General features: G+C 45.1%; 3 protein-coding genes across 33 annotated transcripts in view; 2 read left to right on the forward strand and 1 right to left on the reverse strand.

Annotated features, from left to right (window-relative positions):
- The first annotated feature begins 3,845 nt into the window (after positions 1–3,845).
- Positions 3,846–33,448, forward strand: AIF1 (allograft inflammatory factor 1). Its single transcript, XM_087883890.1, has 6 exons — positions 3,846–4,227; positions 11,892–11,953; positions 24,639–24,705; positions 26,170–26,211; positions 29,547–29,709; positions 32,779–33,448. Exons 1-6 carry the CDS (start codon positions 4,215–4,217, stop codon positions 32,861–32,863), a joined length of 432 nt encoding a protein of 143 aa, XP_087740016.1. The 5' UTR covers positions 3,846–4,214; the 3' UTR covers positions 32,864–33,448.
- Positions 33,449–40,234: 6,786 nt separating this feature from the next.
- Positions 40,235–93,298, forward strand: PRRC2A (proline rich coiled-coil 2A). 12 transcript variants are annotated; one of them, XM_087883892.1, is made up of 32 exons: positions 40,235–40,588; positions 61,191–61,382; positions 61,639–61,816; positions 61,927–62,026; positions 66,103–66,175; positions 66,289–66,432; positions 66,540–66,676; positions 66,780–66,859; positions 67,658–67,797; positions 68,529–68,619; positions 69,674–69,902; positions 71,053–71,473; positions 73,533–73,759; positions 74,383–74,755; positions 75,128–75,338; positions 76,117–78,222; positions 79,675–79,925; positions 80,902–81,029; positions 81,138–81,267; positions 81,679–81,764; positions 81,918–82,163; positions 84,783–84,971; positions 85,097–85,171; positions 85,406–85,580; positions 85,674–85,726; positions 85,919–86,007; positions 86,152–86,410; positions 89,719–89,823; positions 89,920–90,150; positions 90,240–90,328; positions 92,325–92,418; positions 92,534–93,298. In XM_087883892.1, exons 2-32 carry the CDS (start codon positions 61,271–61,273, stop codon positions 92,669–92,671), a joined length of 6,960 nt encoding a protein of 2,319 aa, XP_087740018.1. In that variant the 5' UTR covers positions 40,235–40,588; positions 61,191–61,270; the 3' UTR covers positions 92,672–93,298. The 12 variants fall into 12 exon arrangements, with proteins under 12 accessions (XP_087740018.1, XP_087740021.1, XP_087740020.1 ...); XM_087883895.1 differs by having other exon boundaries at positions 40,243–40,588; positions 89,719–89,817; XM_087883894.1 differs by having other exon boundaries at positions 40,243–40,588; positions 73,536–73,759.
- Positions 93,299–97,263: 3,965 nt separating this feature from the next.
- Positions 97,264–116,147, reverse strand: part of BAG6 (BAG cochaperone 6) — a 46,662-nt gene continuing 27,778 nt past the window's right edge. For all 20 annotated transcript variants that reach the window (XM_087883920.1, XM_087883909.1, XM_087883914.1 and 17 more), the window contains 11 exons: positions 115,509–115,842; positions 111,198–111,367; positions 110,580–110,633; positions 109,304–109,406; positions 109,079–109,203; positions 106,418–106,564; positions 104,562–104,621; positions 103,095–103,238; positions 99,896–100,003; positions 98,094–98,240; positions 97,264–97,579 (listed from right to left, as the gene is read on the reverse strand). In XM_087883920.1, the coding sequence (XP_087740046.1) occupies positions 97,481–97,579; positions 98,094–98,240; positions 99,896–100,003; positions 103,095–103,238; positions 104,562–104,621; positions 106,418–106,564; positions 109,079–109,203; positions 109,304–109,406; positions 110,580–110,633; positions 111,198–111,367; positions 115,509–115,842 (1,491 nt within the window). In that variant the 3' untranslated portion in view covers positions 97,264–97,480. The remainder of the gene's footprint in view (positions 97,580–98,093; positions 98,241–99,895; positions 100,004–103,094; positions 103,239–104,561; positions 104,622–106,417; positions 106,565–109,078; positions 109,204–109,303; positions 109,407–110,579; positions 110,634–111,197; positions 111,368–115,508; positions 115,843–116,147) is intronic.

Raw genomic sequence — 116,147 nt, forward strand, 5'->3', positions numbered from 1 at the left:
GTATAGGGCAGTGATGGTTAACCTTTTTGCCATCATGTGCCAAAAGTGGGGGGAGCGTGGGGGGGCACGCACACCCATAATTCTATGCCCCCTGCCCCCCGTGCATGCATACATGACACCCCCCCGCGCTCCCCCTGCTTTTGGCACGCGATGGCACAGTGGCCCTGGTAGGCCTGTTTTTTGCCCTCCTCAGGCTCCAGAGTCTTTCTAGGAGCCTGGGGAGGGCACAAACAGCCATCCTCATCCACCCAGAGGCCCTCCAGAGGCCGGAAACCGCCCGTTTGCCAACTTCTGGTGGGACTGGAAGGCCCGAAAATCAGCTAGCGGAGCTGAGCTTGCATGCCTACTGATATGGCTCCGTGTGCCACCTGTGGCACGTGTGCCATAGGTTTGCCATCACAGGTATAGGGTTTCATGCTTGAGCAGGGGTTTGGACTAAAAGACCTCCAAGGTCCCTTCCAACTCTGTTATTCTATATTCTACATGAAAAGTAAAGATTGGCAACAGCAAAGGTGGAGCTTTTATTTTTGCAAACTGGAAATGAAGCAAAAGTACACCCTTCCTAGATGCGTGGCACGCAGTCCACAGGTGGCACGCAGAGCCCTTTCTGCAGGCACGCCAGGCATCGCCCCGGCCCAGCTTTACCACACATGCGTGCATGCCTCCTGCAGGCCAGCTGGTCTTCAGGTCTTTGCCGTGCATGCACGGGGAGCAGGGTGCGTGTGAAGGAGGGGGCACTCGCATTGCATTTGGGGGGGTTCACACGCGCCACCACACACACACACACACCCTATTTTGTGCCTAGAAGGCCTCCTGTAGCAACCTGGGGGCTGGACGCATGCACAGGGTGTGCTTGCATTGCATTTTGGGGGTTTGGGCATGCGCATATGGATTCGTGCACGCACGTGCATGCTTTGGGCACTCAGCACCAAAAAGGTTAACCATCACTGCCCTAGACAGTGGGCAAAAATCCACAGACGCTCCTCAGTCAAAACCTCACTCCCAAGTCTTGAGTTGTGTCAGGATTTATCCAAACACAGCTAATTTTAGGACTATTTAGTAAGCAAACCAGCAATGGACAGTCTAAAGCTGTGATGGCGAACCTGTGGCACATGTGCCACAGGTGGCACGCGGAGCCATATTGGTGGGCACACGAGCTCTGGCGCGCATGCGCGTCCCGGCCAGCTGACTTTCAGATTTTCTGGGCTCACCGGAAGTCAGGAAAAAGTTTCCAGCCTCTGGAGGGCCTCTGGGGGGGGTGAGGAAGGCTCGTTTTTCGCTCTCCCCAGGCTCCAGAGCCTTTCTAGGAGCCTGAGGGCAAAAACGGCGTTCCCCACCCCCCTGGAGGGCCTCTAGAGGCCGGAAACAGCCCGTTTCCCGACTTCAGGTGGGACCGGAAGGCCCGTTTTTCGCTCTCCCCAGGCTCCAGAGCCTTTCTAGGATCCTGGGGAGGGCGAAAATGGCATTCCCCACCCCTCTCGAGGCCCTCCAGAGGCCAGAAATGGCCCGTTTCCCGACTTGCAGTTCCACTGGAAGTCTGGTGGCCCACCATGCCATTGCATTCCAAAAGCGGGGGGAGCGCAGGGGGGGGCACGCATATGCGTGTGGGGTGGGGCACATAGAATTATGGGTCTGGGCACATGCATGCACGACCCCCCCCCCGCAGTCCCCCCACTTTTGGCACTCGATGGCAAAATGGTTAGCCATCCCTGGTCTAAAGCTTCGTGAGTATTTTTGGAATGGCTTTCAAAATGATTTTTTTTTTCTTTATTCAATACTTTTTATTTCTTTTATTGGGTTTCTGAGCGGCTCCAACCGTTGCCCAGTCTGTACATCCCAACGCACCTACAGCGTTGAAATATATTACCTATATTGCAATAAAACTGTAGCAACCGTGGTTCATAAAAATAACATTACGTATAGATACGCTTCTAATACTGGGACTCAAATCCATTCATTGGCTACAAAGCCAAAACGACTTCCATTCGTCAAGGGAACCGGTCACATTCTTCCACGCACAAGGCTTGATGAATTAGCCATATTTTGATGGACTTGTCAAAAACCAGGTTCAGATGCTTGGGTAAACACTTTCTGCATGCATCAGCAGTGTCTGCTGAGATTCAAGTGAGCCCTACCCAGGGGTGAAATCTACTTACCTTCCCAACCACTTCGGAAGTGCACGCACGCATCCCGTTCACTCTTGGACCCTCTACACATGCGCAAACAGGTTACTTCCTGGTTAAAACCAGGAAGTAATGATGACCGGGTGGGTGGGCAGAGCCTCGCGCCGTCATCGCTACAGGTTCTCCGAACTACCGGCTGCCATCGCTACCAGTTCCGCCGAACCAGTCTGAACCGGGAGCATTTCACCCTTGGCCCTATTCCTATATTTATATCGGTATAATCAGTGGTGGTATTCAGACGGTTCTCTCCGACTTGGGAAAACCTGTAGCGGCAGCTGCGGGAGGCTCCGCCCACCCCCCCCTCAGATGTAATCACATCCGTTTTTCATGCTCTGCGCATGCACGGAAGACCCTAAGCATGTGCGGAGGCGGCGCGTACGCTCACATTTGCAAACCAGTAGCGAAGATAAGTGAATACCACCCTGGGTATAATGTTGTGTGCGTGTGTGTGTCTGTGTGTCCCAAAGGGATACACAAGTTGATAATGCAGTGCTGTTTTCCTCATTCCAGCCAAATAAACAGGAGACTGTTCGCCTCCATGGCTGGTCTTGTTACAAAGGGAGGAAATCATGAAATATATGCCTGGATGCTAATAATAATATGGTTGGTTGGTTGGTTGGTTGGTTACGTGCAGTGGTGGGTTGCCCCCGGTTCGGACCGGTTCACAAGAACCAGTAGTAAAACTAGCAGGAGGCTCCTCCCACCACCCCGGATGTCGTCATCGACGATCTGCGAATGCGCAGAAGCAAGGCATGTGTGCTCGCTTTGCTTGCGCACGCAATCTTATTACGAACCAGTAGTAAAGGTAAGTAGAACCCACCCCTGGTTACGTGCCATCAAGTCAGTATCAACTTATAGCTATCCCGTAATACAGGTAATCCTCGACTTACGACCATTCATTTACTGACCGTTTGAAGTTACAACGGAGCTGGAAAAAAGTGACTTATGAACATTTTTCACACTTACGACTATTGTAGCATCTCTCTGGTCACGTGACCAAAATTCAGATGCTTGGCAACGGGTTCGTATTTATGACGGTTGCAGTGTCCCGGGGTCATGTGATCCCCTTTTGTGACCTCCTGACAAGCAAAATTCAATGGGGAAGCCAGATTGACTGAACAACCATGTTACTAATTTAACAGCTGCAATGGTTCACTTAACAACTGTGGCGGGAAAGGTCGTAAAATGGGGCAAAACTCACTTAGCAACTGTCTCATTTAACAGCAGAAATTTGGGGTTCAGTTGTGGTTGTAAACTGAGGACTACCTGTATCTTGCCTCAGTGAGACCTTCGGCTCCCATTCCCGTACTTACCGGTAAAACTATTCCAATCCATTTTAAAATGATGTGAAACATAAAAACAGCTGACAACGCGTCAATTTGTCATCATGTTTCGGCAGAGCTCCATGGGCCATTTGGGCTGTGGGGTGGGGTGGGGTGGGGGGAGCGATGAACTCTGACCTTAAAACATCCAATGCAGTTCTCCTTTCCCCCCTCCCCTCCCGAAGCAGTGGCTAAGAATGAGCCAATGCATATTTACACAGCATAATAACTTGAGATGCTTCAAATCTGAAGAGATCTGTTAAGCTTGGCAGCTGCTGGGAACGTTGCCCCCCCCTTCCCCATCCCTCCCTCAACCCTCCTTCACCCCAGCCTTGCCTCCAGTTTCCACCTGCTCCCTCTGCACAAAGGGTGGGCCTGTCATTTCCAGCCTCCCCCCACCACCTCCCCACAAACTCACACACACAAAACGGTTCTCTGCAGCACAAGGCTTCCCGAAACATTAAGCCTTCTTCTACCCGTGCAACGGGTGCGCGCCAATGAACTGTGGTTTTTCTGAGCATAAAAAAAGGAAGTGGCCACTTCATATATACATGCCTGTGCACAGTGCTGTCTACACAAAAAGGACGCTCGAGTGAGGGGAACGCGGGGAGTGGCGTGGCGTGGCAGCGCTGAGCAGAGCCGTGCGTTTCTGTGTGTCGGAATCCGGAGGAATCCCTTGGGAAGACAAGGCAAAGGCGCGAGCGAGCCGATGAATCCACAAGGTACCAGTTGGTTTGGGGTCGTGTCTTTAGGGAAGCAACTCTTGCAACTCGGAGTTGAGAAAGAGAGTAGCGTTGGGAAATTAGTAACAGCCAGAGAAACAGAGGGACCTAAGGGGAGAGGCAGGGAGTGTTAGGCACCGAAGACAGGGTGAAAAGAGAATTCGGATAGGTTTTCCCAAGTAGGACCACGGGAGGAGACAACTTTGGGTTGTGAAAGGAGGTTAACAGGAGACCCCCAAAGGCTTCTAGGCAGTGGTGGGATTCAAATAATTTAACAACCAGTTCTCTGCCCTAATGATTTCTTCTAACAACCAGTTCACCAAACTGCTCAGAAAGTCAACAATCGGTTCTCCCGAAGTGGTGCGAACTGGCTGAATCCCACCACTGCTTCTAGGTAAGGAAGGTTCCCAGATGGCCTGCAGAGTTTTAGCTGAGCAAGGGCTGGAGGAATTCTTATCAACGCCTTGATCTGATGAACAGATTTTTTTTTTTGCAAGCGTAAGGCTTACAAGCCAAGAGACTAAGACTTATGAAGAACGGTTGCAGGAGTTTTGTAATTAAGGAAGACACGATAGCACTATTCCAGTATTTGAGGGGCTGCCACAAAAGAAGAGGGAGTCAACTTATTTTTCCAAAGCACCTGAAGGCAAGGACAAGAAGCAATGGATGGAAACTAAGCAAGGAGAGAAGCAACCTAGAACTAAGGAGAAACTTCCTAACAGTGAGGACAATCCAATGGTGGGATTCAGCCAGTTTGCACCTATTCGGGAGAACCGGTCGTTAACTTTCTAAGCAGTTCAGAGAACCGGTTGTTGGAAGAAATCTCATTTGGTTTTTTTCTATTTTAGAGGGCTAATCCTGTAAGGAAGGCAGGAAGGAAACATTCTGGTGTTGTTTCTAGCCTAATCTTTATTGCCCTGCTTAAAGAAACTGCCTCTCTGGTTAACCCTTATTACATTGTAACAGCTAAGGCAAAGCGCCCGTTGACATGAGTGACGTTGAGTTGGCCACGCCCACACGGTCACATGACCACTGAGCCACGCCTACCCAGCTGGTCATTAGGGCAGAGAACCGGTTGTTAAATTATTTGAATCCCACCCCTGGGACAATCCACCGGTGGAACAGCTTTCCCTTCACAAGTTGTGGGTACTTCATCACTGGAAGTTTTTTTTGAAGAGATTGGACAGCCATTTGTCTGAAATGGTATGGGATCTCCTGCTTGAGCAGGGGGTTGGGACTACAAGACCTCCCTTTTCCATCTTTATTCTGAATCTTTATAAATCTTTGCTGGGAACTCAGCAAATAAGCCGACAATGACATCCTGTTAGTTAGAACAAGCTACTGGTCAAAAGTCTCCCGACCAAGGCGCGGCGACAGTCCCATCTTGAAAAGCAGGAAACGGGGGGGGGATCTGCAGGATGTGGTCAAAAAAGTCAACATGTCAGACAACAGAGCTTCAACGACACCGTTGCGGTTGTCAATTTGACTTATTTGAATAGTCTTCATTGTACGGATTGTTAAGGAAGCCTTACAATCAGGGGGGGCTGAAGTAATCCAGCACTGCCTGTTGCGTGGCAGGTCAGCAAATACAGTAGTGGCCAAAATTGTGGAAACCTTTTGGGAAAAGTGTATTTTCTAAAACTAGCTAATAACACCACTTTTTTGGGGGGGGGAGTAGTACCCTAAAATTATATATCAATGGAAAGATCATTTAATCAAGAACGTCATGCAATAACTTTTATGAAGGATTTGCTGTTAGAATAGCAGTTACAGTAAAAAGAAGAAAAGTGAAACACAGAAAAAAACAAGATATACAAAAATTATCACCATGTCAGTTAATACTTAGTTGGGTAACCTTTAGCATGAATGACAGCCTTACAACGTCTTCCCATGGAGTGAACCAAGTTTTTTAGTTCTGCAGCTGTTCTAATGTGAAACCAAGATCGAATGATTGCTTCCGTTAACTGGGTTTTATTGCTAGGTCGCTTCTGACTAACAAGTTTCTTTAGTCGGCTCCATAGATTTTCAATTGGGTTAAGTTAAGGTCTGGGCTATTCCCAGGCCATTCCAGCAGTGGAATATGATTATCTTGAAACTCCAAAAAAAAAAAAAAAGTGGTGTTATTAGCCATCAAACCTCAAAAATACACTTTTCCCAAAAAGATTTCCACAATTTTGGCCTCTACTGTACGTTCTACCAAAAGGAGACTGTGTGGTAAAAAACAAGAATGAAACTTAATTTTGCATATATTAACTTATTTTTAGACTTCGTTCTCTCCTTGATAGGGTTGCTCTTTAATTATGTGTCCAGTCATGTCTCGCAGAAAGTACAAAATGATAAGGTCTTTCAGTCTCCAAAGAGAGACACCCCATAACTTTCAGTTAGCTAGCTGCAGGTTGGGGGTTCTGTAATTTCTGTCTCTGCCTTAGCGCAAAACTCTTGTTTCTGACTTTCTAGCTTTTGCCTTCTCTCTTTTATTGTTTGTATGGGGTGGATGGCCAAGAGATCCCCCTAAAGAGGTAATGTTTTCTCCAAGTTTCCTCCTGGAGGCTCAAGGTTTCCTTTGAACATATCACCAACAGTGGTGGGTTTCAAATTTTTTTACTACCGGTTCTGTGGGCGTGGCTTGGTGGGCATGGCATGGCTTGGTGGGCATGGCAGGAGAAGGTTACTGTAAAATCTCCATTTCCACCCTACTCCAGGGGAAGGATACTGCAAAATCCCCATTTCCTCCCAATCAGCTGGGACTTGGGAGGCAGAGAATAGATGGGGGCGGGGCCAGTCAGAATTTTTACTACCGGTTCTCCGAACTACTCAAAATTTCCACTACCGGTTCTCTAAAACTGGTCAGTGTCACTGCGTTTATGTATTTACCAGATGAGCTCATATTTTTGGACTTTAAGACTTTCCGTAGCTTGCCAATTTTGTTATCAGTAAGCTAACTACGCATGTCCGCATTCTTTCTTTCTACTTCACACTCTTTCTTTGTTCTCTTGCCAAAGAAGTCCGGCTGCTGAGAGGTAGCCGGCAGGAACGTTGCCAAAATGTAATTATTTTAGATAGTCAGATGTTTTATTTTCTTTATAACAAATAAATGAGTTTATTCTTAGAAAAAATATCTTCGGGGTTTATTTTCTTACAAAAGTATACACAAGGAAAATGCCACGATCCACGTCTCTAAATCAAGGTGCGATTACCCAAAAGCAGAATGGGATTAATCAGCATCCTGACAGTCAGAACCTGCTGAAACCCACCTCTGATCACCAAGTGTTAGTGGGGTAATTGCTGAAAATGAATATTCTACCCTAAAGCAGGCAATGTTCTGAAATAGGTTTGACACAGTGAAAAGGAAGGAAAAAACATAGCAGTGGCCCTGCTGGTATCACCAGCATCCAGAGCTCAAACTTGAATTTAAATATTTGAAATGTTGAGCTAAACTGAAAATAAAACAAATAATCCAATGGTCAGCATTTATGTTCCCGTTCAAGTTATGAAACATAAAAGTCAGCACTTCCATAATTTTCTCAGAATAGCATGAAGAAGTCTATGCACAAGGCCTCAGAGGAGTGGAGTGGAGTGGAGTGGAGTGGAAGGAAGGAAGGAAGGAAGGAATTTCTTTTATTTTGTTTTCTAGCATGTCAACTCAAAGAAGGAGACTGATAGGTATAGGTTGAACCAGGGGTGAAATGTAAAATTTGTTACTACCGGTTCTGTGGGCGTGGCTTGGGGGGTAATGTGACTGGGCGTGGCCAACTTCTTTTTTTTTTAACTTTTCAAAGCATTTTTTCTAATGCTTTGGAAAGCCTCTGCTGATCAGGCAACTCAGCTGGGGTGTCAAAGAGGCTTTTTAAAAAATGCTTTGAAAAGCCTCTCTGCCGATCAGGCAACTCAACTGGGATCGTCAGAGACTTTTCAAAGCATTTTTTTTACCACCTCTTCAGCCAAGAGGTTGCAGAAAAAAATGCTTTGAAAAGCCTCTGACGATCCCAGCTGAGCTGCACGATCATCAGAGGCTTTTTTTTTTTTACTTTTAAAAGCATTTTTTTGTTGGAAGAGGTTGTAGAAAATGCTTTTAAAAGTAAAAAAAAAAGCTTCTGATGATCGTGCAGCTCAGCTGGGCATGGTGGGGGGGCAGTGATTTTTGCTACCTGTTCTCTGAACCACCTACTGCCATCACTACCGGATCGGGCGATCCGGTCTGAACCAGGAGCATTTCACCCCTGGGTTGAACCCAAATTTCTGTTGCTAAGCAAGATAGGTGTTTAGTGAGCTTTGTACCATTTTACAACCTTTCTTGTCACAGTTGTTAAGTGAATCACTGCAGGTGTTAAGTTAATAACACGGTTGTTACGTGAACCTGGCTCTGCTTGACAGAAGGTCGCAAAAGGGGAACCACACGACACTGCCACCGTCATAACTATGAACCAGCTGCCAAGCATCCCAATTTTGATCACGTGACTATGGGGATGCTGCAAAAAAAGGTCGTGTGAAAAACGGTCAGAAGTCACTTTTTTCAGGGCCTTGCTAAATTTGAATGGTCACTAAACAAATAGTTGTAAGCCAAGGAGTACCTGTACCAGGTTGCTTACCTCTGTCTTTAAGGATCACCAACTGATTTCAAGCTACCTCTAAACGGGTCTTGGACAAATTGTCACAGCCAACTCGCCACAGTAAACTCACCGTGGCCAACTCACCATGACCAATTTGCCAACTTGCCACGGCCAATTTGCTGCGGGACAACTCGCTGCTGGATCAGAGTTACACTAATATCAAAGAAACGATGAAATAGAGTAATTACAGAACAGATGCAAAAAGAGGGACAAAATGAAATGTGAATGACAAAAATTAAAACATTTTTAAGTTTATTTATAAATCATTAAATTGAACTGTTAAATTGTTCTGCGGTGAGTTGTCCCGCAGCCAGTTAGTTGTGGTGAGTTGGCCATGATGAGTTGGCCATGATGAGTTGGCCATGATGAGTTGGCTGCAGCAAGTTGGCCGTGGAGAGGTGGCTGCAAGTTGGCTGGGATGAGTTGTCCCATTCCACCCCTAAGCAGTCTGGAGGCTCTCAAGGGCTCACTGGGCAATCACTCTAATGATCTCTCAGAATATCTGAGAGAGGGAGGAGGAGGAGGAGAAGGAGGAGGAGGAGGAGGAGATTAGGCAACAATCAGATAAGAGGCTGCTGAGCCCAGAGAAGCAACATGGGTGTGGCAAACATTTCAGAAGGGGTCTAGGACAACCCCACCACAGTCAACTCGCCAGGGCCAACTTGCTTCAGCCAACTCGCCGCAGGACAACTCCCCACGGAACAAGAGTTACGTTAATATCGAAGAAATGATGGAATAGAATAATTAAAGAAAGGACGCCGAAGGAGGGACAGAATTAAATGTGAATAACCAAAACTTTAAATAATTCTTACATTATTTTAAATCATGAAATTGAATTGTTGAATTGTTCCCACGGCAAATCGCCCTGTGTCAAGTTGGCCGCTACGGCCAGAGGTAGGTTTCACATATTTTTACCACCAGTTCGCCTCGCACGCACACGCACACGCTCACTTCACGCACGCACGCACCTTCCATGCCTGTGCCTGGTCTTCCATGCATGTGCTTTGCTCGCGCATGCGCCGTCTGTGCATGTGCCCGGCCTCGAAAAAGTTGCTAAATAGGATGGCATAGCGCCGGGGCGGATGGGCAGGCCCACTCGCGATCACCGCAACCGGTTCATCTGAACTGATCCGAACCAGCTGAATACCACCACTGGCTACAGCGAGTTGGCCACAGCAAATTGGCTGAAGCAAGTTGCCCCATTCCGTTTCAGAAGAGACTTTCCTTAGTTTCTTGGATTACAAAGGTAAATGGAGAGAGAGAGATGTGATCTAACCTCACAACCAGTGGTGGGTTTCAAAACTTTTTACTACCAGTTCTGTGGGTGTGGCTTGGTGAGCATAGCATGGCTTGGTGGGTGTAGCTTGGTGGGCGTGGCAGGGGAAGGATACTGTGAAATCTCCATTCCCACCCCACTCCAGGGGAAGGATACTGCAAAATCCCCATTTCCTCCCAATCAGCTGGGACTCGGGAGGCAGAGAATAGATGGGGGCAGGGCCAGTCAAAGATGGTATTTACCAGTTCTCCAAACTACTCAAAATTTCTGCTACCGGTTCTCCAGAACTGGTCAGAACCTGCTGAAACCCGTCTCTGCTCACAACGAAGGCAGCGCAAGTACTCACTTCTTGTTGGTGCTTCCCATCTGCGGGCTACCTTTAAGGACCGACGGCCATGCTGGTCACCAGTACCTTCTTTTCTTGTTTGTGGGCAGATATTTTGAAACAACAAAAATTACTCGTGAATGTGGAAGTTTGCCATTCTTAGTACCAAAAAAAAAAAGAAAAGAAAAAGTCTTTTAAGCGGATGCATTATTTTTTGCAAGACCTGAATTCCTGTTTTTCCTTCCCTGGCCAACGTTGCTATGTCAACTTTTTCTACTGCAGCCATAGCCTCCCTATCCCAATCCAGGTAGTTCTCGGCTTACAACAGTTCATTTAATTTATTTAATAATTTAATTTAATTTAATTTAATTTAATTATTTAATTTATATGCCGCCTCTCTCTGAAGACTCAGGGCGGCTCACAATACATTTTAAAAAATCATTATAAAAAAACATTTAAAAATTAAAAACATTAAAAACATTAAAAACTCATTTACGCCATTCATGGCCGGATCTCGCCAGATCACAAGAGCGAGATCAACGGCCCCAGGCCTGCCGGAAAAGCCAGGTCTTCACCACTTTTCGGAAGGCCAATAGGGTGGGGATGGTCTGGACCTCAGGAGGTAACTGGTTCCAGAGAGCTGGGGCAGCCACAGAGAAGGCCCTCCCCCGCGGGCCCGCCAGCCGGCATTGTTTAGCTGACGGGACCCGGAGGAGACCAACTCTGTGGGATCTTACCGGTCACTGGGAGCTATGCGGCAGAAGGCAGTCTCGAAGATAACCTGGCTCTGAGCCATTTAGTCACTGAATCAAGTGACTTAGGATTTAGTTGTAAGGTTGTTATCTAGTTCTATTTCACAATTACCACCTTTGCGACATCCGCGTAGTCATGTGATCAAAATTCAAGTGCTTGGCAACTGGTTCGTATTTATGACAGTTGCGCTGCCTTGTGATCATGTGACACCCCCCCCCCTTTTGCAATCTTCTGACAAGCAAAGTCAACGGGGAAAGCCAGATTCACTTAACAACCATGTTACTAACTGAGCGAAGAACTGATTCACTTAACAACTGGGGCAAGAAATTTTGTAAAATGTGACAAAACTCATCGAACAAATGACAAAAACTTAATGACAAAAAACACTGGGGGCTCCATTGTGGTCGTAAGTCGAGGACGACCTATGACTCTCTTCTGCTTTCCCTTTTCCTCTTCGCTGTTGAGGGTGAGGATCGACATAAAAAAAAACCACTGAGTCAGAATATTTGGTTTAGTTCCTCTTTGATTGCCCAACATCTACAGTAAACCAAAACCCAAGGAGAGGAACATCTCACCCCGTTTTTCATCAAGAAACTGCCACTAAAAGGGGAACTGTAAATACAGGATAAGACCCAGAGGAACGTGTAGGAAGGAAGGCACAGACATGCAAACAACTGTTAATGTTTTCTCCTTCCCTTAGGAGGAAAGGCCTATGGGGCATTGAAGGTCCAGCAGGAGGAATTGTTAGATTCCCTCAACAAGGTAAGAGTCAAGTTTGTGTTTACACCACACGCTACCCACCAATCATTTTTCAGCAGTGTTTCTCAACCCTGCCCACTTTAAGATGTGTGGACTTCAACTCCCAGTGGCCGGGGAATTCTGGGAGTTGAAGTCCACACATCTTAAAGTGGCCAAGGTTGACCCAAAGGTGTGTTTTCTTTTTCAAGAGGCAACTCGACTTTCTGGTTTTTCTTGGAATATGTTTCACTTCTCATCCAAGAAGCTTCTTCAGCTCTGACTAGATGTTAACAGCTGGTCATTATTGCAAGGAATATAAATCTGCAAGGAGTATAAATCCTTCCATTCCCCACCATCCAGTCAAAGCTGAAGAAGCTTCTTGGATGAGAAGGGAAACATCTTCAAAGAAAAACAAGGCTTGGTGGGCGTGGCAGGAGAAGGATACTGTAAACTCTCCATTCCCAACCCACTCCAGGGGAAGGATACTGCAAAATTCCCATTTCCTCCCGATCAGCTGGGACTCAGGAGGCAGAGAATAGATGGGGGCGGGACCAGTCAGAGGTAGTATTTACCGGTTCTCTGAACTACTTAAAATTTCTGCTACCAGTTCTCCAGAACTGGTCAGAACCTGCTGAAACCCACCTCTGATCCAGTCAGAACTGAAGAATCTTCTTGGTTGAGAAGTGAAACGCCTTCAAAGAAAAACCAGAAAGTCCAGTGGCCTCTTGAAAAAAGCACCTTTGGGACAACCATGACCTGGATGACTGAGAATCTCCATAGAGATTTGCTAAGGTTGAGAAACACTGTTTTTGAACCTCGTGAGAGATGCTCACCTTGCCTGAACAATTCATGTGTGTGAACCCAGGAAACAAAGTTAGTTGAGTAATATCCGTGATTAACTATGGCGAAATAGGCTGCAAACACAGGAATTGTGACTCAGGTCAGGTTCAAGTCTATCTTCAGTCATGAAAGTGATTTTTGGCCTGAGACAGAGGATTGGCCTAAGGTCTAGTGGTGAAGGTGTTGAACTAGGAGTGAGAAGACCTGGGTTCTAATCCCCTCACTCAGCCACTGAAGCTCCCTGCAAGACTTTGACCCAACCCAAATAGATTCTGCTTCCCAAATAAATACATATCAGTCTTGATGCAAAATTCATTTTTATTACATTAGTTCTTCCGCACACATTTAAGATTATATTCACCCATCTTTTAACACTCTGTTTTATCCTGGTGATATGTATTGAACTGTTCTTATCCACTAAACAGGGTCATAATTAAGACATTCCAATCAATGAACAAAAACTAGATTTTTACCTGCCACTATCAAAACCTTTTTGCCAATTGGCACTATATCTGACCTACTCCAATTTATTGTAACTCTGAATAATTACCTTATCACTATATTGCTTCAGCAAACTCAGGAACAGATTCTTATATCAGTTTTATGTTTATTTATTATATACACACAAACACACATAATTCAATCTGGAGATAACCTGTTTTTCTAAATTTCAGCAAACCAGATACTGTGGATTTCATCCAGTTATCTAATGTCCAAAGTTGCAGCATTGGATTAAAACATAGGGGAAACGAAGGTCATCCTTAGGTCCCATATTGCATTTCAATGACTGGTGAAATAATCCCATTAGTAAATACATGAGCAGAGAGATTCAAATAACAGATTGCAAACCAAGAAACGCTGTTGCTTAAAATCTCAACTTCCACAGTCTACAGTGACCAGCATATAAAGATCTTTATCCACCATCATGTCATTACCAGGTTTCATTTTACAGTAAGAATGCTACTGTAATGTTAAGAACATTGTAGGAGAAGAACGGTAGTGAAGTAACCAGGGGTGGGCTGCTGGGGGTTCGCAGGGGTTCGGGAGAACCTCTAGCTAAGATTCTGTGCAGTTCTGTTACAATATTTTGAGGATCAGAATCAATAATAAATTCAGAAGTATTTTTCTTCAGTTAAAGAAGAGTTTATTCATAACAGGCATTCTACTTGTTCTGTCAGATTTTTACAGTGAGAAGCAAGCATGAGGTAAAAGCATTCTCTATTTATATCAAAGGGGAGGAGTCAAGGGTGGGGGTGATTACATATGAATACATTAAAGGAGGAGGAATAAATTAACTCTTAATATCCTGTACATATATACATATCTCTTGTTATAGAATAAGGCATTTACTTATGACAAATCCCCCTCTAAATGCCGATTCGATATATAACAATGATTGCATTCGGATTCAGAGCTATATAGTACTTGTAATTTTGATGTCAAGTATTTGTGTTGTTTAGAAGGTAAAGGTTTAGTTAATATATCAGCTATTTGTTCTGAGGTTTCGCAGTGGATTGCTTTAATGAATCCATCCTGAGATAAATGTCTGACGTGTTTAAATTTGATATCTATATGTCTGGATCTTTGACCAATGGCGTCAGATCTTGATATTTCTATAGCTGCCTTATTATCTTCATGTATGACAAATGGTAGTATTGGATTTTTCCAAATATCAGATAATAAATCATTAAACCATACTAAATTATTTGAGGCTTTAGATAAACAGACGTATTCTGCCTCTGTAGTGGAAGTCGCTACTAAATCTTGTTTCCCAGTGTACCAGAATATTGGGCAACCATTTAAAAATAATACATAACCTGAGGTGCTCTTTCTACATTTGATGTCACCTGCCCAGTCTGCATCAGCGTAACTGGTGATAATAGGTTCTTTAATATTATTGGGTTCTAAGAGTAGGCAGAAATCTATGCTGTGCTTTAGATATCTTAGTATTCGTTTGACTGCTTCCCAATGATACATAAGTGGCTTACTTACATGTCTAGATAATAAATTAAGTGGCAGAGCTATATCAGGCCTGGTCCAATTAGATATATACAAGAGAGAACCAATAATTGATCTATACAATGTATTGTTCTCGAATTCAGGCGAAGATTCATCCATATTCCTTAAAAAATCAGTCTGCATAGGAGTATCGCAAGGTTTGGCATCTCTTAAATTGCATTTTTCCAGAAGTTCTATAATTTTATCTCTCTGAGATAATTTGAATCCCTTTCTTGTCTTATTGATTTGAACTCCAAGGTATTTGTTTACCCTTCCTAGCGACTTTAAAGAGAAATGTTCACTTAGTCTGGATACAAATAAGTCTTTCTTTTCTTTATGTTTGCCTATATACAAAATATCATCCACATAGATTAACACAAATTCTAATGATTCACCTTCCTTTCTAACAAAAAAGCAATTGTCTGCAGTTGTGGCTTTGAAATCCATATTTTTAAGCACGCTGACAAGACATTCATACCAACGCTTGCCGGATTGTTTTAATCCGTACAAGCTTTTGTTAAGTAACCAGATCTCATCTCTGTTTGTACATTGGCTATGAGGTGCCCTTACATATATCTCTTTGTCGAGTTTTGCATGTAAGTATGCAGTCTGCACATCATATTGAAAGACATCAAGATTGAGTATAGCCGCTATGACTAAAGCTGTCTTAACACTTTCAGTTCTTACAGTGGGAGAGTATGTGTCAGTGTAATCCTCAGGATATTTTTGAGCGTAACCTTGTGCGACTAATCTAGCTTTATATAATTTATTACCCTCTTCTAAATCTTTGATTTTGAATATCCATCTGGTGCCTATAATTGTCTTGTTCTTAGGTGCAGGGACTGGTGTAAATACACCTAATTCACGCAAGCTGTTCATTTCTTTTGTTATGGCTAATTCCCATTTTTCTTTTTCTTCCATGGGAAGTTTTAACATTTCCTCATATGTGTTAGGTGTTGGTATCTCGTCATTCACACACATTATATAATCCTTATACTTATTAGGTAATTGTCTTCTGTTACACCTGATTGTTCTTATTGGAGTGCTCTCATTATCGTGTAGATATCTTGCTTCCTTTTTGGTTAATGAATCTGTTTTTATCCTGGTGTGGTTACCTGTCCATGTTTTGTTTTTGTCATCATGTGTGTTATGTTCATGTTTCTCTCTTTCTATTCTGTCTTGTTGTTTAATGTTTGGTTTAGTATTTTGGATTATCTCGTTAAGATGTATCTTAGACCAGTTGGCCTGTTCATGAAACACTGCTGTTCTTGAGACTATGAATTTGTTATTACTGTCAATGAATCTATATCCTTTTGTGCCTGTTTCGTATCCCATGAATCTAAGCCTTCTGGATACGTTATCTCCCTTACGTCTTAATTGTTTTGGTATGTGTACGTCTGCTGTAACCCCAAATATGTGCATGTGTGAAATTTTAGGTTTTCTATTGTACATCACTTCGTATGGTGTTTTATTTAGTATGCTAGACCAGGTCCTATTTTGGGTATAGTTTGAATATAGTAATGCTTCTGACCAGAATTGTTTTCCTAAACCAGCATCTTCTAATGTACATCTAATCATGGTTTGCAGTGTCGAGTTCTTTCGTTCTGCTGTACCATTTTGAAACGCAGAAAATGGGCTAGTCGTGAAGTGTAGCATTCCTTTGTCTTTTATCCATTGTGAGAATTCTTTAGACATGAATTCGGATCCCCTATCTGTCATGATTCGTTTTATTTTGATATTGTGTTGTGTTTCTACACGTTTGTAAAATTCTTTGAATTTTTGGAAAGTTTCATCTTTGTGTTTTAAAGTATAAACAAATCCATAACGGCTATAGTCGTCTACAATAGTTAGGAAATATCTTTTTTTGTATGTGATGGATGGTGTTAATGGACCAACCAGATCCATATGTACCAGATCAAAAATTTGGTTAGAGGTTCTTGTTGCCCTTTTTGGTTTTGGGTTAGTTCTGAGTTTTGATGATTTACATACTGAGCATTCTAAATAGTTTTTACAATCCTTTATTTTAACGCCATCAGCATGTTCAATCATTTTTTGTATTACAGGGAAACTTGCATGTCCCAATTTTCTATGCAACATGTGTGCACATTCATCATGAATTGGTTTGCCTATATTGGGCCTTTTGTTATTGTGTGTATCACTAGTGGGTGTGTCTTTGTGATTATAGTGTGTTTTGGGTTCTTCATTGTCATTGTTGTTACTATGTTCACTGTCTATGTTAATGTCGTCATCAGTGTTTGCATTAATGTTATGCAACCATTTATCTTCTGTTACAAGAAAGGGTAGACCCCCTTCGATAATTACACTATTCAATTTAGTCCCATTCTTTTCTAGTATTGCTTTTCCTCCAGAGAAGATTATATTTATGTTGAAATCTTGGCTTAATTTCACTGCACTAAGTATGTTATGTGATATTTCTGGTATCAACAATACCCCCTCTATTTTACCCAAACCAGGTATATTTACATTTCCTTTCCCTATGACTTGAACATTTTCTTGATTGGCTACTCTTATCATAAATTTATCATTTGTGAATGAAGACAGTATTTTCTTGTTATTTGTTGTATGATTAGTCGCCCCTGAATCTATGAGCCAAGCATTATTTTTTGATTTTTGTGTGATGACATCGTTATGTTTATCTAATCCATTTAATGATCCTGATTTCCTATCCCTTGAATTATCTCTATCCTTTCTGCGTTCTCTGTAGTTTGGGGAGTCCCTATATCTGTATCTATCAATAGATGATTGCCTGTCTTGATATCTACCCCTATAGTCACGGTTTTGTCTTTCCCTATGAAACATGGGGCAATCTCCCTTAGAGTGTTTTCTGGATCCACAATTGTAACATTCAATTGTTTTTTGGTGATTCTCTTGGAAGGCTACTCTTTTTGCCTGTCTGTGTTCTGTGTATGCATTGTATCTACTTTTCCTCAAATTATCTTCAGCTATTAACTTGTTTGACAGACTTTCTATGGATAAGTATCCTAGATTGATTGAGTCTAAGTGTGATATGTAGTTATCCCATGATGAATCTAATGAGTTAAGGATAACGCTTTTCATTGTCTGTTCTGATATTATTTCTCCTCTTAGATGTAATTCTGCTCTGATTTTGTTTAAGGATATTAAATGTTCACTTATGGTGGTTCCAGATCTTAATTTGGCTGAAAAGAAATCTTTAGACATCCTAGTGGTTGTTGCTACACTTTCACTGTGAAACAATTTAAACATGCATTGAATTATTTCTGAAACAGTAAGATTATGCTTAATACTGTAGTACATGGCAGGTGATATGCTAGAAATTATTAAATAGAATGCTCTGTGATGCAGGCAGTCCATTTTTAGAGTCCAAGGTCTTTTGGGAGGATTGGTTATAAAAAATAATAAATTTTCTTTCATAAAGACAACCTGAATTTGTTGACACCATTCCTGTAAGTTGATGCCATCAATTCTAAGTTTTGGGAAATCACTGGGTAGATTCCCAATATTATTATTCCCACTACTTACAACTGTGGGTAGTCCATGGTCCTGTAGATGTTGAAAATTGCAGAATGGTGTGGGTATTCTGCTGATGAGCTTGAGAGGTTCTCCTTCTTCATAAAGTTCATTGTAGTTCTCTGCGTTCATCTGCGCATGCGCGTTGGTCATTTCTCTGCTGAAGCCGCTGGGAGAGGTTCTCTTTGCTGTAGCTCCCTCGTAGTGCTCTCCTTCTGATGATTCGGTCTCCGGCTCGATCTTGGGTGTTCTGCTGGCAGCTGTGGTTCGTCTCTTCTCTTTGGAGCTTTCTTGCTTGGGGTATTTTGTTCTTTGGATCGTTTGCGGTGTGGGGGAAAGTTCGCAGGGCCCTCTGGGTTCAGGCGTCGTCATCATCGTTGTCCGGATCGAGTCGTGCAGGCTTTGAGGTGTCTGTTTATTTCTTCGTCTCTTTTGTATTTTTGCATTATCGGCTTTTATCGATTCTTTTGAAATTGTTAGACTTGTGCCAAATGTTTTAAATAGTTTTCTCATGGGTGTTTCGATTTCTTGTTCGGTGGATGATTCTTCTGTATCTGTTTCTGACTCTTCAGAAGAATAAATATATTTTTTGTTATTTTTTGTGTTTTTTCGCGCCAGAGTTTTTGAATGTTGCATTCTGATTGGTTCAGCCGTGTTCATTTCTGTGGCCGGTTGAAGAAAAGATGGCTGCCTTTCAAAATTTTGAGCGGGACCTCTGGTCTTGCTTCTGGTCATTTTTTCTTTCGTTGTAGGTTCGCTCACCATTTTTGTATTTTCGGGTTTGGCTTTTTCAATGTCTTTTTCTCTCGTTGCTCCGTTTTCTTCCAAGAAGCCTCGGAGTTCCGCGATGAGTTTGTGGTCATCTTTTTGACTTTTTATTAGCCTCAGTATCTCCGATCTGAGGTCTTTGTCTTTTATTTCGTTCTCTTCTTGGTTGTCGGTTTCATCTGCTGTTTCTTCGATGTCTGTGGTGTTATCTTCAGATTCTTTGATTGTTATATTTATTGGTTCGTCGATCATTTCGTGATCTGTTTTTGTTTCTTTATCATTTGCCCTGGTGTTGGGTCTTTCTTTTTTGTTCTTGAGGTTTTCTTTCTTAGGCATGTTGGATTTTATTGAGTCAGTTCAACCATCGACTGCTACCAGTTTGTTACAATATTTTGAGGATCAGACTCAATAATAAATTCAGAAGTATTTTTCTTCAGTTAAAGAAGAGTTTATTCATAACAGGCATTCTACTTGTTCTGTCAGATTTTACAGTGAGAAGCAAGCATGAGGTAAAAGCATTCTCTATTTATATCAAAGGGGAGGAGTCAAGGATGGGGGTGATTACATATGAATACATTAAAGGAGGAGGAATAAATTAACTCTTAATATCCTGTACATATATACATATCTCTTGTTATAGAATAAGGCATTTACTTATGACAAGTTCAGAGAACCCCCAAATCCCACTCCTGGCTGGCCCCGCCCACCCTGCCCTGCCCCTCCTAGGAGTCCCCATGTGGCCCGTTTTGGATGCAGGTAAGTGCGGAGGCTTGGGGAGGGTGAAAAACAGGCCTACCGGAAGTTCAGGTTGGCTGGAAATGGGCCTGTAAGCGCAGGGCCTCTGGAGCCTGGGGAGGCCGTTTTTGCCCTCCAGGAGGCTCGAGGAAAGCCTCCGGAGCCCGGGGAGGGCAAAAACGCCCCCCCTCACCGCCATGGTGCAGGAGGCTGACCAGGCTACGCCCACCATGGCCACGCCCACCCAGCAACCAGGCAGAGAACCCCTTGCTAAAATTTTTGAAGCCCACCCCTGAAAGTCACCCATGGGGGCTGAAAATCAGGAGGAATCTGGCAATAGCTTTTCCAACAAGTCAAAGGAGATATGGACAATTGGAAAGGAGGACTGAGGAGGGAAAGAAGGACACACTGTTTAACTTTTTGGGTGACAAATATCAGAGCAAAAAACTGCCAAAAAAAAAAAGATGTACTCAGGCCTACGTGTCTATGAAATGTCTTTCCTCCAGCATTAGAAAGACTGGCTCTTCAACTGCAACATTTTTCCACAAAATAAATAAGTAACTTTTTATTATCAAAGATGTATGCTAGCAATAAAACCAAGTCTCACCCACCCAACCCTGTTGAAATTCTAGTTTGCCCCGGGCCCAACATGCTCCCTAACCTTATAGTTTATCTGCCCCCTAGTGGCTAAAATAGATTATAACACTAGACAACCTGTGAGCTGTTGGGTCAGTCATCATTTCAGAGAGTTTTCCTTCCCAGATTCCCCATCGCCTTCAGCAATGACAGAACTTTAATGTACGGCCTTCACTGGAAAAGTTGGGATATATTCAGAAATGCATCTGCCTTGAAAATAGCTCATCTATGTTCACCATCACCAAGAACATCAGCAGAAAATAGCAATGATACTTGTTAAAAAGAGTAAAAATAATTTTGTCATGACAGCCCACTTCAATCTGATTTCCTAATAATATTTTGATTGTTTCACTTGCTAAAGTACAAGGAAGATGATCAGATAGATAAATTAGATAGATGGATAGGTAGGTAGGTAGGTAGATAGGTAGGTAGGTGGGTGGGTGCATGGATGGATGCATGGATGGATAGATGAATGAGTGGGTGGGTGGGTGAATGGATGGATGGACGGGTGGATGGATAGATAGACAGATAGGTAGGTGGGTGGATGCATGGATGTATAGATAGATAAATAGGTAGGTGGGTAGGTAGGTGGGTGGGTGAGTAGATGGATGGATGGATGGGTGGATGGGTGGGTGGGTGGGTGGATGGATATATAGATAGACAGGTAGGAGGGTGGGTGGATGGATAGACGAGTGTATGGATGGATGGATGCATGTATAGATATATAGATAGATGGATAAGTAGGTAGGTAGGTAGGTGGGCAGGTGGGTGGGTGTATGGATACATGGATGGATGCATGGATGTATAGATAGATGGATAGGTAGGTGGGTAGGTAGGTGGGTGGGTGGGTGAGTGGATGGATGGATGGATGCATGGATGCATGGATGGATGCATGGATGTATAGATAGATAGATGGATAGGTAGGTAAGTGGATGGGTGGGTGTATGGATGCATGGATGGATGGATTCATGGATGTATAGATAGATGGATAGGTGGGTGGGTGGATGGAGGGAGGGAGGGAGGGAGGGAGGGAGGGAGGGAGGGAGGGATGCATGGATGCATGGATGTATAGATAGATGGATAGATGGGTGGGTGGATGGATGGATGGATGGATGGATGGATGGATGGATGGATGGATGGATGCATGCATGCATGGATGCATGCATGGATGTATAGATAGATAGATGGGTAGGTAGGTAGGTAGGTAGGTAGGTGGATGAGTGGGTGTATGGATGCATGGATGGATGGATGGATGGATGGATGGGTAGGTGGATAGGTGGAGAGAGAGAGAAAGAGAGAGAGAGAGATGGGTGGATAGATAGATAGATAGGTAGGTAGGTAGGCAGGCAGGCAGGCGAGAGATTAACATTAAAATAGAACAAGATACATCTTAATGTATATAATAATGCAATTTTATATTCAAAGAGGTCAAAAATTTAAGATGGCAGCTGTGACCAGGTTATTCAAGCCTCAATACTTTCATTATATGATCACACTCTCCATTTTTACTTGTTCGAACTCCCTGCCCCCGAAATGGGACAACTCACTGCAGCCAATTCACCATGGGACAACATACTGCAAGACAATTCAACAATTCAATTTAATTATTTAAAATAACTAAACAACTTTAATGTTTGCCATTCGCATTTCATTGTATCCTTCCTTTTGCATCCTTTCTTTAGTGATTTTATTCCACCATTTCTTCGATATGGGAGTAACTGTTGTACCTGGGTGAGTTGGCTGTGGCAAATTGGCCATGATGAGTTGTCCTAGACCCCCCACCACCTTCTGCCCCAGATGACCCTCCCTATACATTTAGATACCACCAAGACAGGGGTGAAATCCAAAATTTTTCTCTACCAGTTCTGTGGGCGTGGTTTGGTGGGTGTGGCGTGGCGTGGCGGGCATGGCAGGGGAAGGATACTGCAAAATCCTCATTCCCACCCCACTCCAGGGGAAGGATATTGCAAAATCTCCATGCCCACCCCACTCTGGGACCAGCCAGAGGTGGTATTTGCCGGTTCTCCAAACTGCTCAAATTTTCCGCTACCGGTTCTCCAGAACCTGTCAGATTTCTCCCCTGCACCAAGGATTTCACCCCTGCACCAAGATCTTTTGTAACACAGCCAGTGATTTCAGCAGCTGGCAATGCAGCCGGCTGCATTGGAATATCAACAATGTTTTAATTGGATATATTGTGACTGGCCATTTTTAAATTCTTTCTGAAGCCTCTCAAAACTTTAAAAGAATTTTTAATGACCAGTTGAGTTAAATATTAATATCTTTTTCCTGCCTAGGTTCTCCCCAAAAAGTCTTTTATCTGCCAATCTTAAATTACTGTAATCACAAAGGATCGAGGTCCTTATGGGAATTGGGATCAAATATAAGACTTAACCCCAAAGTCGTTCCAATATATCTTGCTGTAATTAAATCAAGAAAAATAACTGAATGAAATTAGAACCAAGCACTCGCCATATTTTCAAAGGAATCAAATAATAGCTTTCTTAGCTAAACCCAGTGGTGAGATTCAACCGGTTCGGGTGAACCAATTGTTAAATTGCTGGCTGGCCCTGCCCTTTCCTGCCTCACCCCTTCCTGGAGTCCCCACGCACCCTGTTTTGGCTCCCAGGTAAGTGCAGGAAGGCCTACTAGGCTCAAAACAGGGCGCGGGGGGGGGGCACACACACACCCCCTTGGTCCATTTTTGCTCCCAGGAGGCTGCAAGGAGGCCTACTAGGCCCAAAATAGGGCGTGGGGGTGTGTGGTGCCCCACCCATGGCCCGTTTTTGCTCCCAGGAGGCTGCAGGGAGGCTGAGTGCTGCCTGTCACAGCCCCTGGCCACGCCCACCAAGCCAGTCATTAGGGCAGAGAACCGGTTGTTAAATTATTTGAATCCTACCACTGGCTAAACCCAGTGGTGGGATTCAAGTAATTTAACAACCGGTTCTCTGCCCTAATGATTTCTTCCAACAACCAGTTTGCCGAACTGCTCAGAAAGTTAACAACCGGTTCTCCCGAAGTGTTGCGAACTGGCTGAATCCCACTACTGGCTAAACCCCTACAGGTTGGTAGTCAAAATTACTCCTGTTCTGCTTAATAATAAAAGTCAAAATATGTTGTTGGCTTGAGTTCCGAGGTTAGCGATTTGGTTGCAAACGTTTTGTCCCCATTCAAGGAGTCGTCTTCAGTGCGCTTTGCGTTGTTTGCAACCAAATCGCCAAGCTCGGAACTCAAACCAACAATATAACTATCAACCCGAGCTACTAATATCCAAAATATATACACTCGAGATATCTTTGAAAATCTGGAAGCTGATCCCTTCCTCTTCGTATGAAAAGCTAATGGGTCTAATGGAAACTTTGATGGGGAAATCAATAATTCAGCCTTAATCCGAGGTAAGTAAAAGGAATCCATGCCATTTTGGAGCAGAAAAACACATTTAAATCACCATATTACAACTTTTACTCAGTATTTTTTCCACTTCATTCAGAATGCAAAGAGGGTGGTCTTGCCTAAGAAACATACCCAACCCACCATATCTTTTGCATCTACTAAAGCAACATTTCTCAGCCTTGGCAGCTTTAAGCTTTGTGGATATCAATTCCCAGAATTCTGGGAGTCATGCTGGCTGGGGAATTCTGGGAGTTGAAGTCCACACAGCTTAAAGCTGCCAAGGTTGAGAAACACTGTATCAGAGTACTATTAAATCAAAATTACTCCCAATTAAGTATGAATGGAATTGGGTCTTCATGGTCTTAACAGGTTCAATCCATCAGAATAAAGCTGGAAGAGACCTTGGAGGTCTCCTATTCCAACCCTCTGCTCAAGCAGGAGACCAGCCTATACCATTTCAGACAAGTGACTGTCCAGTCTCTTCTTAAAAACCTCCAGTGATGAAATGCCCTCAATTTCTGAAGACAACTTGTTCCAGTAGTTAATTGTCCTCCCTGTTAGGAAGTTTCTCCTTAATTCCAGATTGCTTCCCTCCTTGATTAGTTCCCATCCATTATTTTTTGTCCTGCCCTCTGGTGCTCGGAAAAATGAGTTGACTCCCCCTTCTCTTTGTGGCAGCCGCTCAAATACCGGATGGGTCTTAAGATAGGCCGCCATTTTCCCATTAGGACATTTTGAATGCTATTCTCACCCTCAAACTGCCTCTTTGCTTTCTGTGTGTTGTACCCCACTCTTATAAACTCTTTTTTTTCTCCCCGGTCTTCTACAGGAATTCATGGAGAGCCCCAAATACAGCACAGATGAAGACCTCGCTGAAAAACTAGAACTATTTAAAAGTGAGTGACATTGGTGACGGACCTGAAGTAATGGAAAGGGTGGGATGGGATATTGCAGTTTGGCAGAATAGAACAGATCTACTCCAAATTTCTTCAATGATGAGAAGGTCAGAAAGAGGGGTCCAAGAGGCCATCTATGTTAAAATCGAAAAATCCTCTTTTAACAGAGGGAGGGAGGGGTACGCCACCACCTAACTCCTGTCTACAATGCAGTCCTTTCAGCAGTCCCAAGAAGGCTCCACACCAGGGGTGAAATCCAGCAGGTTCTAACAGGTTCTGGAGAACTGGTAGCAGAAATTTTGAGTAGTTTGGAGAACCGGCAAATACCACCTCTGGCTGGCCCCAGAGTGGGGTGGGAATGGAGATTTTGCAGTATTCTTCCCCCAGGAAGAGAGGGAATGGGGATTTTGCAGTATCCTTCCCCTGGAGTGGGGTGGGAATGGAGATTTCGCAATATCCTTCCCCTGCCACCGCCACCAAGCCACGCCCACAGAACTGGTAGGAAAAAAATTTGGATTTCACCCCTGCTCCACTCACATTCTGACTCAGGGGACCCTGAGGATACAGATAAACCTCCAAATGGCCTCAATGACTCTGAGAGAACTAACAATCAGATGACTGCAAAGAATATAAATCCTTCTGTATAATGAAATCTGGAGTATGGCAACAAATGATAAATTAACAACAGAAATTAAATTTTAAAAATGGGATGATCAAAGCAAACAATTATAATGAATTATGGGGGGATTTTATAAAATCAGTGTTGGTGGGAGGCAAAGAGAATAAATCTACTCAAGAATATATGTTGTTTTGGAAGGGATAAGGGAACAATTGGAATATTTTATATATCTTTTAGTTGTTATAGACGAAGAAATATAAGGGGGGAAATGATCTCCGGGGGGCAGGGGGGCACTGTAATATTTTTTTTCCTTTTTCTTTTTTCTTTCTTTTTTTGTATTTAGATGTATATGTACTAGGTTTGTATTATTTGTATTTTTAAAATTTTTAATTTTTTTTTTAAAAGAATATAAATCTTTCCATTCCCCACCATTCAGTTAGAACTGAAGAAGCTTCCTGGATGAGAAGTGAAACCTTTTCAAAGAAAAAAAACCAAGAAAGTCCAGTTGCCTTTTAGAAAAGCATCTTTGGGGCACTCCCCATGTAGGAGATGAATAGGCTATGCCAGTCTGGATCATCAGTCTGGAATCCTTATGCTCCTGAAAGTGACCTAAATCCACACCCACAGACCCCATGAAGTCAGTTGACTCTTATCTGGTGCTGTTTTGCACTGACCATTAGTAGATCAGATTCTTGTGTATAGGCAACATGGAATAAGCTCACAATGCTTTTGAATTCTATCCTGGCTCCTGGTTTCTTATGCCTGGTATCTCAATTCCTCAAAATTGGAATTTATGATGGATTGGACAGACTTATAATGTGCTGCTGGCCTGCTTTCTTTTGCAGAGAAGTACATGGAATTTGATCTCAATGCACAAGGTGATATAGGTAAGTGTTACCGATAGATAAGATACATACTAATCGATACAGAAATATTATTCTATATGCACCATAATCTTTCTGCTCCGTGAACAATCCAGACCATAAATAGCCACACAGAAATATGCTAAGATTGTTTTCTCTCTTACACTCCCCTACAAATCCTCCAATTCTCAGCCAAGATATTTAAAATTAATCACCAGTTTAAAAATGAAATTTTCACCTCATCCATAAAAATGTAGATTTAGAAAATTAGCATAAAAACGAACTGGTCAATCTTTGCCATTTCCATTTGATATTATTTCTTCATCAATCTGCTGTTTTGTAAAAACAGCCTTTACATCTTCAGTTTTTAAATATTTAAAGTATAGTCAAACATATGTGCTCTTAAACATTTCTAAACTCATTAAAAAATATACGTATGAATAGGCATTTTGGTCTGCTATGTTGCTAAATCTGGAGGTGTAGAATTAGAATGCTGTATTCTAATCCAAACCTTAATTCAGGAAATAGGGGTTGGATCAAATCCATTTCTATCACAATTTTAAAAGAACAGGTTAATTTATATTTATACTTATAACTGCTATTAAAAAACCAGAAGCCGTTTCTTTATAATTCTTTGATTTTTGCATTCTTGTCTTTATTCTTTTTCTTTTTTCCCCTATTTTCATTCTAAGTATTACTTTTTGTTAGTTTTTTATTTTGTTTTCAAAATTCTAATAAAGCTTATTTTAAAAAAATTAAAAGAATGAAGTCCTCAAATATCCTGCTTTATCCATCGTTCTTGTTACTAATAAAATACCATGTTTCCTCCATGTCGAGCTTCATTCCTCATGTCTTCCATGTTTGTATCCATGTCATTTTTTTTTTGGCAACATTATAGAAATTTATTTTGCATTTATATACATGAAGAGACCTGCAAGCATCATGCAGTTAAAGAGAAAAAGCAAAAAAAACAAAAACCCCACCCCAAAACATCTTGCTTTCAAAAGCCAAGTTGCTTAAATTACAAAAGTCAGCAAGAAAACTATTTTGTTACAAAGGTTAACAAAATAAAAACCAAAGAATTAAAATCAGTCAAAAAAACCAAACAAACCAGAAGTTAAGATTAACAAGGCAAAAATTGGATAGGCCTGGGGGAAAAAGGGCCTACAAAAAAAATACCATTTGAGTAGAGTAGAGTAGAGTAGAGTAGAGTAGAGTAGAGTAGAGTAGAGTAGAGTAGAGTAGAGTAGAGTAGAGTAGAATAACAGAGTTGGAAGGGACCTTGGAGGTCTTCTAGTCCAACCCCCAGTTTAGGCAGGAAACCCTACATCACTTCAGACAAATGGTTGTCCAATTTCTTCTTAAAATCTTCCAGTGTTGGAGCATTCGCAACTTCTAGAGGCAAGTTGTTTCACTGATTCATTGTTCTAATTGTCAGGAAATATGTGAAAATATTAAGTGTTCATAAATTTGTAGCACAGAGATTAAAATGCTGGTTTAGGACTGGGGAGACCCAGATTTTAAATCCACTGTCACCCATGGAAATTGGATGGTTTTCGAGCTAATTTCACAGAGTTGAGGGCTAAAATGAAAGGTGTGAGGGGCATTGCTCATGTAGCTGTGTGTGTTTCTTTACTTGTTTGTTTACAAATTTTATTTGCTGCCCATCTCGTATGCAACAACTCTGGAAGGCTGTATACACAAAGGAAAGGGGCAGCCAAAAGCCCACCATACCAACCAATGTTATTATGTCATTTTATTATTATAAAAGTTGATTGTGACCCCAGGACACTACAACCACCATAGGTGCAGGCCAGTTGCCAGGTATCCAAATTTTGATCACATGACCATGGGGAATGCCGCAATGGTCGTAAGTGTGAAAACCAATCATAAGTAATTTTTATGCTCTGATTGGATGGGGGTGTGTTCTGTTTGGGTGGGGGCTTGGTTGTGCTCGGGTTAGTCTGAGTTGCAGGGGGATTTGAGTGGGTGAGCTGTGTTGCTGTTGTTTGGTTTCACGTTCGTGGTCATGCCACATCTTCATGGTGGGTGTCAGTTTGCTTCATGTATGGATTGGAGGGGTTTAAAGTGGCTAATGATGCGACTGTGGTCTGGTTTGTGGTCGTGCCTCATCATCGGTGTGGGTTTGAGTTTGCTTTTTGCATGGATGTGTGGTGGTGACATCCTGTGTGGTTGTCCACCCCCAGCCAATCAGAGCACAGCCAACCCTTCATCCAATCAGAGCACAGCCAAGCCCCCAACCAATCAAAACACACCTCCATCCAATCAGAACACAGCCAAGCTCCCACCCAATCAGTTCACACCCTCACTGGCAGTTAAAAGGAAGAAACAGCTGCGATCACACATTGCTCCTAGAAGCATGAAGCCGAAAACACCAGCCTGAAGATGACGAATGAGACTTCGCAGGCCAGATCTGAGCCTTTAGTTTGACACCCCTGATCTAGGTGGAGCTTGCATATTAGTTCAACCAATTTATAAAATTTATCAATAGCCCTTGGCTTATGATGGTAACTAAGCCCAGAATTACAGTTGTTAAGCCTTGCTGATTGTTAAGTGGATCATCACGTGTCTGACCCAATTTTATGACTTTTTTTGCTATGGTCATTAAGTGACTCACCATAGTCATGGACATAAACCATAGTCCTGGACATAACCTGTTTCAATTCCTCTCCTTGGGATGCTGCTATAGGGTTGTTGTTTTGGGGTTTTTTTTAGTGTATAGCACGTGTTAGCCAGGGATCACCGAGGGGGCTAGCTGCCTCTGTGAAATTAATTTTTTTCGAGCGGTGTTATCTTTTACCCGTGGCACGCCTGAATGCCAGTAAGCAATTGGGGGAGGCTCCTTTCTTGTCCCTACATGCAGGGGTAAAATCCAGCAGATTCCGACAGGTTCTGGAGAACCAGTAGCGGAAATTTTGACTCTGATGAACACCTAATCCCCACAGTACCATCTTATATCTATTTTGTCTGGCTGTAGTATTATTATTCTTTTCATCTTCTCTATCCCTTCATTGGTGTCATTGATTATTATTACCATTGATTATTATCAATAATAATTGTTGATTATTATTACTCTGTTGTTTTGTATGTACACTGAGAGCTTCTGCATCTGAGACAAATTCCTTGTGTGTCTAATCACACTTGGCCAAATAAATTGTATCATATTGTATCGTCTCCTATCTATCCTATCCTATCCTATCCTATCCTATCCTATCCTATCCTATCCTATCCTATCCATCTTATCCTATCCTATATTTTCTTAGAATCTGGTGTGTCTTGTATGCCATTTAATCTTCCTTTTTATTGTGGTTCATTCTTGTTCCTCCTGTTCCTTGAAGATATCATGGCTCTGAAGCGGATGTTGGAAAAGTTGGGTGCAGCCAAGACCCACCTAGAACTGAAAAAAATGATCACTGAAGTCACAGGAGGGATGAGTGAAACCATCAATTACCGTGACTTTGTCGCTATGATGCTGGGAAAGCGATCAGCTATCCTTAAAATGTAAGTATTTATTTATTAAATGTATTAACCTCTCATTTTACCACAAGGTAACTCTGGGTGGTTTACAATATGCAATAAGCTAGCGGACCAGAGAAGTCCTATGAACATTGTATATTTGGATTTCAGTAAGGCATTTGACAAAGTAGACCACAATCTACCGGTGCTTCTTATTAAGTTAGAAAGTGGGATAGGCAGCATAACCACCAGATGGATTTGTAACTGGCTGACAAACCACACTCAATGTGTAGTCCTTAATGAAACCACGTCTACATAGAGGGAAGTAAGCAGTGGGGCACCCCAAGGTTCTGTTGTAGGCCCATTACATAAACTATTTAGATGAGAAACTCATCAAACTTGCAGATGATACCAAGCTGGTAGGAATAGCCAACACCCCAAAAGATAGGTTCATGATCCAGAAGGATCTTGACAGATTTGAATACTGGGCCCTATGTAACAAAATGAAATTCAAAGATGAGAAAAGTAATGTTTCACATTAAGGCAAGAAATACCAAATGTACAGGTATAGAATAAGTAAAACCTGGCTCAATAGCAGTAACTTAAATATGAGCCAGCAGTGTGCTGCACAGGGGTGGGTTCTAAATTTTTTTACTACCGGTTCTGTGGGCGTGGCTTATTTTGTGGGTGTGGCTTGGAGGTCATGTGACTAGGTGGGTATGGCTAGCTGGTCAGAGTCATTTCTGGAAGGTCCTCGCACTTACGACCAGACCTCGCACTTACGACCCGACTCATTTGTTTGCTTTTAACACCGATCAGCTGTAGGACGGCCCTTTGAAGCCCCGTGGCAAGAGTTTAAACAGTTTTTTTCCCTCTAGTCATCAGCTGGGACTCAGGAGGCAGCAATAGATTGGGGGTGGGACCAAATAAAAGATAAGAATAATGTGGGGGGTGGGGGGGTGGGAGGGCAGGGGGGAGAACCGGTTCGGTGACATCATATCGTCACCGCTACTGGCTTGGCTGAACTGGACTGAACCGGGAGGAACCCACCACTGCTTAGAATACTGCATCCAGTTTTGATTGCCACAATATAAAAAAGATATTGGGAACTGGGAAAGAGTGCAGAGAAGAGCAACAAAGATGATTAGGGGGCTGGAGGCTAATATGAAGAATGGTTGCAGGAATCAGGTTTGTCTAATCCAGTGAAAAGAAGGTCTAAGCATGACATGATAGCAGTGTTCTAGTATTTGAGGGGCTACCATAAAGAAGAGGGGGTCAACCTATTTTCCAAAGCACCAGAGGCAGGAGGAGAAGCATTGGATGGAAACCATCAAGGAAAGAAGCAACCTAGAATTTAAGAAATTTCTAGACAATGAGAACAATTAACCAGTGGAATGGCTTTCCTTCAGAAATTGTAGGTGTTTCATCACTGAAGGTTTTTAAGAAGAGATTGGACAGCCATTTGTTTGAAATGGTATAGAGCACTGATGGCTAACATTTTCTGGACCGAGTGCCCAAAGAGCGAAAGCACACACTGTCGAAGCGTAAATCAGCCTCGTTTTCCCCCTGGGGTAATTGCACTTAATTAGAGACGGATGGATCTTGTTTTCCATGCTGTATACTTTAAAGAAAGAAAAACCGAAATATATATATATATTCTAATAAAGATTTTATTATAAAAATAGAAAAAACTAGCTAACTACATCTTTACTGGCAGCTTATCACACAGACGAACAAAGGAAGTAATAAATCAGGAAGTTAGAAAAGAAAGAATGTAGACATGCGCAGTAGCTTAAAGTTTCACAAGACTAGTCTTATCTCTGTTGCTATAGATATATGATAAAGTTCTCTGGCAGGCTACCGTAACGCTCAGAATGGACGCTCGGCTGACAAACACATAACGCAGTGACACACACCCACACTCAAACCCCCAAAATACAATGCGTGTGCGCCCCCTGTATGCGCCCTGTCTCCCCCACATGCACACACACCCCACATGCACCCCCATGCATGCGCCCCCATGCATGAGTATGTGCCCCCCCATGTGCACTCCGCCCCCCGCGCATGCGTGGCAGAGACCCAAAGACCAGCTGGCCAGCGAGAGGCGCACACACATGCGCCGTGGATCTGAGCTGGGCGATGGCTCACATGCCATATGTTCGCCATCACGGGTATAGGGTCTCCTGCTTGAGCAGGGGGTGTCGAGCCCAAAATCCTGCTCGACAATACGTGGCTGGGATGGCGAAGTCGGGAGAAACATATTAGGAAATATAGATACGCACATTAATAGGTGGTGGTGGCACGGTAGGCAGGTGGTCGACCCTGGGGCTGGCGAGCGCTGGGGTTAGGACAGGGACTGAGGTGCTGTGGACAGAAATTGGATGGAATGGGGCGCGCAAACGAAGCCAAGACGCGCTACAGCCGCCGGAGAACACTGCTGGGAAGCTGACAACCCAGAGAGGAGGGGCCAGAATAGAAGCAAGCCAGCTGAGGGCATCTGCCAATTACACTAAACTACGGAAGGGAGGGATAATAAACCTACGGCAGGGGAGAGTTATAAAAGGTGCTACGAGGCGAAGGCTCGTAGCGCCAATTTTGAAACGTTTGAGCTCAGCGTCCTTTTGATGTCACGGTCAGCATTGCCTCTCATCTAAATGCCTGCTGCGTTTTCTTGTTGGGTTCGTTTGACTCGAGAGATAGAGCTGAGAGGGGGTTGGAGTAGAAGATCTCCAATGTCCCAACTCTGCTATTCTGTTATTATCCCTCACCGTGGATCATGATGGCTAGGACTGATGGTCATTGTAGTTCAGCGGCCCAGTCATTTCTCAAGTTGGCATGATTTCTACCAAGCTAGCTTTTGAACTGGCCAAAAGTAGAGCAGGTTTTAAAAAGAGGCCTCTGCAGAAGATAGGAATCTGTGGATAGACCTCTGAGGTAAATAGGTTAGCAACGATTCTCGGATGCTATTTAAACACACACAGTTATTTAAACACACACACACACACACCTATTATTCCTTTTGTAATGAAGTTGTAACAAACATGTTTCGAAGAGGAAGAGACTCGGGGAAAACGAAGGGCACCTTTTGTGAATTCCTATTTTTTTTTCCTGCAGAATTCTGATGTACGAAAAGATGAAAGAGAAGGAAGAGCTTCCAACTGGGCCTGCTCCAAAGAAAACAGTGGCAGATCTTCCTTAACCATCCCCAAGAATAGAAGGAAGAAGAATTATACAGTCTCACTCTCTTTCTCTCCTCTCTCTCTCTCCCTCCCTCCCTCTCCCTCTCTCTCTCTCTTTTTCATGCACACACACATATACACAGAGTATACAGGTAGTCCTTGACTTACAACAGTGACGACCGTTTAGTGACCGTTTGAAGATACAATGGCATTGAAAAAAGTGTCTTTGTGATCGTCTTTCACACTTACGACCGTTGCAGCATCCCCCCCATGGTCCCCCAAAATTCACACTGACTCATAGTTATGACGGTTGCAGTGTCATGCGATCTCCTTTTGCGACCTTCTGACAAGCAAAGTCAAGGGGGAAGGCAGGTTCACTTAACAACCATGTTAACTATCTTAACTGCAGCGATTCGCTTAACAACGGTGGAAAGAAAGGTGGTAAAAACAGGGCAAAATTCACTTCACAAAATGTCTCGCTTAGCCACAGAAATGTTGGGCTCAGTCGTGGTCATTAAGTTAAGGACTACCTGTTCCAGCACAGGGGCTGGAGGAAGGAGGTAAATGCAATAATTGCACATTTTAAAAATAAATAATGTCTCTAACGTTGTCTTTTTTTCTCTCTTCTGCCAAAGCAAAGCTTTGTTCCTTCTCTCTCCTAAGAGCCCAGTGTTTTTTTCTTCTTCTTTTTATTGGACTAAATTCCCCATTCTGATGCCAGGGGAATAAACTTTTACTTACTGGCTAATTCATCAAAGTCTTTCCCAGCCTAGTACCTGTGACATTTATTAGACTTCGGTTCCCGCAGCAAGTTCCGTGTCCAGTTAGTCCTCGACTTACGACCAGTTCAAAGTTGCAATAGATGTCTGTGGAAACATCTGGAGCAAAGAGAGAAGCCACCTAAAACTAAGGAGAAATTTCCTGACAGTTAGAACAATTAATCAGTGGAACAAGTTGCCTCCAGAAGTTGTGAATGCTCCAACACTGGAAGATTTTAAGAAGACATTGGATAACCATTTTTGCAAAATGGTATAGGGTAGGGGTGTAAAACCCGTGGTGTCAAGTAACGTATCGGGACTTTTTTCCCCTTCACTAAACCAGGCGTGGGCGTGGCCAGCACGTGACGCATCCGGCCTGCGGGCCACGAGTTTGACAGCCCTGGTATAGGGTTTCCTGCTTGAGCAGGGGGTTGGATTAGAAGACCTCCAAGGTCCCTTCCAACTCTGTTATTCTGTTAGATTCTCAATCACCTAGGTCATAGTTCTCCCAAAGATGCTTTTTCAAAAGGCAACTGGACTGGGTTTTTTTTTCCTTTAAAAACGTTTTGCTTCTCCTCCAAGAACTGAAGAAGCTTCTTGGATAAGAAGCAAAATGTTTTCAAGGAAAAAAAACCAAGAAAGTCCAATTGCCTTTTGGAAAAGCACCTTTGGGAAAAGTTACACCAAACTTCAAAAGGCTACTTACCACCAGTTATGTCTGTGCTTCCCCCCACATACACACACAATTACAGCATCCCATTTTGTGCACTACACAACTGGTTGGCATTTATGACAGGTTGTGGCATCCCGCAATCACATGATTGCAATTGGCAATAGTTTTTGCCATTTTCCAGCAGAAAAACCAACATTGGATGTGCTGCATTCACTTAATGACCACCTGGTTCGCTTAACACCATGGTGACAGTGGTGGGTTGCCACTGGTTCGGACCGGTTCGCAAGAACCGGTAGTAAAACCGGCAGGAGGCTCCGCCCACTGACCCAGACGTCATCATAGGTGATCTGCGTATGCGCCTAAGAGCGCACGAGAGCGATGCAATCCGGTAGTAAAGGTAAGTAGAACCCACCCCTGCATGGTGACTCAATAAAAATGGTCATAAAATCAAGTCAGGTCACACGGTGACCTACTTAACAATGGCCACAACCTATGGTCAAAATTCCAGGTTCAGTTATGGTTGTAAATCAAGGACCCCTGTTGTCAAGAGCCGGAAAAATCAGGCAATCCAGGCAATTCAAATGCATGTAAAGTTTTTTTTTTTAATAATTTTTTATTGAATTATATTCTAGCACAATACAAATGAAATGAGTTAGACAGTCTTAATTTATATACAAATTGGATACATTCTTTTACTATAGTGTCTCATAATTTACCCATTTATTCTAATATTTACACTATCTCTTATCCCTTCTTTATGCGATTTTCCATCCACCCGTGCCATAGGTTCGCCATCACAGCCCTATACCCATGACAGCGAAAACTTATTTATTTCAACTAGCTGGGCTGGCTTGAGCTAAATTTTAAATTGGTTTTAAATTGGGTTGTTTTAATTTACGGCCAGAATATCTAATTATTTTAATACTGTTTTTTAAATTTTGTATGTTTTGTTTTTACTTAGGCTGTGCACCGCCCTGAGTCCTATTTGGAGAAGGGCGGTATAGAAATTTAAACAAATAAATAAAATAAATAAATAAATAAAACAAATATATCAAAGTCCCCACACTGTACAGTATTCCAAATCCTCTTTCTCATTTATCTCATATGTTAGTTTGCTCATCTCGGCACATTCTAAAATTTTCTGTATTATATGCATGTAAAGTTTTATTGCAAGGATAAGCTCCCTACAAGAATCTGAACTACTAACAGCCAAAGCAAATTAGCGGTAGGTAAAAGTCAGCGGAATTCAAGGAGAGCTGGAAATAGATCCCTTGTGGGCACAAAGAGATTCAAGAGTGATGACGCGTTTGACCGCTCCCTCGGGCTCAGCCTGGTCATCTCCAACATCTGTACTGAAAGCATTGGAGGATGCCAACCTGTGCAATCCTATCTTACATTCACTAATAATGCAAAACATACTATGCACAAGCCCAATTAATCTACTTCTATTAAATGAAGCACTGACCAACCCAATTAACGTTTTGAACTTGCACAACACACCTAGTAACCATGTGGTTGGCTCTCAATCAATCAAAATAGAGCTGGAAGGGACTTTGGAGGTCTTCTAATCCAACCTCCTTGCTCAAGCAGGAGATCCTATACCCGTGATGGCTAACCTTTTTGCCGTCGCGTGCCAAAAGCGGGGAGGGAGCGGGGGGAGAGGGTACGTGTGCCCACATCCATAATTCAATGCGCCCCGCCCTTCCGCGCATGCGCATGTGACCCCCCCACACACTTCCCCCTGCTTTTGGCACGCGATGGCACGATAGGCCCGTTTTCCCCCTCCCCAGGCTCCAGAGCCTTTCTAGGAGCCTGGGGAGGGCAAAAACAGCCTTCCCCAACTCCCCGGAGGCCTTCAGGAAGCCAGAAACAGCTAGTTTCCCAACTTCCGGTGGGACCGGAAGGCCTGGAAATCAGTTGGCCAGTGCGCGCATGCACGCTGGAGCTGAGCTAGGGCAACACTCGCGTACCCACCAATATGGCTCCGCGTGCCACCTGTGGCACCCGTGCCATAGGTTCGCCATCACAGCCCTATACCCATGACAGCGAACCTATGGCACGCGTGCCACAGATGGCACGCAGCAGCCTCTCTGTGGGCACGCAAGCTGTCATCCCAGTTCAGCTCCACCACGCATGCGCGTACATGTCTCTCACCAGCCAGCTGGTTGTAGGTCTCTGCCATGCATGCATAGGGGCAGGGTGTGTGCATGGGACCGTGCGCACATGCACGGGGGGAAAGGATGTATATGGGGGCTATGCACATGCACGGGGGATGGGGCATGTGCAGGGGGCCCGTGCGTGCATGCGTGGGGAGGTGGGACATGTGACGGCAAGGCGCATGCAGCAGGGCTGCATGTGCATGCAGGGGGTGTGCTCACATTGTATTTAGGGCGTTTGGCCATGCAAACACCCAAAATTCAATGTGCATGTGCCCCACCCACCTGCGCATGCATGCATGGCCTCCTGCATGCCGCCGCCCATTCACATGCCCCTCCCTCGCACGTGGGCCCCCGTGGGTAGGGTCGTGTGGGGAGGATATGCATGCATTCGCGGGGGGCATGTGCGGGGGCCACGTACGTATTGCATTATGGGGGTTTGGGCTCGCATGCGTGCATTCACGCACGCATGCACAATTCAGGTACTCAGTCCAGAAAAGGTTAGCCATCACGGCCCTATACCATTTCAGACAAGTCCAGTCTCTTCTTAAAGGCCTCCAGTGAGGAAGCCAACTTCTGCAGGGAAACAGCAAATTGTTCTCACTGTTAGGAAGTTTCTCCTTAATTCCAGGTTGCTTCTCTCCTTGATTAATCTCCATCCATTGTTTCCTGTCCTGCCTTCTGGTGCTTTGGAAACTAAATAACCTCCCTTCCTCTTTGTGGCAGCCCCTCAAATACTGGAATACCACTATCATGTCATCCCAGCCCTTCTTTTCTATAGACTGGCTAGTGTGCACTGTGCATCTTTTCTATAGCCTAGGTCAGTGATGACTAATCTTTTTGCCATCACGTGCCAAAAGCTGGGGGAGCGGGGGGGGTCGCGGGTGCATGTGCCCACATCCATAATTCAATGCGCCCGGCCCTCCCGCGCATGCACACGAGACCCACACACACACACTTTCCCCTGCTTTTGGCACCTGATGGCATGGTGGGCCCGGTAGGCCCATTTTTCCCCCTCCCCAGGCTCCAGAGCCTTTCTAGGAGCCTGGGGGGGGCAAAAACAGCCTTCCCCATCCCCCTGGAGGCCTTCCGGAGGCTGGAAACAGCCAGTTTCCCAACTTCTGGTGGGACCGAAAGGCCTGAAAATCAGTTGGCCAGGGGGCACCTGCGCGCTGGAGCTGAGCTAGGGCAACACTCGCGTACCCACCAATATGGCTCCGCGTGCCACCTGTGGCACCCGTGCCATAGGTTCGCCATCACGGGCCTAGGTCATGTCAAATTGATACCCAGGAGCATTATTCGGGGTTCACAGATAAAGCAAATCAAGGGTTTTAAGCTTGGCTTGCACAGATAACAAATTCACACACCAGTGTTATTTCCAACCATGTTCTCTTCACCAAGACAACACCGTAACATCTTTATTCAGAATCCGGGGCCTTTTTTCTGAAGCCACTCAGGAGCAAAATATCCACTTGAGCCCCTTTCACTAACCATGGCAGGAGCTGGGCCTGAGCAAACAGAGTTATTGTTGACATTGTTGTCAACATTGCCCAGGTGAATAGAAGCATATTAGAAACCAAATTATTGAAATACCACTTCGGGTTGAATATTAACCGTGGAGTCCTTGGTGCTCTCAGAGCTTGCTTGTTTGCTTGCGGAGATGCCGAACTGATTCCTTTCACTGCTTTGGAAGAAACATATGAAGGCTATCTAACCATAGCAAATATCTAACCCTGCCTCGGATGGCCCAAGTCACATGAAAACACCCTCCTCCCTCCTCCTTTTAGCATGCTATTGACTAATAGAAAGAAAGTCTTTTGTGAATAATTTTCCCCCTCAAAGTATATGCCTATTTGCAGTAGATGCTCAGCTCCATATCAGCTGGAATTTAAGCCATCTCCTATTGCAGGGTCTCCAACTCGTGATTCCTGGACCGGCAGTGGGCTGCGTCATGCCAAAACCCGAGCCATGCAAGCAAGCAAAGCCCCATTCATTGGAAGCAGGCAGCATACGAAACCATTCGCCCTCCGGTCCACAGAAAAACCTTTCTCCACAGAACCAGGCCCTGGTGCCCAAAAGGTTGGGGGCCACTATCCTGTTAGGTTAAAAAAAAAAAATCAGGCATCTGGTAGCAACTTTTCCAACCCCTATCAAAAGACAAGCTGTCGAGAGGCGATAAATTTATGCCTTTTAATAAAGTGGTACACTATACAAGTAGGGTATAGTGGAGGGATGTGGAGGGACGCGGTAGCTCAGTGGCTAAGATGCTGAGCTTGTCGATCGAAAGGTCGGCAGTTCAGCGGTTTGAATCCCTAGTGTTGCGTAACGGGGTGAGCTCCTGTTACTTGTCCCAGCTTCTGCCAACCTAGCAATTCGAAAGCAGGTAAAAAATGCAAGTAGAAAAATTGGGACCACTTTTGGTGGGAAGGTAACAGCATTCCGTGTGCTTTTGGCATTTAGTCATGCCGGCCACATGATCACAGAGACGTCTTCGGACAGTGCTGGCTCTTCGGCTTTGAAACGGAGATGAGCACCGCCCCCTAGAGTCGGGAAGGACTAGCACCTATGTGTGAGGGGAACCTTTACCTTACACTATACAGGTAGTCCTCAATTTACAATTCATTTAATGATAATTCAAAATTACAATGGCATTGAAAAAAGTGATTTATGATTGTTTTTCACACTTACGACCATAGCAGCATCCTCAATGGTCTTATGACCAACATTCAGATCAGTGGTGGGTTACCCCCGGTTTGGACCGGTTCGCAAGAACCGGTAGTAAAACCAGTGGGAGGCCCCGCCTACTGCCACGGATGTCATCATCGGCGATCTGCGCATGCACAGAAGCTTTCCCACAATCCCGTTGCAAACCAGTAGTAAAGGTAAGTAGAACCCACTTCTTATTCAGACATTTGGCAACTGGTGGTTGCAGTGTCCAGTGGTCATGCGATCACCTTTTGCAACCATCTGACGAGCAAAATCAATGGGAAAGCCAGATTTATTTATTTATTATTTATGTATTTATTTATTTATTTATTTATTATCAGATTTATATACTGCCCTTCTCCCAAAGGACTCAGGGCGGTGCACAGCTAAAGTAAAAACATAAATACAAACATTAAAATACAGTTAAAAAGATATATATGCGTTTGGCTCCATAGTTAAAAAACAATAACAAACCTATTAAAAATATTTTAAAAAGTGTTTGGTTTTTTTTAATTTGATTTATATGCCGCCCTTCTCTGGAGACTCAGGGCGGCTTACAATGCGCTAAGCAATAGCCTTCATTCTTTTGTATATTTATACAAAGTCAGCTTATTTCCCCCACAAACTGGGTCCTCAATTCACCTACCTTAGAAAGGATGGAAGGCTGAGTCAACCTTGAGCCTTGGCGAGATTCGAACCTGCAGTAATTGCAGGCAGCTGGTCTTAATAACCAGCTTAATAACAGGGTGCCTTAGACCACTGTACTACCAAGGCTCTTCACGTAACAACCACATTACTGAACAACTGCAGTGATTCACTTTACAACAGGTAGCAAAAAAAGCTCATCAAAGGGGGCAACATTCACTGAAGAACTCTCTTGCTTGCAACAGCAATGTTGGGGGAGGGTGCTCAATTGTGGTCGTAATAGCGAGGACTACGTGTAGTCAAAAAAAAAAAGGTGCTTCTAGATTACTCCTGATTTTTTTTTTCTTGCCACCATAGACACTAACACGTCTCTCATAATGTCTGCCGTTAAATTTAGTTTGCAATTTTTTTAATTTTTTTTTTTTTTTTTGCAATCAAGAATGAAAAGTGCGCCGCAGGCTGTTACGTTCTGACACGGATCTTCTTGCCCCGCCATTAACCCACGTCCGCAACTCAAGACAAACTCCACAATCTGCTTCACGATTCCTTTCCTCCGGGTTTTCTCCCCTTTAGCCCCTCCCCTTACAACAGCGTAAGGGGCGTGGCTTCGCGCCGCCGCCGGGGCCTGAGACCCGGATGGCCGTTTAGTCGGTGCTTAGACGCCGAGGCTGCCACATCGGGCCTTGGACAAATTACAAAGCCGGGGGAGGGGGTTAGCGTAATCTGCCTCCATCCTCCGCCTTGGACTCCCTTCCGCCCCCGGGAAGCTCGTATCCGGAAAGAGCGGACCGAGCCCGATCCGACGAGGTGGGTATCGGCCTGGTTCGTTCTCAGCAAGCCTGTTTTTTTCCAGCTCTTAAGAAAGCGGTATTGGTGCGAGATGGGAGAATAGGTCGGGTTGAGCCGGTTAGAATGTTCAGGCCTCCGCCATCTTGTCCCCTGCTTCATCCTTCTCGATAACACGAACCAAACCGAATCCGCAGCCATCCGCCTCTCGGGCCCGGCTCTCCTTTCTCCTGAACCGGCCTTGCCCTTCCCGGAGCGTTGCCCCTTGTTGCTGCTGGTGGGTATTTTGCCCCCCACCCCCACCCCGGTCGAGGGCAGCTGGGCGCGTACTTGCTCTCCCCAACGGAGCAGCCTCCGAAGGGAGAAGAAAGGATGCTTGCAAAAAAAAAAGAAGAGAGAGAGAGTGAGAGAGAAAGGTCTCCCACCAGGCCTTCTCCCAACCCACCCCTGAAGTGGGTTTCTCCCCCCCCACCCCCTCTGTCGAAAATCCGCGGGTGGGCTCGGGGCGTCGTTCAGAAAGGCCGACCTGCAGGCCTTTTTTTTATTATTATTATTAAGAGCTTCAAAATGTTCAGTTACGACCCAGTTTTAAGACAGCCCCCCCCTCCTCACTCCCTGCTCCATTTTACCACACGTCAGGTAATTCTTGGGTGGGGGGGGAGGCTTTGAAGAAGGTGTGACTGGGGGGGGGAGAGAGAGAGGGTGAGGAGCTCCAGGGTCTCCCCAGGACAGCTGTTTGGAGGACACCCCCCCCCAAAAAAAACCACACATACACCCCATAATTGTCCAGTAAGCCATCGTTTGTTGGGGTCCCTGAGGGGCTTTTTACATTGGGGGGGGGCACAACAAGGTCGGGCCTCTGGAATGGAAGGAAACGGACAAACCCAAGGATGTCTTTTTTTAGGATTTTCTCTTCTCTCTCCCCCCCCCCCCACCACCTCCCAAATCCTGGCTGGTTTTAGTATATAATTTGATAAAGGGAGCTGGGTTTGAGGGTTTTTTTTAAAAAAGGGGGAGGGGTGGGTGGGAGAGAGAAAGGTTTTTTTTAAAAAAAAAATTTGCTTTTTTATTTCTCAAGGAAGCTGCCCCTGGAAAAGAGGGGGGGTCTGTCTGTCCGTCCTGCTGGCGTTTGAGGATGTGCTTGGGGGGCTCCCCCTTTGTAACCTCGCCATTATTTCCACACAACCCTTTTTTTTGCAGGAGAAAAGGGGTGGAGAGGATTTTGGATTTTGAAGTCCAAAATGTCCCTTGGGGGGGGATCAAAAGGAGAGAGAGAGAGAGCAATCCCTTTTTCTACACCCCTCCAGCAAAAAAAAAAAAAAAAAAAAAGCATATTTTCAGTGTAGTGGTGACATTCAAGGAGCTGAGAGGCTGCTGTTAACAGGAGAGGGAATCAGCTGGGGCCTTTGCTATTTTCTTACAAGAAGCACAAAAAAAAAAATAGTAATAATCAGAAGCTGCTAGAAAATCCAGATACCTGAATGGGAAGAATAGCTGGATTTTTTTTAAAAAAAAAAACTGCTCCCTGTGTTTAAAAAAAAAAGCTTGATCATTGCAGTTCCCCTGCAGGATGCAGGCTAAATTGTTTATTTCTTTTCAATCTGATATTTCGGTCGTAAGGTTTAAAATATGGAGGAATGGGAAGGGAGGAGGTGTGGCAGGTGTTTTAATAATGATTTAGGCAGGGCTAATATTTGAAGAGATCAACCGTCCAGCTTTTCCACTGCCTGCTTTTAATATTGCTGTAAATAGGGAATAGGGGGGGGGGGAATGGTGCTTTTCAGTTTGTTCAGGGACGGTCCTCTTAATGCAAGGTAGTCTTGAGATAATTGTGAAGTTACAGCCATGTTAATTGTGAGATGGGCTGTTGGGTTTAATAAAAGACTGTTTCATTGCAGTTAAAAATCTGAATCCCATTTTAAAACCAGGTGCTAACAGTTCCTTATGCTGTACTGGGGTGACACTAAACGGCAGCATGTTAGTATTGGAATGCAAGTATATATTTCCTTAAATCTAGTTAATGGAGAATCTGTTTAGAGAGGATAAATATATCACTTTTGGGTGGGGGGAGAACTTAAATGAGGGGTGTGCCTTTGGGGAAAGAGAGTAGCTAGTTAATCTAAGTCTTCCGTTTTTTATTGCATTCTAAACACAAAATCAATTGTTTGAGGGGGAGAATTCCCTTGTCATCTGTGGTTAGTAAATATTAATGGGTCCTTGTGGTATGTGTATTCCATTTGGAGGGCATTTTTTTTTAGTGCCACAGCCAGAATTAATTTAGCTTAAATGCTAAATTTGAATTTCCCATCAGTGTGGCTAGAGGGTGGGTGATGGTAATTCGAGGGTGTATTCTGACACAAAAAGAGCTAATATGGCTTCCTTACATTTTTGAACTGTGATTCTCTGAATGGGGTGTTTTCCAAAATAAAGGGTGCATTTGTGAAACAAGAAGGGTGTCTCCAGAAAAAATTGAACTATGGTTAAGCCTAATGTAGCTTTTTGATTAATGTCTTGAAAATCCTTGTTAGGTTTAGTGTGATCAGAAGATTAAAATACATGATTTCAGTGAAATATTTGAAATCTTGCATTTCAGGGTAACTGGGATTTGATACAATTTGCATATCTCTGAATTTCAAATGCTTTTCATACAAATTTTCACACAGTTTCTGATGCTAGTTGTGAGGAAGAGTAAGATTGTGTTCTGTTTCTCCCTCCCCTTTCCCTGATAGTCTTGAATTTCAGTATTTACACATTATGTTTTGGGATTAAATGCAAAGGAAGGGTTTAAGATGAGGCGGTGGCTATTTGTTTCTCTGTTTGGTTCATAACCAAAATGGTTGTTGCAGAAAGACATTTTTATCCAATGCTTTTCTATTCTAGAAATGGAATTTAGATTATTGCTTTTTTGTTGAAATTGCATCTACTTTCAGATCTGGGATTATTTTTTATTTCTTGTAGAGGGAGGGTGCTAATTAAGTATTAGCAAGGTGCTAGTGAAGGGTTTCTTTAAAACATATTCCACTAATGCAGTTTTGAGATTCTGCAGATAAATTGAATATATTAATAATTAATGATAGCTGATTCGGTATCAGGGTGCCTTTGAAACAATATTTTTTCTCCTTCCAACACAGTTAAAATATAATTTGAGGGTTTTTTTTTATCACTTGAATTATTAAATGTCCAGATTTATTAACTTGCCTAAACATGTCGTTTTCTAATAAATGAATATCCAACTGATTTATGATATATGACTAGCCAAGTATTCTAGGTGCACAAAGTTGAATAGTATGGGAAAATTATATTCCAGAAATGCTGCATGAATAATGGATAAAAAATTACCAGCTGCTACTAGTAGGAGTGCTATTTTTAAATCTCCATTGGGTTGTTTTCACCCAGGTGCCATTATATCTGGTTGTGCAGTGCTGGGGGAATTGAACATCTTAGCTATGCATTATGTAGTGAAAACACAATGAGGGCTGTGGTATTAGATATCCTTTCAGAAGATTAAGCAGCATGACACATTCTTGTTGAAACAAAAATGTAATATTACCTTTAGAATCCTGCTAAAAGAAGAAACAATACTTATTTCATATGGTTGAAATGCAAAATTGTGCTCTTTTGGCATAAAGAAGTAGCTGAAATGATTTCCAGGAGATGCATTTCTTAATACATATATTAGATACTTTGCATAGTGAGTTAATATTAATCTGAACCTTAAATCATTTGCAAACAATTGCCCTGGTAGATTTTGTGAGTATGTCCACAGTCAAATAGCTGCTCTACAGCACTTCAAGGTTTAATCCAACTGTAGATAGATATTAGCAATAATGGTGGTCAACTATATCTCAGAAGGAGGGCTGTCTTTAGATTCCTTGTTTCCCATGAAATCAGTGCTATTGACAATTACTTGAGTGCATAATAAAAACTTTGGGGTAACAGAAAACCTAATCTTACATTTTCTGCAGCATTAAATAAGGTAAATGATATTAAACATTGTATGTGTAGAAAGGAATAAAGCACCCTTTAAAGCATTTCATTCAATATTGGGCCTATTTTTATATTTGACTATCATCTTGTTTAGATCTATTTTTGTTGAAAAGAGGCGTCTCAAAGTATCTTAAAGTCTTAAATAATATTTATTAATTAATGTGAATGCTGGTGACCTAGACTATACCACTGGTAATTAACAGTGCTTAGAACGGTATCTTGATCATATAGTATTCTTTAGCCATCTATCGCTATAGCAACACTTTAGAAGTAGGCTCAAATATATAATTGGGATTTAGATGTTACAGGCCTTGATGTGACATGTGCCTTGATATTGGATTAATCACCATCAAAATCTTCTGCTATATATTAATTAACCTAAAGTGAAAGACTTGGTTCTGTTTCTCTCTTCCATCTCATTTTGCAATAACTTAACTATATTTTCAAGTTTGGCATTTGAAGAGGTGAAAGTTCACTGCCAGATTCCTACCCTGTGGATTTTGATTGAGGAACAAATTTCAGATAGTTTACTGTTGCACAGGAAGATGTGATAGGCAACGGTTTGGATGTTGAAACAATTTGTCAATGGTGCCACCAGCATAGTTCATTTTTGGCAGTAGCTTAGATATGTGATGGCCAGGGAAGCTTTGTGTGTGGTCCCATTTAACTAGCTTTCAGGACCTTGCTGTGTGGGAACTGCTTTAGTTTAGTACTGATAAGGAGTACTGTACATACTTTTATAGTGCTGCCACATGCAAAAGCAATTGTATCTTTTTTTTCTCTCTGAAGTAGTAGTAGTAGTATTTTCTTTGTGCCTGGTTTTGTGTGAAAGACCCGTGCAATTGTGGCGTTTTATTGTACACTGAGTGTTTGTGTACAATGGATACAGTTCTACGCATGCAGAGGTTCTGTCAAAAATCAGATGTTTTATGCCAGCTTCTTAGTCACTCAGTCACCTCAAACCATGAGATGGGGGTGGGGAATAAATTTAGTAGTAATAATAATAAAACTCGTATTTAAAACTCTAACATTTTGCTTAGAATAAATTGATCCGGCAACATAAAAGTTCGGCATTCTTATATTTTGATTCTATGATCCAAACAGAACTTTCGAAATGTGAGATATAAATGTTGAGTGATCTATATTCATTTTACCCCCCCCCCCGCATCATTTTTTTAAAAAAAAATGCAGTATGGCCCACAAACACAAACAAGTTGGTATGAAATACAGCAGCAGAATGATTAGCAATGGATGATAAAATGTTATGCCATTGTTTTATGATCTGCAGTGGCTGAGTTTAATTTAATGGTCTGCACTATGCTGTAATTTAATTTTGCTGTTTTTTTTTAATTGAGAGGAAAAGTAATGCTATTTCTCATTCTGCTAAAAACCAGTATGCAAGCTTTGAGAATTGATGGGACAGCAATACAGGTAGTCCTCATTCAGTGATTGCCTCATTTAACAGCTATTATAGTTATAACAATGGTGAAAAAGCAGTTTAATGACCAATCCTTACATGTAGAGCTTTTGCAGGTCTGTAAAGCAAAGGAAACCTGAAGTAAGACCATGAGCACAGTTGGGTTTCACTTAGTGACTGTTTCACTTAATGGCCAGTCCCAATTGTAGTTCCTAAATGTGGATGAGCTGTATAGCAAAGAGTCCTATTTTTCCTAATATAAAGGAAAATCAGACTAGACATAGATGCTGACTCTGTAAGTAATTCCTCTTGGCTTTTTCTCTTGACTTCCCATTGACTTTACTCATCAGAAGGTTGCAAAAGGTGATCACATGACCCCAGGACACTACAATCGACATAAATATGAACCAGTTGTCAAGCATACAAATTTTAATTGCATGACTAGGGGGATGATAGTTATCCCCATGGTCATATGACAATGGTTGTAAGTGTGAATGATGGTCATAAGTCACTTCAGTGCTGTTGTAACTTTGATCACTCACTAAACGAACTGCTGTAAGTCGAGGACTACCTATATACTCAAAACCATGAGGGTAATTGGTAGATTTGGGACAGATGAAAAGTATTTTTTTTCTGCACGAAGAATGAGGACCAACAACTTAGATAGTTTTAAAAAGGTATCAGGATCCAGAATTGGGCCGCAGATGGTATTTGTGTAGTATCTCCAGTGTAAGAAGTCATAGGACTCCCATTTGAGTTGCTACAGAACATAAATGAATGTTCTTGCACTCCTGTGACTAGAGGGGAATACCAGAACAAGTGCTGGATTAAATAGATCTAGTTTTCAGATTTGTTCTGATCCAACAGGGATATGTTTTCATGCTTGTGATATTCGAATGATAATCAGAAACCCTAGTTTTGAGATGCCTTGTAAGAATATTAAAATTATTTTGGTTCGTCTGTCCACCCACACATATATTTTTCACAGTTGTGCATCTTCAAAAAAGTAATCTCATACCAATCACCTATACTTTATCTTTCTAATTTATTTTTTTTTTGCAGTAATGCTTTGCAATATGCTCTTTTTTTTTTTTACCTAATTCATTTATAACATCACTTTTATTTGCCGGAAGATGAGCTAACCCCATCGCCACCAAATTAGCAGGTGGTGGAAGAATAAAAAGTTAATTTGTGCTATTTACAGGATGCAATAGTGAGAATTAACATTCCCAAGCATATGCAGTTTGCTTAGTGTGTAGAATATTTGAGTTCATTCCTATAACAGCAGCCAAAATAGAGCAAATTAAGGGGAATGTAAAGGATGTTGAAAAAGGAGGAGCTTTGTGAAGCTGAAGTGATTATTTTCAAACTGTCCAATTGCCACGACTACTAATAAGTTACTTATGTAATAAAGGTTGAGCATTTGAAGAAATTCAGCTTTTAATCTTGGAAATCAAGGAGGAAATAAATTCAACTATAGGAAGATCAACAGTTCTTTTTGAGTTTATTTGCAGCCATGGTATATAGCTGCATTCTGTGTGAAATCCTTAGAATCTTCTCAAGACAGAAATTATCTCGTATTCCATAAATGTAGCACTGAAAACCTTGCTACAATAGCTGCCATAATTAACTCATCTTGTGACTGCCAAGTGTAGCTGCTAATGTGAGGATGCTTTCACATCAATTAACAATGTATTTCCTTTAGGGAGTAGTTTCAGTTTATTTTCTTTTTCAGTTGCAAAATTCAGTTGCAATCTATCAGATTACATCCCTCTTAAATTCGGAGGAGGTCTGTAACTCGATATATAGTAGCTGCCCCCAGGCTTCTGTGCTGTGTTCATTGATCAGCTGATTTGGGTACCACCAACTCTCCCCTTGGTGTCTCCTTCCTGGTACGCAGGACTTCTGAAGCAACTCTCCCTACCTTCATCACCCTTGCAGAAATATGATGACAGCTCATTGAGAAAGAACCTGTTTACATACCGATATGATCCCCTTATCTAAGTAGAGATTGTAAGCTGAAATAACCTCTGCCTCTAATCAGCTGCCCTGGACAGTAATCATCCCTGGGCTAGGGAACTGGTTGCGTAGTCCCCCCCACAAAACAACATCCTACATTAGGACCTGAATTCCACCCAATAGCAAGTGGGAAGGGCCACTGTCAGTTGCAATAGTTGAACTTGGTTAGAGTTAAAATAACTTTATTGTCACGTTAATCGGCGTAGATTAAATGAAATTTTGTTGCATACAGCTCTCAAAGAGAGTTAACTGGGTCACTTGACTCTACATAACCCAGTTTAGTACAGGCAGCCCTCAACGTGCGACCACAATTGAGCCCAAAATGTATGTTGCCAAGTGAGAAATTTGTTATGTGAGATTTGGCCCCATTTTACGACTTTTCTTGCCACATTTGTTAAGTGAATCACAGCAGCTGTTAAATTAGTAACCCGGTTGTTAAGTGAATCTGGCTTCCCCATTGACTTTGCTTGTCAGAAGATCACAAAAGGACATGACCCTGGGACATTGTAACCGTCATAAATGTGAGTCAGTTTTGTCAGGCATCCGAATGTAAATCATGTGACCATGGGGATGCTGTAATGGTCATAAGTGTGAAAGATAGCTATAAGTCCCTTTTTTCAATGCTGTTATAACTTTGAACTTGGAACGGTCACTAAGCAAACTTTGTAAGTCAAGGACTACCTATACCTATGCTCAATTTATGATCATTCAAAGTTATGATGGACTGTTAAAAAGCTACTTACAACCAGGGTGGATAAAAATCAATGATTTTTTTAAAAAAATCAAAAAAACCAGATTTTTTTAATTTAAATCGGATTTTTTTTATTTTTATCGAATTTATTTTAATAAAAAACTTTGGGGGTAAAAATCTATCGTAAGATAGTTTTCTATTTAAGATACATAAATAATTTAGTTTAAATCAGCCTGAAATGGAGCTTAGTTATGTAGCACAAGGCTGTATATTCTGCAACACTGGGACTATCGGTGAGTCAACAGCGGGTCAAAGGAGTAGCAGAGATGACAGTTGCTCTTTAAAAATTATGATTTAAACCGAGTTGATTTAAATCAAGCCTTTTTACTAGTAATTTAAATCATGATTTAAATTATGATTCAAATCAACTCGATTTAAATCAAATCCACCCTGCTTACAACCTATCCTTGAAGTTATGACTGCCCCCCCATGGTCATGTGATTGCATTTATGGCAGCCGGCTCACATTTACAACTGGTTGCAATATTCTGCAGTCATGTGACTGCAATTTGTAATGTTTTTGCCTGTTTCCGGTAAAAGAAACACATCCCCATTTGGAAGAATAGATTTATAAAAAATGATTGTAAAATCAAGTCTGGTCATATGGTGCCTCAATTTACAATTGAAATTCCAGACTCCCATTGTGTTCATAAGTCAAGGACTATCTATAAGGCAATTGTCCCTAGCCTGTTTCTTGCACACTGAGATTGTTATTGTCCATGCTGAAATCTTGCTGAGCAATATTGTTGCTGTTGAACTTGTTTTATTGCCAAGTGAAAGTTGAAATGTTTTAGTGTCCGAGACATACTCCTTTGTCCTCCTTTGACCTCAGTCCTGCACCTGTCACTGAGCCCTTGTCCATCAATTCAAGTCAGATCTGCTGATCTTGGCGTCAGAGGGTGTGCCATTAAAGTGTGCCACAAGCAACTTAGAGATACTTCTGCTTTACTACCTCCAATATTGTGGGTTAGGGATAGGATAACTGCAAATCAGTATTGCTTGTATTTTTTTTTCTTAAATTATGTTTACATGTGCTTATATACAGCACCTTTAGTTTCGTTGTTTAAAATGAACATTTGGAATTGATACGGATAAATAAAAATAGTTGTGCCAAATTCTAGGTTGATTTAATTTATGACAATAGAGAAAATCATTGAGGAAATACAGTATAAATGTCATTGATTTTATTAGTTTTTGTCTTTTTAAATTTATGTTGCTGACTAAAAAAAAAGGAACTGAGCAGCATATAAATTGCAGAAAAATAATTAAATGAAGTTTAGAAGAGGACACATATAAATGAAATGCAAACATTCAACAAAGTATGTGATTAATCATATATTTGTAAGGCAAATTACCTTTATTATCATAAGACAAACTATAGACACAGAGATATTTGCTGGGTTTAGGTATTGTGTTGAACCAGTGGCCTGCAACCTTTTGAGCACCAGGGACCAGTTCCGCGGTGAGAGTTTTTCCCATGGACAAGGGGGGGGGGGCATGGTTTTGCGTGCTGCCTGCATCCCGCAGATGGGGCTTTGCTGGTTTGTGCAGACCAGTTTCTGACGACCAGTGCCAGTTCATGGGCCAGGGATTGGGGATCCCTTTGCTAAGCCACTGTGTCATGCAGCATTATAGGCAAGGCAGTGCCTAAGATACTTTCCAATCGAATATGGTACAAAAATTTTACTTGGCTGCATCTCAGTTGCTAGACTCTATGGAATAGATGGGTTGCACGACTGTTTTTCTGATGTAATTTTAGATTTTAAAGGTTTAGTAAATGATAAATCTAAATGCAGATTTAAATATTTAATTTTGGTTTGTTGTAATGTAGAGCTGTTTATAGAAGCCAGGATTCACGTAGTTGATTTAAAACAAAGAATGGGATTGAGAATATTCTGTGTTCAGGTTAAAGATCTTTGTATGTATCAGGAGGTACTATTTAGTTAGGTACTAAATGAAATAATCATTTGTGTCACATCTTTAGTATTTTGAGTTTACGTGAAATTCTGTACATGGAACCTCACTTGAATACTGAATCATTGTCTAGCTGGAGAAATCCTGATAATTACATCTTGAGTAATAATGTACTCTACAATGACAACTCCATATATATATTATCATCTATGATTTTCTATCTCTCTTAGTGAAGAAATTAGATTCTCCAAATATTTTGTGTAAAGGCACCATTGTTAACATGATAGTATTAATAGAGATTACAGAATGAGAATTTATGGATTGCAACCAGGAGAACTGTGGGACAGTTCTGAAATGGCCTTGGGATGCCAGTAAAAGTTTATTTACAAGCACCTAATCATTTTAATTAGTTATTAGCAAATAAGCAATTGACAATTGCACAGCTGTATATTTCATATTCTTAGTATCTTCCACCTCAATGGAAAATATTGTAATAAAGTATCAGAAGGCAAGAATGTTACCAGGTATAATAAATTATCTTATTTATAAATCATTATTGTTCTTATCTGAATAGAGTAGCTACAGTATTCTGGGTAGTAAACCTCTGATAGGATTACTCCAAAGGTTAGGGAGCAGGATTGATAATCATGAATGGATTTTTGTGTATGAATGGTGTGTTATCCATCACACCTAGATGATCAAGGATGGGTTTTTTCCTCTCTTTAAGGTAACGAGTTATACTTCTGGGGAATATTTGGTCCAGTCTGTAGGCTAAACTGGGACAATTGTAGTTTCTAGAAATATAAATTGATTACCAACTCATATTCCACTTCTTCACTTTTTTTAGGGCAATGGCTATATAGATTTCATACATACAAATTTTATTGCCTATAACAGGGGTCCCTGGGCCATGGACCAGCATCGGTCCATGGACCATTAAGAACCGGGCCATGCAAGTGAGTGAAGCTTTGTCTGTTCATGCACGGGATCTAGGTAGTGCATGAAACTAGTCTGTTCTCACACACACAGAGAGACCGGATTGTGGAAAATTTATTTCCCACGGAACCTGTCCCTGGTGCCCAAAAGGTTGGGGACCACTGGCCTATAGCAAAGAGTCCAATGTGGAATGCAAGCTAGGATAATTGGTTAGCTTGCAGATTCTCAAGTAAAATCTGACTTTCCCCACAGAGGTAAATAGAATTTCCCAATCATGCTCATAGAATATCTTCCAGGCCCCTTTGTAGCCTGTACACAGACGAAAAAATGAAGGGTTTGTAGTATTGGCAAGATTGGATTAGATGACTTCCAAAATCAGTTTCAGTTCTGATTCTTCTCAGAGGTTTTATGAACAAGTGTCACAGTGGTGCTGAACCAAAAAGATACGAATCCATTTCCTTTGTTCGATTCATATACTTCAGGAAGAAAAACAGAAAAATAGCTAAATAATTAGATAATTGATGCTTTGGAAAAATTTATTCCATTAATTTCCAAAAAAGGGTTGAGCAATCCATTGGCTGAATGCAGTCATCTAGCATCCCACAATGATACCATTGAAATTTTGTAGTAAAATGATACATTTTTAGACCTGTTTGCTTACTTGTTTGTTCGGCGGAGGTTTAAAAGCCACAATAGAATGGTTTGTCTTTTGGAATAAGCCCACTCTCATTGGTACCCTAATTCTGTCCCCCCAAAATATTGGCTGAAGAAATACATGATGCCCTTCTTAGTGGCATCCTAGCATAACTGGATGGTTGAGTTGCAGTCCCTAGCTCTTATACGCTTGTTCATCTCTGTCCTAAATCCATCCCTGAAAAGTATTTCTAATCCTGCATATATACAAGTTTTGCTGTTCGGCTTATTTTGAAGTTTAAAGCAACAACGTAGTAATCTAAGAGAAAGAGAACTTAATAAATAATGATATAGAAATTAAGCCTTTAACTGCGAAGAGTCCAGTAGTGCTGCATAGTTCACAGTGAAACTCAAATATATGTAAACAATATTACAAAGGTTAAATAGTTTGTGTCTTTTTAACTGGAACCTTAGGGCTACTTTAGTGAGACACAACAATGTTTGCTTTATTCTTTAAGTGAAATTTAAGTGAAAGAGCCTTGATAGTACAGTGGTTTAGTGCACCCTGTTATTAACACAGCTGCCTGCAATTTCTGCTGGTTCGAATCTCTCCAAGGCTCAAGGTTGACTCAGCCTTCCATCCTTTCTAAGGTAGGTGAAATGAGGACCCAGTTTGTGGGGGCAATAAGCTGACTTTGTATAAAATATACAAAAGAATGAAGGCTATTGCTTAACGCATTGTAAGCCGCCCTGAGTCTCCAGAGAAGGGCAGCATATAAATCAAATTTAAAAAAAAAAAAATTCTCTTGATTAGAATTTTCATTGATGAGGCATATATGTGGATCACCCATATTCCTTGTAAGGAATGGGATACCAAAGAAATTACTGGTTGCTGCAGGATCCAGTCTGTGTCGGTCACCAGGACCAGAGGTTTTGTCTTCCGAGCTTTCTGACTCATGCTGGAGCCCATTCTCAGGGAACTTTTCTCTAGCAGAATGTGTGCTGTTCTATATGTGAGATTTATATGGTGCTTATTGAAGTTGTATGTGCTAGAGCCGTGATGGCGAACCTATGGCACGCGTGCCACAGGTGGCACGCGGAGCCATATTAGTGGGCACGCCAGCTCAGCTCTGGGGCGCATGCACGCGCCGGCCAGCTGATTTTCGGGCCTTCTGGGCCCGCCAGAAGTAGGGAAACAGGCTGTTTCTGCCTCTGGAGGGCCGGGGGGGCGGGTTTTTTTTTTTTTTTTTTCTCCTTACCTGGCTCCAGATCCTCTCTGTGTATCTGGGAACGGCGAAAACAGCCTTTCCCACTTCCTTGGAGGCCCTATGGAGGCTCAAAGGGCCCATTTCCCCACTCCCGGTGGGACAGGAAGTGACGTTTTTCCTGTCCCCAGCCTCCAGAGACTCCTAGAGAGGCTCCTAGAGACTCCTAGAGAGGTTCTGGAGGCTGGGGACAGCAAAAAATGTCACTTCCTGTCCCACCCGGAGTTGGGAAATGGGCTTTTTCAGCCTCCGTAGGGCCTCCAAGGGAGTGGGAAAGGCTGTTTTCGCCGTTCCCAGATACACAGAGAGGATCTGGAACCAGGTAAGAAAGAAAAACGGGCCTACCAGACCATCATGTGCCAGGAGCGGAGGGGGAGGGGGTTGCGCACACATGCGTGTGGGCACGTGCGCGCGCGACCCTTCCCCGCCCCCCCCCCTCCTGGCACGCGATGGCAAAAAGGTTAGCCATCACTGTGCTAGAGGATGGGCTCCAGCACGAGTCCAAAAGCTCAGAAAACTAAATCCTGGTGATCGACCCAGATTGGATCCTGCAACATTATCCTGAGACATGTATATTTGCCTTTGTTCATTGGTTGTCATACGGTTAAAATCATTTGTTCATTGACCAGAAAGTGCTGGGGAAGCCAACAGGGAAGATCACTGACCTAAGCCCCTCTGCCCTTGCACTGGCCATTCTCACCCCCTCACCCCACCCCCAAGGCTTCCCCACGTACACCATCCCTGAGACTTGCCATGCACCCTTTTGCACATCCCTTCACACTCTTCCCTACCTGCCAGCAACCGCTTACCTGCTGGGATTGCCCTCACTAAATAATATGGTCTCACTCTATGACTACATTACTTAGTGATGGAAATTCTGGTTCCAATTGACGTAAGTCAAGGATTACATATATCGTTGTTGTTATTTGCTATCAGTTGATGCAATTGAAAATGTAGGGGCCCCTTATTGGATGGCATTCCTCCTCCCTTGAGTGGTTGACCCTGATGGCCAAAATGAGTAAGCAATTAACACACATTTTGTTATTGCTAAATTGTAAAAACAGTGGGTGAAGCTGATAGAAGGCATTTATAACTAGAGCTTTTGGTCAGTTTCTCATGCCTCTTCCTTGCTTGCTTATCTTGCCAACCTGGGTGCCCTTCTCCATGGAGAGAATTGCATTAATATAGGTTGATTACAGGTTGATTGAGAGGCCCTGGTTTTCAGCTGTTGCTTAATGCCAGGTCAACTAGTAATAAAGTCTCCCTCATCTGCCATTTGACCTGATGTGTTACTGGTAGTCCTCGGCTTACAACAGTTCGCTTAGTGACCGTCCAAAGGAACAGCGGCATTGAAAATGTGACTTATGAATGTTTTTCACAGTTATGACCTTTGCAGCATCCCCCATGATCAAAATTCAGATGCTTGGCAACTGGTTTATATTTATGACTATTCTATGTCCAGAGGTCATCATATGATCCCCTTTTGTGACCTTCCGACAAGCAAAGAGCCTTGGTAGTACAGTAGTCTAAAGCACCCTGTTATTAAGACCAGCTGCCTGCAATTACTGCAGGTTCGAATCTTGCCAGGCTCAAGGTTGACTCAGCCTTCCATCCTTTCTAAGGTAGGTAAATTGAGGACCCAGTTGTGGGGGCAATAAGCTGACTTTGTATAAATATACAAAAGAATGAAGGCTATTGCTTAGCTTAGCACATTGTAAGCCGCCCTGAGTCTCCAGAGAAGGGTGGCATATAAATCAAAATTTAAAAAAAAGTCAATGGGGAAGCCAGTTTCACTTAACAATCAGGTTATACTAACTTACCGACTGCAGTGATTCACAAATGTCTCACTTAACAACAGAAATTTTGGGCTCCGTTGTGCTCGTAAGTTGAGAACTACCTGTATTACCACGATCTGGCTGAGTCCCGAGTATAGATATTCATTTCTTGGAAATATGCCCAGTTGGGTTTTTGGTGTGGCATCAGCCAAGATCCAAGGGCAGCAGCCGGGGATTGCCAGTTGCCATCTGAGAATCTCTTATGGCTTTCAGGGGCATTGCTTCGCAAATTGCTGGCTGTCAGATCCTGTTCCTTAAGTTGGGCTCCAGGGATCAGTTGAGACTGTTACTACTGTACCAGACTCCCAGTTGGGTAGCAACTTCCCTGCCTGAGCTGCTTGACTCTGTCTTGAATTTGGCAGTGAAATTTTTCAGGGTTATAGTCCTGTGGGATTTCAATCTGCCTTTTCTGGAAGTGGGGTCTGAAGTGGCTCAGGAGTTCATGGCCGCCATAATAAATAACCAGGGCCCTGTTCCAGGTTATCCAGGGCCTGACGTGGGACTCTGTAACTCCACTGTCATGTCCTGGTTGCCATGAGAACATCTGGTGCTGCCCCCTGCTATGGGGAGATGGGATATATTGGATTTCCACTATCTGTGACTAATAGACTTTAATAGGTTCCAGAGAAAAATGGGGCTTACTCCTGATGGTCTGCTCCATCATCTGATAGAGCCATGGTCATTGCTTGGAATGAGAGCACAGCTGAAGCTTTAGATTGGATCGTGTCCGTGTGACCTCTCGTCCCCTGTGAATCCCGTCACTCTCTGGTTTATGGGAGAAGTGTCATCTCCCTGAAGGCCAAGGGATTAACTCGATTGGACGTGGTTGAGAGCCGCTATTAAGGCCTAACTAGTGGTGATCAGGGTGACAACAGTTTTTTTGTTAATTGAATTTGTATACTGCCCTACTCCCGAAGGACTCAGGGCGGTGAACAGCCATAGAATAAAACATATAAATACAAAATTTAAAATGGAATAAAACAAATTAAATAATTTGGCTGAAAAATTTAAAACCCCAATAATTTAAAACCAAATTTAAAATTTCCATATAAAAAGGGGAAAGTTTTGCCACACTTATCTATGGTTAGCTACCCATTGGCCTTGTTTAGAGTAACTCAGACCCTCCTAGAAAAGGAAAATTCAGAAGTTCACCTCCATGGAAGAATTTGCAGAACACCACTTTGTTGCCATTTAGAATTTGCAGACAAAATCACTTTGTTGCCATTTAGACATCAGCTGTGTTATAAATCCAGCAGAGGTCCTTGAGACACAGTCCTGACCTATTACCTGTGAACAGTTTGAATCTGTTGGACCTGAGGAAGTAGATTTGGTCTTCAGGACTGTGAGCTCAGCCACCTGTTCCTTAGATCCATGCTTAGGGCGGCCTGGGAATGTGGTGTGGTTGGGTTCTAGCAGTAGTTAAATCATCCTTGAGAGAGGGTGTTGCTCCATTGGAGGCTTTGGTCCACTCCAGGGGTGGGTTCTAAAATGTTTTACTACCGGTTCTGTGGGCGTGGCTTATTTTGTGGGCGTGGCTTGGGGTAATGTGACGGTGGGCATGGCCAACTTTTTTTTTTTTTACTTTTAAAAGCATTTTTTCTACAACCTTAAGAGGTTGCAGAAAAAAATGCAAAAAAAATCCATAGATACACTCAGAAGACATTTAATCACCCGCCCTTCTTTCTCCCCACTCTGCGTACCCAGCGCCCTATTACAGCCGCCGCCTCTGGGTCCCGGCCGGGCAGCCAGCAAAGCCTCTCCCGCCACTTCCTGCTCCTGCTGCTGCTGCTGCTGCTCCGACAGGGAAGCCCCGCTGAGGGGAAAGCGAGCTACTCTAGCCTGCCCATCAGTTCCTTCTCCTTCGTCCCCTCTGTTTACCCGGCTCCATCAAAGCAGCACCGGAGTTGCCAGCCCGCCTTTTATCTGGTGCCCCGAGTTTGTGCACTGAAAGGAGGCTCACTCAGCCCCTGGTGAGCATCGAATGGAAACCCCAGCCGCCCTTCCCTCCCAAGCTCCACAGCTGCAAAGACGGAAGTGCTTGTCTGGGGCCGCCAGTGGTGCCCACTGAAGCCGAGGGGTGTCGAGGCGCCGAGGCGAACCCCCACATCCTATGCCCCCCAAGGCGCTCTTTCTGTCAGCCGCCCTTCTCCCCCCCCCCTTAACAACACCTTGAAGAGAAGCTTGGTGCGTCTTCCTCAGTCCCGACGGAGGCAGCAGGATGGGAAGTCCCTGCGCCTTGTGAGAGCAGAGCGGTCCCTGGTTTTAGGAAGAAAAAAGGCGCTAAACAAGGTCGGGGATAGGCGCGTCCTCCACTCCTCCGTGGACACTTTTGTCAGCCAATCAGGCCTCCTTCCTTCCATCCCTCACTCGGGGATCCGCCGGGCCCCGTGCCTCCCACGCCAGCTGAGTGAAGCTAAAGATAGCCCCAGGCCTCTGGAGGGAGGGAGGGAAGTCCTGGCCTGCTGCTCCTGCCACTGCCATCCCCTTGCCCCCAGCAAGAGCGGTTCTCATGCTGCTGCTTCTCCGGCAGCACCAGGAGCAACTGCCGGGTTAGAGAGGGCGGGGCAGGCTGTGGTGGCAGGCCGTTCTTGCCGGGTAACAGACAGGCTGCTCTTGGAGCAGCCAGGAGAAGGAGAAGCTGCCAGCGGAGAGACGAGCTGCCCCAGGAGGACCGGAGGAGAGCGCAGCTTCTCACTCATGGAGATCTACCGGTGGGGAAGTAGGCGCGGTAAGAAATGCGTGAGCCAGGAAGCGGTTATGCTCCCTGGCTGGAGTGAACGTGCAACCCTCTCCGGCCAGGGAGCATAACCGCTTCCTGGCTCACGCATTTCTTACCGCGCCTACTTCCCCACCGGTAGATCTCCATGAGTGAGAAGCTGCGCTCTCCTCCGGTCCTCCTGGGGCAGCTCGTCTCTCCGCTGGCAGCTTCTCCTTCTCCTGGCTGCTCCAGGAGCAGCCTGTCTGTTACCCGGCAAGAACGGCCTGCTACTACAGCCTGCCCCGCCCTCTCTGATCTGGTGCTGCTGGAGAAGCAGCAGCATGAGAACCGCTCTTGCTGGAGGCAAAGGGGTGGCAGTGGCAGGAGCAGCAGGCCAGGGCTTCTCTCCCTCCCTCCAGAGGGCTATGCCAGAAGTCTGCTCAGGCAGGGAGACAAGGAAACCCCGGCGGCCCACCCTTGCCACCACCACCCCCTTGCCCTTGGCGGCAGCGGTTCTCGCCACAGGAGCAGCTGGCAGGGGAGAGGGGATGGCGGCAGGCTTCGGCAGCTGACAGTTTGAGCTGGTTAAGAGGCAACATTCCTCCTCCTGCCAGCCTCAAGCTCAGCTCCGGGCAGCGTCCCCCAGCCATACCTGGCTTCTCCCTGCGGCGTGGATCCCAGGCAGCGCAACTTCAGGGCCTTTCCTTATGGTGGCGGTGATGAGGCAGGCAGGCAGGCAGGCAGCCGGGTGCATGGGAGCGACTGGCGGCAGCGCTCCTGGCTGGCAAAGGGCGGAGTCCCAGGGCTGCATGCGGGCAATGACGGTGGGCGGGGTAAGCGAGCGGCGACTGGGCCGGGAACCGGTTCGGGGGCATGGCCAGCCAATCTTATTACCGGTTCTCTGAACTACTAAAATTTTTTACTACCGGTTCTTGCGAACCGGTGCAAACCAGGGGCAACCCACCTCTGGTCCACTCCCTCCTCAAGAAGCCATCACTGGATCCCTCTGTACTGGATAATTTTTATCAGTGTCTTAAGTTCTCTTCTTTCAGAAAGGTTGTGGAGCCATTTGCTTTACACCAGCTTCAGCAAGCTCTGGGTGAAACGGAACTCCTTTTCAACTCCATTTGAACTCCTTTCAGTCAGGATTCAGGCCTGGGCATGTGACAGAAATGGCATTGTTTACACTTGTGAATGATCTCTGGCAGGAGCAGATCAGCAGTAGTGCCTTTGCCCCTACCTCTCATCAATCATGATACCTTCTGGATCATCTCCATCAGTTGGGAGTGGGTGGCGCAATATCGGGCTGGTTCTCTTCCTGTGTGGCTGGTACCAGTCAGTGTCAATTGTGAGTGAAAAGTCCTGCCTGTGGTGCTGCAGATTTCAGTACTCTCTACACTCCTGTTTTAACATCTGCATGAAGCTTCTGGGTGAGATCATTTGTCACCCTGGGGTGAGGTATCATACTATGCTGATAATACCCAAATTGTACATCTCTGTCTTGGCATATTGAGTGGTGTGATTGATGTTTTGTCCCACTGCCTGGAGGCTCTGGATGTCTGAATCTGGGACAACAGGCTTCCTCCGAATCATGGCAAGACTTAAGTGGCTCTGGGTTTTTGGTCTTTGTGGATCTGGGACTTCATCATCTTTGATACTAAATGGGCTGGCACTATCCCAGACAGACCAGTGCGCAATCTGGGGGTCCTTCTAGACTTGTGACTCCTGTTCAAGTCATGACCAGGAGGGCCTTTGCGCAACTTTTATGTTGTGCACCAATTTCACTCTTTCCTGGACCATGAGGCTCTGCTCACAGTCACTTGCCCCCTAGTCACCTCCAGAGGGGATTGCTGTAACGCAAACTACATGTGTGGTTGCCGTTGAAGAGTATTCAGGAGCTCCAACTAGTGCAGAATGTGGATGCACAGTTGTGTGCCTTTAGGATGGCACAAGTCACACTTACGTTCTGTGAGCTGCATTGGCTGCCAGTATGAGGCCAGGCACAATTCAAGATGCTGGTTCTGACCTTTAAAGCCTTACAGGTCCACGTTATTTGAAGGACCAGCGATCACATCTACCTGCCTCATCAGGTCCAGCAAGAGGGGTTTGTTGTGGATCTTGTCTGCTAAAAAGTTCTCATCTGGCAGGACCCAGACAGTGTACCTTTATTGCTGGGGTTCCCATCATCTCTCACTTCTCAACTCCATCCCTTTTAGTCTTTCAGGTGGCCCTCACAATATGGTTCTTCCGACAACCTTGGGGATCGCATGGGAACGTATATGATGGTTGAACGGGTAGTCTTTGACTTACAACAGTTTGTTTGGTGACTGTTTGACGTTACAACAGCACTGAAAATAGTGACTTATGACCATTTTTCACACAACTGTTGTAGCATCCCCATGGCCACGAGATTTACATTTGGATGTTTGACAACTGACTCAGATTTATGACAGTTGCAGTGTCCCGGAGACATGCGATTCCCCTTTTGTGACCTTCTGACAAGCAAGGCCAATGGGGAAACCCAATTCACTTAACAACCATATTACTAATTTAGCAAGTGAAGTGATTCACTTAACAGCTGTGGCAAGAAAAGTTGTAAAATGGGACAAAACACACTTAGCAAATGTCTCACTTAGCAACAGAAATTTTGGGGACGATTGTGGTCGTCAGTTGAAGGACTACCTGTATTGTGTTTGGATTGGATGTTCTCCCACAATCTATTCATGTTTAAAGTGTTTTGATAGTTGTGACATTGTTTTAATGGTTGATTGTATACCACCAAGTCATGTTCAGTGAGATGGACAATCCTATAAAGGTGTTTCATTATATTTCCCTCAAATGGATATGAAAAATGGGACATCGTCATGACTAGCTTCAGTGTTGTATAAGGAAAAGCATTTTATCCAGTGCCAGTTCAAAGGAATATGGCATCCTTAAGCCACATTGATTGATGGTACCATTTCCCACCGATGTGAAGATCTGCATTTTAGAATGATTTCAGAAGAAAGGGCAACATTGGTGCCCTTTTTAAGCTTCCGTGTCCTAAGCCTGTGTTAATTTGGCCTTAGCTTAAAGCCGGCTCTGCTTGTGTCAACTGGCTACTAAATTTAATAGCTGCTGATCGATGGGGAAAGGTAAAACCAATACGGCTGCATTTTCTTCCTCTTAGTCTCCTCCTTCCTGGTCCAACATAGGCACGTTTCGCGGGGAGCCAGGAGGAACCATCGTACTCAATGACCTTACAGCGCAATGTCAGATCGTTTGGGGCAAACAGCAAAGGGGAAGGATGGAAAAAAGTATTCGTCGCTCAACCTGTTTGATACGTACAAGGGCAAGTCCTTAGAGATCCAGAAACCCACAGGTAAAAACGGCCAATGTGTATCAGGCTTGATTCTTCCCAGCCCAGTTCTTAAAGGAGGAGGCAGCTGCCATGATGAACTCGCTCTATCTGATGCTCTGATGGTACTCGCAGCGCCCTGAGCAGCTGTCCCTTATCGTAACTGGTTAACCGGGGATTTGACAAAAAGTCCGGTTGACAATTGGTGTGAATCGGGACAGTCAGTTGCTCAAAGATGTCTCAGGGCAGCATTTAACCTTTTAAATCCTCTTTCCTGCAGTAACCCCCCGCCATGGCTTGCAGAGTCTCGGTAAGGTTGCCATTGCCCGACGCATGCCACCCCCTGCAAATCTGCCAAGCTTAAAAGCAGAGAACAAAGGCAATGACCCCAACGTCTCACTAGTGCCGAAAGACGGGACAGGATGGGCAAGCAAGCAGGAACAGCCAGACCCAAAGAGGTAGGTACGGCAAGACTTGAAGCCATTGGTGCGTCTGTGCGCATTTGCAAACTTACACTGTTTTAAGTTTTTTTAAAATTCCTGGGCCTTTTTTTTATTATTGCCTCTAGTACCGATGCCTCGACAGCTCAGCCGCCGGAATCGCAGTCACCGCCGGCTACACAGACGTCTGCCTCAAACCCACCGAAACGACCCCCAACAGCCCCCGAGGTAAATTTGGGGCAAGAATAGGCGGCTGGAAGCACTCAGCCAATCTCTCTCTCTCTCTCTCTCTCTCTCTCTCTCTCTCTCTCTCTCTCTCTCCCTCTCCCTCTCCCTCTCCCTCTCCCTCTCCCTCTCCAGTTGTGTCTATCTAGTTGTAACCTACATCTGGCATAGATATAGATATCTTTCCTATCTTTCCCCTGGCTCAAGCCGATGAAGGGAGAACTTGTGGCTCAGAAAGTTAATTCAACTGCTTAACATACAGGAAGCCTAAGTTCGAATCCGTAGCTGGTGAAAGCTAAAAAGCTTGAAATAGATCTATACTAGTCTCCCTTTATTTCTTTATCAGCAAAATATAAATTTGGTATAAAATGGTTTGTTGTGAATGCGACTGCTTGAGGGTTCCTGGATTGGAGCTAAAAGGCGAAAGGGAGCAGAATGCCCCCTCCCACATGTTGGGGTAGACCAGGTGTCTTGATAGAAAAAAACACATACATATATATTCTGAGGTTTTCACGGGTGTTTGTATGTAGGTCTTTAGTTGTTCGGGTTTTCTCCCGTGTAAAATTAGAAGTGTCTTGGCGACGTTTCGGCGAAGTCTCATTCGTCATCTTCAGGCTGGTGTTTTCGGCTTCGTGCTTCTAGGAGCAATGTGTGGTCGCAGCTGTTTCTTCCTTTTAACTGCCAGTGGGGGTGTGAACTGATTGGGTGGGAGCTTGGCTGTGTTCTGATTGGGTGGAGGTGTGTTCTCATTGGTTGGGGGCTTAGCTGTGCTCTGATTGGATGGGGGGTTGGCTGTGCTCAACCAAGCCCCTACCCAAACAGAACACCCCCCCATCCAATCAGAGCACAGGCAAGCCCCCAACCAATCAGAACACACCTCCACCCAATCAGAACACAGCCAAGCTCCCACCCAATCAGTTCACACCTCCACTGGCAAGGAAGAAACAGCTGTGATCACACATTGCTCCTAGAAGCACGAAGCCAAAAACACCAGCCTGAAGATGACGAATGAGACTTCACCGAAACGTCGCCAAGACACTTCCAATTTTACGCGGGAGAAAACCCGAATAACCAAAGACCTACATATACGTGTATGTGTGTGTGTGTGTTGTGTGTGTGTAATAATTAGTAAGAGAGAACAGGCTAGACTAGACATCCCAGGAAAATATATATATTCATTCATTTATTCTGGGATTTCTAGCTATGTAGCCTGTTCTCTTACTAATTATTCCTCACCGTCCATGTTTGATAATCAGCTGCCCCTCTTTGTATCATTCACTGGTCCACTGTGCAATTACTCTTCCCTTTCTTCCCTGGAAAGACTTAAAATAATTTTATTCTCACTTTAAATATACACTCATCAGCATACATTAAAAATGAAATTTCGTTGCATGCAGCTCTCAAAGGGTCACCACCTCCAATTATACACTACATAACCATGACAAAATAAATAAATAAGTAAATAAATTATGTGTAAACCCACATATATTATATGACACAGAGAGCATAGTCTAGTTCGGATGTATACATGTGCCATGGTGAGAAAAATGAATATAGCTCTGCTATAACTGACTGGAAAGGTAATGCAATGCAAGGAATGTACCAAATTGACCGGTTGAGGAATCTAACCTGGCAAACAAGATTTCTCCAATGTTTGTTTTCCCTCTATGGCTTATGTGATCAGCTCCAAATTACGCTATTCTCATTGCGGAGGCGGGGCAATTTCTAGTAGTAAATTGTGTAAACTGGAAGCAAATGTTGATCCGACTGAATGACAGGCTGATTGAAACTATGATCGTACCAATTTAAACTAGCTTATTTTTTAACCATATTAATCCCATTAAGGATAACATTAAATGTGGCTTGGCATGGCATAGTATCGCATAGCATGTTTACCAACACACACATTGTGAATTGCAATATATGGCTGATGGCTTCATTCATGAGTCACTACATCAACTTCTGTAAGTATTTTGAAAATAAATAATGGTTTAGCTCTGTTTCAAAAAGACAGACATGGAAAGAGCAAGCAGTAGGGATAGTGAGGCAAGTGCTGAAGTTCTTGATGTTAACTGGAAAGTGAAACTTAAGTATTCCAAACTGCATACTGAATTTCAGAAAAGAGGATTTTAATCAATCCAGGACAATGGTAAGGGGTAGTTCTATGTGCGAAAAAAAATCTCAGGACAGGTAAAGGTAGACTCTTTCAAGTAACCTAGGTTTCTGGTGACTATATGAACAAGTCCAAGTAGTCCTCGACTTACAACAGTCCATTTAGTGACTGTTCAAATTTACAGCGGCGCTGAAAAAAGTGACATGACCATTTTTCACAATTACAACCTTTCTAGCATCCACGTCATGTGAGCAAAATTCAAATGCTTGGCAGCTAGTTCATATTTATGACTTGCAGTGTCCGGGGGGGGGGGGTGTCATGTGATCCCCTTTTGCGACTTTCTGAGAAGCAAATTCAACGGAAACCAGATTTATTTAACAACCAGATTATACTAATTTACCAACTGCAGTGATTCACTTAACAACTGAGGCAAGAAAGGTTGTAAAATGGGGCAAAATTCATTTAACAAATGTCTTGCTTAGCAACAGAAATTTTGGGTTCCATTGTCGTAAATCAAGGACTACCTGTAATACAAAAATGGTTAACACTAATTCCAGGGAGGCTTTTTTGTGAAAATGAACTTCTCTATGAAGAGAGATGTTTAAAAACAATGTTTTGCTTTGAAACGGAGCGCACATTTCAAATACGTAAAGATACAGCAAAAGGCCCATACTATTTTCTGTTGTGGAGGTCATCAGTTTGTGGATTAACGTTAAATTCATAACCTAAACAACATTATTGTTGTGGTTATGCACGCAATAAAAAAAGTCAACCCCTCAAAGCCGTCCAAACAAGCTGCATTATAGCAGGTGCCCAAAAGATCAGAAGCAAAAGGCACCCACCTGAGGGAAGGTATTTTCTGAGGCCTCTCACTCTTTCTGATTCCTGAATTATCCGCAGGGCATGTACATAAGCCTCATAAAATCAATACTTTGCATTGAACCTGGAAGCCTGTTGGCAATCAGTGCAGAGAACTGTACCCACACTCTGTGTGCATATCGCAAGCGTTACCTGCCAAAAGATGAGCTGCTCCATTTAGTCCCAAATGCAGCTGCTGAGTATGCTTCAGAGGCAGCCCCATGTAGAACACGTTGCAGTAATTTATATTGGAGGTGGCAGCGATGTGGACCAATCATAGCACTCTGATTCATGTGTAGCATTGAGCAATAATGAGCTGTTTTGCGCCCTCATACTATCAAAAACTTTTTAGCACCTAGTTATATGTAAATGCTTGCCTATGATTTGCCAGACAAAAGCTTCTGATCTGTGCGGGCCCCAAAGAATGAAGAGTTGCTCATGAGCCTGAATCTTTTGTTAAGGTGAACATAGTTTAGTGTTGTGTCTAAACAACATTCATGCCTATGAGTTTCTCAGTAACGATTGGAAGATGCAAGAATGCTTGAATAATAACTCCTGGACACTTCTAACTTTCACCCTTCTGCTTTCTAGAACTTATTTTGAAGCACGTACATTTTACATTTAACCATGATCTTAGAAAATTTATTGTCTTGAAGGAACTAGTGTGATCATCTAGATCGGCTTTTCCCAACCAATAAATCCTAAACTCTCGAAATCCCATGCTAGCTGGTGTGTGGCAATTGATGTCCGCCATTAAACTGACATTTTAGGGAAAGATGATCTAGATCAAGGGTCCCCAGCCTCTGGGCCATGGCCCACTAGTGGGCCGTGAGGTGTTTGCAACTGGGCTGTGGGAACCGGCAAGCATGTGTGCTCTTATTTGCGTGAGAAGCGGGTACACATGCACACCACTAGCGCAAATAGTGTTGTGCATGTACACGTTTGCCAACCCCTTACTCGGAACTAGCCCTGGTCTGCAAATGGTTGGGGAACTCTGATCTAGATACTGGGATTTATGTTTACCTACATTGTGGAGACCCCTGGATAATTGGAAGCCCTCAAGATTTTGTTTTTAGTTAGTATTTCTCATCCTGTCCCCTTCTTTCAGAATCCCCCTACGGTAGCAAGCGGGGTAAAGTCCTGGGCACAGGCCAGCGTTACCCATGGAGCACAAGGAGATGGTAAGTTTTGTGTCCCCCCCCCCCAACTCATGCAAGTTAAAGCACCCCCATTTTTTCTGCAAGATGGAGCAATCTTGCCAAGAGACCCTCCACCATCTTTCTCTGATGTCAAGGTGGAAAGGGATCAAGCCTACTGTCGCGATTCTCTCGCGAGGAATTTCCGACCCTGCAGGCGGCTGGCGACCAGGACAAAGCTGGCAAAGAAAAGGACACTACCGATGCGTCGTATGGGCCCGGACCAAACCTCCGCCCCCAAAGTAAGTAGCAGTGGCTTTTGAGGTATCTACCTCTTTGTAAACCATTCAAGGGGCTCTTTTCCCCATTCTCCCGCACTTATTTGCTTCCTCCAATAAATCTCTTGCAGACGCAACCAGCTGGCGGGATGGAGGTGGGCGGGGCACCGACGGGGAGCTGGTGCCTGAGGATGGACGGGCTGGTGTCAGCATGCAGCCCAGCATCCCGCCTCAATTCCCTCCCTATCGGGGGATGATGCCGCCATTTGTAAGTATATTGTGGAAGACGATGAGTCTTTTTTGCTTCATTAGAAAGCTTGGGGGGACGGGGGAATTTTCCAGTAATGAATTTCTTCTCTATCCAATTGCAGATGTATCCCCCATATCTCCCGTTCCCACCTCCATATGGGCCACAGGGACCTTACCGCTACCCCACACCAGAGGCACAGAGGTAAACCAAGAGATTTGGGGAGGGTCATGTGTAAAGAGGATTGAATTAGTGGTCAACGAATGTGGCTTGAGGACATCTGCCCTTTTGCAAAAGTGAAATGCTTGAAATATTTGCGGTATAATATGGTTTATTAAAGGGATTCTGAAACTGTTTAGACCATTTGATTGAAGTACTTATTTTAAATTTCCGGAATAGTTAAGACAGATGAGGATATTATTATGATAGAGTTTGTACCTTTTAAACAGAAGAAAGCTAGATGTGGTTGCTAATAAAGAAATGAAAGGGATGCGTAGCTATTGAGATCCACAATGAAAAGGGGTGTCTCCAAGGGGGCCCAGGGCCACTTGTTCCATCTGTGGGCACTTCGTTAAATGAGTTGCCCCTTTTGTGGGCTCATGTGGCAGTCACATAGTCCTAGGAAAATACACAGTTGAGTTAAGGAAATACACTTCTCTAATTTCTTAGTTTACTCCCAGTATTCACATTCAGATAAAAGAATTACGCGGCTGATTAACCAACTCTTAAATGGGTATTGCAGATAATTCTAACTTGATAGAATTCACAGTTCTATTCACAGTTTGGCTGCAAAAGTTACTGTGTGAAGTAAAATATGGTCTGGTGGCTCCTGCACTAGAAATGAATATGAGTTGCCTCTCTACTACGTGGACTGGACTCAGATACTTTTTGATATTCTTTGACTCTTTGATCTTTCCTCTGGGTTTAAGATGTCTCTTGGTTAGCCAGTAGGAGAAAGCAGAAGTGGCGCTTAAGCTCTCTTGCCCTTTCTTTCCTTCTCAGGTTCCAGCGGCTCCCAGGGCCTCGCCCCGCACAACCTCAGTTGCGCACCTCGGAACCTGTAAGCCGTCCTCCCGTCCTCAAGCAGGACGACCTAAAAGAATTTGATGAGTTGGACCAGGAAAACGATGAGGGCTGGGCAGGTAAATGGGTGGCTAGGATTACATAATGGTTGCTGGATTATGCAGCCATTTCTTTCCAGCCCCCCAGGTGTGGTGCTGGTATTTCAGTCTCCTTATCTCTTCCCCTTGTTCTGACTTAGGCTTCCAGAGTCAATAAAACACACGAGTAGTCACAAAAACCTGTTTTATCTTAACAGCTGTGAATTCTGTTCGTTCATAGATGAGTCCCAAATAGTTGTAAAGAGTCCTTCGGGATAAGGCTGATAATCACCCACCTTTATCTCCCTTGACACGCTGCCAAAGACCTAATTGGCAAAGCTACACGGAGTCCAGAATCAAACAGAGCTTCAGACTTTAAACTGCACAGAATTAACAGTGTTGCTTCCTGTAAAGGCCCACATGCCTTTGCTCCTCTTTTAAGTCTTATGGGGGGGGCCAATCATCTCCAAGCCCTACTCCCGAGTCGTCCCTTTTGTTTTAACTGTTCTTGCCTTCTGGCAGCTCTGCGCATGCGCGCACTAGCAACAGGCTCCCCCTGTTCCTTTGCCTCGCTGAGGTCCCACTCTGGAGGCTCCGGAGGCAGCACATACCTCCCAGATGGCTCTTTCTCTGCCTCCAACGCAGAGCCCTCGTCCGGGCCTTCCCCAGACTCCAGGACTGGCCTATATTCCTCCCCAGCCTCCTCATTATCCTACTCTGCTGCCAGCTCCGCAGGCTACTGGCGGACCACAACACCCCTCCTCTCTCACCAGGAGCCCACGAAGAAGTGGACTACACTGAGAAGCTAAAATTCAGTGATGAAGAAGACGGGAAAGAGTCCGATGAAGATATTACTGAAAGCCGGTAAGAATTGGGCAGTGTGGTAACTGATTGCACGGGTTTTCCCATGAACTCAGCTTCTGGGCTATTAGTTTGGTAGGAAAGAAGGTTTTTTTAAAAAAAAAATACCTCTGCTTATATGTGAGGCAGTCCTCAGCCATGTGAGATCCAAGGAAAATCATTTCCAAGTGGCTGCATTTCCAGAGTACTTCAGTCAAAGATCTTATTGCTGGTTACCTGCAAACAGAATAGCAGAATAAGAGGAGTGGGAAGGGACTTTGGAGGTCTTTTACTGCAACCCCCTCCTCAAGCAAGAGACCATATACAATTTCAGACACGTGGTTGTCCAGTCTCTTCTTAAAAACCTCCAGCGAAGGAGCACTCACAACTTCTGAAGGCAAGCTGTTCCACTGATTAATTGTCCTCGCTGTCTGAAAATTTCTCCCTATACCGATAGTCCTCAATTTACAACCACAATTGAGCCCAAAGTTTTTGTTGTTACGTGAGAAATTACCCGAGCTTTGCCCGAGTTTATAACTTTCCTTGCCATATTTGTCAAGTAAATCATGGCGGTTGCTAAATTAGTGACACAGTCGTTAAGTGAATCTGGCTACCCCGTTGACTTTGCTTGTCAGAAGGTCACAACAAGTGATCACATTGACCCCAGGACACTGCAAACATCATAAATATTGAGTCAGCTACCAGGCATCCAAATATCAATCATGTGACCATAAGGATGCTAACAAAGGTCATCTGTGTGAAAAACGGTCGTTAGTCACTTTTTTCAGTCCTGTTTGTACCTTCGAACGGTATCTTAAGTGAGGACTCGCTGTATCTAGGTTGCTTCTCTCCTTGATCAGTTTCCCTCCATTGCTTCTTGTCCTGCCTTCAGGTGCTTTGGAGAATGGGTTGAAAACCCCATACACACACACACACAGACACACTTTGTGGCAGCCCCTCAGATATTGGAAGACTGCTATCATCTCCCCCCTACTTCTTTTCATTAAAATAGACAGACCCGGTGTGCACGTAATCCGCAAAGTTCTTGTTTTTACTCTTCCCTCTTATCTCTTTGTAGTAATGATGAAACTTCTGGTCCTGAAAGCCAGTCCTCGGGCGCTGAGACAAAGAAGGCTGGAACTCCCAAAGAGGAACAATCTCTTGTGAAAACAGCCTGGACTGAAAACACGCGTCCCCCAGAGGGCGCCAAAGACGTGCCGCCACCTTCCCCTGCCGTCCGTCCGCCACCGCCTCCACCACCTCCACCTCCAAACAGGGGCAACTGGGGGCAGCCCAACGATTTCCCAGTGAGTCGGTGGAGGGTTTGGCCATTGCCACTCTAGGGATTTAAGGACATAGAGCGGACTATGGTTCCTCCTTAAACCAAAGGGTGTAAAGTATGAGAAGATGACTAAGGAAAGCAAGCTATCCCTAATCCGTGAGTTACAACTGTAACTGAGCCTAGAATTGTGGTTGTAAGTCCATGATGGCGAACCTATGGCACGGGTGCAACAGCTGGCACGCAGAGCCCTCTCTGCGGCACATGAGCAATCGCCCATCTCAGCTCCACCGCGCATGCATGCTTTTCTCTGCCACACATGTGCAGGGGTGGGCACATGCAGGAGATACATGCATGTGCGGGGGGGTTGCACATACATGGATGGGGACAGGATGCAGTGGAGGCCTACTAGGCTCAAAACAGGGCATGGGGGGGTGGCGTGCCCCGCCCCCCCCTTGTGGCCTGTTTTTGCGCCCAGGAGCCTGAAATGAGGCCTACTAGGTCCAAAATGGGGCACGGGGAGTTCATGTACACATGTGCGGGGTGCGCAGATTGCATTATGGGTGCTGACACACGCACATGCTTTCGGCACACAACAATAAAAAGGTTAGCCATCACTGTTGTAAGTCATGCCTTTATTAAGTGGATTATCATGTGACCACACCTAATTTTAGGACTTCTTGATCATTAAGTGAATACAATCCTAAAGTGAACCCATTGTCCACAATGGATTTTTTTTTTTTTTTTTTTTTTTACTGAAAACTGGAAGTTTCCTAGCAAAAAAACTTAAATTGCAGTCTGATGACCACAGGAAGCTGCAAAGGGCAGTACCTGTGAACTGATTACTGAGCGCCCAAAATGCAATCATGTGACTAGAGGGGGAGCAGCCATCAGAAATTCGACTCCAGGTTTTGGGGGATGTACAGTAACTTCAGTCACTAAGCAGCCAGTCGTATGTTGAGGAGTACCTGTCGCTTGTTGCTGCTTTATTGTGCAACAAAGCAAGGGCTGCTTTCCCATAAACAGAATGATGAGGGGCTTAAGTGACTTGCATGTGAAAACCTCCAACCTTTGAATTCCCACTGCGGTGCTTAACTCAGGAAAGATCCCTTCTTCTCCCTCAAAACGCAATTCCATTGAGGGAGCAGCTTTGAGCCAAGCCCATTTCTTCCCTCCAGGACCGCTCACTACGGCCACTTCCTCCTGAGGATGAGGATGAAGCTTGGCGCCAGCGCCGAAAGCAGTCCTCGTCGGAGATTTCTGCTGCGGTGGAGCGGGCCCGACGTCGGCGGGAGGAGGAGGAACGGCGCATGCAAGAGGAACGGCGAGCCGCCTGCGCCGAGAAACTCAAGCGACTGGACGAGAAATTTGGCGCCCCCGACAAGCGTCTGAAGCCGGAACCTCCCAAAGAGCCCCCTGCTCCTCCTCCACCTCCCACCCCAGTGCCCCCCAATCCATTGGCTGCCCCAGGCTCCCCAGAAGAAAAAAAAGAGGAGGTGGTTTTAGCTAACAAACCTCACAACACGGCTGCCAGTGTCGGCGGTGGCAGTGTCAGCAGCAACAGCAGCAATGGGAGCAACTTGGACTCAACCGCTCTTGGTAAATTTTTCTTTCTGTTAGTGTTAGAAAACCATATCTGAGATGCTAGCTAGAGAGCCAGTGAAACTGCAGCCATGTTACATACAGTGCGTGCAAAATGAAGGAGAAAAAAAGGGATAACAGAGGGCATTTCAACCTTCTCTTTGAAATTTGGGAATTTCAACTCTCTCTTATTACTGTTCACAATTTTTATTACTTTTATATCTTTACATAATACATTCATTATTGTTCTTTTTTTCTGTTAACTTATTTTGTTATTAATATAGTTTATAGATGACAGGCTAACAATTTGTAAGTATTCAGTAGTTTAACAGTTTAAGAGTATTTTTGGTCTGTTTGGCAAGGGGTGGGAAACCAACATTGCTCTATTATACTAAACCAGCTTTCAACTAGGGAGGATGTTATGTGTATATGTGTCAGACTTTTTTAAAGGCACTTTTTTTCTTGTTTTTGTCTTTTTGTTGTTGTGGGTTTTTTCTTTTGTTTTTTTTAAATATTTTGGCGTTTTGTATTTTAACCTTCTTTGAAGAAAAAAACTGTTCTTTTTCAAATTGGAAATAAGCCATCTCTTAGTCCAACAGTTTTTGAATCAGTACAAATAACATTTGGAATATTTGGGTTGATTTAAATTTCAGATTAAGTAAAATCCAGGCAGGTCAAGTAGAGCAAGGCTGGTGCCTGTCAACAGAGCCCATTCTCTGTTAACTTCCATGAGCAAGACAACTCAACAGGCCTTGGCCCACATCAGCTGAAAGCATGTTCCAGAACAGCCATCTACACACTGGCATCTTTTAGTGGGTTAGACTACATTCTCCGTCATTCCCAGTTAGCAGGGCTATGCTTTTGATTTTTAAATGTACATAGAGGTTTTGGGCTAGACTACTGTAGAAGAGACCCTCAGAATCTTTTGCAATGCTTTGGAGCTGTTAGTTAGTCAAGGACTTAACAGAAGGCATTATCAATCCATCTTTTATGTTGTTTGATCAGAAGTGGAGAAAAATAGGAAAGGTCTCTCGGATTTTGATTGTAGGTGCATAACTGATGTGAGGAGAAAGGTCTGTTTTTCTTCCTGGTACTCTCATTTTCTGCGTATGAATTCTCCCCAAATTAAAAAAAAAAAGACCCCTCCAAAATCCAATTTATGAGCTATTTCTGGCCGTGCTGGGCAGCTGCAGTCTGAGGGAACAGGATTACATTTTTCTTAATTTGGACATCTCACAAACCATCCTGCATCACAAGGTATTGGATTAAAATTATATCATCAAATGGTCATTTTGCAAACCTCTCGATAATGCTCAAGAAAGATTTAAATGAATAACAATGCAGGAGTAGGGGAGTTCATGTTACCATCAATACAGGAAAAAATCTTATTTTTTTCTTAACAAGTGAGAAAGGTATGTTGAAAAGTTGCTTCCTGCTAGATTTTGAGCCATCAGAGCCTAAGTGTAGAGAGAAAGGTATGTTCAGGAAGATACGTTTTAGGGATTTTATAGATCAATGGCATCGGTTGGAAATGTGCGGAAGAGGCCTTCATCGTGTAATGAATAGACAGTGGCTAAGATGATGATGATGATGCATCAGTGATGATGAACCTTTTGAGCTCAGCTGTCAAAAATTCAGAAAATGCTTGAGTCTGCCGGTGTGTCACACTCACACCCACACACCCGCAATAAAAGAGAACCATTTCATAACAGAATAGCAACTAGAATTAAATTATTTAAATGTATTAAATAAATTCTTACATAATTATAAATATTTTTCAAAATGCCTCTCAAAGGCATCACGAGGCCTGGAAACTGAAGAATGCTCTTGAGCAACCGTGTAACTCCAAAAGGAGCAGGAAAGCATACTCCATTCAGAAGTACTTTTTGGAAGCTCCAGAGGCCATACAAGAGCATGACTCTGCATAACTTGCAGAGGGTCCAGAGGCTTGGCGTGTCACCAAAAATGACAGGTTGTGTCACCTATGATGTGTGTCATAGGTTCACCATCACCGGTTATAGGCACATGGAACTGTGCCGCTCATTTCCTGTCTTTCCTGTTCTACCTTGTTCCACAGTAGCTGAACCCCCTCTGCCTCCGCCACCTCCTCCCAAGGAGGTTCCAGAAGTGAGGGAAGAGCAACCAGCCTTACCTGGACCCGTCCTTCCAGCAGTGCCCATCTCTGCCAAGGTGGAGCCCAAAGGAGAGACGGTTCTCCCGGCTCGCCAGCCAATTCCAGCTCAGACCCTTGGCTATTCAAAATATCAGAAGTCCTTACCACCTCGATTCCAGCGGCAACAACAGGTAATATGTCTGAGAAGAAACAGCCCATAGAACTTGTTAGGCTGAGGTCTGATTGAGGATTTGGTACCTGCTGATGTCCCCGCAGGTACTGAAACAACATATCTAGCAGTTGCTTGTGCAAGTGGGAGCTGTGTCAGACCTGTCCCAGCTTAGGCATTTAGGAAAGAAAGACCCTCGACTCCATTTGTAGTGAAAGGTATAACTTTTACCAAAGCTAAGTGGTTACAGCGTAGCAAAGCCAGATCTGAGGGATTCCTGCACAAACCCGGTAATTTTCCCTTCTCCCAGGTCTGCCTCCCCTTGGTCTTCTTGGTGGTGTCCAGTAAGGTTCAAACTAGGTGTTTTCCACATTTTGGCATTCCTCTTTGGTGCGCGTTCGCGTTTCTTTCCCAGTCTGGTGTCCTTGGAGATCTCAACCGTTGTCTCTGGTTTGCACCTCTGGTTCCTGTCATTCCCCCCTCCCTGTATCCTCCCATTCCTCCCTCCCCACAGTTTATGGCAGGCTGCCATCAAAGCGAAGCAAAGCTGGGCTGAAGCGGTTTGTTGGCAGATCTGACAGGCTCTGTTTAGGAGCAGTTGTTGAAATTACTGTGTCATAAAAGATGCTCTCATTACCCTCCCAGGAGCAATTGCTGAAACAGCAGCAGCAGTGGCAGCAGCAGCAGCAGCAGCAGCAACAACAACAAAGCCAGGTCCAGCCTCCATTGTCTTCCTCTACCCAGCAGCAGGCATCAGGTGTTCCTCTGGCCCCTCTGGGCCCCTCGGGCAATGTTCATCCTCAGTCGGGGCCACCTGGACAGCAGCAGCCCTCGGCACCCCCTCAGGCACAGCAGGCTCCACCCAAAGGCATCTACCCGGGTTCTATTGGGCGGCCTCCGCCAATGCCCCAAATAAACTTTGACCCTCGCTGGATGATGATCCCGCCTTACATGGACCCACGCATGATGCAGGGCCGGCCCCCTATGGATTTTTATCCTCCTGGTGTACACCCCTCTGGTACGTATCATTGAAACCAATGTTGATTTGTGGGTAAGATGAATCCGATGGAAGATGGATTTAGAACAAGTCCCCAACCCCTGGGCCGCAGCCCACTATCGGGCCGCGGAAGCAGCAGGGACACGCACGCACAGCTCCACTTGCACATGCAGCAAGTGAGCATGTGCATGCAGCTCCATTTGTGTGAGCTGTGTGTGTCCACCACTTGCACAAATGGAGCTGCGCGTGCTCCCCCACCACTAGCACAAAACCATCCTCTTTCCCTCCTCCCCCCCCCCAATCGGCAAAGCCGGAAAGATTGGAGACCGCTAATTTAGAAGACTGCACGGGGAATTAGATCTGATTTCTGTGCTGCCCTTTCTCTCCCCTCAGGTCTTCTGCCCCGTGAGCGATCAGACAGCGGGGGTTCCAACTCGGAGCAATTTGAACGCCATCCTCCCATCCTTCGAGAGCGTGGCACCCCACCTGTTGATCCCAAGCTAGCCTGGGCTGGAGATGTCTTCACCAATGCCCCCTCTAGTGTTGACTCACGGCCTCCGACAGCATCTCTTCGGCAGCAAGATGAAGAGGAGAAAGGCTTAAGGTGAGGAACCTTTAGAAGATTTTTGGGCTGCTTGGATGCAGGAATGAGGGGACAGATAAATGAAAAATCCTGTCTTGTACAGTAATCTGATGTTTTTGTTATTGGAACCACATCAGGAAACGTGGTCCTTTTGAATGATGAAGGAAATTCACGCTTGTATGCCTCATCCCCAGAGACATCAGTTTTTGAATCTCCATTGCAGTTCCTTATGCCACATGCATGAAACTGGAGAGTTGGTGAGAAGACAGAGGAAGGAAGATGGCACGGCTTGGGGCTGTCATTTTTTATTTATTTTATTTTATTTGTCAAATGAAAATTACAAATTTGAACAAACAAAACTAGAAAATCAAAACATTGACAGGATGATAGGCACGCCAGTGCACTTCCGCATGCCCCCTTAGGGACCTCCTAAATATGGAGTGAGGTCCATAGAAGTTAAGGTAGAATTGAAACTCTGAAAGTTAATGGTTGGGAAAACTGACTCAGGCAAGACATTCCAGATTTTGACAATTCTGTTACTGTGTTTCCCCAAAAATAAGACCCTGTCTTATATTTTTTTTTGACCCCTGAAATAAGCACTTGACCTTATTGCCATGCACTCAAAAGCCCGATTGGGCTTATTATCAGGGGATGTCTTATTTTGGGGAAAACAGGGTACCAAAATTTTACAATTGAGTTTAGAACAGCTTATCGTGTACTACTGAATACTACTTTTATTACAGAAATCAACCACTTGTTGACTTCCGTAATAAAATATATACTTGATGTCTTTTTTCAGGAGCGAGACACCACCTGTTCGCCTCCGTGATGCTGTCACCCCTCAGCCATACATGGGGAACTACCAGGGTTTCTCAGAAAATGGCAACCCTGCACCATTGCATCGCTTCCCAATGGACGAGCCCCCACGGCAAGGAGGGCCCTGGCAAGCTAGCATGCCTCTGGCAGCACCGGTGGAAGTGAACAGAAATGGGAGACCAGAGCCCCAAATCCAAACACCTCGCAAAAGTGAAGAGGAACCACAGTTGCTCCATCGTGATCTCCCGGAAGAGGTCAAACCAGTGGAGCCTCTGATCATTCGTCCAGTAGTAGCTAAAAAGCCTCCCTCTGAACAGCCCAAAGAGGAGACCCCAGTCAAAGAGGAGATAATACGGCGGGTGGAAAAGCCACCGCGGCAGCAGCATGAATTCCATAAGCAGCCACGGCGTGAGCCCAAAACGGAGACACGTTGGGGTCCTCGTCCTGGCAGCAGCCGGAAAATTGAAGACCTTTCCGGAGACAAGACTCAACGCCGAGCTGGACCTATTAAGAAACTGCCACCTCCTAAGGAGATAAAAGATGAAGCTGACGATGTGCGTACTGGAGGAAAGGCCAAGGAGAGTGGAGAGGCAGTGAGTAGTAAGCCAGAACAACCCAAAGAGCCTCCAAAACCAGGCAAGGAGAACAAAGCCAAGCCAGTGGTCAATGGTGGAACAGTGATGCCACCCAAAGAACAGCAGCAGCAGCAGCAACATCATCAACATCAACATCAACAGGGCAACCTGTCGCCAAGCCGGCGGCGGCGAGAAGTCCCTTACGAGCGTGGTGGCTATGCTGGCCGTGGTCGGGCAAGGGGGCGAGGAGAGTATTTTGCCCGAGGACGGGGCTTCCGAGGTGCTTACAGTGGCCGTGGCCGAGGTGGCCGGGGAAGAAGCCGAGAGTTCCGTAGCTACCGTGAGCCTTTCTATCGGCTTGATGATGGGCCTGGTAAATCTACGGGGCCCGGCTCCAATTTCCGTCCTCGCAACACCAGTGAGACGCGAAGTGAAGGCTCCGAGTATGAAGAGATCCCGAAACGGCGACGTCAGCGTGGGTCTGAGACAGGGAGTGAGACCCATGAGAGTGCCAGCGATGTGGCCCATTCAGACAAGGAGATGACCAAAGAGCCAGCCCCTAGCCAGCGCAATCGAGGGCCACCGGTGACTCATACAGCAGCACCCCCTTCCCAGCACCCTGGCTTGCCTCGATTTGCTGATAAGATGCCCCCACGCCTCTCAGATCCAGGAGCTCGTAGCGGGCGTGTCTTCACTCCCCGGGGTGTACCTTCCCGTCGTGGCCGAGGAGGTGGCCGCGCTCCCCCTGGCGGGTGGAGCCCTCCATCTAAGCCCCAACCCAACAAGAAACCCGAAAAGCAACAAGAAGTGGTTCTGGAATCTTCAGTGAAGGAAAAGGCACCATCGGGACCTCCCCCGATGGCCCCAGAGGATACCGGTGGTTTTCAAGCCCCCCCGAAACAACCTCCCCTTGGCCCCAACTCCGATCGTGGCTTTGACCGACCATCTCGGCGACGGCGCCATGGCCGTTCTCAGCAACAGGACAAGCCACCTCGATTCCGGAGGCTGAAACAGGAGCGGGAGAACGCCGCCCGACTCAACGGTGAACAGAGGGTGGTGGGTCAGCCTTTCTCCCCGGCACCTTCTGTTCCGGTCCCAGAGGAATCGACTGCCCGTAGAGCGGCTGGCACAAAGTCTCCGGATTTGTCCAACCAGAACTCTGACCAGGCAAATGAGGAGTGGGAGACGGCTTCAGAGAGCAGTGACTTCACAGAGCGCCGCGGTGGTGGGGAGAAAGAGCCGGCGCCTGGCGGACCTCCCCCCACTGCCTTCCTGAAAGGGGGTTGCTCCGGTGTGCCTTCCGTCGGGGGGCGTCCCTCTACCAACGAGCTTAGTTTAGCCCAGAAGAAAGAAATGTCCAAACGCAGCTTCTCCAGCCAACGGCCTGGCATGGACCGACAGAACCGGCGCTCCAACCCTGGCTCGGGGGGAGGAGGCAAAGCTGGCCGTGGAGGGAGCAGCGGCGGACGCAGCGGAGGGGAGAAAAGAAGCTGGCCCTCTCCCAAGAATCGCAGGCAAGTCCTGGTGGTAACCTTTGTGAAGGGTGGGTGGGAGGTGAAGCGGGGGAGAGAGAGAGGAGGGCCCAAAGCAAAAGCAGGGAACTCAAGGCAAGTGGAATGACTTTGTGATTTGAAGTGTGACTTAAACTAGCATAGCCACCACCACCATTTCCAACCAAGGTGCTGTCCTAAGTTTTGTTGGGCTACGTTTCCCCTTACGGTGGTACCTTAATCGTTAATTTGTTCCAGGAGGCGCAATAAGTACCAAACAGATTTTTTTCCCATAAGGAATAATGTAGCAAGTCACACGGCAGTCGACACCGACAAATTCTAGCTTGTGCGTTGAGTATCAAACAAATAAGTGAGTATCGGGGTAGGGGGGGAAAGTTTGCGTCAAAATGCCTTGCGTACTAATTTCGATGAGTTTCAAAAGCAGTTGAGTACCAAGGTGCCACCATATTTCCAGGCAGCCTGGTTGCTCTGGCCGGGAATGATGGGAGTTGCGGTCCAACCCTTACCTGGCTGGTTATTAGAAAAGGGTTATCGGCAGCGATCCGTAGTGTGTCTCACTCAGTTAAGCTGCAGTTGCAATTTTGGTTTGTACTTTACTAGCGTTTTATCTTTAAAATGTTACATCGTGTAGAAGGATAAAAACTTTTAACATGTAACAAATGTCCCTGCAAAGAAATTTAAAAAGCAACAAGGTTACCAGGCTTCAAATCATGTGGGAAAAGCATCGCCTTCTGTTAGGAGCAAAACCAAAGGGTGTTCAGATACACCCTCTCTTGACAGTCCACCTGTCTCCCCTGGTCCAGCCTTCCCACAGTAAATATAAGTGTAGACAGCCTTACCTGCCATGCCTGATTATTCCTGGTGGCTGAAATAACACACTAATTCATGTCCAGTTCAAGTAGTCACGTTGGAAAGTCTCGGCTCTGTTTAGGAATGCTTTTACAGAGCATGTTCCTCAATCCCTTTCCATCTCTGTTAAATTCCAGTATAATCTTCTGGACGAAAGCTTATGTAACCAGGTAGTCCTCATCAGTGCCTTCAATACAAGCACCAAAATTCTGCTTGAATGTTGTCCCGTGTCCCTCTCCCGCCAAAATAAGTCCTTCTGAAGCTACCCACTCCCCACTTCTTCCTTTCAAGGAATTTATCATAAAAATCCTTAGCTATTTGCCAGTTTGTCACCCTATTTTTGGTGTTAATAAAATCCTTTAGCTGACAAGCTGGATCAAGAAGAAGTCCCGCTCCTTTTCTTGAGTCAAGACCCATGGAATCAGAAACGAGAAGTGGGCTCATCCATCACAGGCATAGAAAGAAAAGCCTTGGGCCCCAAATGGAAGGGAGGGTATTTGAGGGTGGCTTACTGTGGACAGAGGGAGGAGAAATCATTGCCCGCTCCTTCCTTTCTGCCTTCTCTTTTGTAATATTTTCCATCAATCGCTATTTGCTCCCCTCCAGCCGAAACACAGACGATCACTCTCCCGGCCTGAGCCTCCCTCCTGCTCCTACTACCAGTACAGTGTATCGTTTGGATCGCGTCATTCACAGTGACCCAGCTGGCATCCAGCAGGCTCTAGCGGAACTGGGCAGCCGCCACACAAAGCCCGCCTCCCCTGGCCCGGCTCAGCCGTCCTTCCTCGGATCCGGAAGTGGGAATGCTTCGGGCCTCCCGTTGGGGTGCTTTGAGAATAGGAGTGGTAGCAATACAGGTAACGTGGAGCTTTTTTAGGCCAAAGCTCACAAAAAATTGGTTGTATCATTTGCTAAATGTCTGTGGAGATTCTCAAATCATCCGGGTCATAGTTGTCCCAAAGGTGTTTTTTTTTTCAAAAGGCAACTGGAGTTGTTGTTTTTCCTTTGTAGACGTTTTGCTTCTCATCCAAGAAGCTTCTTCAGTGAACGGAAGAAGTTTCTTGGTTACAAAAGAAAAAAACCAAGGAAGTCCAGTTGTCATTTGAAAAGCACCTTTGGACTATAATTTGCTAGTTGGCAAGAATGCCAGTTTTCACAGGGATTGTGAGGGGGGTGGGGAGGGACAAGCATTTTCTTTTTTTCATATTGTTTCATGATTATTGTTTAATAATCCCATTGTAATCAATGAGATTACACAGTGAAAAAACAACTTGGGGTGTTCATGGTAGCTATTAAAATTAAGTTCAAAGATTGCTAGTTTATTAGCTTTCAAGTGGAAGTTGCCAGGGAAATCATAATGCTTTGGCGCTCCCATCTCTTTTCCTCTTTTGACAGTAAAATTTCTAAAAGCTCATATGAGTTTTTTATGGCAGATCTGGTTTCCCCAAGACACAGTGTAAGCTTGGTTTTGCAGGTTACTAATAATGGACTCTAGAATGGCTTATTGTCCTGTGTGCTGCATTGCCACTAAGGTGCTTGGAGAAGTAAAATGTATCAGCTTCCAGAGAGAGACAGAATTTATGTAAAATTAAGAAATTTCCTGACAATTAGAACAATTAATCAGTGCTCCAACACTGGAGATTTTCAAGAAAAGGTTACACAACCATTTTTGGTTGAGGGCCTTGGAATAGAATGACATACGGGGTTGGAATAAAAGACCTCCAAGGGCCCTTCCAACTTACGGTATTGTGTATATAGAGTTTTTTATCATCTTTAATATTGTTGCCTGATTCTGTCTGGTTTGATTGGAATCGCTATCTCCTCTCTATTCAGATTCCTGCTTCCTGGACAAGAACCAGCTTCTCCGTTCTGGCAGTGCTCCTCTGAAGGAATCTGGCACAGTAAGCGGCTTTGGTGCAAAACGCCGAGAACGGCCTCGCAAGCAAGATCTTCTACAGCAGGTAAGCAGATTTTTTTTTCCATCCTAGTGCAAAATTGAGGGAAAGAGACACGTATTTGGCTTAAACGTTTAGAGATAACTTTGGTACCTCTTTCCCCACTTCTCCCAGGAGCCCCTGAGCTTTCCCAGTGGACCAGGTTTCGCACCCTCCAAAGAAGAGACACCAGGGGAGCCTCTCAGCAGGAGTGTGCCAGTGTCAGAAGGGCTAGCCCCACAGATCTGGAACCGTCTGAATTCTAGTAAGTTACTTGATTGAGGAAAGGAAAGGAAGGGAGGGGAGGGTTGAGGTTGAGTTGAAGTGTACATAGGCAGCTCTAGCAGTGACGGATAATCCTTTGGACCAAAACAAACCGGATCATACCAGTTAAAAAGTGTGTCTGTATAGGTATGGGGTTATTTTTTTTATTTTTTTTTAATGTCCATTTTGTCAGCTATTCTTTGAGCACTCTGGATAGGTGTTTGGCAAGGAACAGGCAGGGAGTGTCTGCAACCTCTGGGCATCAAATGTCTGGCAAAATTCATACGGGTTGAAAATAAACACTTCTTATGAGCTGGAACAAGTCTTCAGTTTGGATAGGGTGAGCCTTGAAGGCCTCCTTAGAAGTCATAGAGAAGCTCCACACAATTGCCCTTGTACTTCATTCAATCAGACCCTTCTCGGAAAAGCTACCGTCCTGCCTCTGTAGAACCATGGATTGACCCACTGAACGCCTTTGAAGAGGTTGCAAGTACAGAGGTGAGAGAGCTGGGGGTGTCTCTGCTGGAAGGGGTGGGAGAAGCATGTCCGTGAGAGAGCGGAACCGATGCTAACAAATTAAGAAGACTTGGTTCTGGGCTTCCTTTTAATCCTGGACTCTCCTAACCTGGATCCCATTGGCCTCTCTTTCAGATGAGCCTGTCTGACAGTGGCGTGGACCTTAGCAGTGACTCGCAGGTCTCCTCGGCCACCTGTAGCCAACGCAGCTCTCCCGATGGGGGTCTGAAAGCCACACCGGATGCTGCCACCAAGCGGGGTGGAGCCATTGGCAAAAGTAAGGATGACACCTTGGCCACCGATCCAGAAGGAACAGACACTAAGGAACAAAGGAGGAGGCCACCACCAACTAGAGACTCCAGTTTGCTCAAGGACAAGAAGGTACAATGTTTATTCTTGGGTAGCTGCAAATTGTTGATACTTCCCTCTTCATTCTGCCTCTGGTGATCTTGATGGCTTCTGACAAGGTTTATATTTGTCAACATTCTGCCACCTAGCTCTTAAATTTGTGTGTTCTTCTGACACAGTCAGTTAAGCTATGCTTATTGGACTTGGAAGACACTGTTGTCACTATTTTTACTCCTCTGTTATCGTTAACCCCAGTTAGGGCTCAATCTTTGGAGTCAGATGGTTCTACCGGTCAGGGGAAAAACCGAATCATGAGCATAGCTGCATTTAATAACAATTGAACAGACAGCACACCACAAAAGTCTCGCTTTAGGATTCAGAAGTTTATTAGAATTTAAAGCATAGCAAACGTAAAGCCTTTGCCATTAAGGCACCTACATCACATTGCAATGAGGGAGCAGTCAAAAGGGACGGCTTGAGGCTGATTGGCAACCTCCCATTAGTCACCCGTATCTTTTATACCTTAAAACAGTGTTGGCGAACCTTTTAGAGACCGAGTGCCGAAACGGAGCACATGTGCCAGAAACTGGAAGAGCAGCCTGGAGTGCATGCACATGTTGGGAAGTGTGCACATGCACACTGGCCACCTGGTCTTCCGGTTTCTTGCGCGTTTGGAAACCAGCTGGCCGGTGCACTTGCACGTGCCAGAAACTGGAAGATCATCTTCCCAGCGCGCACATGCACTCCGGGCGGCTGCTCTTCCAGTTTCGGGTGCTCCTGTGCACATGAAAACCAGCTGGCTGGCGCGCCGGAACCCAGAAGAATAATGGATGACTGCTTGCATGCCCGAAGAGATGGCTCTGCATGCCACTTCCAGCACGCGTGCTATAGATTCACCATCACGGCCTTAAAACCACAAATCATATGACTTTCGGAATCTCTTCATATTGTCATAGCAACCGAGTCAATTGCCCCTCTTTCCGATCATGAGCTTGCAATGTTGTCCTCTCACTAACCACATACCTTTGCTGCTTCAGGTACTGTGTGATAAGACAAGGTGATCTTGCAAGTCCCTAGATCCCAAGCTACATAGGTCGAAGCCAGCACTTTGAATTGTACCCAGATGCATCCCTCCGCATTCCTTCTAAGAACTTTTTTCTGGACACAATTCACACCTGTCAGGCCCACCATTGTGTCCTGCCATTCTGTTGGAGGGGAGGGAGCAGGGAGGCTTGCTGGCATTTTTAGCTTGCTTTTGCTGTAACCGCTTGGGAAATAGGGAGGGGCAATGTTTTCAGAGACAGAATTAGGGAGTGGGGAGCATCTTCTGAGACAGAGCAAACTCTCTCCCAGCCGGTTTCAGCCTGACTCCAAGGCCATTATGCCCTGAAGAAGAGCTGTTATCTCCTCACACCTCAGAGACTCTCCAAACAACCTTTTGTGGACTGGTTTGTGGTGGGGGGGGGCGGGAGTTGGGCTTGGAGAAAGGAAAGAATGTTTGCTTTGCGTGGGCTTTTTCAAATTTCGCCTTATTCTCCTGTAGTCATTTCTCTCTCAGCAAAAAGTTCTTTTGATTCAACTAAATGGATTAAGAGTCTTGCTTGCTGAAAGGCAGTTGCTTACAACACCTCTTTGTGTGCTTGTCTTTGCATTCTAAAGGATAGAAACATCTTCCTAAATAAAATTAAAGTGATGTGACGCTTAATGTATAATGGTGGAGACAGTCTGTTGCTTTTACAAAATATTTGCAGCCCCAAAGTCAGACTTACTTCAGATTTACTTGAAAGGAGCATTTACGAGTGTTCCGTGTTCCATCTGGCTCTTCAGCCTGCCAGCTCTCCCCTTCGAGATTCTCCTTCGGGGCTTCAAGAAAGACAATCTTAGGAAGCTAGTCTGCCAGACGATGTAGGTGTGATCCCATCTCTGAGCATCAGAAATTTCAGAGGATAATCTGTCTTTGATCTGGTTGAAGTCATTTTGTGTCATCATCATTTTTCCAGTAGAGAGGGAAGGCACGGAGATCATGGTGTCTTCATCTGAAGTGAGGGGTAGCTGTGTGTCCCTTAGGTAATTTATGAGGAGAATACAGGTAGTCCTTGGACTTAGAATAGCTCATTTAATGACCGAAGTTACAGTGGCACTGAAAAAAAGTGACTTATGACCGTTTTTCAGTTTAGGACTGTTGTAGCATCCACACAGTCACATGATCAAAATTCAAATGCTTGGCAACTGATTCATATTTACGACTGTTGCAATGTCATGTGATCCCCTTTTGCGACCTGCTGACAAACAAAGTCATTGGGGAAGACAGATTCGCTTAACAACCGTTTACTAACTTACCCACTGCAGCGATTCGCTTAACAACTGTAGCAAGAAGGTTGTAAAACAGGCAAAATTCACAACAGTCTCTTAGCAACAGAAATTTTGTGCTCAGTTATGGTCCTAAGCGGAGGATTACCTGTACTGGGGTCTTTGTCCAAATGGCAGGATGTCCCTGTTCAGCGAATAGGGGATGTTTTCAGGCTGCCTACGTTGCTTGATGGCTTGAAAACCTCAGCTGTTCACTGAAGGGGGATAGTTTGCAATTTGCGTGACCTGCTAAGGTTTGAAAGGTTTGCCTCATGAGCTTCCTCACTCCTCCTCTGCCAACAGGTGAGCAGCTCCCCGGAGCCCCTGCCCCGAGACCACCCTCCCCCGGGCGCTATTGGCACTGAGCGCTCCCAGCGGGCAGAGAAGGCCAAGGAGAGCACGGAAGGCCTGGGCGTTCTGAAGGCCGAGCAGAGCCCCCAGCTGGACTCCCCAGGAGCCTGCCCACCCATCCAATTCGGTGCCAGCGACAAGGTAAGTGTGACAGTTGGGAGCGCCTGGGTTACCTACCTCCCAGGTTTGCCGTAGGCTACTCTTTGAAAACTCTGAGCCAGAGAAGCCCTGGGCTCAGACCTCGACTGGGGACTTTGGCCTTTCAGGACGCTGATCTTCGCTTCATTGTGAATGAAGTCCCCAAAGCAGGTGAAGAGCTGCACCAGGCACTCACCGAAGGGGTAAGTGGGGGTAGCAGCCAATGCTGCAGTCAGAGATGAGAGCAGTTCCACGGGACTTAAAAGTAGCTTGCTCCCTGGTGTATAGCTTGAATTAGATTGCTAAAGGTTTGTGTTTGAGTCAGCACACGTAGCAATGAAATAAAATAGGTCCAATTGGTTTGGGTGAGAGGGAATTGGAGAATTAGACGGTGACCATCTGCCTCTCAACAGCTTCTCCGTCTGCTCTCTCCACAGCTGGCCTCTGCTCCCCGAGAGTGGGAGCTGCTTCCCCCAGCCCCTCCCAGCCACAGGGCATCCCCCGAGATGCCTCCCAGTCGTTCCTTCGAGCCCCGATCTTTCCCGGGAGCTCCAGCTGCCGCCGCCTCTTCCTGTTTACATGGTTTCCCAGCAGACGCGCCCATGTTCTCAGGTAGGGAAGGGGATTTGGTTGTTTTTGGGGACGGATGGGACTCTTCGAATGGCTCAAAAGCAGATTAGCGCCTGATGGTGTTTCTCTCCGCAGGTGAGAGGGGCCAGGGGCCACGGCTGTACCCGGAGCTGTTTTATGGGAACCAGGTAGCCATCTTGGCAGGCGGGAGGCAGAAGAGGGAGATGCTTTCCTGGAACAGAAAGTGGGGATTGTGCACTGGGCACAGACCAGTTAAAATGACGCATGCTGCTCGGGGTGGGCCGGGGATGTGGGCATCTGCGTTGGCATCCTGTGTCTTTATCCTCTGATGGCATTTTATTCGTTCTCTTTGTCTGCAGGTCCCCAACGCCCAGCTCGAGTCTCAGCTCCACAGCGCAAGTGGTGGCAGCAACTACCGTCCAAACACCCCCTCTGTTCACTCATACAGGTAACAAGGCCGGTGGGGGAGCAGACTGTAGGTTGATCCTGGTTGGGGGTGGAGCAATGATCCCTCCTTGTTTGGGATCCACCCGGAGGGTCGGGTCCCAAACGCAGCTGTTGGCGCCATCTGAGCCAGATTCTTGCTCCCTAGGTCCCAGCACCTGTACCTCCAGCCCAGCCCGGCCCCTGCTTCTCCAGCTCAGACAGCAGCGGGCGCAGTGCTTCCGAGTTCAGCCTTGCTCTCGGGGATGGCCTTGAAAGGACAGTATGTGGAAATAGCAGCTCTGCAGGCGGCCGACCTGCCCAAACTTCCGGCTACGGGCTTGCTGTACCAGGCACCGCCTCCCTCCTTCATCTACAGCTCTGCCTTCTGCGGGAGCCAATTGGCTCCTGAACAGGCCTTGCTTCAGGTACTGGGGAAGTAATGCAAGACGACAAGGAGCCCTCCACTTAACGACAACCATAGGAACCGGGGAAATGTGTTGTTAAGTGAGGCATTGTGTGTGACTACACCAGGGGTGAAATGCTCCCGGTTTGGACCGGATCACCGATCCGGTAGCGATGGAGGGGGTGGTTCGGAGAACCAGTAGCAAAAATCCCGGCGCCCCCCCCCCCCCCTTCACCATGCCCAGCTGAGCCACACAATCATCAGAGACTGTTTTTTTTTACTTTTAAAAGCATTTTTTCTACAACCTCTTTGGCCAAAAAAATGCTTTTAAAAGTAAAAAAAAAAAAAAACCGCCTCTGATGATCGCGTGGCTCAGCTGGGATCGTCAAAGCATTTTTTTCTGCAATCCCTTTGGCCGAAGAGGTTGTAGGGGGGAAAAAAGCCTTTAAAAGCCTCTGGCGATCCCAGCTGACTTGCCTGATCATCAGAGGCATCTAAAATTACCCCACCCCCACCAAGCCACGCCTACAGAACCGGTAGTAACAAATTTTAGATTTCACCCCTGGACTACACCCAATTTTATGATCTTTTTGCTAGGGTCCTTAAGCAAGACAACAATATGACCAGCACTTGCAGTCTTCCCTATCAGCTTCCCCTTTGGCTTTTCTTGTCAGAAGCTGGCTGGGAAAGTTGCAGATGGCGATCATCGGGCTGCAGAACACCGCAACCGTCAGAAACGCATGACAGTTGCCAAGCACTCAGATCATAAAACACTTGTGCTGTGATTGTGTAACTGCAAGGACTGAGTGTAAGTCACTTAGTGTGACTTCCACATCTTGTCACATGTAAGTCATTGTAAGTCACAACCCTAACTCAAAAGTTTCGAGCGCTAAAATCGTACTAAACAAACGGTTGTAAGTTGAGGGCTGTCAGTAATGGGCAGAGAACAGGGGAAGAGCAAGTGAAATTACTGAAGAAAAAGAGAACTGGAATTCCAAAGGAGAACCAGATTGGGACAGAGTAGCCCTCCTGAAACCAAAATGCTATCAAAGCAAGAGTTTTGAGTTAGAGATACATTTTGGCCAGCGCTTTCTCAGTGATGCAATGCTCTTCAAATAACAGGGTCTACAAAGCTAGCTTCTTGATCTGAACTTGGTTTTATCTATCCATTTAGTCCACTTATATGCTTCCTAACCCCAAAGAATCTGGGCAGCTTTACAGAAAAGCACTCGGATAATGTGGCAACAGAGGAAGAATCAACATTTGAAAGAGCCATCCCTCCTTTATAGCTCTGGTGTGAAATTGATTTGCTTTCCAGTCCTGCAGTCGAGCAAAAAGATCCAGCAAACAAAATTTCCGGTCTGCATGCAGAGGGGTGGGGTGGGGTGGGGTGGGGTGGGGAAGCAAGCTTTTCCAACTGCAAAGACACTCACGCTGAGAAAAACCCAAGTTTTTCTGATTTTGAACCCTTTGTGTGCCAGATTGTGCTACCAAAGCATTCTCTGAGGGGCAATATCAGCAGAGGCTTGTTCTTGGTGACTAGATCAATAGGAGCATGACACAGGAGATGCAATCTGGCATTTTAAACCTGATTTTCCTGCTTGCTCACCCAAACGGTGCCCATCTTGGTACGAGGACATTGGGGTGATTACTACTACTTATCAGCATATTGCCACGGCTTACCAGAGGAAGTGCTTTGCTTCACTGGCTGAGAAGATTCCTCGCCAAGTTTTTGACAACTGCATTGAGATTCATATCCATTGAGGACCTGTATACTGCACGAGTCAAAAAGAGGGCTGTGAAAATATTTACAGACCCCTCACATCCTGGACATAAACTGTTTCAACTCCTACCCTCAAAAAACAACGCTATAGAGCACTGCACACCAAAACAATTAGACAGAATAGTTTTTTCCCGAATGCCATCACTCTGCTAAACAAATAATTCCCTCAACACTGTCAAACTATTTACTAACTCTGCACTACTATTAATCTCATCGTTCCCACCACCCATCTTCTCCCCACTTATGACTGTATGACTGTAATTTTGTTGCTTGTATCCTTACAATTTATATTGATATTGTTTCCTGACTGCTTATTTGTACCCTATGACTATCATTAAGTGTTGTACCTTATGATTCTTGATGAACGTATCTTTTCTTTTATGTATACTGAGAGCATATGCACCAAAGACAAATTCCTTGTGTGTCCAATCACACTTGGCCAATAAACAATTCTAATTCATATCATGTCTCCCCTCAGCCTCCCCAGACCTTTTCAAAAGCAATTGGTAATAGAGACCAGGTAGCACAAGAAAACAAAAAAGGAATTAAATCCTCTGGAAAATATGTGCCTCATTTGTTTTTTTTTAACTGAAGATGTGCAAAGGTTCCATGCATAAAGTCTTAACTTAAACACCTGAAATATCCGCCTTCAAGTAGTCCATGTATGGATGTTTTGGTCCATGTAAGGGACCAAAACATCTAAACTTTGGTCCATCAACTCTCCCATTTTCTGTAATGCCCAAGTCTCTCTCTCAGTTCTTTTTCCCCCTGATTCCAACAAGATTCAGTTTCCTGAAACTTTAAGCCATTTTTAATCTATCCTTGTGAAACTACAGGTAGTCCTCAACTTACAACCACAGTTGAGCCCAACACTTATGTTGCCAAGTGAGAAATTTGTTGAATGAGTTTTGTCCCATTTTACAACTTTTCTTGCCACATTTGTTAAGTGAATCTGGCTTCCCCATTGACTTTGCTTGTCAGAATGTGTCACATGATCCGGGGACACTGCAACTGTCATAAATGTGAGTCAGTTGTCAACCAACTGAACGTAAATCATGTGACTATGGGGATGTTGCAATAAGTGTCATAAGTGTGAAAAATGGTCATGTCACTTTTTTCAATGGCGTAACTTGAACAGTTGTAATAGAAAAATAAAAAATAGAATTCTTTATTGGCCAAGTGTGATTGGACACACACGGAATTTGTCTTCGGTGCATAAGCTCTCAGTGTACATAAAAGATATAAGTGATAAACCATGATCATAGTCGTCATAAATACATTCATCATGAATCATAAGATACAACACTTGGTGATAGTCATAGGATATTAAATAAGCAATCAAAACCTTACTAGGAAACTACCTGTGCATCTGTTCTTGCCCAGCAGCCCATCATATTTGTAACTCAGATTATGGTCCCCCAAACCAGAACTCCCACACAGCCAGGTTCTGCCCGGGCACCACCCCAAAAGGGTATATCCAGTTTTTTTCTGTGCTGTCGCCATCTAAGGACCAGGTGCTCCCTGACCACCTCGTCCTTCCTTCACAGGTGCGTCAGGAACTCGCCTCCCCTTCTGAGTTCTACCCAGCCACACTGGGCCAAGGCAGCCAGAGCAATTTCCTGACGGCCACAGGACCTGCCCAACAGGTGAGGGTGAGCTTATTTTCCTGGAGATCCCTAGACTCTTCCCGGGAAGGTTGTGAATGTAGCATCTGCCACTCTCACTCTCTCTTTCTGCTTCTGCCCCAGGTGCTCTTGCCAGTGGTGGAGTCGCCCCAGTTACCACCGGTGGTGAACTTTGGCTCTTTGCAACAAGCACCCCCAGCTGCCTCTGCCCCGCCACCACCCCAGCCTCCCCCTCCTCCAATGCCTCTGGTTCCTGTGGCTGCCCAGGCACTCCGGCCCCCAGGACAACTGGCTGGGCGACTGGTGTCTCCGGCCATCCGAGCCTTTCCCCCCGGCGGAGTGGGACGCAACGAGGTAAAGAAGGGTTGGGGAAATGGAGCCTGCTGGGAGGGAGGGAGGGAAGCTTCCAACACCCGGCTTCTAACAAGGCTTGTTTTCTTCAGCTTCATGCTCTGGAAATGAAACCCATGCCAGATTACCGGAAACTCAATGGTCTGGGGTCTGTAGGTGCCCGGCCCCCTTCTGGAAACAGGCAAGTGCTCTCTCTGGTGGGGGGAAATGATCTGTGGTTGAAGTTTATATTTCCAAGGCTGCAAAATCTTATTTGTTCTTCCAGCTGGATGAAGTTGTGAAAATGTATTGGATTCCTGTATCATATCCCTTACTGGCCCAAGAGCTCTCCTGATCAAGCTGTTAGATCTGAAATATGGAGGATGATTAGGGTGGAAAAGGAGAATTTCTAACAGTTCTAAAGGAAGAAGTGTCATTGCGACTTCTTGTCATTTAGCTTTTCCCTTGATTACACCTGGGTGTAGCACAGCGGTTGCCTGGAAGGTGGGGGGGATCGCAGTTCACATGTACAGCTCCTTGTTTTGACATGGGATTGGGGGAAAAAAGGTTCCTGCAAGTGGGAAGGAATGTTTCTCCCATTAGTTTACATCCATGTTTCTCAACCCTGGGCAATTTTAAGAGGGCGTGGACTTCAACTCCCATAATTCCTCAGCCAGTCACTTCCTCCTCCCGCTTTTACCATGAGGAATGTCTGTAGGACTTTGGAGGCCTTATTGTAAAAAATAAAATAAAAAAGATGATGTTAAAGGAAGTGTTTTCATTGTAGCATTTCAGTTTTTCATTTACCTATTTTAAGTAAGGGATCTACAAAAACACAAAAGCATGTGGAAAGAAGTTTTTCCTGGACACAGCCCCGTTGACAGCCTCCGTGTATCTCACAAACTTGGGAAGCCTAATTTGTGGAGGGATAATCTACTACCAGTAGTCCTTGACTTACGACCACAATTGAGCCCAAAATTTCTGTTGTTAAGGGAGACATTTGTTAAGTGAATTTTGCCCCATTTTATGACCTTTCCTGCTTCCTTTCCGGTTCGGATCAGTTTGCCCGAACTGGTAGCAGAAATCACGGGTGAGCCCACCGCAGCTCTATGCCATCCTATTTAGGCACATTTTTGAGGCTGGGTGCGCCCATGAAGCAAGCATGCACGCAGCAAACCGGTAGTAATATAATCCGAAACCCACCGCTGCCTGCCACCATTAAGTGACTCACTTCAGTTAATAAGTTAGTAACCCAATTGTTAAGTGAATCTGGCTTCCCCATTGACTTTGCTTGTCAGACAGTCGCAAAAGGGAATCACATGACCTTGAGACACAGCGGTCATAAATATGAACCAGTTGCCAAGCATCTGAATTTTGATTCAGGATGCTACAAAGGTCGTAAGTGTGAAAAACTATCATAAATCACATTTTTCAGTGCTGTTGTAACTTTGAACAGTCAGTAAGCAAACAGTTGTAAGGCAAAGATTACCTGTTAGCTGTTTGGGAGCTTCTTGAAGGAAAGATGGGATCTGGGTTTCACAGCAAGTCAAATTTGATGAGGGAAGAATTCCAAAGAAGGTTTTAAGGCATTGCTATTAAAATATCGATAATGCTTTTGCTTCTCCCTGGAGAGAGATTTTTTTATTATTATTATTGAAGAGTGGAATATAAATCTGTTCTTTACAGAAAATCACGACTTTCAGGATTTTCTGTTTAGAAAGAGAAACGGGATGTAAAAAAAACTTTTTAAAAAATTCTCTGGAGAGAAGAAACACACCCAGTTTGAAGTGCTTTTCCTTAGAACCACATTTATTTATTTATTGGTTCGATTTATATGCCACCCTTCTCCGGAGACTCGGGGTGGCTTACAATGCGTTAAGCAATAGCCTTCATACTTTTGTATATACCTGCTTAGTAGGGCTTTTGCCCCCCCCCCCCAAGCAGTATTCTTTTTTATACAAAGTCAGTTTATTGCCCCCACAATCCGGGTCCTCATTTTACCTACCTCGGAAGGATGGAAGGCTGAGTCAACCTTGAGCCTGGTGAGATTTGAACTTGCAGTAATTGCAGGCAGCTGGTGTTACTTAACAGCGCTTTAGTCTGCTGTGCCACCAAGGCTCCTAATAGCACCGAGAGCCCAGGTCGAAGGCTGCCTGGGGTCTCTTTCTTAGGCTGAGCCTTTTTCTCTTCTCCCGCAGGCCTTTCTCTGGAGGCTTCAGCGCCAGGCTCAAATCTCCCGGGTCTGGCTACGGCGGCCTCTTTCGTGCCCAGCGCTTTGAGGTCTACCAGCAGGTGAGGCTGCCTTCTGGGGCTAACTAAGTGGACGGATAAGATGGCAGCCCAGACCAATCTTAACCTTTAACCAACTTCTCCTCTTTTCCTTCTGCTCCTCTTCTTGCCCTGGCAGTCAGATGTTCTTCGGTGGAACCCCCGCTGCTGGGAACGGGCGCCTCAACCCCGGGATGGAGCTCCTGTCCGCCGCCTTGAGCCGGACACCCGTTCCCACACCGACAAGCAAGACCCCAATCTCTCCGGACACCACTAGCCCAGAATACTTCTCCCTCCCCTTTGGATTTGGTTTTGACATCCTCTCCTCAGAATGATTTTTTTGGTGGGGGAGGGGAAGGGCTCTTTGCTGGGGCTCCTCCCTCCTCTCGGTTGATGTATCCTAAAGATGGGGGTGTCTCCTTAACTCCTTTTCTGTTTATGTGGGGAGGGGGCACACTGCATTTGTCCCCTCTGTTAGGGGTGTTTAGACTCTTAGTGGGATACTCGGAGTGTAATTTGGGGGGGCAAGGATCAGGATTTGGGGAGGCTCCCAGCTGAATGTATTTTTGCTTATTTCCTTTGGTTTCACCTGAGTTTATATTTTTCTGGGAGGGGCTGCGTTGCCTCTTGATCCGAAGGGGGGAGGGAGCTGCTCTAAAGTGTGGAGTGTAAATATATATAAATATGAACATGTGAGGTCTTGCCTCTCCCCTCTTCTATTTATGGGAGTAGGGGGAGGCGTGCCTGGGAGCCTGCCTCCTCTCCTGTCTGTCTGCTCCCCTGAGTTTGAAATAGGAAGCGTTGAGTTTTTAAAAAGGTGGTCGAGCTGGTTTGTTTAATAAATAAAACCAAAAAAAAAAGTTGTTTAAAAAAAACCAATAAAATAAAAAGATCAATCTGTTGAGTTCCCCCTGTCGTTAATGTTTACTGATAAGACCTGAATTTCATTCTAAAATCCATTGAGAATACCTCTAGTTAAAGTTCTGCGTGAAAATGACCTGCGGTTTACTCACAGTTTATTGCCTGAAATCAGCCTGACATGCAGAGAAGTAGTCTTAGCAGGATTAGAGTAGCGATTAGCAAATAGCAATTAGACTTACATGCCGCTTCATGGTGCTTTACAGCCGTCTCTTGAGTGGTTTACAGAGTAAGCCTATTGCCCCCAACAATCTGGGTCCTCATTTTACCCACCTCAGAAGGATGGAAGGCTGAGTCAACCTTGAACCAGTCAGAATCGAACTGCTGGCAGTCGGCAGAGTTAGCCTGCAATACTGCATTCTAATCACTGAGCCACCATGGCTCTGTAAGCCACTTGTTCCATAAAATTACAAAGATGCATTAGAACAAGTAGGACAGAAACGTCACAATTTTAAGTGTGAAGATCTATCCAAGAAGCTGAAGAATCTTAGGGTAGGGGGTCGAGCGGCGTTTTCCTCCATTCTGGTCCACAGAAGCTCTCTGGGAAGGGACAGAAGACGACTACGGATGAATGATTAGCGATAGGAAATATTTTTTTTCTTGGACTCTCTTCTAAACTAACGGTGTTACTGAAATAAAACCTCAATTGTGCCATCAACCACATAGACTTTTTTTCAGAATGATCTGTTCCCAGATTCATTCTGCTTGATTTCTGCAAATTCAAACGCCAGGGTTTTTTTTTCTTCCATAGTGTGTCACACGGAAAAGGTACAGACACATCCAAAGCACTTGAATATATTTTTTCCAAGACTAGTACGACCTTCCGTATTTCTTCCGTTGTTGTTGACGGTTGATTCTAAAAGGCAGAAGCTTTCGCCCCCACTTCAGTATCTCCTCTTGTCAATTCCAAGTCTGGTTCCTCTACCCAGCGCCATCAATTTGGTCGTCTTTATATTTAATTGCCGTAGTTCAATTTTATGTTATAAAAGCATGTGACACCCGAGTCCCAGAAAAATCTGCAGTTTGCAAGTTTAAAAATGTTTTTAAAATATTAACATAACTACAAACATGGCAGAGAAAGCAATTTGGTTAGGAAGAGGAAAGAAAGAAAAAAGGCATCGGTCATCCTTGCCAAAAGCTTGGGCAAAGAGCCACATCTTCAGGATCCTTCAAAATCAAAGAATGGAAGCTGTCTGAATCTTGGGTGGGTGGGTGAGTGAGAGGGTACCTCATTCCAGAGGGCGAATGGTGCTACACTGATGTACCTTGTGGTCCAAAAGATGAAATTATTCAATCAATGGAACCCACAAACCCTGCCAGGTAAAACTGTGTGGGCCGATACAATGGGAGATAGGTGGTCCCTCTAAAGTTGGGCTCCATGAGGGCTTTGTAGGCAGTGACCAGCACTTTGAATCACATCTAAAACCAAATTTGCAATCAGTTTAGCTTGTGATGCAGAGGTGGTGTGAGGGCATACTGAGGCATGCCCATAACTACCGTAACTACAACTGCAGTCTACATCAGCTGAAGCTTCTGAATAGTCTTCAAGGGCAGCCCCACATAAGAGCTCATTACAGTAGTCAAGCCACTGATGGGCAGTCCCAAGCACCTACAGCTACTTGGTGTTGAGCTGGAGAAAGGTGTTCTCCATGCAAACAGCAGCCTAATCAAGGAACTAATAACACTCCCACGAACACTGACGGGACAAGACATGTCTAGATAAACTAAGCAAACTTTGTTCCTAGCAGTGATGATGTTACATAGATGGGTAAGGAAATAAGTTCAGAAATCCCCAACAACCTCAAAAGTTTCTAAATTTCAACAGTTTTGCAGACCAACTGCAGTGAAAACGTAGCCCCAAATCCACCCGTCTAGCCAATTTCTTACTAAATTCAGTGTCTGAAAACATTCCCCTCTCTTGAGTCTGAAAGCTGCTTCTTGATCTTATAGTGCTACCTGGACACACACCATCCCCAAACACCTTGCACTGTTAATTGTCTATGGAGAATCCTGTGTCATCAAAGGTCACGGTTGTCTCAGGTGCTTTTATCAAAAGGCAACTGGACTTTTTTTTCCCCTTGAAGATGTTACGCTTCTCATCCCAAGAAGCTTCATCAGTTCTGAACTGATGAAGCTTTTTGAGATGAGAAGCGGAACCTATTCTTGCTCAAGGAAAAAAGTGCAACGCGATCTACGTGGGGCTGCCCTTGAAGAGCATCCGGAAGCTCGTTGGTGCAAAATGCAGCGGCCCGCATAGTTTTGTGCAGATCCCGGTGTGCACATGTATCGCCTCTCCTACGGGAGCTGCATTAGCTGCCGATTTTGTTTCCAGGTGCAACTCAAGGTGCTGGTTGTCACCTTTAAAGCCCTTCATGGCTTGGGACCAGATTATCTGAGGGACTGTCTCTTGCCGGTCACATCTACCCAACCCACCAGATTGGGTAGCTAGGGAATGTTGCAAGTCCTATCCCCTAGGGAGATACACCTGGTGGGACCCAAAAGACGGGCCTTCTGTATGGTGGCTCCCTCTCTATGGAACTGTTGTGGTTCACCGGCAGCCAGCAAAGCTGGCAGCAAATTCTGGCAGTGAGGAGGCTGGGGAGAAATGTGGGCCAATCCTGGAATCTGGGGAAGGCTCAGACGAGGGCTCTGCGTAGGAGGCAGAGAGGGGGCCAGGGCCATCTGATGGTTATGTGCTACCTCCGGAATCTGACATAAGCAAGGCAGAACAGGGGGAGCCTGTTCCCAGTGCGCGCACGCAGAGAGCTGCCAGGAGGCAAGAACGATTAAGACAAAAGGGGCGACTCGGGAGTAAGGCTTGGAGATGATCGGCCCCTCCCATAAGACAGAGTAGCAAAAAGCTCCGTTTGACTCTGCTCTGTTCTTGCAAAACTAATTGGCAATTAGGTCTCTGGCAGCATTTCAAGGGAGATAAAGATGGGTGTTTATCAGCATTACTTAGAAAGACTGTGGCAGACATCTGGTGGACTCTTCACAGAATGTTTGGGAATTATTACGGGCTGTGAACCATTCACAGCCGTTTAAATAAGGATTTTTTGGGACTAAGTTTGTGATTTAAGCTTTCTCAGGGAGCCTAGGTCAGAACAGGAACATCATCCCCCCCCCAGAAATTAGAGTGGCCCCCCCACTCTAACACTCTTCTGGAAGGTGCCGAAAACCTGGTTCTGCCAGCAGGCCTGGGGAACCCAGAGCAGGATGGAGCCCATTAAATGGCTCGTGTGAGGTGCTGTCGCTAAGGTGGGGGGGGGGGTGATTTTATTGAATTAATTTATGACTCTTACTAGTTTTACTGTGCTATATGAGGTTTTATATTCTGTAAGCCGCCTTCAGTTGCTATGGGCGACTAGGCAGCAATATAAAATCCCCAAATAAAATAATAAAATAGTTCCAGTTAGTTGCCTTTTGAAAAAGCACCTCTGAGGCAGGGGTGAAATCCAGCAGGTTCTAGAGAACCGGTAGCGGAAATTTTGAGGAGTTCGGAGAACCGGCAAATACTCTGGCTGGCCGAGTGGGGTGGGAATGGAGATTTTGCAGTATCCTTCCCCCAGGAGTGGGAAGGGAATGGAGATTTTGCAGTATCCTTCCCCCAGGAGTGGGAAGGGAATGGAGATTTTGCAGCATGCTTCCCCTGCCACGCCCACCAAGCCACACCATGCCCAAGCCACGCCCACAGAACCGGTAGTAAAAAAAATTGGATATCACCACTGCTCTGGGGCACCTAGCATGGTTTTAATGCTGAACAGCGTTATCATGTTTCACTCAACGAAAGCCGAAGCCCGTTGAGCTTCTTTTAAGCCTTCCTAAGAAAAGGGCTGGCTGTGTAAACCTGCTTGGCAAAAATAACTCAAGACAATTAAAAGGCGCCTACGAAGTATGAAATCCGCAATTGATTGTGAAGAGGTGGGTGGGAGAGAAAGAAACGCAACTGAATCCTGGACATGTGGTTTTCCTTTATTGATTTTGGCAGCAGCTTGGACACTCCACGGGGAGGGGGGGGAGAAAAGTCACTGCAACCATGGGGGAAAATAAATGGAATTTAAATATTTGGCCTGAGAAAGGAGTGGGGTGTCTGCATCACGCGCATGTGGACAGCGAGGCCGGCTTTGATGAACAGGCCTCGGCCTCAGGCGCTTCCGGCCAGCCTCTCTTAGGAGTCTTCAGCCACAAAGGCCTGCTGGGCACTGGGAAAGCGCTGAGGAGTGAAGCTGGGATCGGACTGAAGTCTCTCCTGCAGATCGGATTTCAACTGGAAAAAGGCGGGAAGAAAGCAAGAGCGTCAATTAGCAATAGCCACTTAAGATATCTCGCTCTCTGTGGGCACACTGAGAATATATCCGCTGAACAAAACTCCGCATTGGCGAGAGGAAGGGCATCCGGCCATTAAAACACTCTGCTAGCTCCATTCAGTTGACCGGACTCCACCCCGCAAGGGATTATGGGGGTCATTAAATGATGATGATGATTTCTTATATACCACTTAATAGTGCTTGACAGCCCTCTCTAAGCGGTTTACAGAGTCAGCATATGGTCCCCAGCAATCTGGGTCCTCATTTTTCCGACCTCAAAAGGATGGAAGGCTGAGTCAACCTTGAGCCGGTCAGGATCGAACTCCCGGCAGTGGGCAGAGTCAGCCTGCAATACTGCATTCTAACCACTGCGCCACCCCACGGCTCTTCACGGCAATTACCTCTTCCTGTAAGAAAGCACCTCTGGGACCTGCCATTGCACCCTCTGTCCCACAGTCAAGGAATATTTCCCACCTGCTGCTGGTATCCATCTTGCAAGGCCGGATCAGCCAGGTCTCGGTTCAGGCTCTCGGCGCTCGTCAAAGGTTTTACTCCGACCACTCTCGCGGCTTTGTTGACAGCCTCTGACAGGAGCAATGGGGGGCCATCACCCTGCATTGTCTGCAAAGTTTTTTTAAAAACATGTAAGCATTAGCCATAGATATAGACAGACAGACAGACAGACAAGATAGATAGATGATAGACAGACAGACAAGATAGATAGAGACAAGATAGATGATAGATAGATAGACAGACAGACAGACAGATAGATCATAGATAGATAGATAAATAGACAGACAAGATAGCTAGATATAGATAGATAGGTATGTAGGTAGGTAGGTAGGTAGATAGATAGATAGATAGATAGATAGATAGATAGATAGATAGATAGATAGATAGATAGATAAATAGATAGATAGATAGATAGATGATAGATAGATAGATGATAAATAGACAGACAAGATAGATGATAGATACAGACAGACAATAGATAGATAGATGGATAGATAGATAGATGATAGATAGATAGATAGATAGATAGATAGATAGATAGATAGATAGATAGATAGATGATAAATAGACAAGATAGATGATAGATACAGACAGACAAGATAGATAGATTAGGTAGGTAGGTAGGTAGATAGATGATAATAGACAGACAGACAAGATAGATAGATAGATAGATAGATAGATAGATAGATAGATAGATAGATAGATAGATAGATAGATAGATAGATGATAATAGACAGACAGACAAGATAGATAGATAGATAGATAGATAGAAAGATGATAAATAGACAAGATAGATGATAGATACAGACAGACAATAGATAGATAGATGGATAGATAGATAGATAGATAGATAGATAGACAGACAGACAGACAGACAGACAGACAGACAGACAGACAGACAGACAGACAGACAGACAGACGGGTGTATGTATGGATGGATGGATGGATGGATGGATAGATAGATAGATAGATAGATGATAATAGACAGACAGACAAGATAGATAGATAGATAGATAGATAGATAGATAGATAGATAGATAGATAGATGACATAAAGATAGAGATATATAGATGATATAGATATATAAGCTTCCAACAAAAGAGAATACAAGAGTCTGATTTATGACAGCAACTGAGCCCAAAATTGATTACTGCTAAGCGAGAAAGTTCTGGGCTCAGCTGTGGTCGTAAGTCGAGGACTTCCTGTAACAACGTTGGAAGGGATTTTGTAGGTCTTCTAAGCCAACCTCTGCTCAAGCAGGAAACCCGATGCAGGTAGTCCTTGACTTGCAATCACAATTGAGCCCCAAATTTCTGTTGCGAAGTGAGTTTTGTTCCATTTTACAACCTTCCTTGCCCCGGTTGTTAAGCGAATCACTGCAGTTATTAGGTTAGTGACATTGTTGTTAAATGAATCTGTCTTTCCCCATCGACTGTCAGGTCACCAAAGATGATGACTCCTGGGACACTGCAGCTGTCATAAATATGAGTCAGTTGCCAAGCGACTGAATCTTGATCATGTGACTGTGGGGACGCTGCAACGGTCGTAAGTATGGACAAAATAGTCATAAGCTTTTTTTTTTTTTTTTTAAAGCGTCGTCGAACCTTCAAATGGTCACAAAATGAACTGTTGGAAGTCAAGGACCACCTAGACAGATTTTAGACAAATAGTTGTCCGACCTCTTCTTAAAACCCTCCAATTTTTTTTCAACGCTCCAGGCAAACGAGTGTCCTTGCCCACCTTGGAAGAGGGTCCGGTCTCACCTTGCGCCGCTTAGCTGGCATACCGCTCAGGTAAGCATCACTGAGGGGCGGCTGTTGCTTGAGCTTGCGCTGGCTCTGGATGTCCTCCCGGATGATGGGCACCCACTCCTGGCAGAGGAGAAGGGGAGAGCAAAAGTTCCGGGAACTGGTTAGCATCCCCCACAATGTACCAATCCGAGGAGAATATTTCTAGCTCAGGGTTGAACGGAGGGGTTCTTGGTGCTCTCTGAGCTGGATTGTTTCCTTGCAAACGTTTCATTACCCAACTAGGTTACATCATCAGTGCTAGCATCTCAGTCATGATGTTAGCAAGAGCAAGAGAATTTAGGTATACTGTTTCCCCAAAAGCCCCCCAAATAAGCCCTAGCTTGATTTTTACATATGCTCCTAATATAAGTCCTATCTCAAAAATAAGACCCTACCCCCGTGATGGCGAACCTGTGGCACGCGGAGCCATATTAGTGGGCACGCCAGCTCAGCTCTGGGGCGCATGCGCGTGCCGGACAGCTGATTTTCGGGCCTTCTGGGCCCACCAGAAGTAGGGAAACAGGCTGTTTCCTGCCTCTGGAGGGCCTGGTGGGGGGTGGGGAAGGCCCGTTTTTCTTTCTTACCTGGCTCTAGATCCTTTCTATGGATCTGGGAAGGGCGAAAACAGCCTTTCCCACTCCCTCGGAGGCCCTACGGAGGCTGAAAGGGCCCATTTCCCGACTCCCGGTGGGACAGGAAGTGACGTTTTTTCCTGTCCCCAGCCTCCAGAGACTCATAGAGAGGCTCCTACAGACTCCTAGAGAGGTTCTGGAGGCTGGGGACAGCAAAAAACATCACTTCCTGTCCCACAGAGAGTCGGGAAATGGGCCCTTTCAGCCTCCGTAGGGCCTCCAAGGGAGTGGGAAAGGCTGTTTTCGACCTTCCCAGATGCATAGAAAGGATCTGGAATCAGGTAAGAAAGAAAAATGGGCCTACCTTAAACATCTTAAACCCTAGCTTGATTTTTACGCATGCGCCTCGCCCCACCTCATATAACCAGATGGCAGGACAGATGTTTAAGATGCTAATAGGGGATATTGATGATTTAAGATGAAGTATTGTTAATAGTGACTAAGATTAAAGGGGTGTGTGTGTGTAATAGAAGGGTAAATGTTCTTTTTTTTTAAAGATTTGAGTAAATTTTTTAAGATGGTATTAGTTGAGAGAGGCGATTTAAGATTAAGAAATAAGCGTTATGGCAAAATAAAATACACTGCTCAAAAAACTAAAGGGAACACAAGCAGAAGACATCCGAGATCTGAATGAATGAAATAGCCTTATTAAATACTTTGTTCCTTACATACAGTAGTTTTGTGTTCCCTTTAGTTGTTTGAGCAGTGTATAAACTACTGTAGGTAAAGAACAAAGTATTTAATAAGGCTATTTCATTCATTCAGATCTCGGATGTCTTCTGCTTGTGTTCCCTTTAGTTTTTTGAGCAGTATATATAAAATTTTGTTAAAGATGGAAAAGAAAAATGGTATAAATTGATGACCGGATCAGGGCTCTGTTCCAAAAAGATGTAATTTGTGCGTTGAAAAATAAAAATAACTTTTTGCAAAAAAAAAAAAAAAATCAAGCTAGGGAAGGGTAGTGGGGTGGAGCTGCCTCACGCGCCCTGCACCTGCTTACCTTAGGACTGCCACAGTCCGGTCTCCCACACCCTGACACCTGTCACACCGCTGCCCGATTTCTTCTGCGGCCGCTCACAGTTGGACACATGGCGCATCGCGCCAGTGCCACCGCTCGTACACACAAAGGCACAACACCCCATGTGACCTCCTGCCGCAAGCGGCGGCATCAACACAAGGTGCCACACGGCCTCCTGCAGTGAGTAGCGGCACCAGCACAACAAGCTACACAGCGTCCAGGCACAAGCATCCATAGAAAAAGTCAAGCAATGGCGCAATAGGTGTTGGGGCATGGCCTGGCTGCAGTGGCACTGGGCTCTCTCTAAGGCAGGGGTCCCGAATCCAAAAGCCACGGCTCACTGACCGAGCCACGGCCTGTTTGAAATCAGGCTGTGGGAGAAATGGAGTGGAGCTTGACACGCAAGCACAAGTGCCCTCCATTCACGCAACTGGAGCGCCGCACACGAGCGCAAGCACCCTCTGCTCGCACGCGAACCTCCGTTCGCATCAGTGGAGGGCCCACGCACAAATGGAGCTGCGGTCATGCACATGAGCAGCTGCCACTCCCATGCCCCTCCCCCGCCACCTGGCCAGCCATGAAGCTGGAAAGTTTGGGGACTGTTGCTCTAAGCGGTTTACAGAGTCAGTGTTCTGCCCCAGCTACGGACGCCAAAGAACACAGCACACACAAATTCTTTACAAAACTTAATTTACTAAAATAACTCGGTCTTTGTCAAACAAAGGCTGTTAATAAACTTCCTTAACAGCCTACAAGAAATCAAAGATAAAGTAATCACAATCTTACTATGGTTGGCAGAAAGCCCAGAAGCAATTTGCAGAGAATCCAGACGCGAAGGAGAGCGAACTAAAGTTGTTCCCTACAAATTGCTTCAGTTGGCGTTCCTCCTTAAATAGGCTAAGGGAGTGGCCAATTAGCCCCAAGCCTTACTCTCGAGGGGACTTCCTCCTGAGGACCCACTCCTGCCTTTTGGCAGCTCTATGGACCCGTGCTTTGAGAAGAGGCTGCTCCTCTTCGTCCTCTTCACTTAAAGGAGCTTCTGGAGGTTCTGAAGGCCCTGGCTGAATCCCTGCCTCTGGCACCACATCTTCTCCAGCCTCCTCACTGTCCGCCTCGAGTGCCAGCTGCACAGGCTGCTGGCGCAACACCACACCAGCCTCCTCGCTGTCAGAATCAGCTACAATCCGCACAGGCCGCTGACGGGCCACAACAGTCAGCCTATTGCCCCCAATAACCTGGGTCTTCATTTTACCGACCTCGGAAGAATGGAAGGCTGAGTCAACCTTGAGCTGGTGAGAATCAAACTGCCGTACTGCTGGCAGTCAGCAGAGTTAGCCTATAATACTGCATTGTAATCACTGCGCCACCCCGGCTCTGTTCCCTAGTTTAGGTAATGAAAGGTCTGCAAGAAAACAAGCAAACTAAAAGAGCACCAAGGATCTCTCACCCCCTGCAATGTGCTCTGCACTAGATGGGATCCTCCATCCCTCCCTTGCCCCTTTTCCCATCCAAGGGAACTCACGGGGGGCACAGCAGCGGCCCAGGGCTCCACATCGGGGGCGGGGGGCTCCCCCTGCTGCAATTCCTCACGTTCCGGCTCCCCTCGCTGCTGGGGCATGGCTTCCTCTGCTGTCGTGGCTGGGGCCGGGGAGGCCGCAGTCTCTCGCTGCAAAAGAGAAGAAAAGCAGGGATGCACTGAAGAGCGTTGAAGGAGCCAGACTGAGCTGTTGCAACATGGTCTACTTGGGGCTTGCCTTGAAGTCTATTCAGGCTGTCCCACAATGCGGTGACAGGAGCAATTGAGATACCTCAGTTTTATAAGCTGCATTGCCTGACGAGAGGGAGAGGGATTTTTAACTATGCAGCTTTTTGCGTGAAAACTTCAGAACTGGCTTTGCTTCTACTGTGCCTATATGGATCTATCAGTGAAGTTATCCTCTTGGTAAAATAATGTCCCAAGAGTTTCTTTTGCTGTATATGCCAATGGGATGGTTGACACCCTAGGCTAGTCTTTCTCAACCTTGGCAACTTTTAAGATGTATGGACTTCAACTCCCAGAATTCCTCGGCCAGCCATCTTAAAGTTGCCAAGGTTGAGAAATGCTGCCATGGGTGATGCTCTGGTTTTGGTTTTAATGATTGTTGTCGCTTTTTCTAGACTTGTTTGGATTGTCGTGTCTATGTTTTTACTGGTTAACTAAGGCCAAATGACAGACCAAGAAGACCTGACTGAAAAGTTCTGTTCCTTTTCTTTAATGCAGGATCCAATCTGGGTCAATCACTGAGACCAGAAGTTTTATCTTCCAAGCTTTCGCACCTGTGCTGGAGCCCATCCTCAGGGAACTTCTCTCTAGCAGAGTATGTGGTATTTATACGGCGCCTGCAGTATTTGGCTTTTTAGATGCTGAATGGGGTGGGTTAATGGCTGGCTTTTAAATCGTTGGCTGTCGTTTGCTTGTGCTGCCCAGCCCTTCACCTTCTAAATACGGTAGAACCTCTGGTCACGACCATAATTCGTTCCGTAACTTTGGTTGCAACCTGATTTGGTCGTGACCTGAACCTAATTTTGGAAATTTGAAGCTTAAAAAGAAAAAAATGGCACGGAAATCAGCCGCAAAAAAAAAAAAATTGTGAATTTTTTGGCTGAACCTGAGTTGGTCATGGTCAGAAGCATTCGTGACCAGACGTTCTACTGTACTTGATAGGTTGGTGGTAAATCAATACTCCCATTGACTGACGAGGGGTTTTTATTTAATGTTTCAGATGAGAAAACCTCATTCTATTGTCTGCACTGTAGAAGCAGCACCTCACCGTAAGGATCCCCAATCGTAATGCACCCCACATTTTGAAAGAAACCAGAAGGTCTCAAGAGATGCTGATCATCACCTACACCTTCCAAGCTCTATGATGATCTCAACACTTGTGCAAGAAACACATCCGTCGCACAGACGGGCCCGGAAGTGTGCTAAAAAGCCCCTCCCACTCCATACCTGTATGGTCTCTGGAGCCTGTTCTGCAATCTGGACGTCCATGGGCTCTTCGGGAGCAGGCTGAGAAGGTGCAAGGAAAAAGAAGGTTATCAAAGCCCCTGCAGTGCACTCTGGGCCTTTCCCTGCCATCTTCCTTTTCTGGACCCTGCTCTGGCTCACAGCCAACTTCTTAGAAGAAAAGCACTACTATGCTATAGGACAGGGTTGTCAAATTCTGGTCTGCGGGGCCGGCCTGGAAACAGCAAAGGACCGGTCCGTGGTGCCTCTGCCAGCCAAAACAGAGCTCTGAGAGGCCCGCCCCGGGCCACACCCATCCCCAACCATACACACCTCTGAGGTAAAAAACAACCCTGAAGCGGCCCTCAATGAAATTGCGTTTGACATCCCTGCTGTAGGACCATACTGAACCTTAAACCAGTTTCCAAAGGGTGTGATTGCAACGAAAAGTTGAACGTTATTTTAAAAAAAAAAAAAAAGGTAAAAGATATGCTATGATTACAGTGATCTTGTGTCCTTTATTATAAAGGAACTGTCCTTTATTTCAGAAAGCTGTCCTTTAGATTTTTTGTTTGTTTGTTTGTAATTCATCTTTGATCTTTATTTAGGTCATTTTTAAAATAAATTGACCTTTACTGTTTGATCTTTAGATATTTTCATTAGAGGATGCGTGTTTGTGAAGTTTTTCTTGGTTTTGCTAGTTTTTTTTTTTCCTTTTAAAGCCAGGTTATAAACACAAAAACGTTAACATTTCTTTATCCTTATGAAGCGCCTTCAAATCTGTCCCTTTTCTGGTTTTGTTCTTTTATCTTTTTCCAATAGTCACCATAACAATGACGCACTCCAAATTTTCTCTGGATTTTATGGACAACTGCCTAACCACACCTCAGCACCCATGCTCCATTATCACAAGGCTCATGCTACTACTGGCTTACTTACTGATTTGTATCTCATCACAAGACAAGTTCACAATAAAAGGAAACATAATCATAATAAATCTTATAACTAGGTTAAAATGTCCCAATCAATACAGGGGAGACACTCCTCACCCCCCCAAAAAAAATTCCTGGAAAAGCTGTTTTAATTTTTTTATGGAAGGTTTTTGATTAATTGATTGATTGATTTTTATAGCTGCTTATATTTTAACAAGGGACATGGTGGCTCAGTGGCTAAGACGCTGAGCTTGTCGATCAAAAAGTCGGCAGTTCAGCGGTTTGAATCCTTAGTGCCAGGTATAACGGGGTGAGCTCCCACTACTTGTCCCAGCTTCTGCCAACCTAGCAGGTTGAAAGCACGTTAAAAAAATGCAAGTAGAAAAATAGGGACCACCTTTGGTGGGAAGGTAACAGCGTTCTGTGTGCCTTTGGCATTTAGTCATGCCGGCCACATGACCACGGACACGTCTTCGGACAGTGCTGGCTCTTTGGCTTTGAAACGGAGATGAGCACTGTCCCCTAGAGTTGGGAACGACTAGCACATTTGTGTGAGGGGAACCTTTATCTCAGCAAACAACTCTGGGAAGCTCACAACTCAATGTTGGAAACTGATGGACCTCCAACAAGCGACTATTCCACAAGGGCTGATCCTATCACCAAAAAACACTTCCAGGCATTCTCCACTCCAACGTCCACCAAAATGAAGCACTACCAGCTCCTTCTACTAGCATAATTGAAGTTCTTAGGCCAATTCCAGTGCAAAGATTACGGAAGGACTCGTCCATGTAGTCACCTCTGTGCCCCGTGCCTTACCTTGCCAGTTGAAAGATAGGCTCCGCTTTGGCCATGGCTGCCAGTCCCCCAAGCTCTGAGGAATTTACTTTCCCTGCGCTTTCCTCCCATGGATTTCCCCAGGTCCCTTACCTGTGGGAGGTCGCCCACTCTGCGGACATATTGCAAGATCTGTTCCTCTGTGACTGGCATGTGCTCCAGGATGACTTGCAGGCGCATGCTCATCATGGTGGTGAGCCAGCTCACCAAGGACGGGTTCATGTCTGCCGACATCCGCCTCTGGGGAGAGGGGAGGGAAGGTGAAGAGAGCAGGGCAGGGGGAAAGGAGAGGGGGAAGAGGAGAGGAGAGGAGAGATGAGAGAAGAGGAAGGGAGAGGATGGGGGGAGAGAGGGGAGGAGGGAAGGGGAGGGAGGAGAGGGGAGGGAACGGAGGGGAAGGGATAAGAGAGGAGGGGAAGGAAGAGGAGAGGAGGAAGAGGAGAGGAGAGGAGAGGCAAGATGAGAGAAGAGGAAGGGAGAGGGGAGAGGAGGGGGGGAGAGAGGGGAGGAGGGAAGGGGAGGGAGGAGAGGGGAGGGGAGGGAATGGAGGGGAAGGGATAAGAAAGGAAGGGAAGGAAGAGGAGAGAGTGAGAGGAGGGAAGGGGAGGGAGAGAAGAGGGGGGAGAGGAGGTGAGGGAGGGAAGGGAGAGGAGGGGAAGGGAGAGGAGAGGGGGAGAGGAGGAGTGAGAGGAGGAGGGGAGAGGAGAGAGGAGGGAAGGGGGGAGAAGAGAGGAGGGGAGGAGAGAAGGTGTAAATAATTCTTTCCAAGTCCATCGTAACAGTCATCAAGGGACTACCTGTACTGGTGAGTCGGATATACAGGTAGTCCTTGACATACAGCCACAATTGAGCCCAATATTTCACGTTGCTAGGTTCGTTGGCCCGTTCCTCTTCCGGGTTTCTGGCACGCATGCACACATGACAATCAGCTGGCCTTTGTGCATGCGGGTGTGCCAGAAACAGGAAGAGCTGGTCTTCTGTTTTCCGGCGTGAGCATGTGCGCGGGCCAGCTGATTGGCGGGTGCGCATGTGTGGCAGTAACCGGAAGACTTGCTGGCCGGCACGCATGTGTGCCCTGGAACCCAGAAGTACCTTCTCTGGTGCGTGCATGTTCCCTGGGCAGCTCCTCTTCCTGATCGTGGCCCTGACGAGCGTGCACGAAGTGCTCCCTTTTCGGCACTGAGTGCCGAAAAGGTTCGCCATCACTGCCATAGTCGGATGCTTGGCAACTGGCTCATATTTAGTCCTTCTTTTCTCTAGACCAGTGATGGCAAACCGAAAAGGTAGCGCGGAAACGTCGCACGTGCTCATCGGTGCCGTGATCTGGAAAAGCTGAACTTCCAGGTTCTAGCGCCCGACGATCAGCTGGCCGGCGTGCATGTGCAGGCCAGTTTTCAGCACTATGGTGTGTGCGAAGGGACTGCGCTCCAGAAAAGCTGACCTTCCGGTTTTTCACAAAAATGGGACATACGGAGCAAGGCTTCAGGAGGCCAAAAAATGGCTGTATTCTGTGTATTTTACTCTTACTATCTTCCTTAGTGGGTCGTGCAAACCGCTATTCCAAACAATGCTTTTTTTTTTTTTTTATTTGATTTATGTGCCGCCCTTCTCCGGAGACTCAGGGTGGCTTACAATGCGTTAAGCAATAGCCTTCATACTTTTGTATATTTTATACAAAGTCATCTTATTGCCCCCACAAACTGGGTCCTCAATTTACCTACCTTAGAAAGGATGGAAGGCTGAGTCAACCTTGAGCCTGGCGAGATTCGAACCTGCAGTAATTGCAGGCAGCTGGTCTTAATAACAGGGTGCTTTAGACCACGGTACTACCAAGGCTCTTTTATTTTATTTATTTATTTATAGGGGGGGGGGCAGTGGTGGGTTGCCCTGGTTCTCACCGGTTCTATAGAACCAGTAGTAAAACCGGCAGGAGGCCCTGCCCATTGACCCCGACATCACCAAAACGCCTCTGTGCATGTGCAGAAGAGCGCATGCACGCGCGAGCAAAGTGAGTGCGTGCGCGTGGCCCCGCTCTAAACCGGTAGTAAAGGCAAGTAGAACCCACCCCTGGGTGGTGGTGGGGGCACTGAGGATGAGTTTGTAGTACCAAGGGGGCGGTAGACTGAAGAAGTTTGGGAACCACTGCTCTAGACTATAGCCAAACCCAGTCGCTGCAACCATTCTTCATATGTTTTAGTCTTCAGGGCTTTTAATCCCGGAGATACGGAGGATCCCGTATCTGCGCACCTTCCGCCGCGCTCTTAAGGTCTTTTTATTCCACCAGGCGGGCCTGGCCTAATTTTCTCCCTCTTTTTAAAATAATTTTTAATTTTTTTTAATATTTTTAATATTCAAAGTTTAATTTGTTTTAAATTGATTGGGGTTTTTAATCTGTCTGGGCCAAACTATTTAATTCGATTTTATTTCTGCTTTTTAGATTTTGTATGTATGTATTTTATTGTTGGCTGCTCACCGCCCTGAGTCCTTCGGGAGTAGGGCGGTATATAAATCAAATTAAAGTAAAAAGTAAAGTAAAAGTAATCATCTTGGTTCAGGGGTCTCCAACCTTGGCAACTTTAAGACTTGTGGACTTCAACCCCCAGAGTTCCTCAGCCAGCAAAGCTGGCTGAGGAACTCTGGGCGTTGAAGTCCACAAGTCTTAAAGTTGCCAAGGTTGGAGACCCCTGTCTTAGTTGATTGATTAAAGAGGCCCTCCTCAAAACAGGGCAATTGCCCGATCTGTCTGTCACTCACAATGCGGTCATTGATGACTGTGGTGAGGGCCGTCTGTTCCCCTCGCAAGCAGTAAAGGTTCAGCGCCAAACACTCAAAGAGGCCCTGGTTACACAGCTCAAGCAGTCGGTAGCCAAAGGTGTGATCTAGAACCAAAAAGTTACAAAGGTGATTAGAAAAAAGCGAGTTCATCGTTCTCTCTCTCTCTTCCAGGAAAGCCTCCTTCCGCTCTGGCCGACTTCTTACCGGTGCAGTGCAAGATATGCGTGGCAATTCGGTTGAACTGCTCCTGCAGGAACTCCAAATTGGTGCGGGTAATGTCAACTCCATCTTGGACTTGGACCGAGGCCTAAAGGGGGGAAAGAAAGGGGGAAAAAAAACAGATAACAGACCGAGAGCAAATCTGGAATTATTGTCCTAAAATAGAAGTTAAGTTCTGGGTGCAGCTTTTATAAGTGCAGAGTATTGCGACTGTTTTTTTTTTTTTTTTTTTTGGGGGGGGGGGGGGGGCTCGAAAAGAACAACAACACAGGGCGCCTGAAAAATGAGGGCAAATTTAATTTGTAGGGAATTTCTGACCCACGGCATTGCACAGCTGGCCAGATGTACAGGGTTAAGTGGGCATTCAATAGCCTGGTGGCTCAGCAGACTGATAGCATTGTGATTAACACCAGATGCCTGCAATTACTGTAAGTTCAAATCTCACCAGGCTCAAGGTTGACTCAGCCTTCCATCCTTTCTAAGGTAGGTAAAATGAGGACCCAGATTGTGGGGGCAATAAGCTGACTTTGTATAAATATACAAAAGTATGAAGGCTATTGCTTAACGCATTGTAAGCCGCCCTGAGTCTCCGGAGAAGGACAGCATATAAATCAAAGCAAAAAAAAAAAAAAAAGCACTTTTTTTCTTTTCCAAATGAAAAAAAGCCAACTTGCCTCGGAGCAGAACTTCTGCTTTTAAAGAGTAAAGGAAAGAGCTTATCAGTCTGACCATGGTTATAGCTAGTCCTTGACATACAACCAGTGGTGGGCTGCTGCTGGTTCGGACCGGTTCAGGCGAACCAATAGTTCTGACGATCAGATGGACCCGCCTGCCCACCCCCGCCCTATCCTGTCCTATATTGCCTTCTTTCTGGCTCAGCTGATTTCCGCACATCCGCTGTTCTACATACCGGGGCTGCCTTAGAAGGTAAGCAGCTGAGCTTCAAATTGCTGTCTTTTGAACGCTGCGCGCAAGCGCGTTAGGCGTGCGTGTGCGCAATGCGCCCGAAGCGCATTCTCACAGAACCGGCTGTTGGAAGGCTGAGTCAACCTTGAGCCTGGTGAGATTTGAACTGCCAAATTGCAGGCAGCCAACAGTCAGCAGAAGTAGCCTGCAGTACTGCACTCTAACCACTGCGCCACCGTGGCAGTAAACACTTTCATCTCCACAAGCTGAGTGCCCGGTTGCGCTTCCCATTCCCCAGCCCAAACCACACAGCTCCATTCAAAGCAGAGGAAGGAAAAAGTGGACTCAAACTTACAAAACTCTCCCGGACGTATTCCTCCAAGCCGTTAATCAAACTGTAGGTGGCCATCTGAAAGAACCCAAAAGAGAAGGCAAATTATTCACCTGAGCAGCAGATAAAAAGCTGGAGAAGGAACACCCGGGTGAGAAGAAGCTTGTTAAGGAATTTGCAGAGTAATCCTTGAAGAGCAAGGGTGTCCACATGAAAGCGATTGAGAGTAGATACGAATAAGCACAGTCAACACACAGATACACTGAGTTGTGTTTACTTTCAGGAAATAGTAAGGCACAGTCCAATAAACAGTCCAGGTCATACACATATAAAGCAAGAGATAGCAAAACGAGAGTCCAGGGATAATCCAATAACAAAGTCTTCTTACCAGTCGTCGTAGTCATTCACAATAAACAGTTCTTCTGGATTTGCAAACAGTAGCATACAGAGATATCAGAGAGCAAGAACAGCAAAGAGAAACAAACCATGTTTCTAGCTCCCTCTTAAGGAGATTGGCTACAGAGCTAACCAATCAGGACACAGTATGATGCAATACAGCAGTCTTAAAGCTATATTGATGGTTTATATATTGCCAACCCAACAAGGTAGGTAATACTCATTTCCTAACAAAGCTCATCTCACCCGGACGTTGCGGTCGGTGGGCTCCTGGCCGTGCAGGTACTCTTCCCGGAAGAAGCGGCTGAGCTGGGGCTGAATCCGTTGCAGAGGTTGGAACTGGCCGTGAAGCAGCATCACCATATCCACCATGGAGAAGTTCTGGCAGATCAAAGACAGGAGGTCTCCAAAGAAGCCTGCAAAACGAAGAGGAGCAAAAAAATAAAGAGTGGGGGGGGTCAAGTGTCACAGGCCCCTCAAAGTCCTGGTCCAGGCTAGTGGGATCATTGCCGCTTTATAAGTTGAGTCGAGGTGGCGCAGTGGTTAGAGTGCTGTACTGCAGCTACTTCAGCTGACTGCTAGTTCAGCAGATCAAATCTCACCGGCTCAAGATTGATTCAGCCTTCCATCCTTCCGAGGTGGGTAAAATGAGGACCCAGATTGTTAGGGGGCAATATGCTATTTAGTATACTGTCTTTGGTGTAAACCGCCCAGAGTCCTCAGAGAGTGGGCGGCATAGAAATATGAATGAATGAATGAATAAATAAATAAATAAATAAATACAAAGCCTTCGTTAAGACCACACCTGGAATACTGCATCCGGTTTTGGTCACTGTGTTACCAAAAAAAAAAAAAAAGTTGAGACTTTGGGGAAAAAATGCAGAGAAGAGCAACTACGATGATGGAAGTCCTGGAGACTAAAACATATGAAGAACGGTGGCAGGAATTAGGTTTGGCTAGTCTAGTGAAAAGAAGCACTGGGGTGTGTGGGGGGGGAGTGACATGATAGCAATATTCCAGTATTTGATGGGCTGCCACGAAGAAGAGGAGGAGTCAACTTATTTTCCACAGCGTCAGAAGGCAGGACAAGAAACAATGGATGGAAACTAATCAAGGAGAGAAGCAACCTAGGAACTGAGGAGAAACTTCCTGACAGTGAGCACAAGTAATTAATTAACCAGTGGAACAGCTTCCCTGGTGGGTGCTTCATTATTGGAGGCTTTTAAGAAGAGACTGGACAACCGCTTTTCTGAAATGGTTATGGTTTAGGGCCGTGATGGCGAACCTATGGCACACGTGCCACAGGTGGCATGCAGCACCCCCTCTGATGGCACGCAAGCAGTCGCCCCAGTTCAGCTCTGCTGCGCATGCCAGTAAAAAAGGTTGATATGATTTGATTTGCCACTTGTACTTAAGTGCGAGGCCCTTGTTAAGTGAGTTTTGCCTTAGTTTACGATCTTTCTTGCCTCGGTTGCTAAGTGACTTCCCTGCAGTTGATAAGTTCCTAGTCCGGTTGTTACGTGAATCTGGCTCCCCCATTCATTTTTGCTTGTCAGTCTCAAAAGGGGATCTCATGACGGCCATAAGTATGAACCAGTTGTCAAGGGGCTGAATTTTGATTGCATAATCACGGGAAATGCTGCAAAGGTCGTAACTATAAAACGGTCGTAAGTCCCTTCTCCCAGTGGTGTTGTAAACTTTGAATGGTCACTAAACGAACCGTTATACGTCAAGGACTACCATTATACGTTCGCTCTCTTTTTTTGTGTGTGTGTTCTAGGCCAGCAGGTCCCCCGTTTACCATCGGCTCCGACACGCGTAGTGATTGCCAGGCCTTCTGCTCCTTCTGTGCGGCCCACTCACGCATTTATTTTCATATTTATTTATAAATGCGTGTGTGAATGCATTTATTGCATTCGCACACGCACGCTTTGGGCACTTGGTCCGGAAAAGGTTAGCCATCACTTATTTATTTAGCGTATGGTTGGTCACACACAGTATTAAAACAGCATTAAAATCATCATCAGAACACCACAGAAAAGTGGATGGAGGCGTGGAATAGGTGTTCCCCCCAAGATGTCTCCGACCATATCAGTCCTAGTAGTATACCTCCAGGATTTAGCCTACCCCGACACACATATGGGTGACATATAATAGCCATCACTGGTATAGGGTCTCCTGCTTGAGCAGCAGGTTGGACTAGAAGACCTCTAAGGTCCCTTCCAGCTCTATTCTGATTGATTGATTGACCACTGGAAGACAACAGCAGGAGCAGAGAGAACTTGACTGGGAAAAGGAAAGAAGGACCTTTCAGTCCAAGGATCATCCTACGGAGAAAATAACAAAAGAAGAGCCAGTGAAGACAACAAGTTGCTAAACAAGATTATTTTTAATTCCAGGCGCAGATGAGATGCCGGTGGATAAAAATTAACCCTAAACATTAACTCCTCATCCACAATACAAAACATGCCTACGTTGGAGGGCTACAAAGACAACAAATGAAAGTCTCCAAATATTAAAAAAAAAAACATGTTCTCCTTTTTCTTCCTTTTCTTCCTTTCCTTTCCTTTCCTTTCCTTCTTTCCTCTCCTCTCCTCTCCTCTCATCCCCTCCCCTCTCCTCCCCTTCTTTTTTTTTTTTTAAAAAACTCTCAACATGGTTTTGAAACTGAGGCCCCGGGTGAGAAAGAGAATAAAGAATGCAGCAAGTCCCATAATTAAAGAAGGGCCTCGCACTTAAATACAAGTGGCAAATCAAATCATATCAATCTTTTTTACTGGCAAAGACCAGCTATAGGGAGGGTGGGGTAGAAGGAATTTAAAAGCAGAAAATAATGCCAAGAAACAATGTTTGGTTACGTCCATTTATTGTTTTTTTCCTTTAGAATTTTACATTATTTTTAGCCTTTTAGGTCATTTTTATTTTTGTATATATATTTTTTTCCTGCTTTTAAATTTCTCGTACGTAGCCTCCTTATGCCGGCCTTTGACTGTACTAAAGGTTGGTTTGATTTAAATGGCGACTGGGCTACCACAAATATATCAGCCTGTTTTCTTACGTTGGAATAAAATCACAGAATCACGAAGAAAGAAAAGGAGCCCTTCCGAATTGGGAAATCTGTCTCTGTTACATGACCACAAATCTGTCTGTCAGATCCGTGAATGTGCCATTTCTCAAGGGGGAAGAGGGGGACCCCTGCGTTTCATATTGCATTCATACTTTATGGCTTTCTCCCCAATAGTCACCACACTATAAAAAAGATGTTGAGACTCTAGAAAAAGTGGAGAAAAGAGCAACCAGGATGATTAGGGGACTGGAGGCTAAAACATATGAAGAACGGTTGCAGGAACTGGGCATGGCTAGTCTAGTGCAGAGAAGGACCAGGGGAGACATGATAGCAGTCTTCCAATATTTGAGGGGCTGCCACAGAGAGGAGGAGGTCAAGCTGTTTTCCAAAGCACCTGAAGGCCAGACAAGGAATAATGGATGGAAACTGACCAAGGAGAGATTCAACCTGGAAATAAGGAGAAATTTTCTGACAGTGAGAACAACCAACCTATGGAACAGAAGTTGCCTTCGGAAGTTGTGGGAGCTTCATCACTGGAGGCTTTCAAGAAAAGATTGGACTGCCATTTGTCAGAAATGGTGTAGGGTCTCCTGCTTGAGGGAGGAGGGGTTCGATTAAATGACCTATATTATGTCCCTTCCAACTCTGTTAATCTGTAATCTCCTGTATCCTGCAATTTATTGATTTATACTTTCTAGCCTGGCGCCTAGATGCATTTTCTCACCTATTGGGGAATGTAAGGGGAGGGAGGTCCATGTGGATTTCATCCCCCGAGAGGGAGGGGGAGGGAAAGAGAGGATGACCCTGAAAAAGTTCCCTTATCTCTTTCTCAGAGCAGCCGGTACAATAACACCTTCGCATCTGTGGATTGGCTAAATCCACATCAGACTGTTGGGAGGCCCTTTCTTGAATAAGGGGGAGAGGCCAGGCCTTACATACTCTTTAAAAAATTCTTCAATGAAAGACCCGTTAAGATATGAGGAATTAAGAAGGCAAGTACAGGTAGTCCTCGACGTACGACCACAATTCAGCCCAGAAATGAATGTTGCTAAGCGAGACATGGGTGAAGTGAGTTTTACCCCATGGTATGGACCTTTCTTGCCTCGGTTGTTAAGTGAATCGCGGCAGTTAAGTGAGTTAGGCGGTTGTTAAGTGAATCTGGTTTGATCGCCAAGAGGTGACCACGTGATCCTGGGACGCTTCAACCGTCATAAATGTGAATCGGTTGGCAACTGTCTGATGTTGGATCACGTGACCAAAATGGGGAAGCTGCAACGGTCGTGAGAAAAATGGCGCTGTGAGAAAAAATGGCGCCGTGGGTCACTTTTTCTCAGTGCTGTTCTAACTTTGAACAGTCACTAAACGAACTGTTCTAAGTCAAGGACCGCCTGCATTAGAGAATTCAATGGGCTGCTGAATCCTTAGGACAAGAAGTCAGTTTTATCCCACTTGATCGCTCCCCGTTGCCGGAGCAACCACATAGGCCTTACCCAGAGCGCCTTCCGTGCCCGGCTCAAAGATGTTGCTGGTGCCGCTGAGGCGCTGGATGAAGTCAGCGATACTCTCTGTGCTGCCTTGCTGGGCGCTGAGGGAGCCCATCATGGAGGACAGCACCCCCTGGACCACGCTGGTGAAGAACTCGGGAGGCAAAGCATCTGCTGAGGCGCCCCCACGGCCGCCATGGCCACCACTGCCCAGGCCAGCCGAGAATCCCTCCGGTCCACTTTGGGGGGCCGAGGGAGGAGGGGGTGAAGGAGAAGCGGCTGGTTGCGGAGGAGGCGCCATCTGCTCAGGAGGGTTTGGGGGGCCTCCCATCTGCGTCGCCTGGGAGAAAAAAGAAGGAAGAGACGGGTGCTTGGAAAGAGCGGCAGTAATTTTGGAAGGCCTCAAGGCCCAGCTTCTTTCAGTTCAAAAGAGAGGAAAGGCTGAACGAAGGGAGTGAGTCTTGAAAGACAGACAGGAATCCAGAGAATTTGGCAATAAGATTTCTAAGGGAACCATCTGAGGATAGGATACCCATGGAGGGATTTCTCTCACAAAGCTGGGTTCAGGCCCATCATCTTCAGACCAATAATGATTTGAAGAAAGGAAAATGGAACTAATGAGACATCCACCCACCCCCCAAAAAA

This window comes from Pantherophis guttatus, chromosome 2 (assembly GCF_059756535.1).
Source record: "Pantherophis guttatus breed Tessera chromosome 2, ASM5975653v1, whole genome shotgun sequence".
In the NCBI taxonomy this organism is placed as follows: Eukaryota; Metazoa; Chordata; class Lepidosauria; order Squamata; family Colubridae; genus Pantherophis; species Pantherophis guttatus.

What these genes read in the sequence shown, in the direction of transcription:
- PRRC2A (XM_087883892.1), top strand. Translation starts at nt 61,271, where the DNA reads ATGTCAGATCGTTTGGGGCAAACAGCAAAGGGGAAGGATGGAAAAAAG. An exon ending in GGGGGATGATGCCGCCATTT is followed by an intron (nt 66,677 to 66,779) that starts GTAAGTATATTG and finishes ATCCAATTGCAG; the next exon opens with ATGTATCCCCCATATCTCCC. An exon ending in AATTCGGTGCCAGCGACAAG is followed by an intron (nt 84,972 to 85,096) that starts GTAAGTGTGACA and finishes TTGGCCTTTCAG; the next exon opens with GACGCTGATCTTCGCTTCAT.
- AIF1 (XM_087883890.1), top strand. An exon ending in AAAACTAGAACTATTTAAAA is followed by an intron (nt 24,706 to 26,169) that starts GTGAGTGACATT and finishes TTTCTTTTGCAG; the next exon opens with AGAAGTACATGGAATTTGAT. An exon ending in CGATCAGCTATCCTTAAAAT is followed by an intron (nt 29,710 to 32,778) that starts GTAAGTATTTAT and finishes TTTTTCCTGCAG; the next exon opens with AATTCTGATGTACGAAAAGA.